This window comes from Symphalangus syndactylus, chromosome 20, assembly GCF_028878055.3.
Source record: "Symphalangus syndactylus isolate Jambi chromosome 20, NHGRI_mSymSyn1-v2.1_pri, whole genome shotgun sequence".
In the NCBI taxonomy this organism is placed as follows: Eukaryota; Metazoa; Chordata; class Mammalia; order Primates; family Hylobatidae; genus Symphalangus; species Symphalangus syndactylus.
Window position 1 is genome coordinate 36,579,206 of NC_072442.2, and position 143,010 is coordinate 36,722,215.

At 46.3% G+C, this 143,010-nt stretch overlaps 2 protein-coding genes and 1 non-coding gene across 6 annotated transcripts; 2 read left to right on the plus strand and 1 right to left on the minus strand.

The window, feature by feature from the left end:
- Positions 1 to 23,049: 23,049 nt before the first annotated feature.
- On the minus strand, positions 23,050 to 29,334 carry LOC129470677 (collagen alpha-1(I) chain-like). The gene is made up of 5 exons (XM_063628398.1): positions 29,329 to 29,334; positions 28,851 to 28,921; positions 27,732 to 28,752; positions 25,915 to 25,985; positions 23,050 to 24,573 (listed from the first exon to the last, which is right to left on the minus strand). The coding sequence occupies exons 1-4, from the start codon at positions 29,332 to 29,334 to the stop codon at positions 25,941 to 25,943; spliced, it is 1,143 nt and encodes a 380-aa protein (XP_063484468.1). The 3' UTR covers positions 23,050 to 24,573; positions 25,915 to 25,940.
- On the plus strand, positions 27,997 to 108,397 carry ZNF652 (zinc finger protein 652). 4 transcript variants are annotated; one of them, XM_055258711.2, is made up of 7 exons: positions 27,997 to 28,341; positions 73,778 to 74,936; positions 78,915 to 79,062; positions 79,657 to 79,772; positions 80,237 to 80,381; positions 98,823 to 99,115; positions 99,268 to 108,397. In XM_055258711.2, the coding sequence occupies exons 2-7, from the start codon at positions 74,037 to 74,039 to the stop codon at positions 99,277 to 99,279; spliced, it is 1,614 nt and encodes a 537-aa protein (XP_055114686.1). In that variant the 5' UTR covers positions 27,997 to 28,341; positions 73,778 to 74,036; the 3' UTR covers positions 99,280 to 108,397. The 4 variants fall into 4 exon arrangements, with proteins under 4 accessions (XP_055114686.1, XP_055114684.2, XP_055114687.2 ...); XM_055258709.2 differs by having other exon boundaries at positions 98,823 to 108,397; XM_055258710.2 differs by lacking the exon at positions 27,997 to 28,341 and adding an exon at positions 37,498 to 39,059 and having other exon boundaries at positions 98,823 to 108,397.
- LOC129470825 (U7 small nuclear RNA) lies at positions 65,056 to 65,117 on the plus strand. The gene has a single exon (XR_008653347.1). It is a non-coding gene; the product is annotated as a U7 small nuclear RNA (small nuclear RNA).
- Positions 108,398 to 143,010: the final 34,613 nt, after the last annotated feature.

Here is a 143,010-nt window from a genome sequence, read left to right on the forward strand (position 1 = left end):
TTAAGAAAACTGGTGCAGAAACCAAACTAAAAAACAAACACCACAACCAAAACCTAAACGTCCAATTATCTCCACTTTGCAGCTGTACGGACTTCAAACAAAGTTTCTCTATTAAGCACCTGGAGGGCAGAGAAGCGTGGGACACATGAGGGTTGGAGACGCGCAGGTGAGGACGGAGTGGAGAGTGATGGGTGGGCCTGGCTGGGGGCTTAGGTAGGAGGACATTGAAGCAGAGACCTTCAGGGATGTGCAAGAGGGGCCAGGGAGTGAGGGCAGAGCTCTCAGCTGCACCTCAAGGCTGATGCAGACGAAAGAGCAGCTCTGAAGGCCCCTAATCCCTCCGAAAGGCATCCATGTTTATAATGTGGATCACGAAAGTGGACTGAGGGATGATCCTGGTGGCTGTTCCAGGGACGTGTGAAATTCAAGGTGTTTTTTGTTTGTTTGTTTCTTTTGAGACAAGATCTTCTCTGTCACCCAGACTGAAATGCAGTGGCTCAATCATGCCAGCTTTTTTTTTTTTTTTTTTTTTGTAGAGATGGGTGTCTCACTGTGTTGCCCAGGCTGTTCTCCAACTCCTGGGCTCAAGCGATCCTGCTACCTCAGCCTCCCAAGTGCTGGAATTACAGGGTAAGCCACTGCACCTGGCCTCAAAGTGCTCTTCATCTTCACCTAGCGGCAGCATCCTGGGAGTAGGAGTGGGCATGGAGGTGGTGGGGCGGGGGTGGAGGGGAGGGTGGGAAGTTCAGCTCCTTCCGTGCCCTGCACAGTTTCCAAAGCTTCAACCCAAGGCCAGTTTAAGGTTATACTCCAGAAGTAGAGGAGGGGGAGCTCCATAGCTCCACAAAGATGGGTAGAGTCGGGGCAAAGGATGGGCCTAGACTGACGGATGCGGACTGTAGCCTGTGAGGCTGGCAAAACACTCCTAGCCCTTCCAGCACACTGGCACCCCTGCCCAGCCCAGTCCCAATCAGACAAGGAGGTAAGTGGAAACCTCAGGTTAAAAATACCCAGTCTTGTAAAAAGAAATAAGAACAGGAAGGAAGTGTGGGGAGGCAAGGCGGAATAGAGAAAAAGCCCCAGAGAAGGAGAAGATGTTCTGAGTGGCCGGAAGCTGATCAGGTGAAGCAGGTGTGGACACCCTCCAGGTGCCTGCCGGGTTGGTAGGTATAGCATGGGGTTGAGATGGGCTTTGCCTTCCTGGGCATAGTTCAGGCAGGTCCTCCCAGAGAAATGGTTTTGACTCACTAATAACAGGATTCAGATCCCCTCAAAGAGTTTCAGGCCAGGAGATGAGTGGATGAGCAGAGGGCCTCCTCCGAGGATGGTGGGGCATTCATGACAGGAGGGGAGCCTGTCATATCTGTCACTTTCTCTGAGGGGGAAGGGGCCAGCTAAGCCACCAGACCCTCAGCGTTGGGCAGAGTGGAAAGAGAGTTTAGCTGGCCTTGGGAACAGTAGCCACTCTTGTCAGAGGAAGTGGGGACAGTGAGAAGGCTGCGTGAGGCGGCACAGCATTGTCTGTATGACACAGAGGCTAATACTAGGGCTCTGGATCTAGGGTGGCTGTGTTCGACTCCTGAGTCTGTCACCTGGCTGCATGACCTGGGACTAACACGTATTTTGCTGTGTTTCAGTTTCCTCATCTGTAAAATGGGGCTAACAATAGGTGACCTCATGGCATTGTAGTGAGGGTAAGTGAGCTGATAAGCCCACGGCTGCTAGAACAGTATCTGGGCCCTAGTAATAGCTAACACTATTGGGGTTGGGGTTGAGGGCAGTGCAGCAGTGGATAGAAAAGACGTACCTAACACCTTATACCAGTGGAACAGTCCTTCACAGACAGGCTGACACCACAGCAGGCCAGGAGGGGGCTGGGAACAGGAGGCTGTAGAGATCAATAGAATACAGGCCCGAGTGCTCAGGAACTGATATCTTATGGAGGATACAAACAACTAAGCGACCACATTTGAGCATAACACAAGAGAGTTTCATACAAGTGCTGGGGTGCCGAGACACAGAGCAACTTTGTCTGCCTTCAGCGTTTGGAAGAGGCCAGGCAAGCTGGTCTTGGAGGTTAAGCAGGCTGAGAAGAAGGGACATGAAAAGATAGTCTAAGAAACAGGGAACACAGTGTACAAGGTGGCAGCTCCTGGATGGTTGGCTGGGGCTTGAAAGTGAGTGGTGTGGCTGGGGGTGACCAGTTTGGAGCGGCCAGCAGGGACTGGCCTTGCAAGGCTCTGCCAAGCGTTTGCACTTTATCCTGTGGCGGGAGGCAAATGGAAAGACTAGGAAGTGGGGAAACCAATCAGATTTGTGCACTTGAAAGATTTCTCGGCCAGGCGTGGTGGTTCACGCCTGTAATCCCAGCACTTGGGGAGGCTGAGGTGGGTGGATCGCTTGAGGTCAGGAGTTCGAGACCAGCCTGACCAGCATGGCGAAATCCCGTCTCTACTAAAAATACAAAAATTAACCGGGTGTGGTGGCGGGTGCCTGCAATCCCAGCTACTCGGGAGGCTGAGGCAGGAGAATCACCTGAACCCAGGAGGCGGAGGTTGCAGTGAGCCGAGAGTGTGCCACTGCACTCCAGCCTTGGTGACAGAGTGAGACTCCATCTCAAAAAAGGAGATTTATCTGGCAGAAGCATGGAGGGTAAATGAGAGGGGAAGGGAGCAGTGGCAGGGAGGTCCACTGGTTAAGTGGTCCCAGCAGCAGTCAGGACAAGAGACAATGAGGGAGGGGTCTTAGAGAACAGAGGGGAGGACTCTTAGAAAGTGGATTTATCTGGAAGTATGACAAAGAGGAAGGGGTGGAGATCGGCAACTGGGCATTTAGTGATGTCCTTAATGGAGATTGGGAATACAGAGAGGGGAGTGGGGGTCTCACTCCCATCACTCAGACTGGAATGCAGTGGCGCAATCTGGACTCACTTCAGCCTTGACTTCTTGAGCTCAGGTGATCCTCCCACCTCAGCCTTCTGAGAACCTAGGACTACAGGCGTGGACCACCACACACACCTAATTTTTGTATGTTTAGTAGAGACGGGGTTTCACCATGTTACCCAGGCTGGTCTCAAAACTCCTGGCTCAAGTGATCCACCCACCTCAGTCTCCCAAAGTGCTGGGATTACAGGCACAAGCCACCATGCCCGGCCTACAAAGAATGTTTTAGAAAGGTAAGCTTGAGGTGGCTGAGACTGCCAGGAGGGCACAGGAGAGGAGAGAAATGATGAGTGCCGCCATGAGAAGGAGGTCCAGCAGGAGATGCCCTTCACAGTGAGTAGGGCAAGCTTTACCATGATGCAAATATATGGATGGACACTGAGTCACAGGCAGAGTGTAGCATGTGGGGTCTCCTGCAGGAGGTGTGGGAAGTCTATCACAGGGGCTGAGAGGGCTCCCTCGCTCCAGTTCATGGCCAGAAAATCGCAAAGGATCACAGCTTACACTGCCTGGTTAAATTACATAATGGAGTATATGATCTAACATAAACTAAATTAACCTTTACAGAATGAACAAGGGGTTTAAAAAGATTCCAGCAAAAAACCCTGCAGATTAAAGATCATACTAATTTAGCAAGCACAGGCACACAAGAAAACGGAAAAGCTGGCCCTAGTCCTCGCAGGAACTCTGCCAGCCCTGTTATGAGGCTAAAACAGTGACAGTCTAATCAGGGCTAACAGGAAGATGGCCAAAAGTGTTTTTTATTTTTAATTTTTATGGGTATATAATAGTTGTACATATGTATGGGGTATATGTGATATTGTAACACAAGCATACAGCGTGTAATGATCAGATCTGGGTAACCGGGATAGCCATCACCTCAAATGTTGATCATTTCTTTGTGTTGGGAAGATTCCAAATATTCTCTTCTAGCTATTTTTAAAAATACAATAAATGATTGTTAACTATAGTTGCCCTATTGTATTATCCAACACTAGAACTTATTCCTTCTTTTTTTTTTTTTTTTTTTTTTTTTTGAGATGGAGTCTCGCTCTGTCACCCAGGCTGGAGTGCAGTGGCACGATCTCGGCTCACTGCAAGCTCCGCCTCCCGGGTTCACGCCATTCTCCTGCCTCAGCCTCTCCGAATAGCTGGGACTACAGGCGCCCGCCACCACGCCCGGCTGATTTTTTTTTTTGTATTTTTAGTAGAGACGGGGTTTCACCGTGGTCTCGATCTCCTGACCTCGTGATCCGCCCGCCTCGGCCTCCCAAAGTGCTGGGATTACAAGCATGAGCCACCGCGCCCGGCAATTCCTTCTTTTTTGTAATTTGTAATTATTAAGGTGACTATTTGAAATGTGGACTTTCACGTCTACCATTGTTAAAAAAACGAACCTCACCCCAAATATATATTGTATCTTGAGGTCCTAATGAGAGTAGGTTGTGTATACAATGTATACATAATTGAACATATATTAAGGGTGCATGCTCAAATGTTATGACTATGTGGTGTAACACCTCAGTTTGGGGGTTTTCATCTCACACAGAATTTGATTTGGGCAAAAATTCTTAAGTCATGGGTTTTGGGTCTCTGGTAATGAACTGGTTTCCTGCTTATCAGTTCCCCACATCTGAAATCCTATGTACTGCACTTACCTCTAAGAACAAAGGATGCTTGTATTCCAGAGTGTGGCTGCAATGGCTCATTTGTCCTTCATTATCTTGGTCCTCTCGTCCTTCTGGAGATGAGGGCAAGATTAGCTGAGCTCCCTAGAGAAAAGCCTTACGTAAACACAAAGTGTTGCTGAAGTTATTGTTACTATTTTCAACAACACTAAGAGGCAGCAATGGTGTATGGTGCTCCAAGGAGTTCTAATCAGGATCCAGGAGTGGAGCAGTTCTAACCTCTTAACACCATGTGAATCCAGGGGTCCTTCTGGCATATGAGTCCTATGGGGCCTGGAGGCTGCTGGGGCTTAGAAAAGATGACCCATGTGCAACACTTGCAGGGAATTAAAAAAATAAAATAAAAAATAGAAAAGATGAAGCCCCCAAAGGGTGAGATTATCATTCTCTAACAAGGGAAGAACCCACCTCGTACTAGACAGAGTCTGAGATGGAACTGGACCAGCCACTGGTCAAGGAAAGGGTTCCTAGTGTCAGCCCAGGAGCCAAAGCCAGAGAGCTGATGTCTTCATGGAGACTTGGGTACCTGCGTCCTACCTACAGAGGAGGCTGGGGTGGGGGTAAGGGGACTTCCTGGCCTTTGTACTCTTTATTTCTCTCTCAAGCCAATAATACACACTCAGAAAATGTTATATTAAATGAACATTTTTGAGCTAGGGAGACAGGGTCTCGCTCTGTCACTCAGGCTGGAGTGCAGTGGTATGATCTTGGCTCACTGCAACCTTTGCCTCCCCAGCTCAGTCGATCCTCCCACCTCAGCCTCCTGAGTAGCTGGGACAACAGGCACGTGCAACCATGCCTGGCTAATTTTATTTTTTGTAGAGATAGGGTCCCACTATGTTGCCCAAGCTGGTCTGAAACTCCTGGGCTCAAGCAATCCTCCTGCCTCAGCCTCCCAAAGTGCTGGGATTACAGGTGTGAGCCATCACATCTGGCCTAAAATAATTATTTTTATTTTTTGAAGCACAAGTGTGGGAGGATTTAATAGAGTGAGGATGATTATTCTCCACAATGTATGTCCAGAACTTATGTATTGATCCCTTGCCCTGTGTGCAAGGTGCTGTACTAGCCACCATGGAGACACAGAGATGAACGAGACATCAGGATGCTGATGATTAAGATATGCACACACCCACAGCACGATGTGAGTACTAGGGCTTGAAAGGGTCTGAGGAAAAGGAAGCAGGGTTCCAAGGTGGATGAGGGTCAGGCATAATCATGGAGGAGATGGCCCCTGGCCTGGGCCTTGAAGGCTAGGAGGGTCTTGGCAGGTGGATGTAGAGGTGGAAGCAATGACATTCCCAAAGAAGGAGCAAAATCCCCAAATGGAAAAGCATGGGATGTGCATGACCAACGGTGAGTACTTCCTTCTGGCTGGCATCCCAAAGGTGAAGGAGAAGAGTGGATTTGGAAAGGTGTTTTAGAACCAGATTTCAAATGGCCATGTACTAGACCACTAGATCCAGAGTTTATCTTCACTGAGCCATGGGGATACTTGAAAAGCTTTTGGGCAGGAGAGGCGGTGAACCCAAAAAAGTTAAAAAATGAAACCAAACCTGTCCAGGGTCCTGTGGTGAGTTAGTTTAAGGCCCAGACCGGACTTGAATCCAGATTTGGATTGACACAAGCAAGGCACCTGGCCCTCACATTGACCAGACATAGATGGGTCTATGGGAAAGTGCTCCAGGCCAGGGGTGGGCAGACTGCTTCTCCCAGAAGCCATGGAGCACGAGTTTCCAAGTAGCTGGGCGTCTTACCCTGCTGCTGGCTTAGGTCTTGGAGCTGAATCTTCCCATGGAACCTGGGTGGTGGATGAGCCAGTGGCTGGACTGCAGTTCTTGGGAACCCAAATGGGTTGGGCTGGGAATGGCAGAGTGTGGGATCACTGCAATAAAATAAAGGGAGAGGAGCCCTTGCGACGTCCTGGGGTGTGAGGCACACAGGGCGTGGGGCCTTGCATTCCTGGATGGTTGAGACGCCGCAGCTGATTATTATCATTATTATTCCTGTTTTGGCTTCTCCGAGCTTTCATCCTGCAGGACCCTGCCTTGCTAGGCCAGCATCACCAACTAGCAAGGGGCGGGGCGGGGCAGGTGTCTCCTGGCTGCAAGAGAACACAGCATGACTATGGGTTTCTCTCCCAGGGCTGAGCTCTTTCCTAACCCTGGAAGAATTTCTCAAGGGGAAACTGAGGCACAGAGGCAAGGAATGATTTCACCAAGTTTCTGTAGCAGAGATTCCTTCTCTCCCCCATCACCTCCCACTCACTAGGCCATCCCTGTCCTCCCTCAGTTGGGGCAAATCTCACTGGCCTGGAGGGGAGCCAGAGAAGGTGTGGATTCTAGAAGAGGGAACTGGGCTGCAGCCAGGACAGCAGAACTGGTACCCTCTGTGCCAGATGCTGCAGGCACCATGAGGTCAGGCTCCTGGTTTCGCGTCTCTCTGGAAGGTTCTGCCATATGGGTGGATCCTCCCCAACCCCCTGAGGGAAGGCAACACTGCAGACGTGCAAAATGCCCAGCTCCCTCCTGTCAGGGGCCAGATTCAGCATCCTTGGATAGGAAAAGCCTGGATCTCTGGATCTCATAAAGATGGGCCAGGCCCAGGGGCAGAGGTCCAGACAATGGCTCAGAGACAGGGAAAGGTGTGTATGTGTGTGCTGTGTGCACACTTGCTAATGCCAGGCTTCCAGTGGTGGCATGTCCCTGCCTGCTGAGATGAGATGAAAGGGAGAGAGTCTAGAAGGGAATGTGAGTGACACTCTGAGGAGTAGGTGCAAATAAGTGGAATATTCTACAAAATGCCTGGGTCCTGCCAGACAGTGGGTACCCCGAGGAGGAGGGAGTTGCAAGCTACAGGTGGAGACTGTTTCCTTCCTCAATACCTGCTGTCCATGTGGAGAGTAGCAACCTTTGGGGACATCTGGCTTCAAGGAGAGGTGAGACAACACAGAAGGGTAGACTGAGGAAGTTGGAGGAGAAAGGACAATAAACACTGCTTCAGTGGTCTCCCCAAGCTCTGGCATCATCCATGCCTCCCAGAGCCAGCCAGGCAGCCAAGCATTCGTGTGTCAATTTATTAAGCAGCTTCTATGTGCAAGGAGCTCCTCTTGGAGCTGTGGGTGTAGATGGATAAGACATGTCCTCTGCCTTTAGGAGGCTCTCTCTGAAGAAAGACAGACCTTACTTTGGCTTCACTTCTACTCTCCACACCATCCAACACCAGACTCCTGGGCTAAGCCCCAAGGCATCTTCTTCCTCCCTGGCCATTTTTGGCCATGACTGCACTGGCCCCTGCCTCTGTCATCAAATTGCCTATCAGCTCTCTGAGGTCACACACGAACAGTGCTCACCAGAATTCCAGAATTCTTAATTCTTGCTAGGTTTCTTGTTTTTTTTTTTTTTTTTTTTTTTTTTTGAGACAGGGTCTCACTCTGTCACCCAGGCTGGAGTGCAGTAGCATGATCACAGCTCAGTGAAGCCTCAACCTCCCAGGCTCGAGTGATCCTCCCCACTTCAGCCTCTGAAGGAGCTAGAAGCACAGGCACATGCCACTACACTTGGCTAATTTTGTTATGTTTTTATTTTTGTAGAGACAGGGCTTCCTTATGCTGCCCAGGCTGGTCTCAAACTCCTGGGCTTAAGGGATCTTCTGTCTCGGCCTCCCTAAGTATTGGGATTACAGGCATGAGCCACTATGCCTGGCGTCTTGCTGGTTTCTTGACACCCACCCAGCTGAAACATTCAGCCCTCAGCCATAAAATTGTCTCTCGAGCGGGCTGGGCGCGGTGGCTCACGCTTGTAATCCCAGCACTTTGGGAGGCCGAGGCGGGCGGATCACGAGGTCAGGAGATCGAGACCACGATGAAACCCCGTCTCTACTAAAAATACAAAAAATTAGCCGGGCGTGGTGGCGGGCGCCTGTAGTCCCAGCTACTCGGAGAGGCTGGAGCAGGAGAATGGCATGAACCCCGGAGGCGGAGCTTGCAGTGAGCCGAGATTGCGCCACTGCACTCCAGCCTGGGCGACAGAGCGAGACTCCGTCTCAAAAAAAAAAAAAAATTGTCTCTTGAGCTTGCCACTGTGATCAGGCTACTCCAAGACTCACTGTTTGTCTGTGATCCTACTATCTTCCAGATCAAATACACCTTTCAGCCTGGAAAGCCACCACCTGCTTGCCTACTGGTGACCTGAAGAACCTGCAGTGGCTCCCTGTTGCTTATCAGATACAATGTGAACTTTTTGGGCTATTTTCCAGGGCCCTCCCACATGTTTCAAGCACTTATTACCCAACAGTGTCCCTTCCTATCCCCAGCACACAAGTGTTTGTAATGTAACTCTCTACATCTGAACAAGAATGAAGACCTTTTTAAGGGAATCATTTTGATGTTTATAGTTGATTTATTCAACAAACATTTACTGAATAACTGCTATGTGCCAGGTACCATGACAGGTACTAAGACAGTTTTGATGGTGACTAGGGCAAACATACCTGCTCTGGGGGAGCCCATGAGCTAGCAGGGAGGACAGGCACTAATGATGAAAATAGAATGTGTTGGCTGGGTGCAGTGGCTCATGACTGTAATCCCAGAACTTTGGGAGGCCGAGGGGCGGGGGTGGATCACCTGAGGTCAGAAGTTTGAGACCAGCCTGGGCAACATGGCAAAACCCCATCTCTACTAAAAATACAAAAATTAGCTGGGCATGGTGGCGCGCATGCCTGTAGTCTCAGCTACTCGGGAGGCTGAGGCAGGAGAATTGCTTGAATCTGGGAGGCGGAGGCTGCGGTAAGCCTAGATCACGCCACTGCATCCAGCCTGGGCAACACAATGAGACTCCATCTCAAAATAAATAAATAAATAAGAAAATAGAATGTGGTGAGTTGTGAGATGGGACAATTTTGGGGTCCCTGAGAGTCCTGCTGAGCTGCATTTCCACTGTGGCCTCGTAGATTTTTTTTTTTTTTTCCTGCCTGGGTTCTTCACAGAGCAGAGTGTGTCTTGCTGGGAGAGCATGGAGACTGCTCCAGGAGGATGTTCACATGGCAAACCCAAAAGGGCGCCAGCCCCCAATCTGTTCTTCCCATCATTGGTGAGGTCTCCCTCTTCCCAAATTCAGTGTCCTGTGGAAGTGACATGGGAAGCAGGGACAGAATTAAGTGTCTAAGAATTCCAAAAGCAAACCCTTTGGATGATGAAATTATGAAGGGCTGCAAAAAGCACTTCACAATTTCACCGTGTTAGGAAATATTAGCTCCCGCCTTCTCCAGAAAGCAGCTTTTTCTGTCTTGTTGGGTGTGATCTATTCTCTTCTGTTCTGACTAAATTGCTCATGACAGGTGGTGCTCCCATGTTTTTGAAACTTGTCCACGAATGAAGACTCTGACCCCTCATGCCGTTGTTTGATGTTGAGTCAGTGTTTAACCACTATAATTGGCAGAAAAGTCTTCCAACTGTCTCACCAAGAAGAGATGCTGCAAATTCCACCCTCTTGCTTGTCTGCTACCCTCTGCAGAATGGAGAAAACAGGGAAAAGTTATAAAGTATTCTCTACTCTGAATGCTCCATAAAAACTCCTACTAAACTGATATAAGTAAAAAGCCATTGGATTTGATAACCCTCACTCTAACTGTCAACATCCCCTATGGACAATTTTTAGAGCATGCAATAGGGGAAAGAAGAAGACATAGCGTTTGGGCATGTTTGGGTGCTCTCCAAGGGCCCTCTCCTGAATGGGGTTTTCTCCCCACTTGGTGCCTTTGTCACCAAGGCACATTGGGCTGAGGGTAACATTCCTCGTCGTGGAACTGGAATGGATCCCAAGAAGGCTGGGGCAGAGGGAGGATGTACATATGCAGCACAGCGGTAAAGCGTTCCTTTTTAGGTGTGCCTGGGAAAAGTGAAAGTGACTCAATTTCTAAAGGGAGAAAGGCATTGGAGAAAGAAGATTTTCTTTTTTTTCCTTTTTTCTTTTCTTTTTTTTTTTTTTTTTTGAGAAGGAATCTTGCTCTGTCACCCAGGCTGGAGTGCAGTGGTGCAATCTCAGCTCACTGCAATCTCTGCCTCCCGGGTTCAAGCGATCCTCCTGCCTCAGCCTCCCAAGTAGCTGGGACTACAGGCTCATACCACCACACCCAGCTAATTTTTTTGTACTTAGTAGAGATGGGGGTTTCACCATGTTGGCCAGGCTGGTCTCAAACTCCTGACCTCACGTGATCTGCCCCCCTTGGCCTCCCAAAGTGCTGGGATTACAGGCGTGAGCCATGGCGCCCAGCTGAGAAATAAAATTTTCAAAGGCTGCTGCACAAAGTTTGTGGAAGTTTCCTAAATCAAAGGGCAAATCCTTTCCTCTCTCCCTCCCTCCCTTTCTTCTTTCCTCCGTCCCTCTCTTCTTTTCCTCTCGCTTTCTTGCTTTCCCTCAGAGTCTAAAACAGTGAGTCCCCGAAGAAGGATGTCTTTGTTCTTGCTGGAGTCCACAACCTGGAACACCCTTCCCCTTTTCTCTTCCAGGCGCAATCTTACCATCCTTTCAGCTAAAGTCTAAAGTCCTTTATGCCCCCTTCCCCATCCAGATAAGCTCTGGCTGAACTCTCATTTCTCCCAATTCCCATTTAATTCCACTAAACGATGTGGCTTGATATAATTACATAATGTCTCATGTTCTCCGGCTGTGTAACGCAGTACGTGAGTCTTGTCTCCCCAACAAGGTTGTAAACATCTGGAGGGCAGAGCCCAGGCCTTCCATCTGGGAGTCCCTCAGAACACTGAGCACAGGGCTGGGTGTGTAACAGGCCTTTATTGAGACCTTCACTTGCCTTTCGCCTCTCATTAAACATCAGAGAATTCATACTGGAGAAAACATTTATAAGTGTAATAAGTGTCATAAGCCTTTATTTGAGTGGAGTCATCATATTCTACAACATCAGAGAATTCCTACTGGAAAGGAACCTTGTGTCTGGCTATGTCGTGGGAGAGCCCTCAGGGGGAATTTGGAGGCTTGGAAGGCACACTTTACTCATACCATGGAACTCAATTACTTGAATGTAGTGACTGTGGGGAAACCTTCACTCAAGATGATATCCAACATCAGCAAGCACCTTAGAGAGGTGAAACTATGAATCTAAAGATTGTGAGACATCCTGGCATGGTGGCGCATGCCTGTAATCCCAACACTTTGGGAGGCCAAAGTGGGCAGATTACTTGAGCTCTCAGGAGTTCAAAACCAGCCTGGGCAACATAGTGGGAACCCATCTCTACAAAGAATTAAAAAAAAAAATAGCCGTGCATGGTGGTATGCGCCTGTGATCCCAGCTAGTTGGGAGGCTGAGGTGGGAGGATCACTTGAGCCCAGGAGGTCAAGGGTCAAGGCTGCAGTGAGCCATGATCACACCACTGCACTCCAGCCTGGGTGACACAACAAGACCCTGTCTCAAAAAGAATGCGAAAAAGCCTCCTCTAAGATCTTCACCAACTAACACCAGAGAATCCACCTGAGAGCAAAGAACAGTGCTAGATGTTGGGGATACAATGGGGTGCAAAGTAGGCACAGTTCCTGTCTTCATGAAGCTTGTCTCTAGATCCATTTCCCAAAGGGATTGATACTTGGAGAGGAAACATTATAGACCCTGGGTACAATTGAAATATTACAGGCCAGAGATGGTGGCTCATGCCTGTAGTCCTAGCACTTTGGGAGGCTGAGATGGGAGGATCGCTTAAGGCCAGGAGTTCTAGACCAGCCTGGGCAACATAGCAAGTCCAAGAACAAAAGGGGAGGGGAGGGGAAGGGAGGGAAAGAGAAGGAAGGGGAAGGGAGGGGAGGGAGGGGGAGGGAAGTGAAGGAAAGGGAATATTACAAAACTTTGGCGAGGCACAGTGGCTCACACCTATAATCCCAGCACTTTGGGAGGCCAAGGTGGGCAGACTACTTGAGGTCAAGAGTTCAAGACCAGCCTGGCCAACGTGGCAAAACTGCGTCTCTACTAAAAATACAAAAATTAGCCAGGCTTGGTGTTTCAGGTGGCTGAGGCACGAGAATCACTTGAACCTGGGAGGGAGAGGTCACAGTGAGCTGAAATTGCGCAGCTGCGCTCCAGCCTGGGCAACAGAGGGAGATCCGGTCTCAAAAAAAATTCTTTTGAGAAAAGAAATACTACAAAACTTTGATAAGCACCTTTTTCTTTTTTGAACCCGAAGCACTTCCATGTCTGATTTCCTTTGTCCCTGTCTCTTAATAGAGAAGAGAAGGGATGGCTGACCTAATGCATGTTACTGATGGAGAGGTGGAGCTGGAGGGGCTGCATCTCCAGTCCAGGGCATGCTGGCAGGCAGGGTAAGAACTCTTGTCCCCGGGGACCTTTATTTGATGAGCTGAGGACCATGCCAGGTACTAAGGGAGACCAAAGGTGAAATGGGAGGTCCTATCCCCTCACGTAGCTTACAGTCCAGTGAGGAAATGAACAGCTCCTTAAAGTACAGGAGCTACTTTAAATGGAGTGGATGTAAAACACAGCGGAGGCACAGGAAAAGGAGGCCTATGTCCCTCTGGGGGAAGTAGGAAAGCCTTCACAGAGGAGGTATTGTTTGAGCTGAGATGTAAAGGATGAGGAGTTTGCCAGATAAACAAGTAAGGAGAGGGTGTTCCAGGTGGAAGAAACAGCACAGACAAGGGCATGGTGGTAAGAAAGGGCATGGCCTATTAAGGATGCTGGAGAAGTTCCATATGCAAACCCCTGGGGAGTGAGTGGGGAGACCAGGCTAGCCAGGCGGCTAGGCGAGGGCCAGATAGCATAAGGCCCTCGAGTGCCTTGCAAAGCAGTTCAGACTTCCCTGTAAACAATGGGGAACCAAATTTATTTCCTACAGCTGCTGTAAGAAACGACCATAAATGTAGTGGCTTAAAACAACCCAAATCCATTACCTTACAGCTCTAGGGTTAAGTCAACCTGTCGGCAGGGTTGTGTTTCATCTAGGGCTACTTGCATTTCTTGACTCCTATCCTTCTCCCACCTTCAAAGCCAGTAGTCATATCACTCTAATCTCTGCTTCCATAGTGACACACTCTGAAGCTCCTGCCTCCCTCTTCTAAGGACTCTTGTGGTTACATTGGTCCCACCAGATAATCCAGGATAATTTCTGCATCTCAAGATCTTTAACTTAATCACATCTGCAAAATCCCTTTTGTCATGTAAAGTAACATATTCACAGGCTCCAGAGATTAGGATATGGACATCCTTGGGGGCCATTGTTCTGCTCACTCCAGTAATCCTAGCACTTTGGGAGGCAGGTGGATCACCTGAGGTCAGGAGTTCGAGACCACCCTGACCAACATGGTGAAACCCTGTCTCTAGTAAAAACACAAAAATTAGCTGGGCATGGTGGTGGGTGCCTGTAATCCCAGCTACTTGGGAGGCTGAGATGGGAGAATTGCTTGAACCTGGGAGGTGGAGGTTGCAGTGAGCCGAGGTTGCACCATTGCACTCCAGCCTAGGCAACAAGAGCGAAACTGTCTCAAAAAAAAAAAAAAAAAAAGATGGAGTCTCACTTTGTCACCCATGCTAGAGTGCAGTGGTGTGATCACAGCTCACTACAGCCTCCATCTCCCAGGCTCAGGTGATCTTCCCACCTCACCCTCCAGAGTAGCTGGGACTACAGGTGCGTACTACCATGCTGGCTATTTTTTTTTTGTAATTTTTGTATGGATGGGGTCTTGCTATGTTGCCCAGGCTGTTCTCAAACTCCTGGACTCAAGCAATCTTCCTGCCTCAGCCTCCCAAAGTGCTAGGATTACAGGCATGAGCACTGTGCCAAGACCCTGCTTCCTCTCTGTTGGCATAGAGAAATGAGGTCTAGAAGCTGCCCATCTGTTCCCACTTTATGGTGGGATTCTGTCTGGGTGTTGGATAACATTAAAGAGTAGATGATATTTTGTTTTAGGCTTTCTTTCCTGAGATCTCTGAAACAACTGTTTAATTTGACATGGAGGCCAGTTAAAGACTTCGCAACATCTTACCCGTGCACCCAGTGCTTCTCAGAGTCAGTGGGCACCTGGTTCTGAATCCCTTGCTTCCCTAATACATTATACCCTCTATCTCTTCATTTCCTAGTACTAATGAATCTGAAGCTAGCAGAGTATCTTTCTCCCTCCTATTGATTTTCTCCTCTGGAGAACTCCCAAGGAGTAGGTATGGATCTCTTAGCAGTGGATCAGACCTGCAAGAAAATGTAGTAGGCTGTTCTTTTTTAAATTTGTTTAATTATTTTATTATTATTATTTTTTGAGACAGAGTCTTTCTGCTACCCAAGCTGGAGTGCAGTGGCATGATCTCGGTTCACTGCAATCTCCGCCTTCCGAGTTCAAGCAATTCTCAGGCCTCAGCCTTCTGAGTAGCTGGGATTACAGGTGTGTGCCACCATGCCTGGCTAATTTTTTGTATTTGTAGTAGAGACAGGGTTTCACCATGTTGGCCAGGCTGGTCTCGAACTCCTGACCTCAGGTGATCCACCCACCTCAGCCTCCCAAAGTGCTGGGATTACAGGCATGAGTCACTGCGCCCGGCTGTAGGCTGTTCTTTTTGTTTTTTTGGTTTGGTTTGGTTTTGAGACAGAGTCTCGTTCTGTCATCCAGGCTGGAGTGCAGTGGCACAATCTTGGCTCACTGCAACCTCCACCTCCCAGGTTCAAGGGATCCTTCCACCTCAGCCTCCCAAGTAGCTTGGACTACAGGTGCGTGCCACCAGGCCTGGCTAATTTTTTTTTTTTTTTTGTAGAGACAGGGTCTGTCATGTTGCCCAGACTGGTCTTGAACTTCTGGGCTCAAGCAATCCATTTGCCTCAGCCTCCCAAAGTGCTGGGATTGCAGGCATGAGCCACAGTACCCAGCCATTAGGCTGTTCTTACATCGCTATAAAGAAATACCTGAGACTGGATAACGTATAAAGAAAAGAGTTTAATTGGTTCACAGTTCTGCAGGCTGTACAGGAAGCACGGCAACAGCATCTGCTCCTCTTCTAGGGAGGCCTCAGGAAGCTTTTACTCATTGTAGAAGGTGAAGTGGGAGCAGGCATGTCACATGGCAAAAGTAAGAGCAAGACAGTGAGTGATGGGGGTGGGGGTGGCAGGGGGTGGCGCCACATATTTTGAAACAACCAGATCGAGAGAACACACTCACTGAGGCGAGGACAGCACCAAGCCATGAGGGATCTGCTCCCATGACCCCAATATCTCCCATCAGGCTCCACTTCCAATACTGGGGATTATATCTGAACATGAGATTTGGAGAGGACATCTAAGCTATATCAGTAAGGTTTCCAGACAAAATATGGAACACCTTGTTAAATTTGAATTTCATATAAACAGTGAATAATTTTAGTACAGGTTGAGTATCCCTTATCCAAATGCTTGGAACCAGAAGTGCTTTGGATTTCAGATTATTTTGTCAGGGATACCCAACCTGTATAAGTATATCCCAAATATTACTATACACTGAGTGCTACTTTGTTAACCAGATTATTTAACGAGAACACTCCATTCCCTAACTTCACCAAATAATACTTTACTGTATGTCCTCTAGTGCAGCCTATAAGGCAGACTGTTATTCAAGCCCTGAAAGTTCCAGTACCTTCTTACAGATGACTTTGTAGTAACACAGGTAAGAGAAGAAAGGCTATGATTCTAAGGCCGGGCGCGGTGGCTCACGCTTGTAATCCCAGCACTTTGGGAGGCCGAGGTGGGCGGATCACGAGGTCAGGAGATCGAGACCATGGTGAAACCCCGTCTCTACTAAAAAAAATACAAAAAATTAGCCGGGCGTGGTGGCGGGCGCCTGTAGTCCCAGCTACTTGGAGAGGCTGAGGCAGGAGAATGGCGTGAACCCAGGAGGCGGAGCTTGCAGTGAGCCGAGATCGCGCCACTGCACTCCAGCCTGGGTGACAGAGCGAGACTCCGTCTCAAAAAAAAAAAAAAAAAAAAAAAAAAAAAGAAAGGCTATGATTCTAAAGGAATAGGGGAGCAGCCTAAAGTCAGAAGAGTGGGGACTGGTCTCTCTTATTTCATAACATAGATTCTTCTACTGCCCAGCTCTGAGATTCAGATAGGCTTAGCTCCTGCTCTAGATTTCACCTGCCCTTTCATTAATGAACAGCATCATGCCCCCACCCCATGACCTAAGGACCACCAGGAGACCCATTCTGTTTAAGTACATTGAGGTTTTGTTGTTGTTGTTGTTTAAAACAAGGTGTTGCCCAGGTGCAGTGGCTCATGCCTGTAATCCCAACACTCTGGGAAGCCGAGGTGGGAGAATTGCTTGAGCCCAGGAGTTCAAGAACAGCCTGGGGAACATAGTGAGACTGCCATTCCTACAGAAAATTTAAAAATTCACTTGAGGTCAGGAGTTCAAGACCAGCCTGGCCAACATGGTGAAACCCCGACTCTACTAAAAAAAAAAAATACAGAAATTAGCTGGTTGCCATGGTGCATGCCAGTAGTCCCAGCTACTCGGCAGGCTGAGGCAGAAGAATTGCTTGAATCCGGGAGACGGAGGTTGCAGTGAGCCAAGATCACAACACTGTACTCCAGCCTGGGTGACAGAGCAAGACCCTGTCTCAGGAAGAAAAAAAAAAAAGAGAGAGAAAGAGAGAGAAAAGAAAATTTAAAAATTACCTGGACATGGTGGCACAGGCCTGTAGTAAATAAATAAATGTACTATACAATACACACTCTATATTGCTGCCTTTGATATTTGACTAGAATAATGATGATGACTTTCCCATCTACTAGATGTGAATACAAAGTCTGTCTTTGGATTGGAGCATATATAATAATTTGTAGTAATCGCTGCTATGTTTAACTCTGCAAGGCCGCCACTATTGGCACTAAGGTTTGCTCAAGGCTTTTGGAGCAACCGCTATCCCATGTGATTCCCTCAATCTAAGAAAACTCCTTTTTTTACTTTCCTCAAGCCTTTGCTCTAAATTCCCCTTCTTGGTCTGCCGGGGCAGATACCTGAAGTCTTGCCCCATCTCTAGCAGAGACTCAGCCAATCAGGGCCTCGCCATGCAGTACTGGGGTATTTCCAGGCTGTTCTCCACTGCAGCATATTGTTCAGGCTGGTGCTCTCAGGTGGGGCTTGAGTTTGTTTCCTTCCTTTCTTTTCTTTATTTTTTTTTGTTGTTGTTGTTGTTGACAGAGTCTCACTCTGTCACCCAGGATAGAGTGCAGTGGCGTGATCTCGGCTCACTGCAACCTCTGCCTTCCAGGTTCAAGTGATTCTCGTGCCTCAGCCTACTGAGTAGCTGGGACTACAGGCGTGAACCACCACACCTGGCTAATTTTTGTATTTTTAGTAGAGATGGGGGTTTCATCATGTTGGTCAGGCTGGTCTCAAACTCCTGGCCTCAAGTGATCCACCCGCCTTGGCCTCTCAAAGTGCTGAGATTATAGGCATGAGCTACCGCTCCTGGCCGAGTTTTCAACATCAAAGTTGTGTAGGCATCTTATGGTGGCGATTTCTGACCTCACTTCATTTAAGCATCATTTCAGAGACTTTAGATAATGCAAAAAATTGTAACAGTTTATGATGCCCTAATCGAACTCTGGATATTATCCCCATGTAAATGAACTAACCCAGCCAGCCAAGGGCAGCAAGCCTAGCAGACTGGCCACAGGACACCAGTTCAGTCCTCAGGTGCACAAGGATTGTTTGTGTCTGCTTGCACCAACATTTACTTTTTAGGAAATGGTGGCCCTCAGGGGCCAGGGGAATTAATGACTTAATGCCTACAATCTCTAGGAATAACTTTCTCCAGATAAGGTCTCATTATCGTTAATTGTTATTATTACTGTTATTAACCCAACTCTTAGGAAAAGCTGCCACAGCTTTGTTAACGACCTCAGGTAAGGGGTTTAATTAACACCTCCTCTGAGTGCTGAGGCCTCAGGCACCATTTTACCGCCCCCACAACCAGGCTCCACCTCCTCTGAGCTCCGCCCATGGGCCTCTCCACCCACGGATCCTTCCATTCCCTACCGGAGCTGCTACACCGTTCTCCCACCTGCGAACCCCTCCCCCTCCCATTCCAGCCCCCTGGCTTCCCCTCCCCCAAAATCTCACCTGCCCCTCACATTCTTCCATTTGAATTTCCCACTCCTTTTCCCCAGTTACCTAGTCCCCCCAAACAGTTCTCAAGAGCTAATTCTTTGGGGGATCATGAAAGTGAAGAGTGCATCCCTTGAGCCCCGCTGTCCCCCCTTGCAAGCCCCCTTTCCCTGCACTGCTTCCCAGCACTTCCATCCCATCTCATCTCCATGAGAGCTGCAGGGATTTTTCCTCAGGTGGTGAGGCCAGTTAGGTTGGTTGGCTGGTTTAGGGTTACAGAGCTTGGCACCAACTACCAGGCCCGTGCAGCTGCCTTCTTTAATTAATTAATTCCAATTTTTTAAAAAAACCATCTCAATTGGACCTCAGTGCATGCCTCTGGGGCATATGTCACATCAATTACAGACAACAATTAAGCTTGCTGCTTAAAAGGATTTGTGAGTCTCTTTAAAGACTCAAACACAATTTGGGCCTCGCTCCCTTAGATCCTAAGATCATTCTACTGGAGACAGAGCCTGAGGCAGAACCCCCAAAGGATGAATTGAGGGCTGCAACAGTCTGCTCTGAGATAGGAGGATAGGGAATTCTCTGGCTGCAGGTCTTTGCCCACACTACCTAACCCCAGGGTTCCTTTCTACCTTTGCTTAGGGATCCAGGAAGCCAAGCTATTGCAGGTGGGTGGTGGCCTTACTTCTCTGGGATAAGGCCAATTTCTCTCAAATTCAGAAGTCCACCTCTTTATTGTCCTACCCGACTGTCCTGCATGGATAAGGACGAATCTCAGGCCCTCTAAAAATAGGATGGGTATTGAGTTGACGTGTCTTTTTTTCCAGCAGTAGAGATGGTATACACAGGATATACATTTTCATCCCAGTGGTTTGAATTAGGCAAATGGTTAAAAGATGTTGCTCGAGGGCACAGATGATTTCTTTTTTTTTCTTTTCTTTTCCTTTCCCTCTCTCTCTTTTTTTTTTTTTTTTTTTTTTTTGAGATGGAGTTTTGCTTTTGTTTCTCAGGCTGGAGTGCAATGGAGCAATCTCGGCTCACTGCAACCTCTGCCTCCTGGGTTCAAGCGATTCTTCTGCCTCAGCCTCCTGAGTAGCTGGGACTACAGGTACGTGCCATCATACCCAGCTACCTTTTTATTATTATTATTTTTTATTTTTAGCAGAGACAGGGTTTCACCATGTTGGCCAGGCTGGCCTCGAACTCCTGGGCTCAGGTGATCCACGCGCCTTGGCCTCCCAAAGTGCTGGGATTATAGGCGTGAGCCACCGCGCACAGCACAGAGATGATTTCTTAATGGTCCTTCATCCCCACTTTGTGTTACACTTGGTAGCTGCTCAGGGAAAGTTTACAGATTGTTGAAGACCGGAGTTTGCACGCAGTTACAAATATTTTTCCAGGTGCAAAGCAAGTAGGCAAAAATGGGACTGGCCCAAAACCTTAGTCTTACTAACATTGCTCTCTACTCAACTGGAATTTAAAAAATATCAGTAGACCAGGTAAAGATGCCTTTCCTTATCTATTTAACTCATTTATTGCGTATGTGAGTTGACTCTAAATCACTTTGTCCTTTTATGTTTGCCAGAATCGTGGCTGTCCATCTGAGTCCAAACTTTCAGAGGGCAGAGACCGCATCTGCTCGATTTGCTTTGTATGGTATCCAGCAAAGGGCTGCAGTATGTTGTCATAGAGAAGTCCTGGACTTGGACCTTGGAGACCCAGATTTTAGTTCTTGCTGCTGTGTGGCCCTTAAAATCCAGACTGCATTTTTATTTGCTGTAAAACAAACAAAAACAAAACAAAACAAACAGCAAGGGGCCAGGCACAGTGGCTCACTCCTGCCTGTAATCCTAGCACTTTGGGAGGCTGAGGCAGGCAGATCCCTTGAGCCCAGGAATTCGAGACCAGCCTGGGCAACATGGCAAAACTCTGTCTCTACTAAAATACAAAAAAACTGAAGTGAGAGGATCACCTGAGCCTGGGGAGGTCGAGGCTGCAGTGAGCTGTGATCATGTCACAGGACTCCAGCCTGGGCAACAGAGTGAGACCCCATCTCACAAAAAAAACAAGGGCCAGATCTCCCAGCACTTTGGGAGGCTGAGGCAGGAGGATAGCTTCAGCTCAGGAGTTGGGGACCAGCCTGGTCACATAGTGAGACCTTGTCTATACTAAAAATAAAAAAGAATTAGCCAGATGTGGTGGTGTGTGCCTATAGTCCCAGCCACTTGGGAGGCTGAGGTGGGATCACTTGAGCCCAAGAGGTCAAGGCTACAGTGAGCTACGATCACACCACTGCATTCTAGCTCGAGTGACAGAGTAAGAGCCTGCCTCAAAGAAAAAAAAAAGAAAGGAAACAAACCAAAACCAAACAGTGGAAAACAGTGGGAACAACATTTTCTGTCCTTCACTCTCAGGATTGAGAGAAGGATTAAATGAAGTAATGCAGAAGAAAGATGTGTAGAAATTGCCACATAAATATGTTTTCTTTAACACTATAAAATGCATTTTGGTTTTTGTGGGGTTTTTCGTTTGTTTGGTTTTGGTTTTTTGAGACAGAATCTCGCTCTGTCGCCCAGGATGGAGTGCAGTGGCACGATCTCAGCTCACTGCAACCTCTACCTCCCGGGTTCAAGTGATTCTCTTGCTGAGGCCTCCTGAGTAGCTGGGACTACAGGTGCCTGCCACCACGCCGGCTAATTTTTTGTATTTTTAATAGAGACAGAGTTTCACCATGTTGGCCAGGATGGTCTCGATCTCCTGACTTCGTGATCCGCCTGCCTTGGCCTCCCAAAGTGCTGGATTACAGGCGTGAGCCACTGCACCCGGCCCATGAAATGCATTTTGATGTTAACACCAGAGTAGTCAAAATTCAAATTCTGAGATGTTTCAAATGGAGAAGCTGATGTACAGGATTTGCTGCAATGCCCGCTGTCAGGACATGGGGGCAGTATTAGGGTAGAAGAAAGCTCTAGCTAAAACCAAACTTTAGACCTATGTGACATTGGCTATTCCAATGGCCTCCTTATCACTACAGCTGCACTCATATATCTGGCCTCTTACTACATACTCTTTTGTTCTTCTAGACATCCTGGCATTTTATTTATTTATTTATTTATTTATTTATTTATTTATTTATTTATTTATTTATTGAGGTGGAGTTTCACTCTTGTTGCCCAGGCTGGAGTGCAGTGGCACAATCTCAGCTCACTGCAAGGGCCTCCCAGGTTCAAGCAATTCTCCTTTCTCAGCCTCCTGAAGTAGCTGAGATTACAGGTGCCCGCCACCACGCCTGGCTAATTTTTTTGTATTTTTAGTAGAGATGGGGTTTCTTTTCTCTTCTTTTTCCTCCCTCCCTCCCTCCCTCCCTCCCTCCCTCCCTTCCTTCCTTCCTTCCTCTCTCCTTCTTTCTTTCGAGATGGAGTCTTGCTCTGTCGCCTAGGCTGGAGTGCAGTGGTGTGATCTTGGCTCACTGCAATATCCATCTCTCAGGTTCAAGTGATTCTCCTGCCTCAGTCACCCAAGTAGCTGGGATTACAGTTGTGTGCCACCACACCCGGCTAATTTTTGTATTTTTAGTAGAGATAGGGTTTCGCCATGTTGGCCAGGCTGGTCTCGAACTCCTGACCTCAGGTGATCCACCCACCTTGGCCTCCCAAAATGCTAGGATTACAGGTGTGAACCACCGTGCCTGGTCCTGGCATTTATTTACTATTTACTAAAATTCAAGTAGGTCTGGTGGGAGGTGGGGGGCCACAGAGTGAAGGTGCCCATGGCCCATATCCCTTTAAGAATGAACATATACATACATTTGTGCATGCATGCATGTACATACACAAGCCCTATGACGAAAAGCCAAAAATCCAGCTTTCTGAGCTGTCTCCGGATACTGTCACTTAGAGATATGAGAAAAAGTGAGGAAAAAAACGGGAATCTGGGACAACTTTATTCATTCTGCAAAAGGGGCAGTTTCTTGTAGGAAGGGCTTAGGGATAATCTTTGCATAGTAATTCTTAGGAAAGGAATGAAATTGCAATGTATTAATGAACACAATCAAGTCTTTAGATTACAATCCTGGGTATCAGATCTGGAGGACCCTAACAGCCATACAATTCCCCCACTTTTATTTATTTATTTATTTGAGATGGAGTTTCACTGTGTCACCCAGGCTGGAGTACAGTGGCATGATCTCAGCTCACTGTAACCTCCGCCTCCCAGGTTCAAGCGATTCTCCTGCCTCAGCTGCCCCAGAGTAGCTGGGACTACAGGCACGCGCCACCACACCCAGCTAATTTTTGTATTTTTAGTAGAGACAGGGTTTCACCATGTTGGCCAAGCTGGTCTCAAACTCCTGACCTCAGGTCATCCACCTCCCTCGGCCTCCCAAAGTGCTGGGATTATAGGCATGAGCCGCCGCGCCCGGCCAGTCTCCCCTTTTTATAAAGCCTAAATGGTGAAATGATTGAGTAAAGGTCAAGTATGAGAACCTAGGAGGCCATGACCAGGGCTCTGGCTCCAAGTCGGTACTGTAGGATGTGATATTAGTTAATGGGCAGGCAAGGAGCCATGGCCACTTACTCTGTATATGTACAGGTGGTAAAAACTATTATGCACTGGAGGTACATCCCTAGGAATTTAGGAAGTGAGGAAATGCAGTGAGCAGGGAGCTGGTATCAAGCTATCCTGTTCACTTTACCAGGAACCAGATATCTCTGCTGCTGTTTAAATTAAATGTGTGAAGGTTTTAAGAATTATCAAAATGTACAGAACTTTTAAATAAGAATTTTAAATTAAAAAACAGGTTCTGGGCTGGGCGTAGTGGCTCACGTCTGTAATCCCAGCACTTGGGGAGGCCGAGGTGGGCAGATCACCTGCGGTTGGGAGTTCGAGACCAGGCTGACCTACATGGTGAAACCCCATTTCTACTAAAAATACAAAATTAGCAGGGCGTGATGGCACATGCCTGTAATCCCAGCTGGTTGGGAGGCTGACGCAGGAGAATTGCTTGGATCCAGGAGGCAGAGGTTGTGGTGAGCCGAGATCGCGCCATTGCACTCCAGCCTGGGCAAACTCCGCCTCAAACAAACAAAACAAAACAAAACAAAAACAAACAAACAAACAAAAAACAGGTTCTGGCCAGGCACAATGGCTCACGCCCGTAATCCTAGCACTTTGAGAGGCTGAGGCCAGCAGATTGCTTGAGTTCTGGAGTTCAAAACCAGCATGGGCAACATGGCAAAACCTCATCTCTAAAAAAAAATATAAAAATTAGTTAGGCATAGTGGCATGCACCTGTGGTCCCCAGCTACTCGGGAGGCTGAGGTGGGAAGATTGCTTGAGCCCAGGAGGTTGAGGCTGTAGCGAGTTATGACAGCGCCTCTGCACTCTAGCATGGGTGACAGAAGGAGACCCTGTCTCAAAAACAAACAAAACAAAACAAAACAACAACAACAAAAAAACCCCGAAAAAGAAAAAACAGAGTTCTGTTGCTTTCTGCCCACTGCCTTAATGAATAAAAGTTAGTGAAGAACTGTCCAAGGCCAGGAAACCAGGATGACAGAAGCCCGGTCTTCCAATCAGGTCAGAGGTAGGAGCTAAATGTTGCCTTCAATGACTGCCAAGCTGCAGTGTCAGCAGTTGAACAAGAGAGGCACTGGAACTAGCCCTCTTATGGTCTGTCAAGTGGTAACATTGGTTGGCAGCCCTCACCCCTTCCCTGAGACAGATGTGTGAGGAGAAAGAGGTAAAGGAGGGCGGGCAGAGGAACTGGAATCTCCAGAAAGGGACCTTGCTAGCCCTGAGGCCCAAGGCCCTCCAAAGCACCAGATCACAGAGGCAAGTCCCGGGCTTCTGAGGAGAGAAAGAAAGAAAGAAGAAGGAAAGAAACATTAAATAAAGGAGATGGAGAAGTAGAACTGAATGTTAGAATTATTCTCCATCACATGCTAAGGGCACCTGTTTTCACTACATGGCAATAAATGGCGGATTCTCAGAGTAGGCCTGTCAAAGCCTCTGAAAGACCAGCAGGCTGGGAGTCAGGGAGCCTGGGGCCTGCTTTGGCCCTGTTGTTTACTGAGCTGGGTGACTTTGCCTGAGCCATTAAACATTCCTTGGCCTGAATTTCCTTCATTGGGAATAATATCTGTCCTGTCTGCCTTGCAGGGTTGTTGGAAGATCTGATGAGATAATGGACATAAGTCCGGATGCGATGGCTCACGCCTGTAACCCCAGCACTTTGGGAGGCTGATGCGGGCAGATCGCCTGAGGTCAGGAGTTTGAGACCAGCCTGGCCAACATGGCGGAAACCCCGTCTCTACTAAAAATAAAAAAATTAGCTGGGCGTGGTGGTGCGTGTCTGTAATCCCAGCTACTCTGGAGGCTGAGGCAGGAGAATCACTTGAACCCAGGAGGCAGAGGTTTCAGTGGGCCGAGATAGCGCCACTGCACTCCAGCCTGGACGAGAAGAGCAAGACTTTGTCTCAAAAAAAAAAAAAAAAAGAAAAAGAAAAAGAGATAATGGACATAAGCTCCCTGCAAAAACCATACTTAGTTACTAGGAATCCTTCAGAGAGTTGGCCTGTGGGTGGAGAGTCACAGACACTGGGAGAGTCACCTCATTCATTAGCCATCACTCTGCACACCCCTCTTCCAAGCTGGATAGCTCTGACTAGCAGAGGGTGGGGAACGGATCAAATGTCTAAGAAGGCAAAGTGAGACACTGACCTCACTGAGATGTCCCAGGCTCACCAGCCCCTATGGATACCATGTTCTTTCTCACATTGAATCTGTCTCTCCTTTTATTACTTCTGCTTATTTCCTCCTGTTCTACCTGAAGATTTTCTCTCTACCTGCTGAAATATGGTATTGTTTTTAGTGTTTATTCACTGAAAAAAACTCATTATTGAAAAACATGACCCAAAGTCGCCAAAATTATCCCTGGAGTCCAGAGACCAAATGTAATAAAAGTCAAGCATCTGTTTTTGGAAGGGGTCAAGGACAGAGTCAGCTCTTGGACCCCTTTGCTTAGAAAGTTTCAATCTTTTCCCTAACCTTGTCCCAGACTCAGGTCATCTTACTCCCTGCAGGATTTTGGGTCACGGGAGTGGGGTGCTTGTTGGAGTCTATTTTGTGTTGCTGTAACAGAATACCACAGACTGGGTAATTTAAAAAGAATAGAAATTTATTTCTTACAGTTCTGGAGGCTGGGAAATCCAATATCAAGGTGCCCTCATCTGGTGTGGGTCTTCTTGCTGCATCATCCCCTAGCAGAAGGCAGGAGGGCAAGAGAGTACATGAGAGAGCAACAGAGCAAAGGGGTCCAAACTAGATTTTATAACAAGCCCACTTTTGAGATAACTAACCCACTGTTTATTTTTTTAATTAATTAATTAATTATTATTATTTGTTGAGACAGAGCCTCACTCTGTCACCCAAGCTGGAGTGTAATGACGCGATCTCAGCTCACTGCAACCTCTGCCTCCCAGGTTCAAGCTACTCTCATGCCTCAGCCTCCTGAGTAGCTAGAGTAACAGGTGCATGCCACCACGCCCAGCTAATTTTTTTTTTTTGTATTTTTAGTAGAGACGGGTTTCACCATGTTGGCCAGGCTGGTCTCAAACTCCTGGCCTCAAGTGATCTGCCTGCCTTGGCCTCCCAAACTGCTGGGATTACAGGCATGAGCCACTGTGCCTGGCCTAGAGATAACTAACGCACTGTTTATGATATTAATCCATTCATGAGGGCAAAGCCCTCATGACCTAATAAACTCTTATTAGGCCCCAGTTTCCAACACTTTTGCATTGGGATTATTAAGTTTCCAACATGTGAACTTTGGGGGACACATTCAAACCACAGCAGTGCTATTTTAGGGAAAAGTAGCTGCATGTGTATTGAAAATGTCAGCCAGGTACGGTGCCTCACACCTGTAATCCCATTACTTTGGGAGGCTGAGGTGGGAGGACTGCTTGAGCCCAAGAGTTTGAGACCAACCTGGGGAACATAGGGAGACCTTGTCTCTACAAAAATTTAAAAATCATCCAGGTGAGGCAGCACACTCCTATAGTCACAGCTACTCCAGAGGCTGAAGTGGGAGGCTCATGTGAGCGTGGTAGGAGGAGGCTGCAGTGAGCTGTGATCATGCTACTGCGCTCCAGCCTGAGTGACAGAGTGAGACCCTGTCTCAAATAAGAAAAAAAAAAGAAAAAGAAAATGTTTATGTGCTATTGGGGTCAGCCTTAGTGCAAGAACATTAGTTAAGTGTGCTTTTAACAACGGAAGGAGTTCCAATTAAGATAGGATTTGGACAACTTCAGGGAAGTTTGGTTTATGGTGGGAAAGGGCACCCTGACCTCGGAGTTGCTGTCTTGGGTCTTTTCCATCCCAGGCCTACACCTTGCCAGGTTCATTTCCTCTCCCTGTACCCTAAACACTTTCAATTATGGACACTCTCTCGGCTCTGAACTCGGATAAATGCTACCTTGTTAGCTAATAGTACCATTGAGTATATTAATGATTAATAGCTAATTAATCATAATACTGTAATACAATGGAGGCTTCCTTTACCGCAGCAGCTGTAGGTCTCAAGCACACACATCCCCTTCCCTATTCCTGGCCAAGGACAGGCGAGGCTCTAAATCTGTTTTTCTGAGCACCCTGGCAATCTCGAAACTGTTCAGTTTTTAGCGGTCCCATTCATACGGCGAATGACCACTACTGCTTGCACGCTGCCGAGCTGATTTCTGTCCTCCGTCACTCCCACTGCCCTCCAAGGAGAACAAGGAGGTCAGCAGTCGTTAAGTTTTTATTCAAAGTCTCTTCTAAATCGACCCACTTTTCTACTTTGGCCCCTTTCTTCACTTTACCTTCCCCCATTCTAACCCGCGCCTATTTTGTGGAATCCCACAGCAGCCCCTGCTACAACCCCCCGCACTGTTCGCTTTGGCTTCCTTTCAGCAACCACGCCCCCCGACCCGCGGAGAGCGCCGCGCATGCGCAGCTCTCGCCTTTACCTGGGCGCCCGGGAGTGGGCGGAGTGGGAGAAGGCGGGGGCGGCGCGGGGAGCCGGCGGTTATCTGGGCGGCGGAGCGCTCACAATGTGGCAGGAGGCAGAAAAGGTGCGCCCGGGCCGGCCCGAGGGCTGCGCATGCGCGCCGTCGCTCCCAGCGGCCGGGATGCCGAGGGGGCGGGCAGAGGGAGGTGTCGGGATCCCTGTTGGGCGGGGTGGGGGGGGCGAGGGAAGGGGCCGCGGGCGCGCGCGCGCGTCCTCGCCGCCGCTCGCCTCCCTCCCTGCCCCCTCCGGCACACACATCCACACACGCACACCCCCTCCCCTGCCGCCCGCCCCGCGCTGCCCGCCCCGCCGGCCCCGCTCGCCCTCGCGCGCTGGGAAGGGAGTCGCGAGACGTCGGAGCGGCGGCCACGTAGCGCTGCGGCGGCGGCGGCAGCGGCAGCGGCCGAGGCCGGGTCTGAGGAGCGGCCCTGAGGACAGACGTTGGGCAGGGGGGAGGGGCCGGCCCAGCCGGCGGTTGTGACTCGAGCGCCGCGGCTGCAGGCCCCCGCCGCAGGGATGGACCGCCGAGGCGGCGGCCGGGGCGGCGGAGGCGGAGGCGGCCGGCCCGGGTGAGTAAGGGCCCCTTCCCCCACGCACTCGCCACTGCCGCGGCGGCGCCCCCGGCAGCCCTTCCTCTCCGCCGCCCGCGGGGCCGGCCCGGGCTCCGGGGGCCGGCGTAACCCTTCGCCGAGGCAGCTGCGTGCGCTAGGCCGGAGCAGCCCCCATCCGGCTGGGAGGCCCCGGGCGCTGAGCTCCTCAGGCACCCAGCTTGGGCTGGGGGCGCCCCGCTCCTGCCCTTTCGCCCCCTTCCTCCTGGACCCGGGCTTGGCTGCAGTTTTGCAGCGGGTCCGCTCGCCCCGAGGCCTGAGGGGAGGCTGGGGCGGCACGGGTTAGCGGGCCGAGGGGAGGTTTGCACCGGTCCTCCTGTGAGCGTTCTCCTGCCCTGCAGCTGGTGGCTTGCACCCACTACCTCCCCCGCCCTGCGGTTGCACCCAAACCTCCAACCCCCGGGAGTATTGTGCCGCCAGCAGATAAAATGCGTCTGATGTACACCCGCCACCGGCAGCCCCACACTCACCCCAGTGGGTAATGCAGACCTTTCTCCACCCCCACCTCCTCCTCCCCTCCAATCAGGCTCTGCTGAAGATTCTTAGATCGGAGACACCAAAGGTAGTGACACCCCCGTTACATCTCCATGTAACATGTTCATTGTCGAGGGATATCTCCAGTAGAAATGATAAATGCCCCGCCTCACCTCGAAGTCTGTCTTCAGGATTCTAGACCTTCTCTGAAAAGGTCCAGCTTTGATCACAACTAGAGCATCCCTCCCCCACAACACACAGACACACTGATAGACTCACTCACTTCCTGATTGCGGAGCAGCCCCTGTCACCGCGGATCCATTGTCAGAAAATGGCTTGTGCCAATCAATGTGCTTGTGCCTTTGGAGAAGGGTGCTTTCCACATCCACGTTTTCGGGGTGTTCCTGCGTGAGTCTGCCTTTGCCCCCAGATTGTCCCCGTGTTCAAGCATCATTATCATAGCGTATCCCTTACATGCATCTCCCGTGGACCCTCAGGAACACCTGAGTGATGCTTTTTTCTCAGTTGATTAGATATGGTGTGTGCAAGTTTCTCCTACTTTGTTGTTGTGTTTGGGATCTATGATGAAGGCACAATGTATTCGTAGGGTAGTATTCAGGAAAGAATGTGTATTTTTTTTTTTTTTTTCAGAGGATGGCCAGGCCCGTATTGTTCTGGGAATGGCAACTAGCACATGCTTTGTTGACAACATGTGTGTGCTTAGGGATTGAGGAGCTGCTGTTGCTGGGATGTGGGGTGTCTGAGCTGAATACAGGTGATGTTGTCGAGTGGGGCTGTTTTGTGAGTGGGGCTTGACACTGTGATTGTCAGTGGTGGCAGGCAGCTTGGTTGTTTATAGCAGGACTGTGCACAGTATTCAGATAGATAATATCTTTAGTATAATTTTGTTTAAACTGTTCACTAAGTTTTAGTGATCCTGGAACTGACTTCAGTGCTTAGTAATCTTTGGGGTCATGGAAGTCTTTAGAACCGTCTTCTCCATTAAATAGACACATAATTTTGTATGTCACTACAGTCAACTTGAAGCTGGTCCTGGGATTTCAGGTTAAGATCTATGTTACGCAAAAGTGAAAGGAACTTGCGTTGTGTGTTTTGTTTAGTTGGTTAGTTTTTTTTAAAAGGATTAGAGTTACATTGTCTGGCCCTGAGCAATAAACAACAAAGTAGCTTATGCATGTAACCTTGTGTTTTGTTCTTTGATTAGGATAAGTTAGGTATTTGTAAATTATCATTTCCTTGTCTTCCTGTAAAAAGGAAATGTATGTGAGAGTCTTTCAGAAAAAGTTAAAACTAGAGTCAAAATAATTTGTTTAGACTTGACGAATTGGTAATGTATGTTCCTGGCACCAGATTCTAAATGTAACAGATTTCAACAGCAAAGTCCAAGGTCTGTTTTATAATGCCTATACTGAATCTTTATGTGTTGGCTGAAGTTGATCTGATCTCTTAAAAGAAGGCTATATCATTCTCATAGCATTGTACCTGCTCCATAAAAAGGATTTTTTTTCAACTTTGTTAACTGTGATTTCATGTCTTAATGGCGATGGTGCCATCGAAGTCATTCATTTTGAAATTTTGTTTTAATGGAAGGATTTTAATTGTGGTTAGGGAATTCAGCCTCCATATATAGAATCTGGAACCGAGGATGAACCTTGTACCATTCTGTCAATAAGCAGGTGATAAATATCAGCTATTTTTGTTTAAATTACTCTGCATCCAGCTTTTGCCTTTCGGTCGTATTGCAATCAAGACATATTTATTCCAGCTTGTGATAGTGTTGGAATGGATAGTAACTTTAAGCACAGTACCGGCTCTCTCGGAGCTTACGATTCTGCCATTATTTTTCACTTAAAAGAATCCTTTGAGACCTTCATATTTTTTGCATTTGGGGGGTTCTGAGAAGCTAAGGAATTTATGATATTAAGTGACAGTTTGGAAGGCAAAGGAGCCTTGGAATCTTGCCTGTAGAACTTGTTCCGTACACCTGAAGAATAGCATTTATTCTACTAATTATGCAGCGTACCCTGCAAGTTTGAAAGCATGCTGAAGTTGCAAATATTGCCTTTTTTATTATCTCATAAACATGCTGCCAGTGCCTTGTATTACACGTTATATTTTTTGCTCATGTCATGCCTGAAGTTTTACTGTCGGAAATCATTTGGCTATTCTAAACTCAAACCATTTCAAAGTTACAAGTAGGTTACTTTTCTTTGTATATACTTTGTAGCGTACTGACAGATCGTTAAAATCTCAGGGGACAGTGTGCTTCCTTGATTTAGTATTGCAGAACCTCTTCTAAACCAGTCACTTACCTAGTTAAACACGCACACATCGTAGAGCAGCTGATCATATAACATACACGGTTGTGAGAACAGCATTCTCTCCCTGCCAGATTCAGAACTTGGAAGCTGGAAAACAATTGCATAGCAGTGAAACACTTAAGGAGTAGTGGTGCCAGCAGTTCACTCTCATTAATACAAACAGCTTGCTTTAGTTTCTCCAACACTCTTCTTCAGACACCCTTCCCTTAGGAGGTTTCAGATCAGCAGCTCCTACTCAAGGGAAACAGCACCTACTTTCTGCAACTGTAGTCTCAAGATCTGATTCGTGACACCCTGAACTGTTTCCATTTCTGTTCTAAGTATGGGAAGTAATCTCGTAGTGTGGTAAGAAAATACTTTTCAAGTCTGTAGAAAAAAAAAGTTGATTAGTAATGCTACTGATGTGATTTTGGTTTTGAATGTCTGAAGCCTAACGAAGAGGTAAACTAGAATGTGAACTTTTGAAGTCACCCTTTTCTCGGGGGTTTTAGATAATTTTACCAAAAAAAAAATGTGAATATACTCTTGAGTTTCATTTCCCTTGTTATAAAAAAGTCAGTTGAGAGACAACCAAAAAAAAAAAAAAAAAGTAGATTGTCTTGTATTTTGAACCATAGCCTTTAAAACTAGTTATTCTAAAGGACATAACTACACCTCCTTGTCGTGAAGTCTTAGGTCTTGTGCTACCATTTTAGCTGTGATATTTTTCTCAGGTGTTGTCATCATTTCAGACAATCAGCACTTGAATTTACTTCGATAGAGGTGAACTGGTGCTGCGTTTAATGACTTTAGCTGAAGAAGGCTCATGGAGATGATGCTTTGGAGGCAGGCATAACTAGGTTTAAAACCCCCGCTCCACCATTTACTGGTCTTATGATATTGAACAAGTCACTTTGACCTCTCTGGCCTCAGTTTCCTCATCAGCAGAATGGAATTTGTTATGAGGATTAGAGATAATGTTTGCAAACTCCAAGCAGTTCCTGGCATATGATCATATTAGGGACTCAATACATGGTAGGATATGGAGCATGTTGGAGTAAAACTACAGATCATTTTGTCTTATGACAAGATTTAGAAGTCTGGCACTGTGATCTGCATTTTTTTGTTTGTGCAGATTTGGGATGAAAAAATTGCAAATATTTGACTTGGAGCATACCTAAGTCTTGCAGGTGCAATGTGCTTATTGGAACTTTGATTTATTGCTCTATGGCTGGCTGAACTTGGTGGAGACAGTAAAATCTAGCTCCACATTCTACAGTGCTCCCCATAGGCTGTGCTTGTTTTAAGCCTATTCAGAGCTTATGTAGTGAAAGGGGTATTTTAGGACATTAACGTATCTCAATGGGTTCTGTGTCCAGAGTCGAATCACGTGCAAAGCCTTGTATAAATTTTCATGGTTAACGCAAGCCATAAAGTGCTTTGTAGAATCAGTGGCAATATCAGTTGCTTATTTTAGTTATCTGTTTGTTTATATAGTAGTAATGTTTGATTTTTAAAAATACTTATGAACGTTTTATCTAATACAATTTCAATTGCTTTTCTGAGATTTTGATTATAAACTGCTACTGGGGCTATAGATTTGAGCGCTTTATGAATTTTTACTTTGGCAAGGGAAGGAAAGAAAAATAGGGTCCCTTTACCTGTCAGATTTTATGAACTCTGCTTTAGGCCTGTAGATTATATATGTAGTTTCTTCTCTTGTTTTTTAGCCAGAAAGGCAGCTTTATAGTAAAGGTGACATTATCTTTTTTGTTGTTGTTGTTGCCCGGCTGGAGTGCAGTGGCGTGATCTCAGCTCACTGCAACCTCCTTCTCCTGGGTTCAAGCAATTCTCCTGCCTCAGCCTCCCAAGTAGCTGGGATTGCAGGCATGCACCATCATGTCCGGCTAATTTTTTTGTATTTTTAGTAGAGACGGGGTTTCACCATATTGGTCAGGCTGGTCTTGAACTCCTGACCTTGTGATCCGCCCACCTCAGCCTCCCAAAGTATTGGGATTATAGGCATGAGCCACTGTGCCCAGCCTCTTTTTTTTTTTTTTTTTTAAACATAGTTCAAGTGATTGATTACCTTGAAAAGTAAATGCAATTAGGGCCATGTATACAGTTTTATTCCATGCATACAGCTTTTAAAATAGGATTTCTTAGGTTACTATAGAATTAAGTTATTCTGTAATTTGTTGCAGGATAGCATTGTGATAAGTCTGTGAGCCCACAAGAGTTACCTAGAGACTTTTCAGATAAGGTAGACACATCAGTAATACAGTAGGATTTACCTCAGGAGAATCTGCTAATCCTTATTTTCTTTTATTATTGAGCCACCTACAGGCTTGCTGATCAGTGGACTCAGTCACTAGTATTGGATTGCTGATAAAGAGGGATTGACATATGGTGGTTTTTGACTCACCTTAGATTTTGCAGTATACTTAAAAAAACTTAATTTGGCCAGAATGTATAACAACAGCCCTAATGCTATGTGAGCGCAGAATGACTAAACAAACAAAATTTAGATGATTGATTTACTATCATACATTTTGCTAAGTAAACTTTTTCTTTGTGGGGAGGGGTTTTTTTTTGTTTTGCTTTGTTTTTTGTTTTTGTTTTTGTTTTTTGGAGACAGAGTCTTGTTCTGTCCCCCAGCCTGAAGTGCGGTAGTGTGATCTCGGCTCATTGTAGCCTCCGCCTCCCGGGTTCAAGGGATTCTCATGCCTCAGCCTCCCCCAAGTAGCTGGGATTATAGGCGTCTGCCACCACACCCGGCTAATTTTTGTATTTTTAGTAGAGATGGGGTTTCGCCATGTTGACCAGGCTGGTCTCAAACTCCTGACCTCAGGTGATCTGCCTGCCTTGGCCTCCCAAAGTACTGAGATTACAGGCATGAGCCACTGCCCCCGGCCTGTGTTTTGTTTTTGTTTTTAACTGTTAATTTTCCCCGGTTTACAAGTCAAATTGCCTAGCAGATAGCTGGTTTCTTCTGTTAGTTCCTTGATAAACCACTGAGTGTGTGGCGAGATGGGATTTTGGGGAGAGAATAAAAATGGAAAAGAATGGCTACACAGCCTGGTTTCTTGGTCTTTACTGTGCATGTGGCGTCAGAGTTATGACTCTTAGCTGGGTTAAATAAAGATACACGCAGTGTTGGATTATTCGTTTTGTCTTTTAATGCTAGTGCAGAATATAGTCTTTAATACATTTATACTTTTCAGCTTTGGAATTTTGATTCCGTTTTTTGGGACTCAAGGGAACCTAACTTCTTACAGAAAAGTAGGGAAATCATAGATATACAGTTTGATGAATTTTCTCTGCATAATTAGTACCAAGAACAAGGAATTAGGATTAGTGTCCCGATAGCCTCTCATGTCCTTTCCCAATTACTTCTCTCCCAAAGGTTTTCACCATCCTGAGTTCTGCAATCATAGAGTAGTTTTGCCTGTTTTATTGAACTTTATATAGGTGGAATACATATAAACTTGTTTGTGTCTGGCTTCCTTAGCTTAAAATTATATTTATGAGATTTGTCCATATTGTTGTATGTAACAGTAGTAATTTGTCCTCATATAAACCATAATTATATACATTGTATGTATATATTATAATTTATTTGTCCATTCCATCATTGACGGAAATTTGGGTTGTTTTTGGTTTTTGGCTATCATGAATAATGCTACTATAGTCTCTATATATTCTTTTTTTTTTTTTTTTTTGAGAAGGAGTCTTGCTCTGTCGCCCAGGCTGGAGTGCAGTGGCGCAATCTCGGCTCACTGCAAGCTCCGCCTCCCGGGTTCACGCCATTCTCCTGCCTCAGCCTCTCCAAGTAGCTGGGACTACAGGCGCCCGCCACCACGCCCGGCTAATTTTTTGTCTTTTTCAGTAGAGACGGGGTTTCACCGTGGTCTCGATCTCCTGACCTCGTGATCCGCCCGCCTCGGCCTCCCAAAGTGCTGGGATTACAAGCGTGAGCCACCGCGCCCGGCCTATATATTCTTTTATACTTAAAATTTTGATATACGTGAATGTATACCTATCAATTTTTTTAAAATTTAAAATATACCCCCCAACTGATCCATAGGAAGATTGTAATATCCTATTTTTTTTCTTTTTTTTTTTTTGAGGCAGAGTCTCAGTCTGTTGCCCAGGATGGAGTGCAGTGGCAGGATCTCAGCTCCCTGCAACCTCCGCCTCCTGGGTTCAGACAATTCTCCTGCCTCAGTCTCCCGAGTAGCTGGGATTACAGGCGCCTGCCACCGTGCCTGGCTAATTTTTTTATTTTTTAGTAGAGACGGGATTTTGCCATGTTAGCCAGGCTGGTCTTGAACTCCTGTCCTTATGATCCACCCGCCTCGGCCTCCCAACGTGCTGGGATTACAGGTGTGAGCCACTGCGCCTGGCCTGTAATATCATATTTTAAACGAAATAACAAAGTATTTCGTGGGGGAAAATAATTTCAAACCATTTTTTAGTACATTCTCAAAGACCCAGCTGGGATTTTCACAATATTAAGAGAATTCCCAAGTCACCCTAAGAGCAAAACCTGTAAACTTTTATCCTTAAATAAAGAGGGGCTAAAATGATGGAAAATGTCTTTAAAATGATTATAACACTTGAGGGATTTGTTTTGTAGATAGTTTTTTTTTTTAAGTTGGAGTCTCGCTCTGTTGCCCAGGCTTCAGTACAGTGGTGTGATCTCGGCTCACTGCAACCTCCGCCTCCTGGGTTCAAGCAATTCTCCTGCCTTAGCCTCCCAAGTAGCTGGGATTACAGGTGCCCACCACCATGCCCGGCTAATTTTTGTATTTTTAGTAGAGACGGGGTTTCACCATATTGGCCAGGCTGGTCTCGAACTCCTGACCTCATGATCTGCCCACCTCGGCCTCCCAAAGTGCTGGGATTACAGGCATGAACCACTGCGCCCGGTCACTACTAATTATTTTTATTTTTTAATTTTTTTTTTTTATTTGAGACAGGGTCTCACTCTGTCCTCCAGGCTGGAGTGCAGTGGTGCCATCTTGGCTCACTGCAGCTTTCACCTCCCAGACTCAAGAGATCATCTCACCTCAGCCTCCTGAGTAGCTGGGGCTACAGGTGTGCACCACCATGCCTGGCTTCTTTTTGTATTTTTTCCCTCACTATGTTGCCTAGGCTGATCTCAAACTCCTGCTGGGCTCAAGTGATTCTCTCGCCTCGGCCTCCCAAAGTGCTGGGAATACAGGCGTGAGCCACCATGCCCAGATAAATTTTTTGTTTTACTGTCTCATTTTATAATATTGAAATCACAATCCCTCCTGAATTAATTATTAAAAGTTTTTTATTTAATGTAACTTTTATAAGTAACATATATTCAAACTTTTTAGAACCCTGAAGTTCTAAACAAAATAGCAACATGAATAACTTACTTAAAATAGTTCATCTTGTTTTGAATATTTTGGAATTTGGAAGACCTGTCAATCAATTGGTTGATGAAATTGTATGTAATTGTATGTAGCCATGCTCTTTAATACTGCCGATGTGGCCAGGTGCAGTGGCTCATGCCTGTAATCCCAGCACTTTGGGAGGCTGAGGTGGGCAGATCACTTGAGGTCAGGAGTTCGAGACCAGCCTGGCCAACATGGAGAAACCCCGTCTCTACTAAAATTACAAAAATTAGCCGGGCGTGGTGGTGCATGCCTGTAATTCCAGCTACTTGGGAGGCTGAGGCATGAGAATCGCTTGAACCTGGGAGGTGGAGGTTGCAGTGAGCCGAGATTGCACCACTGCACTCCAGTCTGGGTGACAGTTGAGACTCCATCTCAAAAAAAAAAAAAAAAGAAATAAGCTAGGTAACTTTCAGAATAGTAATGGTGTTTTATATATGAAGATTTTAGAATAAGTTTTAGTGGACAGGTCTTTTTTTTTTTTTTTTTTTTTTTTTTTTTTTTTTTGAAATGGAGTCTTGCTACCATGCCCAGGCTGAGGTGCAGTGGTGTGATCTCGGCTCACTGCAACCTCCGCCTACCAGGTTCAAGTGATTCTCCTGCCTTGGCCTCCCGAGTAGCTGGGACTACAGGTGTGAATCTTTTTAAAAATAAGTTATTTATAGTCTGCTGGTGGCTAAAGCCAAATTATCTTGGAATATAGCTTTTATCTGAAAGGTTATTCACAAAGAGAAAAAGCCTTTTTGTATATTACACAGCAGAGACTTAGCAGTATAATTTTCTTAAAAGTAAATACATTTTTACCTTTTTCCCTCTTTTTCTCTTTTATAATTTTTACTTTTGTGATCTTAATGTGTGTCTTACCCTGCTCTAATAGAATATAATTTGGTTCTTTGAGATATATTTAAAGCTTGTATAATGTAAGAAACTATTGCTAAGTGAGAAAATGTTTAAATTAAAATTTGGAAATGATATGCATAGTAAAAATTATCAAATTCCATATGGCTAATTTCTTCTTGTTGGATTATGGTAAAGAAATAAATACTTCTGCATGTATTATAATTTGTCAGATATTATAGTTAATATCCAAAAGGTAGTTTGTTCTGCCTTCCAATCTCTCCTCAATCCTTTCATCACCCCATATGGAAAGTTAGATTTTTTTTTAGATATTTTTTATTTCTTTAAAGATGATTTATGTTTGTAAGGCCAGGTGGTGCACTGTGTGCTAAATACATGTCCACAGAAGCCAACTCTTGCAGGGCTGGACTGTTCTAAATCTAGAACTGTTTGTTTATTTAATTCCCTCTAGCAGTATTTCTCAAACTTTTTGACTATGATCCACAGTAAGAAGCAGTGCATGTGTGCCCACACATATTCACATTCATACCTACACCCACAACTGAAACAAAAACTTTGAGACAGTACTTACTCTTACTGTGAGGCAATCTGTTAGAATTTTTATTCTGTTTTATTTCATTTAGAAAAATTGGGTTGGTACGGGCACTTTGAAAAAAACACTGCACTATACAGTGCTTAACAAAATATATTTTCCCAGGAGGTGGAGGTTGTAGTAAGCCAAAATCACGTCACTGCACTCTAGCCCAGGTGACAGAGCGAGACTCTGTCTCAAAAAAAAAAAAAAATTAATTTAAAGGATTTAGCTGGGTACAGTGTCTCACACCTGTAATCCCATCACTTCGGGAAGCTGAGGTGGAAGGATCACTTGAGTATAGGAGTTTGAGACCTGCCCAGGCAACATAGTCAGACCCATCTCTACAAAAAATCAAAAAATTAGCCAGGTGTGGTGTAGTCCCAGCTACTCAGGAGGCTGAGATGGGAGGATCACCTGAGCCCAGGACGTGGAGGCTGCAGTGAGCCAGAATCATGCCACTGCATGCCAGTCTGGTGACAGGGTGAGACCCTGCTCCCCCCAAAAAAGAATTTGAAATTTATAGGTATTTCTGGCTTTTAGAAACCAGAGACTGAGTAAATAATTTATTTTTAAAATTAATATACAGTAAAATTGACATTTTGATATTCATACAGTTCTGTGAATATCAATTTGTGTAACCACCACCACCACAGCCAGGACACGGAACAGTTCCATCACTCCAGATAACTCCCTCCCACTGTCCCATTGCACTCATACCCTCCCGTCACCCTGGGCAACTATCGATCTGTTGTCACTGTAGTTTCATCTTTTGCAGAATGTGACATGGACTCATATAGTATGTAACCTTTAGAGACTGGCTTCTTTTACTCATAGTAATGCCGCTGAGATTTTTCCAAGTATTTGGGTTTATCAACAGTTTGTTCCTTTTTATTGCCAGGTAATATTCCTTTGTATGGATATACCACAGATTACTTACATCCTTAACCATTTGAGGGACATTTGGCTTCCAGTTTCGGGTGATTATGAACAGAGCCACTGTAAACGTTCATGGCAGGTTTTGGGGTAAATATAAGTTTCATTTCTTGTGGGTAAATACCTAGGAGGGGGATTGCTAGGTCATATAGTATGTATCTTTAACTTACAAGAAATTACCAAACTGTTTCTGCATCCCTACTGGAAAGACATGAAAAATTCTACTTGTTCCACATTTTTGTCAGCAGCTGATACTGTTAATATTTTTATGTAGGAATACTTCATTTTGAGCCTTATGAGAAAAATCTGGGTACTAGGCTCAGCTCTGCCATCAGCTAGCTGCTGACTTTAGAGGAGCCATTTAACTTTTCTGAACCTCTTGTTTCCTCATCTCTCATATAATAGGTTTATCTTGGATACATTATAAGTTCTTTCAGCTTCCAAATTCATTGATTTGGAAAGGTTAGTCCTTGGCAAGAAGACAAGAGATTTGTTTGCTTGTGAAAAAAAAAAAAAAAAAATCTATTGACTGATCTTCTCAACTAAAGTACAAACACTATTAGTCGTATATATATTTACAAATGGAATTTATATGAAATAACTTGATATTTTAAATTACAGTTTGTCCATTGGAGTTAAACAGTATTGTGATGGTGTATGTTGTATGTATAAGCTAAAATTATATAGCTAATATTGCAGTTAACATTGACAACCTGTGAACTTAGGGTCTTTTGGCTGATGGCTATCTTTTTGTTTGTTTTTTTGTTTTTGAGACAGTCTTGTGCTGTCACCCAGGCTGGAGTGGTGTGATCGCAGTGGTGTGATCCTAACTCACTGCAGCCTTGAACTCCTGGGCTCAAGTGATCCTCCTGCCCCAGCCCCCTGAGTAGCTGGGCTTACAGACGTGTGCCATGGCACCTGGCTAATTTTTGTACTTTTTCCTGTATAGGTGGGCTCTCACTGTGTTGCCCAGGCTGGCCTCAAAACTCCTGAGCTCAAGCAGTCCTCCCACCTCAGCCTCCCAAAGTGCTGGGATTACAGGCATGAGTCACTACATCAGACTACATGCTTATTTTAAAAGTAAGGATTCTAGAAAAATATGAAGAAAAAAAAAAGTATGGCCTTTTCTGCCTTTACTTCTATCCTGAGACATCTCTCAATATGAGTGCGCATATATATATGTATGTCCGTGGTTTTGAGTAGTGAAATTGCATGACACCATCCTCACATGTTCTTTAATCTTTTTTATATGGTCGTATTTCTATGTCAGTTATTATAAATCTGCATCATAATTCAGATGGCTATACAGTATGCCTATGTCTGTATGTACCATTATTTATGTTATAATAAATAATGCTATAATGAATGTTCTTGTATACGCTTTTTTTATACTTACCATCTTCTGGTGGTGAATTCTTCAATGGCTACATCCAAAAATATGCACGTTTCACAGTTAGGAAAATAGTGCTGAATTCCCATAGTGTTATGATCTGTAATCAGCTATGCCAGTTAATATCTGCAGTCAGGTCTTCTTGGCATTAGCCAGTTTGGGATTTGTGCCATAAAGCATACTTACACGTGTTTGTACGTGGATTCTGGTGAGAAAACCAAGTTAATTTGCCAATTGGTAGTCTTTACCAAGAATCCTGATAATGTCTTAAAACATCAAAGTTTAAAATATATATAAATATTTATATAAAAATGTGTGTGTGTGTATATATATATATGTGTATATATATTTAGACAGAGTCTTGCTCTGTCACCCAGACTGGAATGCAGTGGTGTGATCTTGGCTCACTGCAACCTCCGCCTCTCGGGGTCAAATAATTCTCCTGCCCCAGCCTCCTGAGTAGCTGGGATTATAGGCGCCTGCTAACATGCCTGGCTAATTTTTGTATTTTTAGTAGAGACGGGGTTTCGCCATGTTGACCAGGCTGGTCTTGAACTCCTGACCTCAGGTGATCCGCCTGCCTTGGCCTCCCAAAGTGCTGGGATTACAGCTGTGAGCTACTTACTGCATCCAGCCATTTTTTAAAAGTCTCACTTTTGAGAAAAGTAAGGTGATAAAGCAGCCTGCCTTTTTAAATCAAAGAAAATCTGTTAATTGAAGTGATTATAACTCAGTTTATGCTATTGCAATAAGTTCTCTTTACAATTTTTTTTTTTTTTGAGGCGGAGTCTTTCATCTCTGTCACCTGAGCTGGAGTGCAGTGGTGCGATCTCAGCTCACTGCCACCTCTGCCTCCCGGGTTCAAGCAATTGTCCTGCCCCAGCCTCCTGAGTAGCTGGCATTACAGGCGTGTGTCACCACGCCTGGGTAATTTTTGTATTTTTAGTAGAGACAGGGTTTTGCCATGTTGGCCAGGCTGGTCTCGAACTCCTGATCTCAGGTGATCTGCCCGCCTTGGCCTCCCAAAGTGCTGGGATTACAGGCATGAGCCACCTGCCCGGCTTACAAAATTTTTTTTTTTTTTTTGGAATAATCTTAAATTTACAGAAAAGTTACAAGTAGAGTGCAACTCTGTACCCATAAACTCGTCATGGTTTCTTTTGTTAAAGTCATAACCATAGTGTGTTTCTCAAAACTAAGGAACTGACATTGGTATATTACTATTAACTACACTTCATATTTAATTCAGATTTCATTAGTTTTTCAACTAATATCCTTTTTCTATTTGAAAACATTAAGCTTTTAAACTCTGTTCTGAAGCCTGAATATCTGTTCATGGATTCGCTTTGGTTATAACATAGATTGTACATATATATGTACTATATATAATGTAGCTGGATCTCTGTATTTGTTTAAACAAATGTAAGTTATCTTTGACATTAGTATCTTTAAGAGTTATCTTTTGACATTCACAGATAGTTCTGCCCAAGGCCATTTTAAGGTAGGGCAGAATTTTCCCCACCCTTCTTGTATTCCATGCAGAAACATGATTTATCACTTCTGTGAGTATATTTCTTGCACAATAGTGCCCTTTTCAGTATAGTTATAAGCCCCTAAGTCCATTAGTGTATGGAAAATAGCCAACTTTTGTTTATTAGGAAATTAACTGTTAACTGAGAGTAGTAGTCAAGAGTCTTCTCTGCAGGATGGTTTCATGTCTTGCTCTGAGAAAATTTAAGTATTTAGTGATTCTTGAAGGAGAAAAAGCTACTGATCTTGAGGCAGAATACCGTTGTAGATAAGGTAGTACTTGGGTATCTTTCACTCCACACTTAATAATGCAAAGAATCCATGCTGTGGCAAACCATGGCATCCAAACTCACTGCATTACATTTGTTTTTTGTTTTTTTTTTCTTCTTTGAGATGGAATTTTGCACTGTTTCCCTGGTTGGAGTGCAATGGTGTGATCTCGACTCACTGCAACCTCTGCCTCCTGGATTCAAGCAATTCTGCTGTCTCAGCCTCCCGAATAGCTGGCCTGGCAAATTTTTGTATTTTTAGTAGAGACGAAGTTTCACCATATTGGCCAGGGTGGTCTTGAACTCCTGACCTCAGGTGATCCACCTGCCTCAGCCTCCCAAAGTACTGGGATTACAGGCGTGAGCCACCACACCTGGCCACTGCATTAAATTGAGTAATTCCTTGAAACAGTTTAGTTTATGGCAGAGGAGGAAGGAATTGGCAATATGAAGTACATATGGATTTTTTAAAAATCACTTTTTCTCCCAGCTTAAATGGAACTCTTAAGTATTCCTTCCATTAGCAAATCACTTTTTTAATTCTTTTTTTGTTTTGTTTTTCATTCAGCAGTTTCATTCAGAAACATACTACTTTTTAGAAAAAGAAAAAATCCTCTTAAGCATTCTAGGAAACAAAAATGCATAGAGATAACTTGGCAGTTCCATAAGAAAAAACACACTAGGATGAGTGCAGTGTGCATATCTGTAATCCCAGAACTTTGGGAGGCCATGGCAGGAGGCAGGAGGATTGCTACACTCACTACACTTCCCTACCTGTCCCCTCTCATTTTAAAGCAACTCCAGACATCATATCATATTATTTTTAAAAACTTCCTGAGCATCATTAAGTATTCAGTCAGTGTGTCTGTGTCCCAGTTGACTCATAATTGTTTTTTCAGTTTGTTTGAATTAGTGTCCCAAGAAGTGATTGGGTAGGTTTGTTTTCTTTCTCTCCCCTCCCCCTTTGCCTCTCCATTCCTCTCCTTGCGGGGTTTTTTTTTTTTTTTTTTTTTTTGAGGCAAGGTCTTGCTCTGTCACCCAGCCTGAGGCTCAGTCTTGGCTCACTGTAACCTCAATCTCCCGGGCTCAAGTGATCCTCTCACTTCCGCCTCCCAAGTAGCTGGGAGGCACACACACACACCACCATGTCCAGCTAAATTTTTTTTGTAGAGATGGGGAGGGGTCTCACTATGTTGCCCAGGCTGGTCTTGAACTCTTGATCTCAAGAGGTTCTCTCACCTCGGCCTCCCAAAGTGCTGGGGTTAGACATAAGCCACCATGCGCAGCCTCCTTGCAGTTTTTTGTTGAGGAATCCAAGTCATTTGTTGTATAGTTTTCCGTAGTCTGAATTTTGCTAATTATATCCACATGGGGTCATTTGATATGTTCCTCAATCCCTTTTATTTCCTGTAAATTGGGTTTAGATCTATAGGCTTGATAAGATTAAGATTCGGTAGGGTGCAGTGGCTCACACCTGTAATCCTAGCACTTTGGGAGGCCGAGGCGGGTGGATTGTTTGAGCCCAGGAGTTTGAGAACAGCCTGGGCAACATAGTGAGATCCCCATCGCTACAAAAAATACAAAAATCAGCTGGGTGTGGTGGCACACACCTCTAGTCCCAGCTATTCGGGAAGGTGAGGTGGCAGGAGTGATTGAGCCTAGGAGGTTGAGGCTCTAGTGAGCTGTGATCATGCCACTGCATTTCCAGCCTCAGTGACAGAGTGACTGTGTCTCAAAAAAAAAAACAAAAAAACCGAGATTCAATTTTTCTTGCAGGCATGGGGCAAGATGACTTAATAGGTAGTGGTGTATAATTCTAGGAGATATAAAAGCTGGTTGCTTCTTTTTGGGTATTGTTATGAGTCATTGATGATCTTTTTGCCTACATCCATTCATTAGGGGTTGCAAAATTTTATATATATTTAAAGACAGAGTCTTGCTCTGTCACCCAGGCTGGAGTGCAGTGGCATGATCACGACTCACTGCAGCCTTTACCTCCCAGGCTCCAGCGGTCCTCCCACCTCAGCTCCAGAGTAGCTGGGACCACAGGCGCGTGCCACCATGCCCAGCTAGTTTCTGTATTTTTGGTAGAGACCAGGTTTCACCATGTTGCCCAGGCTGTTCTCAAACTCCTGAGTTCAAGCAATCCACACATCTTGGCCTTCCAAAGTGTTGGGATTACAGGCATGAGCTACCATGCCTGGCGGCAAAATAATGTTTAATTCTATAATTTGTTTTTCAGTTATTAGCCGGAATACTTACATAAAATTTCCCCTCAACTGTTTAGTTTCCTTAGGGTACAGATCTGATAGGAATGATTTTTGCCCTTCATTTATCTGTTTTCAAAAGAATGAGCTGGCTGTCTTAGCATCCTCTAAAGGTGACCAGTGGATTTAAGCATATTAGGTGTGTTTCAATCCATGACTCTTACTAATCCTTTGATACTCAGTTGTCCTATCTTTGCCAGATAGGCATTTATCGGACTGGTTCCTCATTCTTTTTGACACATTCCTGATAGTTTTTGATAGCTTCCTTTCTTTCCCTTACGACAAGATATTCCAAACTTGTACATTTCCTGCCCTGTTTCCTTTTAGTGGGAAATATCTAGAAACCATAATATGTTCTCAGTACTAAGATAGGCACAAGCTGGAATGCTAAAGTAGTATTTTAAAAAGAGCAACCTGCCCACAAGGGACTTGGTCTTTGACATTTTGATTTTTTTAATTCATTTTATTTACTTTGTATACATTTTGATGTGATAAAATCAGAGTTGATTTCCTCTTTTTAAACTAAAACAAATATTTGCTTTTATTATATAACATGTACATATCAAAATGAGAAGAATGTCTAAAATAAGTTTGAAGCTAAAGATTAAAATCTTAATATACATTTTACAAACATGTGGCCCTATAGGAATAGTAGTTTGTTTGTTTGTTTGAGATGGAGTTTCACTCTTGTCCCCAGGCTGGAGTACAGTGGTATGATCTCAGCTCAGTGCAACCTCTGCCTCCCAGGTTCACGTGATTCTTCTGCCTCAGTCTCCCAAGTAGCTGGGATTACAGGTGCGCACCACCATGCCTAGCTAATTTTTGTATTTTTAGTAGAGACAGGGTTTCGCCATGTTGGCCGGGTTGGTCTCGAGCTCCTGACCTCAGGAGATCTGCCCGCCTCGGCCTCCCAAAGTGCTGGGATTACAGGCGTTAGCCACTGAGCCTGGCCTGTTTGTTTTTTTATAAATAAAGTAACCATGTAACTTGTCCAGACTTGGAGACCTGTGAGGGGCCATCATTAGCACTATTCTAGGAGAAAACAGTGATAAACTAGGACTTTTCCCAGTAAACTAGGACAAATGCTCACAATCTTTTTATAAACTAATTGTGAGACTGTAAGCCTCCTGAGACCAGGAATCCTATCTGTTGTACTACACTTGTAGTTGTGGCTGCGGCACTTCGCACATAGTAGGTGCTCAATAAATATTTTGTGAATTTAATTAAAGTCTGATATTTTGACGCTTGGTGTTGATTTTAAGTGTTTCTTATGCTTGTGCTTTTTTCAACATCCTTTTTTAACACTTGGCATCTAAATGATCTTAGGCATTGAATCTGAATGGGTTTGATTACTTCATTTCTTTTTAAAGTTTAGGATTAGTTGTTTTGTTTATTGAAGAAATAACGCGGCCAGGCGCGGTGGCTCACGCCTGTAATCTCAGCACTTTGGGAGGCCTAGGTGAGTGGATCACTTTAGATCAGGATTTCGCGACTAGCCTGGCCAACGTGGTGAAACCCTGTTTCTACTAAAAATACAAAAATTAGCTGAGCCTAGTGGAACACGCCTATAATCCCAGCTACTTGGGAGGCTGAGGCTGGGGAATTGCTTGAACCCGGGAGGAGGAGGTTGCAGTGAGCCGAGATTGCACCACTGCCTTCCAGCCTGGGTGACAGAGCAACACTCTGTCTCCAAAAAAAAAAAAGAAAAATCTAGATAACTTCCTTACCACCACCCGTCACTGCTCCTTCCAAAAAGTCGCCAATCATCTGAGTGGATTTTAGAAGGGAGAAGAGCGCATAGCAGTTATAAATTTGGCTAATTCTTACTCTCAGGGCCCCTCTGACTCATCTTTTAGCCAGTGGGCCTTAGTTTCCTGCATTTATAAAAGAGACTAATAATTATTTGACAAGAACTTTTTGATTCTTAGATAAATGTGCTTTTTTGAGGGGGGGTTAGGTGGGAGTTGGGGAAGGAGGGAATGCTAACTTGAACAATGTTTCTGTGATCAAAACTATCTTTGGTTGTCCTAGCCACATTCCTTGAAGATGTTAGCAAAAGTAGTGATAGAAAATTTGCTTTGATGGGCCAGCACGGTGGCTCACACCTGTAATCCAAGCACTTTGGGAGGCTGAGGCGGGCAGATTGCCTGAGCTCAGGAGTTCGCGACCAGCCTGGGCAACACAGTGAAACTCCGTCTCCACTAAAATACAAAACATCAGCCAGGCATGGTGGCGTGTGCCTGTAGTCCCAGCTACTTGGGAGGCTGAGGCAGAAGAATTGCTTGAACCCGGGAGGCAGAGGTTGCAGTGAGCCGAGATTGCGCCATTGCGCTCCAGCCTGGGCAACAGAGCAAGACTCTGTCTCCAAAAAAAAAAAAATTTGCTTTGATGTGAGCTAATGTGAAAATTCTTTGGTTTTGGTAAGAGAAGTATATTTGAAGAATAGTATATATATTAAAAAACACTATTAATTAAAATCTTTTCTTCAACATAAATTAGTGAAGGGGAATAAATTTTCTTGTTTTTTGAGACAGGGTCGCACTCTGTTGCCCAGGCTAGAGTGCAGTGGTGCAATCACAGCTCACTGCAACTTTGAACTCCTGGGGTCCAGTGATCCTCCTGCCTCAGCTTCTCAAGTAGCTAGGACTATAGGCATGCACCACCATAGCTAGCTAATTTTTAAGTTTTTTGTAGACATTGAGTTTCACCATATTGCCCAGGCTGGTCTTGAACTCTGGGCCTCAAGCAATCCTCGCACTTTGGCTTCCCAAAGTTTTGGGATTACAGGCATGAGCCACTGTGCCCAGCTGGGAATTAAACTTAGTTATGTGTACCCAGGGCTCTGGGCAACCTGGTCGGTCACATCCTTGGTTTGGTTATCTTGACCACGCATTGGATTTGGGTTATTTAAAAAAAAAAACAATTATTATTTTTTTAAAGGCAAGCAAGCAAAAACAAAGCGTTTATTAAGGTTTTCGACTGATGACATCTATTTATAGCACATACATTGTGAAGAGCTGTGGTTTCCTTTAGATTAAGAAAGATACTGTATAAAATCATCTCCCCACATAAATGTTTCCACCACCTACTCATTTGTCTGCAAGCCAGGAGTCTGTTCACTTCCTCTTGGGCTCTGTCACTTTGGTGTTCATAGGCTAATTTTTTAGACATTCCAGTGCAGTTAGAATGTAAATGTCTATGGTGTGTAATGTTATTAATGGATTTATCTTATATCCTAAAAGTAACTTATCTGGAGTTTATAGGGAGATAGTGTCTTGAACAGGTTGTTCATTCAGAAATGTAGATGTTTGGGACTTTTGTCTTACTGAAATATGCAGTCATTCATTGTACATTATAGAGAACAGTATTTTGGGAAAAGATAGTTAAGAATTACATGTGGGCCAGATGTGGTGGCCTACGCCTGTAATCCCAGCACTTCGGGAGGCTGAGGCAGGTGGATTTCTTGAGGTCAGGAGCTCGAGACCAACCTGGCCAACATAGTGAAATCCCGTCTCTACTAAAAATACAAAAATTAGCCAGGTGCGGTGGCGTGCACCTGTAATCCCAGCTACTTGGGAGGCTGAGGCAGGAGAATCGCTTGAACCTGGTAGGCAGAGGTTGCAGTGAGCTGAGATTGTGCCATTGCACTCCAGCCTGGGTGACAGAGCGAGACTCCACCAAAAAAAAAAAAAAAAATTCTATGTGGAAAAAACCTTTGTATATTTGAACATCTTCCATCAGCTTTCCCAGCTCATGTTATTACTGACCAGTTGTTGTGCCAGTGAGCAAATAGCTAAGAATTTTATGTGATACTGAGGGGGGTTTTCTCTTCACAAGCTGATCATTAAATTGTCACATGTTCTATAGTTCAGCCTTGAGTTGAAGTTTTCGTGCAGTCACCAGTAACTGAGGTTTGTCAGTATGATACACGTGTGTGTTCATAAGGACTGTGCTTTTCTTCTTTTAAACTGAAGAGTTAAGATATGTTGTAGCATGAAAATGTATTGATTCCCCCTCCCACCCTTATCTGTTATCTGGCATTTGATGAAAAAAAGTCTTGCTCGAAAGTTGCAGATCCCTTGAGGGCAACAAACACTACACTCAAAATGAAACTAGGTTACTGTTTCTGCAACATGCAGTGGTTTGTGTCAAAAGGTGTTCTGGTCTTAACTTTGAAATTATCCCCTTTTCTTTGAAGTGGTCATGTTTTAATTTGGAGTGGTTTTACATTTTAGAATTTCCTGAATTTAACATAAAAATTTTTAAATATTTTCTTATGTGGTTCTTGTACAGAAGTTTATAGAAAGCTTATCTCAAGACAACATACTTCTTCAGTAAGACCAAAGCGAAAAAATACTTTAGATTTGAGAAAATTCTTTTTTTTTTTTTTGAGACGGAGTCTTGCTCTTGTCATCCAGGCTGGAGTGCAGTGGCTCAATCTTGGCTCACTGCAACCTCTGCCTCCCGGGTTAAAGCGATTCTCCTGCCTCAGCCTCCTGAGTAGCTGAGACTACAGGTGCCCGCCACCATGCCCGGCTAATTTTTGTACTTTTAGTAGAGATGGGGTTTTGCCATATTGGTCAGGCTGGTCTCAAACTCCTGATCTCAGGTGATCTACCTGCCTTGGCCTCCCAAAGTGCTGGGATTACAGGCGTGAGCCACCGCACCTGGCCAGATTTGAGAAAGTTTTGAAGACTGAAAGTGTTTTAAGGGGATATTCCAAATGGTTTCATGTAGTTGTATTATAGATTTTCTTAGCTCTTAAAGTACCTGGGCTTTTGTGGTTTAGTACTTTGAGTTTGTGTTTTAATTATGGAATGATCTTTGTAATATAACCAAGAGAAAATTAGACACTTTACTATTTTCTGTTACTAGTTTTTAAAAAGGTATCCTTTTTCTTTTTTTCTTTTTTGAGACCGTCTTGCTGTTGCCCAGGCTAGAGTGTAGTGGTGTGGTCACAGCTCACTGGAGCCTTGACCTCCCTGGCCCAAGCGATCCTTCCTTCTCAGTGTCCTGAGTAGCTGGGACTATTGGCATGCACCACCACACCCGGCTAATTTTTTTTTTTTCTGTAGAGATGAGGTCGTACTATGTTGCCTAGGCTGGTCTCAAACTCCAAGGCTCAAGTGATCTTTCCACCTCAGCCTCCCAAAGTGCTGAGATTACAGCCATGAGCCACCTTGCCCAGCCATCCATCTTTTTTCTTTTCCTTGTCAGACTATCCATCTTTTTTTCTTTCAGTCGATGTGCTCTGAAATGAGTTAGAGTTTAAGATTTGTCATAGTTTTTCTTTGACATAGTTTTGTCATAGTTTTTCTTTTCTTTTCTTCTTTTCTTTCTGAGACAGAGTCTCGCTCTGTCACCCAGTCTAGAGTGCAGTGGCGTGATCTCGACTCTCAGCTCACTGCAACCTCCACCTCCTGGGTTCAAACAATTCTCCTGCTTCAGCTTCCCGAGTAGCTGGGATTACAGGAGGCTGCCACCATAGCCAGCTAATTTTTTGTATTTTTAGTAGGGTTTCACCATGTTGGTTAGACTGATCTCGAACTCCTGGCTTGAAGTGATCCACCCACCTCAGCTTCTCAAAGTGCTGGGATTACAGGTATAAGCCACTGCACCTGGCCATACTTTTTCTTCTGTATATAATTTTGTTGTTGTGGAGACAGGGTCTCACTCTGTGGCCCAGGCCCCAAATGTTCCACTCCACTGCAGCCCCAGCCTCCTGGGCTCAAGCTGTCCTCCTGCCTCAGCTTTCCAAGCAGCTGAGACTATAGGTACACCACCCCACCTGGCTAATTTTTTGTATTTCTTGTAGAGATGGGGTTTTGCCATGTTTCTGAGGCTGAACTGAGCTCAACCTATCTGCCCGCCTCAGCTTCCCAAAGTGTTGGGAGTATAGGTGTGAATCACCATGCCAACCAATTTTTCAAAGCATAATGAACTAACTTCCTATAATGAATTCCAAAATGTATTTTTCTTTCTTTCTTTCTTTCTTTCTTTCTTTCTTTCTTTCTTTCTTTCTTTCTTTCTTTTTGTTTTTGAGACGGAGTCTTGCTCTGTTGCCCAGGCTGGAGTGCAGTGGCGTGATCTCAGTTCACTGCAACCTCTGCCTCCCAATTTCAAGAGATTCTCCTGTCTCAGCCTCCGGAGTAGCTGGGATTACAGGCCTTTGCTACCATGCCCGGCTAATTTTAGTATATTTAGTAGAGACAAGGTTTCGCCATGTTGGCCAGGCTGGTCTCGAACTCCTGACCTCCAGTGATCCACCCACCTGGGCCTCCCAAAGTGCTGGGATTACAGGTATGAGCCACCACGCCCGGCTGGGATTAATTTTTCTATCTTTGTTAGAGATGGGGCTTTGCCATGTTGGCCAAGCCGGTCTCAAAATCCTGGCCTCAAGTGATCTGCCCACCTCGGCGTCCTAAAGTGTTGGGATTACAGGCGTGAGCCACTGCACCCGGCCCCAAAATGTTATTTCTGTAATAGAGTTTTGTAATCAGAGGTGATCTTCCCCTTCAGCATTTAAACATGCTGTTTCTCCCATCTTTAAAAGTCCAAACTCAAGGCTGGGCGTGGTGGCTCACGCCTGTAATCCCAGCACTTTGAGAAGCAGAGGCAGGTGGATCACGAGGTCAGGAGTTCAAGACCAGCCTGGCCGATATGGTGAAACCCCATCTCTAGTAAAAATACAAAAACTAGCCGGGTGTGGTGGCATGTGCCTGTTGTCCCAGATACTCCGGAGGCTGAGGCAGAAGAATTGCTTGGCTTTTACATTGGCCTCCGTGATCGCTTGGTCGTGTGGCAGGAACAATGGCGCTGTCTTCAGTGGACAGCGGAGCAGCTCTGTGAAGATGCAAAGATACACGAAAAAAATTCCAGAACATCTGGGAGAATATTTAATGGAAAACTGCTTGGTTAAAACCTGACACTTCACAGCATTCTGAGTGTGGATGAGTAGCCAGTGAAGATAATGTCGGATGTCACTGACTAGCAGCTTCATTTTGAATGAGGGTCGCTGTCTGCCCATTGATAGAGGCCAGGTTGTCTTGGAAGTTCCAAAGTTGCAATGATTTCTGGCTAGTGCCACGAGGTTTACTTGACTGTTGTGTGAAAAGCTGATAAGAAAACCATCTGGATTATGTTGCTTTTTGTTATTACTTTTAAATAGGTCCTGAAATAACATGGGGGCATTAAATGGAAAATCCACTTAAAAAAAAAAAAAAAAAGAATCGCTTGAACCCGGGAGGCAGAGATTGCAGTGAGCCGAGATCACGCCACTGCACTCCAAGCCTAGGCGACAGAGTGAGACTACGCCTCAAAAAAAAAAAAAAAAAAAAAAAAAAAAAAAAAAAAAAAAAAAAAAATTCGAAACTCAGACCTTTTCTTTGTTTTGAGTTCTACTCCAGCTCTGTTCCTCAGCTTCCATTCCCCTCCTGATCACACTTTCAACTAGTGTGGCTGGTTAAGTATCACCCACAGCTAGTGAGTGATAGCTCCAGAAGTCAGCCCAAGTCTGAGCCCTTAACCATTATGCTAATGAAGTCTGGTGTTTTTTCAGAGAGGAGGAGGCTGGTGGAAGGACAAGGGGACCTTCATGTTAAGGAATTATTAAGTCACTGAATTCAGTGGTCATTTTTCTCTGTCTTTTTTAATCTCTTGGCTTCTGTGCACTGCACTTTAGTGTTTTTGTTTTACCTCACTGTTAATTTCTTCTTTCTTCATTGTTATCCTTTTCTTCTCTGCCCTTGGGGTGCCCTAAGGCTTGGTGCTCAGCCCCTTCTTTTCTGTTTATACTGTCTCCTCAGCCCCCAAATGTAAATTATTTCTGTTTGCTGATATCTCCTAAATATATAGCTACAGTGTTGACTTTTCCTTTGATCAGGTGCTTCTATCCAGTTGGCTATTGGACAACTCTACTTAATTGTCTAATTTGCATCTCAAACATGATTGTATGCATTATTAGTATGCTGTAGACGTCAAGTAATAGAAAATCCAATTCAAAATAATTCAAAATAAGGAAAATATATCCTTACAAGTAACAAGATGCCTCAGTCTAGGGTTGGTTTAAATCTGTGGTTTAGTGACATCAGTCAGGACCCCTCTTCTTTTCACCCTTCTGCTCTGCCAGCTTGAACATTTCTGCCTTGTCTTTTGGCCAACACACATTATAGATGCAAGATGGGTACCACAGTTCCGTGCATCACATCCAGACAAGGTGACATCTAGCAGAAGGTGTTGGTTCTCGTTCTTATGCTTTTTAAGAGTTCAGAAATTGGTGGAGTGCAGTGGCTCACGCTGTAATCCCAGCACTTTGGGAGGCTGAGGCAGGAGGATCGCTTGAAGCAAGGAGTTTAAGACCAACATGGGCAGACCAACACTGTAAGACTCCGTCTCTACCAAAAAAAAAAAAAAATTAGCCAGTCATGGTGGTGTGTGCCAGCTACTCAGGAGGATGAGGTGGAAGGATTACTTGAGCCTGGGAGGTCGAGGCTGAAGTGAGCCATGATTGCGCCACTGCACTCCAGCCTGAGTGATGGAGCGAGGCTCTGTCTCAAAAACAAAAAATTGTTGTATTTGGCAATCATGACTTATTTTTTGTGCATAGGTCTTGCTTCTCAACCTAATTTTAAGCTTGTGAAGGTGAGGGTCAATGCAATGACTATTTTAAAGAATAAATAAATATTTTCTCTTTATATTAGCCTCTTGGTACTTTGCATGTAGATAATAATCAAAGCTTGTGAATGCATGAATAGAATGTAGGAATTGGACAGACAGCGCTTAGTGTATAAACCCATGAGACCTATAAACTTCACATTTTAATTAGAAAAGAAAAAGGAATTTCTGCATTCAGGGAAAAAAGGAGACATGGGTTCCTTGTTTATTATTTACCTCTAGATAAAAAATAAATCCCTGGTTTCAGTAGCAGTAGTTTTAGTAACACAGAGTCCCATTACTTCTAAGACTGATATACTGGATGTCTCATGAAGATTCATAAAGCGTAACTCAGTGTATTTATGGTAACAACTCAAACCCTATTAATCAGTCTCTTCTCTGTGTTCAACTATACCTCCCAAAAGGGAGGAAGGATCCACTGGATCAGTTTGCCAACATCCAGTGTAGAAAACCTCTATTGAGTTAAATTTTGTTCTAAGTAAGCTACCTACGAAGTTGTTGGGCATTTTTGCCTTTAATTTTTCTTTTTTCTTTCTTTCTTTTTTTTTTTTTTAAGAGAGAGGTTATTGGTCTGTTGCCCATGCTGGAGGGCAGCAGCATGATCATAGCTCACCATAGCCTGGAACTCTCGGGCTTGAATGATCCTCCCATCTCAGCCTCTTGAATAGCTAAGATTATAGGCATGCACCACCACACCTGGCTAATTTTTAAAAAATTTCTGTAGACATGGGGTCTCGCCATGTTGCCCAGGCTGATCTCAAACTCCCAGCCTCAAGTGATCCTCCCACCTCAGCTCCCAGTGCTGGGATTACAGGCATGAGCCACCATGCCTGGTCACCTTTAATTTTAACAAGTTGTGTTAAAATTTAACAGTTGTGGCATTGTTACCAGATTTTATTTCACTCAACCTGTGACTTACATACTTAAAAAAAAAAACAAAAAACACCATTAAGAAAAGTAGGCAGGGGCCGGGCGTGGTGGCTCACGCCTGTAATCCCAGCATTTTGGGAGGCTGAGGTGGGCTGTTCTCGAACTCCTGACCTCGTGATCCAACATGATGAAACTCCATCTCTACTAAAAAAAAATACAAAAACTAGCTGGGTGTGGTGGCGTGTGCCTGTAATCCCAGCAACTCAGGAGGCTGAAGCAGGAGAATCACTTGAACTCAGGTAGGTGGAGGTTGCAGTAAGCCGAGATTGCGTCATTGTACTCCAGCCTGGGTGACAGAGCAAGACTCTGTCTCAAAAAAAAGGCCGGGCACCGTGGCTCACATAATCCCAGCACTTTGGGAGGCTGAGGCAGGCGGATCACTTGAGGTCAGAGGTTCAAGATCAGCCTGGCCAACATGGTGAAACCCCATCTCTAATAAAAATAACAAAAGTTAGCTGGGCATGGTGGTACATGCCTGTAATCCCAGCTACTTGTGAGGCTGAGGCAGCAGAATCACTTGAACCTGGGAGGTAGAGGTTGCAGTGAGTGAGCTGAGATCATGCCATTGCATTCTAGCCTGGGCCTAGATGACAGAGTAAGACTCTGTCTCCAAAAAAAAAAAAAAAAAAAAAAGGCTGGGCGTGGTGGCTCATGCCTATAATCCCAGCACTCTGGGAGGCCAAGGCAGACAGATCATGAGGTCAGGGGCTCAAGACCAGCCTGACCAACATGGTGAAACCTCGTCTCTACTAAAAATACAAAAATTAACTGGGCATGGTGGCGCATGCCTGTAATCCCAGCTACTCAGGAGGCTGAGGCAGGAGAATTGCTTGAACCCAGGAGGCAGAGGTTGCAGTGAGCCAAGATTGCGCCACTGCAATCTAGCCTGGGTGATGGCGGGAGACTCCATATCAAAAAAAAAAAAAAAAGGTAACAATAGATATGACAGGTCTTCGGCTTCATGGATTTCTTCTACATCCTTTTTTGCATATTGCCTTAAATGCTTTCTGACTAAGGCAGAGGATTATGAATAGAATCATCCAAGGAATGGTGTTAAGTGTGCTCATGTCTCTGTCTACCCTAAGAAAGTGTGGTGGACTCTGTGTTGTGTTTAGAAAAACCTACCTATTCCATGGTTAGAGTTGTAGGGTCATTTCCATCAAGCATCGTATTTATTTAAAGACTGTGGACTGTTTTCTTAACCCAAGTATCTCCAAACTGAGATTCATAAGCTAATTTTTGTGTTGAAAGAGTCGAATTGAAATTATGGTAACACTTTACAGTATAACCAAAATATCATAACTGGCTGTTATATATATATTTGATTAGTAACAAAGTATGACCTCAATGCAAATTCTTAGACACAGTTTTTTTTAATAATAAGCGAGAACATGGTGGGATAGGGTGGGGTAAGGGGTATGTGATAACCCTTAATATTGAAAGGTTGGGAATTACCTATGTGGCAATAGGTGACCAGATGAATTAGGTAACAGAATAGACACAAATAATCAGCACAAACTTGTAGAACATTAAATGTCAGTCATGGAAGGGAATCCCGTAAGTTCGTGGCTGAAAAAACTGAGAGCTAGAAAGGTGAAATAACCTGCCCAGCAGTATGGAAGAGTTCCAAACAGAGCCCATCCAGATCTGTTGACTCTCAGCACTGTGACCAGGTTACAGTTTATGAGCTATCCGGTAAATCGATAATGTCATTTTATACAAAATATCATAATTTATTTTCACATGATCTTATTACTTCAGATCACATTTGAACTATTTATATCCAAATAGCCTATTTGATTTTGTTATTGAAATATAATTCATTTACTATAAAATTTATCACTTTAAAGCATACAAGTCTGCAGTTTTTAGTATATTCACAAGATTGTGCAACCATCACCTATATCTAATTCCAGAACATTTTCATTGCCCCTAAAAGAAACCTGGAGCCCATCAGCAGTCACTCCTCCCTCCTCCCTACTCCCAGCTCCTGTTAATGACGATTTACTTTCTGTCTCTATTTGCTTATTCTGGCTGTTTCATATAAATAGAGTCATACAACTATGTAGCCTGTTATGTCTGGCTTCTTTCACTTAGCATAATGCTTTCAGGGTTTTTCCATCTCGTACCACATATCAGTGCTACATTCCGTTTTTTTTTTTTTTGGAGATCAAGTCTTGCTGTGTTGCCCGGGCTGGAGTGCAGTGGCAAGATCTCAGCTCACTGCAACCTCTGTCTGCTGAGTTCAAGCAATTCTCCTGCTTCAGCCTCTCAAGTAGTTGGAACCACAGGTGCATGCCACCACTCTCAGCTAAATTTTGTATTTTTGGTGGAGATGGGGTTTCACCATGTTGCCCACACTAGTCTCGAACTCCTGAGCTCTAGCAATTCGCCCGCCTTAGCCTCCTGTAGTTCTGGGATTACAGGCATAAGTCACCATGCCCGGCCATTTCTTCTTTTTGAGACAGGGTCTCTCTCTGTTGCCCAGACTGGAGTGTAGTGGAACTATCATGGCTCACTGCAGCCTCAACCTCCCAGGCTCAAGCAATATTCCCACCTTAGCCTCCTGAGTGGCTAGGACTACAAATGTGCACCGCTAGACCCAGCTAATTTTTGAAAAACTTTTTGTAGAGACGAGATCTTGCTATGTTGACCAGGCTGGTTGCAAACTCCTGGGCTCAAGTGATCATCCCACCACAGCCTCCCAAAGTGCTGGGATTACAGGCATGAGCCACTACACCTGACTTCTTCATTCCTTTTTTAGCAGATAATATTCCGTTGTATGATTATATATTTTGTTTATCCACGCATCAGTTGACGCATATTTGGATTGTTTTCGCCTTTTGGCTATTATAAATAATGCTGCTGTGAACATTTGTTTACAAGTTTTCATATGAACATATGTTTTTGGTTCTCCTGAGTTTATGCCTAGAACTGGAATTGCTGAGTCATATGTTAGCTCTGTTTAATTTTTTAAGGAACTGCCAAACTGTTCTCCAGTGTACCATTTTATATTCCTACCAGTAACATATGAGGCTTCCAATATCTTCACATCCTCACCAACACTTGCTGTGTTCCAATTTTTTATTATAGCCATTCTAGTAGGTGTGAAGTGGTATCTCATTGAGATTTTGATTTGCATCTCACTAATGCTGAATAATGTTAAGCATCTTTTCCTTTACGCATTGGCCATTTGTATATCTTTTTTTTTTTTTTTCTTGAGACAGAGTCTCGCTCTGTCGCCCAGGCTGGAGTGCAGTGGCACGATCTCGGCTTACTGCAAGCTCCGCCTCCCGGGTTCACGCCATTCTCCTGCCTCAGCCTCCTGAGTAGCTGGGACTACAGGCGCCTGCCACCACACCTGGCTAATTTTTTTTTTTTTTTTTGGTAGAGACAGGGTTTCACCGTGTTAGCCAGGATGGTCTTGATCTCCTGACCTTGTGATCCACCCACCTTGGCCTCCCAAAGTGCTGGGATTACAGGCGTGAGCCACCGCATCTGGCCCATTTGTATATCTTCTTTAGGGAAATGTCTTGATATCCTTTCCGTTTTAATTTTTTAAATTATTTTATTTTGGCCGGGCACGGTGGCTCACGCCTGTAATCCCAGCACTTTGGGAGGCCGAGGCAGGCGAATCACGAGGTCAGGAGATCGAGACCATCCTGGCTAACAAGGTGAAACCCCGTCTCTACTAAAAATACAAAATATCAGCTGGGCGTGGTGACAGGCACCTGTAGTCCCAGCTACTCAGGAGGCTGAGGCAGGAGAATGGCGTGAACCCAGGAGGCGGAGCTTGCAGTGAGCTGAGATCGTGCCACTGCACTCCAGCCTGGGCGACAGAGCAAGACTCCGTCTCAAAAAAAAAAATTATTTTATTATTTTTTTCAGACAGGGTCTTCTTGCTCTGTTGCCCAGGCCGGAGTGCAGTGGTGCAGTTATAATTCACTGTAGCCTCAACCTTCTGGGTTCAAATGATCCTCCTGCCTTAGCCTCCCAAAGTGCTAAGACTATAGGCATGAGTCTTGTTAATTCATTTCTGACCATAGATATGCTGGAGAAATTGGGAGAAAAGGGGGTAGAGAGAAGAAGGAAAGATGTAGAGAAAAATTTAATTTACAAACTTCATCTAAGTAAATATATGCTACAGGCTGGGTGCAGCGGCTCACACCTGTAATCTCAGCACTTTGGGAGTCCAAGGCAGGAGGATCATTTGAGGCCAGGAGTTTGAGACCAGCCTGGGCAACATAGCAAGACCCCTGTCTTCAAAAAAATTTAAATATATATCACAAGGAAAGGTAAAATCTGCTCTGTGATGAGAGTTTTTAGCCTGGGGTTTTGGGACCCCTAGAGAATCCATGGATGGATTTCTGGAAATAGGCGGATCCCTTGAAATTGTTTGTAAAATTGTGTGTGTTCCTTTTGGGAGGGAGAGGATTTGTATATTTCAAAAGAATCGGAGAGGGAATATACAGGCTTATGGGAAGGAAAAGGCAGAAGGTATGTTAGCAATTTGTCTTTTTCTGTTGGCTATTTTTTGCATACATTATGGTTTGGGTTAAAACTTCCTACCTGGTTTCAAATATTTTTGTTTTAGACTATTCATACCTCTTGGTTTAAGACTAGTTCAGTTAAGATGTTTTCAAAATGTTATATTTATTTATTTATTTTGAGGCAGTGTCCCCAGGCTGTAGTGCAGTGGTGCGATCTCAGCTCACTGCAACCTCAGTCTGCTGTGTTCAAGCAATTCTCCTGCCTCAGCCTCCCAAGTAGCTGGGATTACAGGTGCCCACGACCAGCTAAGTTTTTGTATTTTCAGTAGAGACAGGGTTTCGCCACGCTGGCCAAGCTGGTCTTGAACTCCTGACTTCAGGTGATCCACCCACCTTGGCCTCCCAAAATGCTGGGATTACAGGTGTGAGCCACCATACCCAGCCTTTTATTTTATATTTTATTTTATTTTAGTTTTTGAGACTAAGTCTTAGTCTCTCACCCAGGCTGGAGTGCAGTGCTGTGATCTCAGCTCACTGCAAGCTCCGCCTCCCTGGTTCAACCGATTCTCCTGCCTCAGCCTCCCAAATAGCTGGGACTACAGGCATGCACTACCATGCATGGCTAATTTTTATACAAAATGTTAGTTTTTGAAGTGTCAAAAATTTTTTGTTAATGCAATAACACTCCTCTTTTTGTAGGCCAAATGTATAAAATAAATTCCCAGCATTTTCTGATGTTATCCACAAATCTAAAATATTTGTGATTTTTATTTTTATAAAATACAAGAATGTAATAAAGGCATTTCTGAGTTATTTTCATTTTCTAAATGAGTTTTAAATTCAAGTTCACAATGATCTAGCCAATTTGACATCTCTCATAGTGGATTATATTATAGGTAGCCACAATGTGAACATCTGTACCTATACTTATACCTGATAAATATACCTCAGTTCTAATTTGAGGTGTTAACTTTAGGAGTTTAAGAAAAGGCACATTTGGCCAAGCGTGGTGGCTCAGGCCTGTAATCCCAGCACTTTGGGAGGCCGAGGTGGGTGGATCATGAGGTCAGGAGATCGAGACCATCCTGGCTAACACGGTGAAACCCCATCTCTACTAAAAATACAAAAAATTAGCTGGGCGTGGTAGCGGGCGCCTGTAGTCCCAGCTACTCGGGAGGCTGAGGCAGGAGAATGGTGTGAACCTGGGAGGCGGAGCTTGCAGTGAGCTGAGATCGCGCCACTGCACTCCAGCCTGGGTAACAGAGCGAGACTCCGTGTCAAAAAAAAAAAAAAGGGGCACATTCATAAGCCTTTTCTTTTTTCTTTTTTCTTTTTGAGATGGAGTTTTGCTCTTATTGCCCAGGCTGGATGCAATCTTGGCTCATCACAACCTCCACCTCCCTGGGTTCAAGCGATTCTCCAGCCTCAGCCTCTGGAGTAGCTGGGATTACAGGCATGTGTCACCACGCCCAGCTAATTTTGTTTTTTGTTTTTTGTTTGTTTGTTTTAGCAGAGACAGGGTTTCTCCATTGTTGGTCAGGCTGGTCGCGAACTCCCAATCTCAGGTGATCCACCTGCCTCAGCTTCCCAAAGTGCTGGGATTACAGGTGTCAGACACTGTGCCCGGCCTCTGATTTTTCTTAATAAAGTTAATAGGCAGGATATCAGTTAATAACGATGAAGATACTGACATAGTTGCCATTTTAAAAATGGACTACTCCATTTAATAATTGTATTTTGGCCAGGTGTGGTGGCTCACACCTGTAAACCTAACGCTTTGGGAGGCCGAGGCGGGTGGATCACCTGAGACTAGGAGTTTGAGACCAGCCTGGGCAACATAGTGAAACCCCATCTCTATTAAAAACACAAAAAACTAGCCAGGCATGCACCTAATTAAAAATTAGTCATGCTAAAAATTAAAATTAAAATTAAACATTAGCTGTGGTGTGCGCCTGTAGTTCTAGCTACTCAGGAGGCTGAGACAGGAGAATCACTTTAACCTGGGAGGTAGAGACTGCAGTGAGCTGAGATCGTGCCACTGCACTCCAGCCTGGGTGGCAGAGCGAGACTCCCATCTCAAAATAATAACATAGCCCACGTTTTTGCAAAAATAAAAATAATTGCATTCCATAAAGCGACCTTTGGTTAAGGCTAGACTGAGACCTTCCAAGGTTATATATCTTGTAAATATGTTCTTCTGGTTGGTTTTAAGGGCACTGAATTTTATTTGAGCCAGTACTTTGTCCAATTCCGACAGAAAAGATGGCAATAGTACACACAAAACTTACCTTCTTTTTAAAAATTGCTTCTTTAAGTTATATTCTCCTATCTGTAGATGACATTTGTGAATGGAATTGAATAATGGGAAAATATTCTGAATATACATTGTGATCATGTCAGTCCTGTGGTATAGCTTAATTAGCATTTGATTTCTTCTTTGGCCCTGGGCGTGGTGGTTATTGGTGAAAGTTAAGATTGCTTCAGCTGACTTGTGTAATGACTAATGCACATTAGTTTGTATTATCTTATATGGAAATGTAGAAACTGTTGATGCTTGAAGGTAATTAGGTAGTACCTAGGAAGAGTGCGTCTCTCCTTGGTCCTCTTTTAGTAGTTGCACTTGCATATTGTTGAGGAAACACAATGGCAGTCTCGTTTAAATGCGTGTGTAAAAAACTACAGTGAAATTTTATTTTTATAAAAGCTTTGTCTAAAACTGAAGGTGACAAGCATTTCTCAATTTCACTTCTTACAGAGAGTGGATTAGATGGACTTCTTAAAAATTGTTTGACATATTACATTTTTATTAGATGAGACTGCAGTTCTGTTTCTTGACCATATAAAATATATGCATCTGAGAACAGCTTGTAGTAGTGCTTATCCAAAATAAGGCCCAGTGATATATGACATTTGATGTTTTTGTTTGTTGTGAAGATGACTGTTACAAGTTAATGTTGGTAGTTTTTCTATTGTATTTCAGGTGGATATTGTGAGCACCTTTGGAAATGAAGGACTGTAATTGATACTGTAATTGATGCGTTGATACTGTAATAACAAAACCCTTTTCAATGTAAATTTTGTTTCTATAACTTCTACTTTACATACAAAATTCACAGTTGACAAATTTATTTAGGTTTTACCCATTTGAAAGCTTACCATTTTGTTGCAAGAAGATGAACTAAAAATATACTTTAAATTTTGAGTCTTTAGTTTGTTAAAAGTGGTTACTGTGAAACCCAGACTACAGGTGGATCAATTTGAAAATTGAAATGTATCCATATGAATTAACCTAACATTCTGGACATTCTGAAGGAAGGTATGAGTTTCACCAGCTAAGGATAAAATTTACACCCTCAAACACAAGTCCAGAATTCTGTTATTTGTGTTATTTGCTTTGTATTGTAAAGGTATTTTGTTGTTCAAAAACCTAAGTACATCTTTTGAGACTGTTGTTTACCATTAACTCAGTAGGAGGCAGTGTGGTACACTTGGACTAGGAGTTAGAAAAGCAGAATTCAAACACCTGTTCCATCACTTACCAGCAATGACAACGGGAAAGTTGAGCCTCAGCTGTAAAATGGGAGCAGCATTTGTGTTAGTCTGTTTGCATTGCTATAAAGGAATACCTGAGGCTGGGTAATTTGTAAAGAAAAGAGGTTTATTTGGGCTCGTGGTTCTGCAGGCTGTACAAGCCTGGCACCAACATCTGCTCGGCTTCTGTTAAGGGCCTCAGAAAGTGTACAATCATGGCAGAATGCAAAGCGGGAAGCAGGTGTATCACATGGTGAAAGAGCAAGCAAGAGATAGCGAGGGGGGAAGTGCCACAGTCTTAACCAGATCTCATGTAAACTCAGAGTAAGAAATAACTCATTCCTTCGAGGACAGCACTGGGCCATTCATGAGGGATCTACCCCCATGACCCAAACACCTCCCACCAGGCCTCACCTCCAACATTGAGGATTACATTTCAACATGAAATTTGGAGAGGACAAAACATCCAAACCATATCAGCATTCCAGGTTATTGTAGGGTAATCATGCATAAGTAGGTAAAAAAAACCCACATGGTTTCATTCCTGTCATTTTCCTGTGGTGTTTTTTGTGTGCAACATTCTTACCTTCCCCCTTCTCCATCTGACTTCTGCTTGTCCTTCAAGACCAGCCCCAGCTTTATCTCATCCCTGAAACTTCCTGTGGCCTGTTCACCACCTCCCTTCACACACTGCCACTGTATGTTATGTGTATAGGCGGTGTATTTAGCAAATACTTATAATAGTGCTTACTATTGCTAAGTATGTTCATAAGCATTTATACCAGTAATCCATGAGGCAGAACTACTACTATCTCCATTGTACATATACAGAAAATGAGACATAAAGAAGTAACTTACCCAAGGTCATGACCCACCTATGAGGTTTTAGAGCCAGATTTCTAATGCAGGCAGTCTGGTTTCAGAGTTTGTGCTCTTAACTGCTATACTGTGTTTTTACTTTTTAAAAAATTACAGGTGTGATGGCTCATGCCTGTAATTCCAACTCTTTGGGAGGCCGAGGCTGGCAGATTACATGAGGCCAGGACTTTGAGACCAGCCTGGACAACATGGTGAAACCCTGTCTCTACTAAAAAAAAAAAAAAAACAAAAAAAAAAACAAAAAACACATATATTTATTTATTTATTTAAAAGTAGACACAAAGTCTCATTATGTTGCTCAGGTTAGTCTTGAACTCCCTTGCTTCAAGGGATCCTCCTGCCTCAGCCTCCCAAAGTGCTGAGATTATGGGCATGAGCCACTGTGCCTGGTCTGCTATGCTATATTTTCATGTCTGTCTCCCCAGGTAGATCTTTGAGCACCTTGATGGTTCCAACTCCTACAATACCTAACACATAGTAGGCACTTCATAAATGTTTAACAATTATATGATAAATATGCCTTAGGTAGGCCAGGCACAGTGGCTCACGCTTGTAATGCCAGCACTTTGGGAGGCTGAGGTGGCGGATCACGAGGTCAGGAGTTCGAGACCAGCCTGGCAAACACAGTGAAAGCCCGTCTGTACTAAAAATACAAAAATTAACTGGGTGTGGTGACAGGTGCCTGTAATCCCAGCTACTAGGGAGGCTGAGGCAGGAGAATCGTTTGAACCCAGGAGGCAGAGGTTGCAGTGAGCTGAGATTGTGCCACTGCACTCCAACCCAGGCAACAGAGCTAGACTCCATCTTGGGGAAAATAAAAAAAAAAATATATATATATATATATATATATATATATATATATATATATATATATATGTGCTTTATGTAAACTGTAAAGCATCATATAAATGCAAATTATAACCACTACCATATGCATTTTATAAATCAGAGTAGAATTTACCAAGCGTTTCAGTTTTGTAGTACAGTTTCTTGGCCCCAACTTTTCAGACTGGGAGTTTACTAAGGTATAGATTGGTAAAATTTACGGATTGACAATATCAAATCATGGCATCAGGCTCAAAGTCTAGGACCTCAGTGATGCAACAGTGTGATGCTTGGTGGCATCACCAAGAGAAGGTGATGCATAGCAGTCTCTACATTGGGTCCAGACGTTGCTCTTCTTGATCCAGAGATCCGTGAAAGAAATTGACAAGTGATCTGCTGCCCCCAATACAGTATACATTACAATAGTGAATAGTGAAAAGATAATAAAAATAAATACTCCTGTTTGAATGGAGTATGAATAGGAGACATAGAGCAGTTGATAAGCTTCAACAAATTCTGAAATCCCTCTGTGCTGTCATTGAGAAGGCCCTCTCCAGGGGTGGGGAATATTCTTGGACAAGCCTTGATTTTGCCCCTGAGGAGTAGTTCACATGTCAGTTTTTTCTTTGGTCCCTAGGTTCATCTTCATGGACCATCTTTTTCTTTTTTGTTTCTATTACCTTTCTTGGCCGTGTCCAAAATATACAATGGGGGATATACCCCCTTAGGAGGATGAATACCTTTCCTAGCCTACTTTCTGTCATTGACACTTGAGAACCCAAAGATCACTTTGGTCTTGAACAGTGACAGTCTCTCTTAGCCCAAGCTGGTTGTTCTTTTGGCAGTATAACTTTCAGAACTGAGTTGGCTTTTTGCTTGTCTCCTGTCAGCTCCAGGTTCTCTGGCCATGTCCACAGTTCTTTTCTTACCATACTTCTTTTTTCTTTTTTTTTTTTTTTTTTAGAGATGGGGTCTTGCTATGTTGCCCAGGCTGGTCTCCTGGGCTCAAACAATTCTCCTACCTTGGCCTCCCACAGTACTGAGATTACAGGCATGAGCCACTGTACCTGGCCCATACTTACGTTTGCTACATAGCTCTGCTTTATTGGTCCCATACTTCTTCCTTGACTTAATTTTGAGTACAGATGTTTCTGCTATACTGCCATATATGCTTTTCCGAAAAGCCCCCATTCTGCAAAATTGTGCACTAAAGTAAACGGGACTTATGGGAAAAATACAGTTGAGGCAAACCACTCTAAATCTATGGAACACCATAGTCTTTGCACTAACAAAAACAAAAATAAATGTTACAACTCTGTTAGAGTTTGTCTAGCAGGTTTTCTGGTCTTTGTGGAAAAACCCCCAAAAATAAAAAAATTAAAGAAAATAAAATTAACCATAATAAAAACAGTAGCATATTAAATCTCCACTGGCACATATTTCAGTGTTTACAGATTTAATTCCTTGGGTGGTTGTTTCCTTTTCTGAGATTTTGGGCCATCAGGACATTTGCTTCCAATATAGACCAGTTTCATCAAAGTAAGTTTTTTTTGTTTTCTTTTGAGACAGGGTCTCCACTCTGTCACCCAGGCTGGAGTGCAGTGGCACAATCTTGGCCCACTACAGCCTCCGCCTCCTGGGTTCAAGCAATTGTTGTGCCTCAACCTTCCAAGTAGCTGGGACCATGGGCATGCAGCACCATGCCTGGGTAATTTGTATTTTTTTTTTTTTTTTTGTAGAGACGAGATCTCACCATGTTGCCCAGGCTGAAGGCCTACCTTGTTTTATTGCACTTTGCTAACAAATTGAAGGTTTGTTGTAACCATCCATGGAGCAAGTCTATCAGTATCATTTTTCCAGCATGTGCTCACTTTGTGTCTCTGTGTCACATTTTGGTGATTCTGCCAATATTTCAAACATTTTCTTTGATATCTGTTAACAGTGATCTGTGATAAATGATCTTTGATGTTACTGTTATAATTGTTTTGGGGTGCTATAAACCATAATAAGATGGCAAACTTAATTGATAAATGTTATATGTGTTCTTACTGTTCCACAGACCAGCTGTTACCCCACCCTCTCTCCCTCTCCTCAAGCCTTCCTATTCCCTGAGACACAACAATATTGAAATTAGGCCAATTAATAACTCTACAGTGGCCTCTCAGTGGTCAAGTGAAAGGAAGAGTCACCCCTCTCTAATTTTAAATCAAAAGCTAGAAATCATTAAGCTTAGTGAGGAACGCATGTCAAAAGCCAAGACAGGCCAAAATGTAGGCCTCTTTTGCCAGACTATCAAGTCGTGAATGCAAAGGAAAAGTTTTTGAAGGAAATTTAAAAGTGCTACCCCAATGGGCCGGGCGCGGTGGCTCACACCTGTAATCCCAGCACTTTGGGAGGCCAAGGTGGGCGGACCACCTGAGATCAGGAGTTCGAGACCAGCCTGGCCAACATGGTAAAACCTAGTCTCTATTAAAAATACAAAAATGAGCTGGGCATGGTGCTGCGTGTCTGTAATCCCAGCTACTCGGTAGGCTGAGGCAGGAGAAATGCTTGAACCCGGGAGGTGGAGGTTGCCATGAGCTGAGGTTGCACCACTGCACTCCAGCCTGGGTGACAAGAGTGAAACTCCATCTCAAAAAAAAAAAAAAAAAAAAAAAATGCTACCCCAGTGAACACACGAATAATAAGAAAGTGAAACAGCTGGCTGGGTGTGGTGGCTCATGCCTGTAATCTCAGCACTTTGGGAGTCCAAAGTGGGCGGATCACCTGAGGTCAGGAGTTCGAGACCAGCCTGGCCAACATGGTAAAAACTAGTTTATTAAAAATACAAAAATTAGCCGGGCATGGTGGCACATGTCTGTAATCCCAGCTACTCGATAGGCTGAGGCAGGAGAAACGCTTGAACCTGGGAGGTGGAGGTTGCAGTGAGCTGAGGTCATACCACTGTACTCTAGCCTGGGTGACAAGAGTGAAACTCCATCTCAAAAAAAGAAAAAAAAAAAAGTGCTACCCCAGTGAACACACGAATGATAAGGAAATGAAACAGCTGGCTGGGTGTGGTAGCTCACGCCTGTAATCCTAGCACTTTGGGAGTCCAAAGTGGGCCAGTCACCTGAGGTCAGGAGTTCGAGACCAGCCTGGCCAACATAGTGAAACATCATCTGTACTAAAAATACACAATTAGCAAGACGTGGTGGTACACAGGTGTAATCCCAGCTACTTGGGAGGCTGAGGCAGGAGAATCACTTGAACCCAGGAGGCGGAGGTTGCAGTGAGCTGAGATCATGCCACTGCACTCCAGCCTGGGTGACAGGTGAGACTCCATCTCAAAAAATAAATAAATAAATAAAATAAAAAAGGTGAAACAGCCTTATTGCTGAGATGGAGAAGGTTTTAGTGGTCTGGATGGAAGATCAAGCCAAACACAACAGAGCAAGGTCCTGACTCTGTTCACTTCTTTGAAGGCCGAGAAGTGAGGAAGCTACAGAAGAATAGTTGGAAGCCAGCAGAGAGGTTGGTTCATGAGGTTTAAGGAAAGAAGCTATCTCCATAACGTAAAAGTGCAAGGTGAAGCAGCAAGTGCTGATGTAGAAGCTCCAGCAAGTTATCCAGACCTAGCTAAGATCATTTTCTGGTGTAGACAAAATAGCCTTATATTGAAAGAAGATGCCATCTAGGACTGTCATAGATAGAAGTGAATGCCTGGCTTCAAAAGATAGGCTGACTCTCTTGTTAGGGGCTAATGTAGCTGGTGACTTGAAGGTGAAGCCACCTTGTTCACTTACTATTCCAAAAATCCAGAGGCCCTTAAGAGTGATGCTAAATCTACTCAGCCTGTGTGCTAGAAATGAAACAACAAAGCCTGAATAACAGCACACCTGTTTACAGCATGGTTTACTAAATATTTTAAGCCCACTGTTGAGACCTACTGCTCAGAAAAAAAGATTCCTTTCAAAATATTACTGCTCATTGACAGTGTAGCTAGTTACCCAAGAGCTCTGATGGAGATGTACAAGGGGATGAATGTTGTTTTCATGCATGATAATTTAACATTCATTCTGTAGCTCATGGATCAATGAGTAATTTTTACCTCCTAGTCTTATTATTTAAGAAATTGATTTTGTACTATAGCTGCCATAGATAGTGATTCCTCTGATGGGTCTGGGCAAAGTAATTTGAAAGTCTTCTAGAAAGGATTCACCACTCTAGATGCCATTAAGAACATTTGTGATTCATAGAAAGAGGTCAAAATATCAACATAAACAGGAGTTTAGAGGAGTTGATTCCAAGCCTCATGGATGACTTTGAGGGTTTCAACACTTCAGTGGAGGAAGTCACTGCAGATGTGGTGGAAATAGCAACAGAACTAGAATTAGAAGTGGAGCCTGAAGGTGACTGAATTGCTGCCATCTTTTGATAAAACTCAAACAGATGGAATCTACTTCTTGAGACGGAATCTACTCCTGGTGAAGATGTTGTGAACATTATTGGAATGACAAAGGATTTAGAATATTCGTTCCATAAACTTAGTTGATAAAGCAGTGGCTGGGTTTGAGAGGATTGACTCCAATTTTGAAAGAAGTTCTACTGTGGGTAAAGTGTTATCAAACAGCATCACATCCTACATAGAAATCTTTTGTGAAAGGAAGAATAAGTTAATGCAGCAAATTTCATTGTTGTCTTATTTTAAGAAATTGCCACAGCCACCCCAGCCTTCAGCAACCACCACCCTGATCATGCAGCAGCCATTAACATTGAAGCAAGAAAACCCCCATCGGCAAAATGATTGATTCACTGAAGGATCAGATAGTCGCTAACATTTTTAACAATAAATTATTTATTTATTTATTTATTTATTTATTTATTTATTTATTTATTTATTGAGACGGAGTCTTGCTCTGTCACCCAGGCTGGAGTGCAGCGGCACGATCTTGGCTCACTGCAAGCTCCGCCTCCCAGGTTCACGCCATTCTCCTGCCTCAGCCTCCCGAGTAGCTCAGACTACAGGCGCCCGCCATCACGCCCAGCTAATTTTTTGTATTTTTAGTAGAGACGGGGTTTCACCATGTTAGCCAGGATGGTCTCGATCTCCTGACCTCGTGATCTGCCTGCCTCGGCCTCCCAAAGTGCTGGGGTTACAGGCATGAGCCACCGCACCCAGCCACAATAAATTATTTTTAAATTAAAGCATGTACATTTTTTTAAAGTTATAAAGCTATTGCATACTTAATAGACTACAGTGTAATGTAAACATAACTTACATGCACAACGAAACCAAAAAATTTGTGTGACATGCTTTATTGAGGTATTTGCTTTATTGCGGTGGTCTGGAGCCGAACCGGCAGTATCTCTGAGGTGTGACTGTTCTCAGCTTCATCAAGTATAAAGTGGAAAGAGTTTTGTTCATGAAGCCACTGAATGAACCATTGCTTGTTTTAAAGGAAGGTACAGAAATAGAGTGTTTAGCTTTTTTCTTGAGGTCTTCGTGTATTGCTAAGGCTTGCTTTCTCTGTAATTTTGAGAAAGCTTGCTCCTGATCACTTCAGACATTTAACTTGGGAAAATCTTGTATAAACTAACATCATTTCTGAGTTATTCTGCTATCATTTCCCTATTTACTAATAGCATTTGAATTAATTCACATTAGAGAAATATGCTTTGTAGCAGAACTCATCTTTAGTCTCTTTAGAAAAGCTATTTTATTGAGTACCATCTTAATCAGTGATGGTGAAAGCCAAATATTTGATTTGATCCTTGCCTCGAGACTGAATTATATTCAGGCTTTGTAGCTCAAAGACTTCAGTTTTACATTAAGCACTTGTCTGTTCTTACTCTGCAAATCCCTGACTTTCTGGATTTCTTTTATTCTTGATTATAAACTGATCATTATTTTCTGAATTCATCCTTTTCATGTAATAATTTGTTAAATACAACTAACAGTGTTACAATACAACACACTTGTAATAGTCCGTTTTCCCACTAGAGCTGCTAGCTCTTGTGGTATAATATCTACCTTCTGCGATAGCTGATAGTTTCACTGATCATTTCACCACTGCATAATATAAGTTGCTAATCTTTTAGCCTCCAATAACTTTCCTTGCCTCCTTCCACCCAGCTCCTAAGGCTTCGTCATATATTTTAGGCTTTTTGGTAAGGCAGCACCCCACTTCTGGTTTCTACTCGTAGCAGCTTGGATAAGCCAAACTATGCTGTCATAATAAACAATGCAAGATCTCAGTGGCTTTGAAGACACACTGTGTGGCTGGGTGCGGTGGCTCACACCGGTAATTCCAGCACTTTGGGAGGCCAAGGTGGGTGGGTCACCTGTGGTCAGGAGTTCGAGACCAGCCTGACCAACATGGTGAAACCCTGTCTCTACTAAAAATACAAAAAAAAAATGGGCGTGGTGGTGGACGCCTGTAGTCCCAGCTGTTCAGGAGTCTGAGACAGGAGAATCACTTGAACCCGGGAGGCAGAGGTTGCAGTGAGCCGAGATCGTGCCACAGCACTCCAGCCTGGGTGACAGAGTGAGACTCTGTCTCAAAACAAAACAAAACAAAAAACACCAAGAAAATACATATATCCAGCAGGTCATCTTATTTAGGGGACCAAGCTTAGAGCAACCATCACCTGGAAGATTGCTAGCCACTGTGCCAGAAGGAAAAGAGGTCTTAAGGATTTCTTATTGGTTAATAAATGCCCTGCCTCTCCCTGTCACTTCTCATAATATGCTGACCAGAAGTAGTCACAGGGCCCCATCTAACTACAGGGAATAGGAGTTGTGGGCGTGGTTTTAAAAGTGTAGCCTAGGTTGGGTGCAGTGGCTCACACCTGTAATCCCAGCGCTTTGGGAGGCTGAAGCAGGAGAATTGCTTGAACCCAGGAGGCGGAGTTTGCAGTGAGCCAAGATTGTGCCACTGCACTCTAGCCTGGGTGACAGAGCAAGACTCTGTCTCAAAAAAAAAAAAAAAAAAGTGAGCTGGGCATGGTGGTATGCGCCTATAGCCCCAGCTACTCCAGAGGCTGAGACAGGAGAATTGCTTGAACCCAAGAGGCGTGGTTGCAGTGAGCCGAGATCGCACCACTGCACTCCAGCCTGGGTGACAGAGCAAGTCTCCAAAAAAAAAAAAATAGCCTACCATGTGCCCAGAAAGCCAAGAGCCAGAAATATTTGGAAAATGAATTAATGATTACTCTTTATTTTTTTCTTTGACTTTCTGATTTTTGTTTAACTCCTACTTTTGCTAGTTAATTGAATTTTACCATCATTCCTCCCTTACTTAATTTGAGATAATATGAGTTTATTTAAATGATACTCATAGTAGTTCACATTATTTCCATGGGTGAGAAGTTTTGGCACAAGTAGAATAAGATTGCTAGGATTTTCCTACTTAAAATATGAGGCATTAAACTGGTACAAAAAGATAAGCAGTTAAAAGAATAATTGAGTTTAAATTATTTCAAGGTGTCATTTGTCATAGTAGAAATAGACCATGAGCTTTGGAGTCAGGCAGGCCTGGAGTCAAATACTACCTTTGTCGTTTGAACGACTTGTGATCTTAGACAAATTATGTTGCCTCTCTGAACCATAATTTTACCATTTGTAAATACAAGAAAGTAGGAATATATCTATTCAGATGTCAAGTAAAACATGGTAGCATTTATTACTACTCCTTCCTGAAATTCCATGAAAGCAAAAGTAAAATAGTTTTTTTAAAAAAGAATAAATTCACAAGGAAAAAGGAAATGGAAGAGAAAATGGAAGAGAAGACAAAGGACTAGCATAGGAGTGATAGAAATAATTGTGAACTACTCATAGTAATAATGTTAGTCATAAATACTGATTTTTTCAAAGTTGTGATATAACTGTATTGGGAGCATGCGGGAAGAGGTGGGAACAATAAGGTAAGAAAACTATAGAGAAAGACAAGGTAGTATCTGAAATTGAAATAAAAAGTCCAGAAACAGAAATATAATCAAATTATGTAGAAATATAGAATTAAATGGAGAGGGGGGCAGCTAAAACAGCATTATTGCCTCCAGGGAATGGGACTGAGATAAATTGGAGTACGGCCAATACATTTGAATCGTAAAACTATGAATTTTTAAAATAATTATTTTGATAAAAAATGTATTTAAAAATCAGTCCCACCAGCCTGGGTAACACAGGGAGACCCCATCTCTAAAAATTTTTTTAAAAATTAGCCGGTGTGGTGGTGCATGCCTGTGGTCCCAGCTGTTCAGGAGGCTGAGGTGGGAGGATCACTTGAGCCCAGGAGGTTGAAGCTGCAGTGAGCCATGATTGCACTACTGCACTCCAGCCTAGGCAACGGAGTGAGACCCGGTCTTTTTTTTTTTTTTTTTTTTTTGAGACAGAGTCTAGCCCTGTCGCCAGGCTGGAGTGTAGTGGCGCGATCTCAGCTCACTACAGCCTCCACCTCCTGGGTTCAAGCGATTCTCCTGCCTCCGCCTCCTGAGTAGCTGGGATTACAGGCACGCGCCACTATGCTCAGCTAATTTTTGTGTTTTCAGTAGAGATGGGGTTTCACCATGTTGGCCAGGATGGTCTCGATATCCTGACCTCGTGATCCGACTACCTTGGCCTCCCAAAGTGCTGGGATTACAGGCATGAGCCACCGCGCCTGGTCCGAGACACTGTCTTAAAAAAAAAAAAAAAATTCAACCCTACAGTTTTGTGGTGGGTATTAAACATAAATAATTAACAATAAAAACTATCATAGTGCCTATGTCCATAGCAGGCATTTAATAAATACTCATTTCCTTCCTTTTGTCAGCTAGACAGGGTATGTGTTTACAGTAATATTCATATGACTCAGAGGATAGGTGGGTTGGCTAAACAGCAATGTGAGGTATGTCACAAAGCAAATTGTATGCCCTTCTAAGCTTTTTAAAAATTAATATTGGATGGTTTTATTTTTCTTGGAACCATATCAACCTTATGGTTATGGTTTCTTAGAATTTAGACTCCTGTGCAACTGACATATAAAAAATCACCCACTTAGTGGATGTAGTGAGCTATGCACAGAACAAATGTTAAAATATTTGGCAACTTTGAAATTACTCCAATAAACCTGAAAACAATTGTATTTAAACCTAGATTATAAATTATTTAAGGCCAAGGACATTTTTCTTCTCTTCTATAGTTATGTCAATTCGCTGTTTTATTTCCGGGGACCACAATGCCTGCTCCACTACCACCTTTGTTCTGCGAGCTCTCACTGTGGTGGACATGGTGATTGATGTTGAAAGAAAGTCAGCCAATATAAAGCTCTTGCGTGTTACATGCCCAACACGTTGTAAACTAGACTGTAAAGGTCTTGTGGATAGAGACCGTATATTTTGCCATATCAGCATATTCCGTAGTATCTAGGAAAATGAATGCTGTGCAATATTATTTTATTCATCAAATATATACTGTATGCTAGACACTGTGCTAAGCTCTGAGGATATCTCAGTGAACTGGACAGATGTGGCTTTTGCTGTTGTAAAATTTATAGTCTAACAGAAAATGTTTATGAATTCCTGTAATCCAGTAAAATAATGGCTTATACTGAAACATTTAAGCAGTTAAAAGCATTGTATATGTAAAGAGTTTAATAATTTTGGCCGGGCGTGGTGGCTCATGCTTGTAATCCCAGCACTTTGGGAGCCCCAGGCTGGTGAATCACAAGGTCAAGAGTTCAACACCAGCCTGGCCAAGATGGCGAAACCCTGTCTCTATTAAAAATACAAAAATTAGCCAGGCATGGTGGCAGGCGCCTGTAATCCCAGCTACTTGGGAGGCTAAGGCAGGGCAATCGCTTGAACCCAGGCAGCAGAGGTTGCAGTGAGCCAAGATTGCATACTGCATTCTAGTCTGGGTGACAGAGTGAGACTCCATCTCAAAATAATAATAATAATTATTATTATTATTTAAGCCATGTTTCTTGTGGTTCAAATGCATGCTATAAAAAGGAAATAGTGGTATTACCTGATTTTTTTTCCTCTTTGCTTTTCTTTATAGATAAGATGCTCACAAGTCCCTTGCAGCTCCCTTCAGAAGAAAAATCACTAGTGCTCTGCTCTTGCCATAATACCAAACCTTTTTGACTCATGCTTTGGTGCTGCAACACTGGAAGAATTGCACACAGTTTCAAGGAATATCTTGTTTTCATTTGAGTGATTCTTTGTGGATGAGAAAAGATTTGAGTCTTAATAATTACCTTGTTTTAAAGCTATTTTCTTTATAGTCTGAACTGTTTAATAAATTGGGCCACTTACCAATGAGCCACACAGCCAGTTCTTGTCAGGAGCTGGTTGAAAACTGTGCTGTGCATGTAGCAGGAATGGCACAAGAAGATAGCCGTCGTGGTCAAGTGCCATCTTCCTTTTATCATGGTGCCAACCAAGAACTTGACCTGTCCACCAAAGTGTACAAAAGGGAATCAGGAAGTCCTTATTCTGTGTTAGTAGACACCAAGATGAGCAAACCACATCTCCATGAAACAGAAGAACAGCCATATTTCAGGGAGACAAGAGCAGTGTCTGACGTGCATGCTGTTAAGGAAGACCGGGAGAATTCTGATGACACAGAAGAGGAAGAGGAAGAAGTCTCTTACAAAAGGGAGCAGATCATAGTGGAGGTAAACCTTAATAATCAAACATTAAATGTATCTAAAGGGGAAAAGGGTGTCTCTTCTCAGTCCAAAGAGACTCCTGTTCTTAAGACAAGCAGTGAGGAGGAAGAGGAAGAGAGTGAGGAAGAGGCCACAGATGACAGCAATGACTATGGAGAGAATGAAAAGCAGAAGAAAAAGGAGAAGATAGTAGAGAAAGTCAGCGTTACACAAAGGAGAACCAGGAGAGCTGCCTCTGTTGCCGCAGCTACCACTTCCCCTACTCCCAGAACTACAAGAGGTCGTAGGAAGAGTGTAGAGCAACCTAAGCGTAAGAAGCGGGCCACAAAAGAGCCCAAAGCACCAGTCCAGAAAGCTAAGTGTGAAGAGAAAGAGACTCTGACCTGTGAGAAGTGCCCCAGGGTATTTAACACTCGCTGGTACCTGGAGAAGCACATGAACGTTACTCATAGGCGCATGCAGATTTGTGATAAATGTGGCAAGAAGTTTGTCCTGGAAAGTGAGCTGTCCCTTCACCAGCAAACAGACTGTGAAAAAAACATTCAGGTAGGTTTCATCACCAAGAGGGCAAACTTTTCAGGATAGAACCTGGCTGTTCATATTCATCTGGTATCCGCCCAAGAGAATAAATACAGTAGAGGCTGAAGGGACAGATTTCACCAATTTATCATTTGAAAAGCTCCTGCTTTGGTCTTTTCTAAACCAAGGCTTTTATTTCAAAAGCATTAAATTTGACGCTGGACTAGTGGGAACCCAGGCACACTGGAAGGGGGATCTGTTATAGTTGATTGACCAGGAGGTTAAAATCAACACCAACTTTGCACTGAGATTCACTGTCGTAGGACGTGTAATAGAATTCATTCTGGCATCTTCTCTGTGGAGGTAGGAGTTACTGATTAAAGGTTAGGAGTAGAGAAAGGTCCCTTTCTGGGTTTACAAGGATGCCAGATTCTAGTACAGCTGATGGGGACAAAAACCATAATGACTCAGACCGGTGGAAATGGAAGATCTTCAGCAGTGAGTTTGCTTTTACCATTGGAGAGATGACAACACTAAATTTGCCAAGAGGCTGAGCCCGTGGGAATATGCAAACTTTAAGCAGAGGCTGAGCTGGTTGAAAATGTTGCCCACCTGGCAGTAGGGTTACATAATGCCACTGTACAGTATTGTTAAGGTAACAAAATAATGGTATTCAAACCAGGCTGGTGTTGTGAAAGGACTATATTGTGATAGGTTAAAGAGGTATGCTAATTATATTATGTCAAGTGGATTGCAGTTATATTGGTTTGCACATGTGAATGCATATTAATGAATATTCATAAGAGGTAAGTCTATTCATGTCTCCATAAGATATGTAACAGAAATATTTTGTACCATATTTAAGCTAAACTTATAAAGGATAAATTGTGTTGGTTTGGTTTGTTTTTTGGTGTGCTTCTAATATTGGTAGTCACTTTAAGTTTCACTTTTCTTCTGTTGCTTTTAATCAACATCTGAGATCATTGCTCTACTTTAAAGAGTTTTAAAAAATGGAAATTGCATTTGCTAAAAATTCACCGCTTTTGATTCATCAATTGTGACTTGATCTCCGACATGCTGGGTAAATAAAAGAAGACTGAGTCATGGAGCCCATATCGTCTGGTAACTGCCAGTGCCCTGGCTTGGGTATGAATTGTTTGCAGCACTTCAAGCCAAAGGGAGTATGGTGCACTGCTGCACTCTAGGGGTCAAACTTGGATTCTGTAATGATCCATTACTGAAAGTGTTCTTGATCTTTATATGTAGGTTTTGTGGGTTGTTTTTTTTTTTTTAACTTAAATCTGTTTAAGTTACAGAAAAGAAAACATTTAATAAATACTTTTTGTGTGTGACTTTCCTCACGATTCTTCATCATACTACTTTTAAATTTGTGTTTAAGTTTTGTGGATTCTGCTAAATGAACTTTATTCACATTCCTAAAGAACACTGTACTTTGTTCTTATGTATAGATCCTAATAATCCTGATGACCTGGTAACAAGTAAGAACTAAAACCCAGACCGGGCGCAGTGGCTCACACCTGTAATCCTAGCACTTTGGGAGGCCAAGGCGGGTGGATCACCTGAGGTCAGGAGTTCGAGACCAGCCTGACGAACATGGAGAAACCCTGTCTCTGTTAAAAATACAAAATTAGCCAGGTGTGGTGGCACATGCCTGTAATCCCAGCTACTCACTCAGGAGGCTGAGGCAGGAAAATCGCTTGAACCCGGGAGGCGGAGGTTGCAGTGAGCCGAGATTGTGCCATTGCACTCCAGTCTGAGCAAGAAGAATGAAGCTCCATCTCAAAAAAAAAAAAACAAAAAACTAAAACCCTCCCCTAAGGCCAGGTGCAGTGGCTCAAGCCTGTAATCTCAGCACTTTGGGAGGGTTGCCTGAGCCCAGGAGATTGATCATGCAGTAAGCCATGATAGCACCACTGCATTCCAGCTTGAGCAGCAGAGTGAGAATGTCTAAAAACAAAACAAAAAACCTGCCCTACAAAATGGCTGATAGTAGTAGTCTGTCCTTTTCTAGAGCATTTTCCAACCAGAGGTTTATCCTTTAACTCTTCTCAGAGTTCTTGTTACCTGAAGTGACAATGATGTTTAGAGATCTTTATTTATAGTGAATATTAACATGTTCCCTTAAGTATCCAAGGGTCTAATGATTACCAAGAGCTTTCTAGTATTGTTTTGCTTTAACCAGAAATACTTTGATACACATTATGCCTAATATTCCAGGCTATTAATGATTCATAATACAAGGAACTAGACAGTGTGGCGTGTGTTTTCTACAGATTCTTGCAAGAGAGCTCTGGAACTGATCTGTAAGGGAAAAGGGATAGGCTTTAGTTAATTCAAGTTTCAACAAAAAAAAAAATTTTTTTTTTAATTTTTTTAAGAAAGAGATAGTGAGGCTGGGTGCAGTAGCTCACACCTGTAATCCCAGCACTTTGGGAGGCTGAGGCGGGCAGATCACAAGATCAGGAGTTCGAGACCAGCCTGGCCAACATAGTGAAACCTCGTCTCTGCTAAAAATACAAAAATTAGCCAGGCATGGTGGCACGCACCTGTAGTCCCAGCTACTTGGGAGGCTGAGGCAGGAGAATTGCTTGAACCCAGGAGGTGGAGGTTGTGGTGAGCCGAGATCGTACCACTGCACTCCAGCCTGGGCAACAGAGTGAGACTCCATCTCAAAAAAAAATAATAATTTTAAAAAAGAAAGAGAGTGATACTAAGAGTTCAGAGGGTATATTCTGCCCAAGGGACGTATTTGAAAGTATAAATTAGATTTGGGGAAATATAACATTTCAATTATTCATATTAATAAATGCTCCAAATGCATTTTCTTTTTTTCTTTTTTTTTTTTTTTTTTGAGATGGAGTTTTGCTCTTTGTTGCCCAGGCTGGAATGCAATGGCGCAATCTCGGCTCACCACAACCTCCACCTCCCGGTTCAAGAGATTCTCCTGCCTCAGCCTCCCAAGTAGCTGGGATTACAGGCATGTGCCACCACGCCTGGCTAATTTTGTATTTTTAGTAGAGATGGGGTTTCTCCATGTTGGTCAGGCTGGTCTCAAACTCCTGACCTCAGGTGATCTGCCTGTCTTGGCCTCCCAAAGTGCTGGGATTACAGGCGTGAGCCACTGCACCTGGCTCCAAATGCATTTTCTAAGGCATAAAAACATTTTTATATTTCTACATACCTATAATACCTATACCACTAATATGTATTTTATTTAATCTTGTTTTTATTACACTAATTTAAAATTAGTTTATATTCTCTGGCAAACCCTTACTAACTGATGTGGAGGAGGCAGCCACACTTGCTTAATACATATATTTTTAAAACTTGAATGTCTTGCAACTTCTGTTTAAAAATAAAAAAAACTTGACTGGGCGCGGTGACTCATGCCTGTAATCACAGTACTTTGGGAGGCCAAGGCGGATGGATCACGAGGCCAGAAGATCGAGATCACCCTGGCCAACACGGTGAAACCCTGTCTCTACTAAAAATACAAAAAAAATTAGCCGGGAATGGTGACGCCCGCCTGTAATCCCAGCTACTTGGGAGGCTGAGGCAGGAGAATCGCTTGAACCCAGGAGGTGGAGGTTGCAGTGAGCCTAGATCGCGCCACTGAACTCCAGCCTGGGCAATAGAGCGAGGCTCTGTCTCAAAATAAATAAATAAACAAACTTGAAGTTTCTTTTCATAGGTACAATACTAACTTCATAATAGCAGTGAATTCTTTGATGTTAGTGGAACTTTCCACTTTTTATCTTAGTTTTTGCCATTGTTTTCATACTCCCAAAGAGTGTCTAAAAGATGCATCTTAGAAAAGAGAACATACAGATGTTGGTGTTGGAATCTGGGCTCTGTGGAAGAATAGCAGTCATCTGGATTCTGACCTTGTGCCATGAACCTAAAGCACATCCGTTTCATCTGCCAGTAGGCTGGTATGGCATGCTGTAAGCCCCTATAAATATTATTTCTATTTATCCTGCTCAGTGTGTTTCCTGTAACAAATCGTTCAAGAAACTCTGGTCCCTTCATGAGCATATCAAGATCGTCCATGGATATGCAGAAAAGAAATTTTCCTGTGAAATTTGTGAGAAGAAATTCTATACCATGGCTCATGTGCGGAAACACATGGTTGGTAAGTTTTTCTGCTTTTCTCTTATACCTATAATTTTCCCTTGTTCTTCTGTTTTGACGTGTTGAAACTGAATGCAATATGTCTTCAGTAAGTATCACCAAATTGGATGGTATAGTCTTCCACACCCAGCTTTCTTTTCAACATTATTTTCTCTTCAGACATTACTATTAGAGCCTCACAAAGGCCAGGTGTGGTGGCTCATGCCTGTAATCCCAGCACTTTGGGAGGCTGAGGTAGGCAAATCACTTTAAGTCAGGAGTTCAAAACCAGCCTGGCCAACGTGGCGAAACCCTGTCTCTACTAAAAATACAAAAATTAGCTGGGCGTGGTGGCACATGCCTGTAATCCCAGCTACTCGGGAGGCTGAGGCAGGATAATCACTTGAACCCAGGGGGCGGAGGTTGCAGTGAGCCAAGATTGCGCCATTGCACTCCGGCCTGTGCGACAGAGCAAGACTCCATCTCAAAAAAAAAAAAAGCCTCACAAATCAGTGTAGAAAATTAGGATGGCATAATTGCTTTACAGTAGGATACCTTTTTAGTTTGAGCTTTTTGGTGGATTTTGTTTTGACACTAAGTACATTCTGTGTTGCAGCACACACAAAAGACATGCCATTTACATGCGAAACCTGTGGAAAATCATTCAAACGCAGTATGTCACTCAAGGTGCACTCCTTGCAGCATTCTGGAGAGAAGCCCTTTAGATGCGAGGTAAGGAATGTGCTACCTACAGGCCCAGGCCTAGGGGCTAGTGTTTGCATAGATGGCGGACCAGTGAGAGAGAGGTGTGCTGGAGCAGGAGGCACAAGGCTGCCTTCCACAGGACTTTCAGATGTGTTCTGAGCTCTTGTGTGTGCTGTCACTGCAAGGTAGAAAAATGTCACTTTTAACACACTGTTAACTCTCTTAGATTAGGTTAACTTGGAAATAACACATAATGACTTACTTTTCTCAGTGATTCTGAGAAGTCGAGTATACTTCAATGATAATTTTGTGAGGAAATTTCTCTTTTATTAGTAACTCACCTGCAGAAATATAGCAAAGCCAAATAGCTGACACAAGCAGGTTCTATTTTGAGTATGAAAAATAAGCCTGGTATCAGAGACTGTGTTAGGGTGGGCTCAGGTAAAGCTACTATGCTTGGCATTCAAAAATCTCCACTGTGTCCAATGCAGAACTGTGACGAAAGGTTTCAGTACAAGTACCAGCTACGCTCCCACATGAGCATTCATATTGGGCACAAACAGTTCATGTGCCAGTGGTGTGGAAAGGATTTCAACATGAAGCAGTACTTCGACGAACACATGAAAACACACACTGGTAAGAATTTCTTGGAAAAGGTACAGATAATGTCTCAAGCACTTGTTGATCATCTGTGGGTCTGTTTTTTAAAAAAATCAAAACCACAAATTTGCATTCAAAGCAAAAATCCCACTTTAAATAAACCTACTATGTAAAAATATAGACTAGTGATACTGAAAAATTTAACTTTAATGACTGATTGTTTAAAAAAGAATTATTTGTGAGTGCCTTTTAGCACTTTGAGCTCTTTTAAGACAATGGGGTCTTTATGTAGGGTTCAGGAACTCCTGAAATTGTATGAAACTTCTTTTGCGTATGCGCATGTTATTTTCCTAAGGAAAGGGTTCTGGACCTTAAAAGGATGGAGGACACTGACTGCTTTAATAGAATACCCCTCTCTCTCTGTTTTTGTTTTGTTTTGTTTTAAGACAGGGGCTCGTTTCCATTACCCAGGCTGGAGGGCAGTGGCGTGATCTCAGCTCACTGCAGCCTCCGCCTCCCAGGCTCAAGCCATCCTCCCACCTTAGCCTACCAAGTAGCTGGGACCACAGGTGCGTGCCACCATGCCTGGCTAATTTTTGTATTTTTTGTAGAGACAGGGTTTCACCATGTTGCCCAGGCTGGTCTCGATCTCCTGGGCTCAAGCGATCTGCCTGCCTCCATCTCCCAAAGTGCTGGGATTACAGGTGTGAGCCACCAAGCCCGGCCCCTCTCATTGTTCTTTAAGTTTGATTTGATATGATTTACCAAAATTCACTACTTTTCAGGAACACATCCGTTCCATGAGGTTAATTAATATTTTAACCACTTTGTGGTTTTAGGAGCATACGTTCCATAGCATGGATTTGAGTCTTACAAGTATTTGATTATCCTGCTTCCAGGGAACTGGCTAAAATAATAGCTCCCCTATAAACACTATCATTGTATCTCAGTCTAAACTTGATGTTCTGGGATTAGCCATCTTTGCATAAATTGAACAGGATGAAACATTTTTCAGGTTTCTAAATCTGATCACAGGATTCCAGGTTCCATTAGTCTACAGAGTAGTGGAGCTAGAAAGAACAACAGAGGGCCGGGTGCTGTGTGTGGCTCACGCCTGTAATCCCAGCACTTTGGGAGGCCAAGTCGGGCGGGTCACGAGGTCAGGAGATTGAGACCATCCTGGCTAACATGGTGAAACTCCGTCTCTACTAAAAATACAAAAAAAAAATTGGCCGGGCGTGGTGGCGGGCGCCTGTAGTCCCAGCTACTCGGAGAGGCAGAGGCAGGAGAATGGCGTGAACCCGGGAGGCGGAACTTGCAGTGAGCCGAGATTGCGCCACTGCACTCCAGCCTGGGCGACAGAGCGAGACTCCGTCTCAAAAAAAAAAAAAAAAAATACAAAAAATTAGCCGGGCATGGTGGCGGGCGCCTGTGGTCCCAGCTACTCGGGAGGCTGAGGCAGGAGAATGGCGTGAACCCGGGAGGCAGAGCTTGCAGTGAGCCAAGATCACGCCACTGCATTCCAGCCTAGGTGACAGATCAAGACTCCATCTCAAAAAAAAAAAAAACAGAGATTATCTTGCTTAGCCTGCCGTTCTTTTTGCTTAACTAGTGGTGAGGAAATTCTGCCCATGGCTGGATCTCTTTAGTTCCTAGTTCTCTGTTGAAGCCCAAAGAAAAATGCTTACCTAGTGGGCTTCTTTCTCATTCAGAACAAAGCATCCTCAGATTTTAAGTTAGTCTAGATGAAGAGTCATGAGAGCGGTTTTATTAGTTAAATTAGACCTGAAAAAAAAATGATAACTTTGAAGATATAGGCAAGTGGGTAGCAGGATGCATCAGAATAGTTAGCAGATTCTCCTCGTCATTTGGTGGCTCTTGGATAGGCTCTTAGTTCTAATGTCATTTTTAGGGTTCAGGTTTTTTTGTGTGTGATATGGCAAGAAAACATGGAACTAAGCAGAGCATAAGTTTTGGGGGGTTTTTTGGTTTTCTTTCTTTTTTTTTTTTTCCGAGATGGAGTCTCACTCCATCACCCAGACTGAATGCAGTGGCACAATCTTGGCTCACTGCAGCCTCCACCTCCCGGGGTTCAAGTGATTCTCCTGCCCCAGCCTCCCTAGTAGCTGAGATTACACGAGTTCACCACCACGCCCGGCTAATTTTTTTTTTTATTTTTTTAATTTTTAGTAGAGACAGGGTTTCACCGTATTGATGAGGTCGATCTAGAACTCCTGACCTCAAATGATCCACCTGCCTCAGCCTCCCAAAGTGCTGGGATTACAGGCATGAGCCACCACCCCTGGCCAGAACATAAGTTTTTTGTGAAGGCGGAAGTTGTGTCATATTCACACACACTGCTTGGCACATAGATGCTTGGTAACTGTCACAGAATTGAAAGGAACCTCTAACACTTAAGTCTCTGCCTCTGCATCCCCCTTATCTTCCCTGCCGGTCTCCCTGTGTGTTTTTCTCCCCATTCCTTCCTCCCTCTTTCTCCTGTATTTCTTTGTTTCTTCTTCTTTGTCATTTTTTTTAGACCCTTAAATGTTCATAATGTGAAACTGAAGTGTTTCTTTCATGATCATTTTAGTTATTGTATAAATTTATGTTGAGTATTTGTCTTTGACCAAATAGGCAAACTGAATACTTCTTGTTTCTTCTAAAGGAATACAACTACCTAAATTCCCATTCCCACAAAAGCTTTTTTTTTTTTTTTTTCTTGAGACAGAGTATTGCTCTGTCACCCAGGCTGGAGTGCAGTGGTGTGACCTCCACTCACTGCAGCCTCCACCTCCCAGGTTCAAACAATTTTCCTGCCTGAACCTCCCTAGTAGTTGGGACTACAGGTGCACACCACCATGCCTGGCTAATTTTTGTATTTTTAATAGAGATGGGGTTTCACCATGTTGGCCAGGCTGGTCTTGAACTCCTGACCTCAGGTGATCCACCTACCTCGGCTTCCCAAAGTGCTAGGGTTACAGGCGTGAGCCACCATGCCCAGTCCCCCAAATTTTTATCTTTCTCATTAAAAGTGTAATTCATATACACCTGGACATGGTGGCTCATACCTGTAATCCCAGCATTTTGGGAAGCCAAGGCAGGTGGATCTCTTGAGCCCAGAGGTTCGAGACCAGCCTGGGCAACATGGCAAAACCCCATCTCTGCAAAAATACAAAAGTTAGGCAGGGGTAGTGACATGTGCTTGTGGTCCCAGCTACTTGGGAGGCTGAGGCAGGGAGGATTATTTGACCCCAGGAGATCGAGGCTGCAGTGAGCTGAGATTGTGTCACTCCAGCCTGGGCAACAGAGCAAGACCTGGTCTCAAAAAAACAAAACAAACAAACCAAAAAAGAGTAACAAATACTTATTAAAATATATGAGAAACTATGAAAATTGCAAACAAAGTAAAATCATACCACCAAGAGATCACCACTCTTAACATTTTGGCATATACACATTAAAAAAAAATTATTCTGTTTCTTTTTTTTTTTTTTTGAGACGAGTCTCGCTCTGTCGCCCAGGCTGGAGTGCAGTGGCGCGATCTCGGCTCACTGTAAGCTCCGCCTCCTGGGTTCACGCCATTCTTCTGCCTCAGCCTCCCCAGGAGCTGGGACTACAGGCACCCGCCACCACGCCCGGCTAATTTTTTTTGTATTTTTAGTAGAGACGGGGTTTCACCATGTTAGCCAGGATGGTCTGGATCTCCTGACCTTGTGATCCGCCCGCCTCGGCCTCCCAAAGTGCTGGGATTACAGGCGTGAGCCACCGCGCCCGGCCTAATTCTTCAGTTTCTTAACACACATATAGACCGATACTTTGCATAAGTGTTTATGTGTTCATGTATATAGTGAAAACAAATGTTGGGTCTTTATACTCTGTTGTAACCTGCTTTTTATTTTACTGTATTATGTCATCAGCAATATAATTTTAATGGCTATATATTTCTTCTTACAAATTTGCTATAATATTGGCTGTAATTTATTACACACATGTATGTCAGGCATTATCTTAAGTGCTTTTTCTCACTTAATTAATGTACCCTTTGCAACAATCCTATAAAGTGAAGGGTTTTTTTTGTTGTTGTTTGTTTGTTTTGAGATGGAGTCTCACTCTATCGCCCAGGCTGGAGTACAGTGGTGCGATCTTGGCTCACTGCAACCTCTGCCTCCCATGTTCAAGCGATTCTCCTGCTTCAGCCTCCTGAGTAGCTGGGATTACAGGCTCATGCTGCCACGCCCAGCCTATTTTTTTTTTTTTTTTTTTTTTTTTTGTATTTTTAGTAGAGATGGGGGTTTCACTGTGTTGGCCAGGCTGGTCTCGAACTCCTGACCTCATGATCCGCCCGCCTTGGCCTCCCAAAGTGCTGGGATTACAAGCTTGAGCCACTGCGCCTGGCCTTTTTTTTTTTTTTGAGACAGAGTCTCACTCTGTTGCCCAGGCCAGAGTGCAATGGCCCGATCTCGGTTCACTGCAACCTCCACCTCCCAGGTTCAAGTGATTCTCCTGCCTCAGCCTCTCAAGTAGCTGGGATTACAGGCACGTGCCACCACACCTAGCTAATTTTTTTTTATTTTTAATAGAAACGGGGTTTCACCGTGTTGGCCAGGCTCTCAAACTCCTGACCTCAGGTGATCCGCCTGCCTCAGCCTCCCAAACTGCTGGGATTACAGACATGAGCCCTACCCCTGAGCCCGGCCAGTGACGGATGTTTTCTCCATTTATTTAGCCAGTTTCCTGCTAGACATTTATGTTATTTCTGTTTCCAATTTTTCTACTGTTATAAATAGCCACAGGCCAGGCACAGTGGCTCACACCTGTAATCTCAGCACCCTGGGAGGCCAAGGTGGGTGGATCACTTGAAGTCAGGAGTTCGAGACCAGCCTGGCCAACACAGCAAAACCTGTCTTTACTAAAAATACAAAAAATCAGCCGAGTGTGGTGGCGCATGCCTGTAATCCCAGCTACTCAAGAGGCTGAGGCAGGAGAATCACTTGAGCCCAGGACAGGGAGGTTGCAGTGAGCTGAGATCACGCCACTGCATTCCAGCCTGGGGGACAGAGAAAAACTCCGTCTCAAAAAAAAAAATAGCTACAATATTGTTTATCACAGTGTTATCACAGCCATAATTACTTACTTAGGATAAATTTTTGGAAGTGGGATTATTATAGCAAAGAGATATATACATTTTTAAGACTTAGTGTCATGTGTTACAAAATGCCCTCCACATATACTCCCGCCAGCTGTATGAAAATACTCATTTGCGACCAGGTGCAGTGACTCACGTCTGTAATCCCAGCACTTTGGGAGGCTGAGGTGGGAGGATCACTTGAGCTTAGGAGTTCAAGACCAACCTAGGCAATATAGTGAGACCCCATTTCTATTAAAAACAAAAAAAATTGAAAAAATCCAGAGGGAAAATACTCATTTGCCCAGCCCTTTGTAATTGTAAATAAAATCCTTGCTGATTTGATAGGTGAGAAATGATTTCTTATATTAATTTGCATTTAATTAGTAAGAGTGAACATTTTTATTTGCTTGTAGTTATCAATGTATTTTCTTTTCTGAATTGCTTGTGCCTTTTCTGTGTTCATCTTTCCATTACAGTGTTTGACTTTTTAAATTTCATTAATGTTGAAATACTTTCCCCTGGTTTGTCATCTGCCTTTTAATATTATTCAGAGTGTCCAAACTGGAAAAGCAGCTAGATGGTGAAGTTGGACAAACCTGGCTCTGCCAGTCACTAGCAGAATTGTGTAACCTCTCTAGGCCTCTGTTTTCTTGATATTAAATAAGAATGGCGGTAATACCTAAAGGGTGCAAGAGAAATGTTGGTTTTAGAGAAGGAAGGGGATGCGGATAGCTGTCTAAGGCTGAATGAAACTACATTTAAAGACAGTAGTGTGTTTTGGTGGGGATTAAGGACATTGTATGAACTGACAGTATTGGACTGTTTCTTTGCAGTTGAAGAGAAATGAGGCAGACCTTATCTGGGAAGGCTGACCAGCCATCAGTCAGGGTTTACTAGGATGATGTGGATATAGGATGAGTTCAAAATAGAATACCTGGCCAGGCGCGGTGGCTCACACTTGTAATCCCAGCACTTTGGGAGGCCAAGGTGGGTGGATCACGAGGTCAGGAGATCGAGACCACGGTGAAACCCTGTCTCTACTAAAAATACAAAAAATTAGCCGGGCGTGGTGGCGGGCGCCTGTAGTCCCAGCTACTCGGAGAGGCTGAGGCAGGAGAATGGGGTGAACCTGGGAGGCGGAGCTTGCAGTGAGCCGAGATCGCACCACTGCACTCCAGCCTGGGTGACAGAGCGAGACTCCGTCTCAAAAAAAAAAAAAATAGAATACCTACTGATTCTCCTTATACCAGGCACAGTGCTATGTGCCAAGAGACACAAGGATGAATTAAGACCTGGTTTCTGCTCTTAAGGAGCTTATAGTCTGGTGAATGGTAATGATGGTGCTGATGATGGTGATAATAGCAGGTAAAATGCATTGAGTACTATGTGCCAGATACTGTTGTAAGCACTTTACAGATACTGTTGTAAGCACTTTACTTGTGTTTTGTATCATAATAATCTATTAAGAAGATTATTATCTTTATTTTATTTATTTATTTATTTTGAAACAGAGTCTCACTGTGTCACCCAAGCTGGAGTGCAGTGGCATGATCTCAGCTCACTGCAACCTCTGCCTCCCAGGTTCAAGCGATTCTCCATCTCAAAAAACAATAAGATTCCTTCCTTCCTTCCTCCCTCCCTCCCTCCCTTCCTTCCTTTCTTTCTTTCTTTCTCTTTCCCTCTCTGGCCCAGGCTACAATCTACTCCGCTTGCTGCTGCCCGCGCCGCGGACTGCCTGGGGCTGCCGGCGCGCGCGACCACTCCCTGCCTTTTCTCCTTTCGCTGCACGCACGCGTTCGCCATCTTGGCCACGCTGGTCGCCAGCTCCTGACGCCGAGTGCTCTGCCCGCCTCAGCCTCCCGAGGTACTGGGACTACAGACGGAGTCTCGCTCACCCAGTGCTCGGTGTTGCCCGGGCTGGAGTGCGGTGGCGTGGTCTGGCCTCGCGGCAGCCTCTGCCCCCCAGCCGCCTGCCTTGGCCTACCAGGGTGCTGGGATTGCAGCCCCTGCCCGGCCGCCGCCCCATCTGGGAGGTGGGGAGCGCCTCTGCCCGGCCACCCCGTCTGGGAAGTGAGGAGCGCCTCTGCCCGGCCGCCCCGTCTGGGAAGTGAGGAGCGCCTCTGCCCGGCCACCCACCGTCTGGGAAGTGAGGAGCGCCTCTGCCCGGCCACCCACCGTCTGGGAAGTGAGGAGCGCCTCTGCCCGGCCGCCCCGTCTGGGAAGTGAGGAGCACCTCTGCCCGGCCACCCATCGTCTGGGAAGTGAGGAGCGCCTCTGCCCGGCCTCTCATCATCTGGGAAGTGAGGAGCGCCTCTGCCCGGCCACCTCGTCTGGGAAGTGAGGAGCGCCTCTGCCTGGCCGCCCCGTCTGGGAAGTGAGGAGCGCCTCTGCCCGACCACCCATCGTCTGGGAAGTGAGGAGCGCCTCTGCCCGGCCTCCCATCGTCTGGGAGGTGAGGAGCGCCTCTGCCCGGCCGCCCCGTCCGGGAGGAAGTGAGGAGCGCCTCTGCCCGGCCGCCCCGTCCGGGAAGAAGTGAGGAGCGCCTCTGCCCGGCCGCCCCGTCTGGGAAGTGAGGAGCGCCTCTGCCCGGCCGCCCCGTCCGGGAAGAAATGAGGAGCCCCTCTGCCCGGGCGCCCATCGTCTGGGAAGTGAGGAGCGCCTCTGCCCGGCCACCCACCGTCTGGGAAGTGAGGAGCGCCTCTGCCCGGCCGCCCCGTCTGGGAAGTGAGGAGCGCCTCTGCCCGGCCGCCTCGTCTGGGAAGTGAGGAGTGCCTCTGCCTGGCCGCCCCGTCTGGGAAGTGAGCAGCGCCTCTGCCTGGCCACCCCGTCCGGGAAGAAGTGAGGAGCGCCTCTGCCCGGCCGCCCCGTCCGGGAAGAAGTGAGGAGCGCCTCTGCCCGGGCGCCCCGTCCGGGAAGAAGTGAGGAGCGCCTCTGCCCGGCCGCCCCGTCCGGGAAGAAGTGAGGAGCGCCTCTGCCCGGCCGCCCCGTCCGGGAAGAAGTGAGGAGCGCCTCTGCCCGGCCGCCCCGTCTGGGAAGTGAGGAGCGCCTCTGCCTGGCCGCCCCGTCCGGGAAGAAATGAGGAGCGCCTCTGCCCGGGCGCCCCATCCGGGAAGAAGTGAGGAGCGCCTCTACCCGGCCGCCCTATCCGGGAAGAAGTGAGGAGCGCCTCTGCCCGGCCACCCACCGTCTGGGAAGTGAGGAGCGCCTCTGCCCGGCCACCCACCGTCTGGGAAGTGAGGAGTGCCTCTGCCCGGCCGCCCCGTCTGGGAAGTGAGCAGCGCCTCTGCCCGGCCACCCCGTCCGGGAAGAAGTGAGGAGCCCCTCTGCCCGGGCGCCCCATCCGGGAAGAAGTGAGGAGCGCCTCTACCCGGCCGCCCCATCCGGGAAGAAGTGAGGAGCGCCTCTGCCCGGCCACCCATCGTCTGGGAAGTGAGGAGCGCCTCTGCCCGGCCACCCACCGTCTGGGAAGTGAGGAGCGCCTCTGCCCGGCCGCCCCGTCTGGGAAGTGAGGAGCGCCTCTGCCCGGCCTCCCCGTCTGGGAAGTGAGGAGTGCCTCTGCCTGGCCGCCCCGTCTGGGAAGTGAGCAGCGCCTCTGCCCGGCCGCCCCGTCCGGGAAGAAGTGAGGAGCGCCTCTGCCCGGCCGCCCCGTCCGGGAAGAAGTGAGGAGCGCCTCTGCCCGGGCGCCCCGTCCGGGAAGAAGTGAGGAGCGCCTCTGCCCGGCCGCCCCGTCCGGGAAGAAGTGAGGAGCGCCTCTGCCCGGCCGCCCCGTCCGGGAAGAAGTGAGGAGCGCCTCTGCCCGGCCGCCCCGTCCGGGAAGAAGTGAGGAGCGCCTCTGCCCGGCCGCCCCGTCTGGGAAGTGAGGAGCACCTCTGCCCGGCCACCCATCGTCTGGGAAGTGAGGAGCGCCTCTGCCCGGCCTCTCATCATCTGGGAAGTGAGGAGCGCCTCTGCCCGGCCACCTCGTCTGGGAAGTGAGGAGCGCCTCTGCCTGGCCGCCCCGTCTGGGAAGTGAGGAGCGCCTCTGCCCGACCACCCATCGTCTGGGAAGTGAGGAGCGCCTCTGCCCGGCCTCCCATCGTCTGGGAGGTGAGGAGCGCCTCTGCCCGGCCGCCCCGTCCGGGAGGAAGTGAGGAGCGCCTCTGCCCGGCCGCCCCGTCCGGGAAGAAGTGAGGAGCGCCTCTGCCCGGCCGCCCCGTCTGGGAAGTGAGGAGCGCCTCTGCCCGGCCGCCCCGTCCGGGAAGAAATGAGGAGCCTCTCTGCCCGGGCGCCCCATCCGGGAAGAAGTGAGGAGCGCCTCTACCCGGCCGCCCCATCCGGGAAGAAGTGAGGAGCGCCTCTGCCCGGCCACCCATCGTCTGGGAAGTGAGGAGCGCCTCTGCCCGGCCACCCACCGTCTGGGAAGTGAGGAGCGCCTCTGCCCGGCCGCCCCGTCTGGGAAGTGAGGAGTGCCTCTGCCCGGCCGCCTCGTCTGGGAAGTGAGGAGTGCCTCTGCCTGGCCGCCCCGTCTGGGAAGTGAGCAGCGCCTCTGCCTGGCCACCCCGTCCGGGAAGAAGTGAGGAGCGCCTCTGCCCGGCCGCCCCGTCCGGGAAGAAGTGAGGAGCGCCTCTGCCCGGGCGCCCCGTCCGGGAAGAAGTGAGGAGCGCCTCTGCCCGGCCGCCCCGTCTGGGAAGAAGTGAGGAGCGCCTCTGCCCGGCCGCCCCGTCCGGGAAGAAGTGAGGAGCGCCTCTGCCCGGCCGCCCCGTCTGGGAAGTGAGGAGCGCCTCTGCCTGGCCGCCCCGTCCGGGAAGAAATGAGGAGCGCCTCTGCCCGGGCGCCCCATCCGGGAAGAAGTGAGGAGCGCCTCTACCCGGCCGCCCTATCCGGGAAGAAGTGAGGAGCGCCTCTGCCCGGCCACCCACCGTCTGGGAAGTGAGGAGCGCCTCTGCCCGGCCACCCACCGTCTGGGAAGTGAGGAGTGCCTCTGCCCGGCCGCCCCGTCTGGGAAGTGAGCAGCGCCTCTGCCCGGCCACCCCGTCCGGGAAGAAGTGAGGAGCCCCTCTGCCCGGGCGCCCCATCCGGGAAGAAGTGAGGAGCGCCTCTACCCGGCCGCCCCATCCGGGAAGAAGTGAGGAGCGCCTCTGCCCGGCCACCCATCGTCTGGGAAGTGAGGAGCGCCTCTGCCCGGCCACCCACCGTCTGGGAAGTGAGGAGCGCCTCTGCCCGGCCGCCCCGTCTGGGAAGTGAGGAGCGCCTCTGCCCGGCCGCCCCGTCTGGGAAGTGAGGAGTGCCTCTGCCTGGCCGCCCCGTCTGGGAAGTGAGCAGCGCCTCTGCCCGGCCACCCCGTCCGGGAAGAAGTGAGGAGCGCCTCTGCCCGGCCGCCCCGTCCGGGAAGAAGTGAGGAGCGCCTCTGCCCGGGCGCCCCGTCCGGGAAGAAGTGAGGAGCGCCTCTGCCCGGCCGCCCCGTCCGGGAAGAAGTGAGGAGCGCCTCTGCCCGGCCGCCCCGTCTGGGAAGTGAGGAGCGCCTCTGCCTGGCCGCCCCGTCCGGGAAGAAATGAGGAGCGCCTCTGCCCGGGCGCCCCATCCGGGAAGAAGTGAGGAGCGCCTCTACCCGGCCGCCCTATCCGGGAAGAAGTGAGGAGCGCCTCTGCCCGGCCACCCACCGTCTGGGAAGTGAGGAGCGCCTCTGCCCGGCCACCCACCGTCTGGGAAGTGAGGAGTGCCTCTGCCCGGCCGCCCCGTCTGGGAAGTGAGCAGCGCCTCTGCCCGGCCACCCCGTCCGGGAAGAAGTGAGGAGCGCCTCTGCCCGGGCGCCCCGTCCGGGAAGAAGTGAGGAGCGCCTCTGCCCGGGCGCCCCGTCCGGGAAGAAGTGAGGAGCGCCTCTGCCCGGCCGCCCCGTCCGGGAAGAAGTGAGGAGCGCCTCTGCCCGGCCGCCCCGTCTGGGAGGTGAGGAGCACCTCTGCCCGGCTACCCATCGTCTGGGAGGTGAGGAGCACCTCTGCCCGGCCACCCATCGTCTGGGAGGTGAGGAGCGCCTCTGCCCGGCCACCCATCGTCTGGGAGGTGAGGAGCGCCTCTGCCCGGCCACCCATCGTCTGGAAAGTGAGGAGAGCTTCTGCCCGGCCGCCCCATTGTCTGGGAAGTGAGGAGCGCCTCTGCCCGGCCACCTATCGTCTGGGAAGAAGTGAGGAGCGTCTCTGCCTGGCCGCCCCGTCTGGGAAGTGAGGAGCTCCTCTGCCCGGCCTCCCCGTGTCTGGGTAGAAGGGAGGAGCTCCTCTGCCTGGCCGCTCCGTCTGGGAGGTCTACCACGGAGGCCAGAAGCAATGTGGGGGCTGGACGTGGTGGCTCACGCCTGTGGTCCCGGCACTCTGGGGGGCGAGGCGGGTTGATCATTTCGGGCTAGGAGTTCAAGACCAGTCTGGCCAACTTGGCGAAACATGAAGAATACAACAGACAAACCAACCAACCAACTCAGTGACAACAAAACAGGTCTACCCTGGAGTCATACTCTAATTTTTTCTATTTTCCTCCCTTTCTGATCCTTTATCCCACTTTCTTTTTCTTCCTCTTCCTTCTCCCTCTTCTTTGTCAGATAGAGGATTGAGTTATTATCACTGATCCATATAAAGTCCCTCTCTCATTTATTTTAACTCCCACCCCCCATTTCTATTCCCCAACTTCCCATGTGCAACTTTCCTAATATGTTTGATACGCATCTTTTTGTTTGTATGTATTTTTAGAAAATGTTTATTGTTTTTGTATGCAAAAAAAATTAATAAAAAAAAAAACAATAAGATAAAATAAAATAAAATTTATGGTAATGGCAACGGATGAGATTAAAGTGATAGACAAAGTAGAACTTGGTGAATTGACTGGATATCAGTACTATCAAAATAGTATTCAATCACCAAGTTTGAATGAACTTTTTAAAATTTATTTGTTTGAATGAACTTGGTGATTGATTGGATATCAGTAGTATCAAAGGGTAGCATAGAAGAGAAGAATCAAGGGTTAGTCCCAGATGTGGGGTATAAAACTATTTGTCAAGATAGAGAAGAGTAGAGGGAAGAGCAGGTTTACTAGATAGGATAATGAATTTAATTTTGTACTTGTTTTGAGATATCTCTGGAGCATTCAAGTAAGCAGTTTGAAAAATGGGTTTAAAGTTCAAGAAAGATTTCAGTTAGATGTATATATGTAGGTATGTGTGTGTATATATGTATGTGTGTGTATATATACATATATATGTATATATACACACACACATACACACATATATACATATATGTATATATACATATATACACATATATACATATATATGTATATATACATATATACACATATATACATATATATGTATATATACACACACATATATACATATATGTATATATATACACACATATACATATATATGTATATATGTGTGTGTGTGTATATATATATATTCTGCCCAAGGATATTCACCCTAAGCAGACTGGAATACTTGCGTTTATCAGACAGATCACATACAAAAGACAACTAGCCAAATTTTTGCTCTTTTCTGTCTTCTCTGTAGGTTCTCTGTCTTCATTTATACTGTTCTTTCTTCAGACTCATTACATTGCTGTACAATTAGGTTAGCTTTATCTATGTTTAACAGTTAGGTGATATAGTTAGATATATTAATATACATGCTTTTCTAGTTACCTTAATGAATTTAACTGTTACTATATCTTCTTGCCACCCATTTACCAGTTCTTGCTTAAAGTGGGACATTGTACAGATAGTTGATTTTAAATGTTACATTTGTATTTATCCTTGTTTCAACCCTATTGTAATCTTAACCTTGAGGTTTCAGAGAAACCTTAATATCAACCATTAAACACATTTAGGAGATGCGGCCTAATGAATAATGAGATTTAGAGGCAGATGGGATTGTGGGTTAATGTCAAATGAAGGTCTGGAACAACAAATGTGGACATTAAGAAGCGAGTAAAAGATTACTAAGCAGTAAAAAAGACCAATTTTAATTTGAATCCAGGCATTTGTAGTAGGCTAGTTCTAGTAGTTTTTGGTCTTTCTGTGGCAAATCACTTATAGTATAGAAGACTACAAATGAGGGCCAGGCGCGGTGGCTCACACCTGTAATCTCAGCACTTTGGGAGGCTGAGGTGGGCAAATCACGAGGTCAGGAGATTGAGACCATCCTGGCTAATACAGTGAAACCCTGCCTCTACTAAAAATAATAATTAAAAAAAAATTAGCCAGACATGGTGGCGGGCGCCTGTAGTCCCAGCTACTCAGGAGGCTGAGGCAGGAGAATGGCATGAACCCGAGAGGCGGAGCTTGCAGTGAGCTGAGATCGAGCCACTGCACTCCAGCCTGGGTGACAGAGCGAGACTCTGTCTTAGGGAAGAAAAAAAAAAAAAAGAAGAAGACTGCAAATGAGAGATGTTTAGAGAGATCCAGGAAGGGGATTTGAGCACATAAAAAACCTAAACATCCATACATTCAGTAACTGCTCAGGGAATCCATTCTGTCTGTGAGTAGTGTCTAGTGTGCCTAAGAAGTGATTAGTAAATAATGTGGAGAGGATTTGCTCATACTAGACTAAAATTCAAAGATTAAGGCCTTTGGCTGTGTTTCCATATGTCTGCTGTGAAGAATACTAACTCTGAAGTCACAGAGCAGGGGAGCTTAGAGGTTAATCAAACATGTGCTTTTAAAGTATTTTATTATACAAGTAAATCATATTTAATTTAGAAAAACAAACTACATGGCTAGGCGCAGTGGCTCACACCTGTAATCCCAGCACTTTGGGAGGCTAAGGTGGATGGATCAGTTGAAGTCAGGAGTGTGAGACCAGCCTGGCCAATGTGGTGAAACCTGTCTCTACTAAAAATACAAAAACTAGCCAGGTATGGTGGTGCATGCCTGCAGTCCCAGCTACTTGGGAGGCTGAGGCAGGAGAATTGCTCAAACCCGGGAGGTGGAGGTTGCAGTGAGCCAAGATCACACCACTGCACTCCAGCCTGGGTGACAGAATGAGACCCTGTCTCAAAAAAAAAAACAAAAAACCAGATAAGCATAAAGAATAAAACATCACCCACGATCCTATTACCTAGAGATAATCACTGGTAACATTTGTTGTATTTTTTTATTTTAATAAAGTTGGGGTCTCACTATGTTGGCCAGGCTGGTCTTGAACTCCTGGCTCAAGCAGTCTGCCCTGCCTCAGCCTCCCAAAGTGCTGGGATTATAGGTGTGAGCCACTGTGGCTGGCCTGTTGTATTTCTTTCCATGTGTATATATTTTTAAAAGGTAGATAATACCATGCATGCTTTTTTTTTTTTTTTGAGATGGCTTCTTGCTCTGTCACCCAGGCTGGAGTGCAATGGCACAATCTCGGCTCACTGCAACCCCTGCCTCAGCCTCCCCAGCAGCTGGGACTACAGGTGCGTGCCACCACACCCGGCTAATTTTTGTATTTTTAGTAGAGATGGAGTTTCACCATGTTGGCCAAGCCTGTCTCGAACTCCTGACCTCAAATGATCCACCTGCCTCAGCCTCCTAAAGTGCTGGGATTACAGGCATGAGCCACCACACCTGTCCTCATGCATGCATTTTCATAACTTGCTTTTATTTAATAGATCATAGATAAACTTAATAGATTATACATTTTCATGTTAATAATTACATTTCTGGGCCAGGCGCAGTGGCTCACGCCTGTAATCCCAACACTTTGGGAGGCCGAGGCGAGCAGATCACAAGGTCAGGAGATCAAAACCATCCTGGCTAACACGGTGAAACCCTGTCTCTGCTAAAAATCCAAAAAATTAGCCGAGCGTGGTGGTACGTGCCTGTAGTCCCAGCTACTTGGGAGGCTGAGGCGGGAGAATTGCTTGAACCCAGGAGGTGGAGGTTGCAGTGAGCCGAGATTGCACCACTGCACTCCAGCCTGGGTGACAGGGTGAGTCTCCACCTCAAAAAAAAAAAAAAAAATTACATTTCTATACTTTATAACGTTGTTGTTGTTGTTCTGACACAGCATCTCTCTCTGTGGTTCAGGCTTGAGTGCGGTGGTGCAATCTCAGCTCACTGCAACCTCTGCCTCCCAGGCTCAAGTGATTCTCCCACCTCATCCTCTTCAGTAGCTGGGACTGCAGGTGCACACCACCATGCCTGGCTAATTGTTTGTATCTTTTTGTAAAGACAGGGTCTTACCATGTTGCCCAGGCTGGTCTCAAACTCGTGGGTTTAAGCAATCCTCCTGCTTCGGTCTCCCAAAGTGCTGGGATTCCAGGTGTGAGCCACCTTCTAGCATGTAACGTTGCTTTCAATGGTATTTTCCATCAAACAAATATACTATAATTGATTTGCTTAATTCCATTTAACACAGAAGTTGAAGGGCTTTTGTTTGTTTTTTACTATGTAGACAGGGTGCCACTGTGTTGCCCAGGCTGGTCTCGAACTCCTGGCCTCAAGTGATCCTCCTGCCTTGGCCTCCCAAAGTGCTGGGATTACAGGCTTGAAACACCACACCCTGCCAGAAGTTGAAGTTTTTAAGATGGTTAGAGGAAATCGATTAAAAAGAAGGAAAACAATCTGGGCTCAGAATTCATCCAGAAAGATGAATATGAGTCACAGTAAGGAGCCTAGCCATGGCAGTGATTGAAGAATGAAAAGTGTAAAGTGGGCCGGGCATGGTGGTTCACACCTGTAATCCCAGCACTTTGGGAGGCCAAGGTGGGCGGATCACCTGAGGTCAGGAGTTTGAGACTAGCATGGGCAAAATGGTGAAACCCCATCTCTACTAAAAATATGAAAATTAGCTGGGTGTGGTGGCACATGCCTGTAATCCCAGCTACTCTGGAGGCTGAGGCAGGAGAATCACTTGAGCCCAGGAGGCAGAGGCTGCAGTGAGCTGAGATCGTGCCACTCATTACACTTCAGCCTGGGTGACAGAGCAGGACTCTGACTCAAAAAAAAAAAAAAAAAGCATAAAGACAAGAGAAATATGATAGTCTTCAAATAATACTGATAGTTATGGAGAAAATTGACTCTTCAATCTCTCAGGAAAGTGAGGAAAATTCTGGCTTCCATGGAAGAGGCCATAGAGGATGTCAGTTTTCTACTATAATGAAAAGCTGGAGACAAGAAATTTGGACTATGATATGGGTAAAGAGGTGTTTTCTCCTAGGTATAAGAAGGGGTCCTGGGGTGGTGGGAAAAAAGGAGTCCCAAAGTAGATGAGAAAGTAAGAAAATACATCCCTTCATGTGTGCAGAAATGCACATTGAGTGATTTGTGAAATACTGTGGTTTATATGTCAAAAACAAACTCTAGAACCAGGCTGCAGATTTTAAATCCTAACTCTCCATTAGCATATAAACTTGAGCAAGTTTGTTAATTCCATTATGAGTAAAATAAGGGGTAATAATATACCTGCCTCATACAGTCACTGGAGGATCACCAAGGTTAATAGATGTAAAGCAGTTAGCAGTGTCTGGTACACAGTAAGACCCAATACGCATGAGTAGAATAAACACACTCGTTGGGAGAAGAGGGAGCAGCAAGGGAAGTGACAGCAACGCTCTTATAGCAGGAGTTAATGTAAAGAGACGAGCTATAGATATGGAGGACTGATGCAGGAATTGATCAGTACAAGCATATGGTTCACCGAAGTGCATGTACAGAAGTACTCCCCGCCTCACCTCAGCATCCCATATAAAATGATTGATGGACATATAGAATCAAAAAGCATTTTATTTTCTGTAGCCTGGGTAGAGAAGCAGGCAGACACAGCATGGAACTAAGCAATAAGTTCAAAAGAAAGTTAGGGAAGCTTAAAAATTAAGCCCTCAGAACCCAAACCTAATTTCCTTTCTAAATGCCTTAAGAACTATGGGATTCTGTCTCCTTTTTTGACTCGCTGGCCCACTGGTCCTCAACTAGGAGCAATAGCCCGCAACACCCTCCCTACACCCATGGACATTTGGAAATGGCATAGGGGCATTTTTTTATTGTCGAAATCTCTTGTGGGTATTCAGTAGGCTGGCACCAGGAATGCTGAATGCCAGATAGTCCCACATAATGAGTAATTGTCTGCAGAAATGGCAGTAGCACTCATTGAGAAACACTGTGGTGTGAAATTCATGTTGTAGGTTTGTCAAGCCAGTATTTTCTAAGTTCAGTGCCAAAAAGCAAGCTGTATGCTAAGGATTGTGTATGAATAGGCAGGAAGAGACTTCTTTGTTCCACAGGACATTTTCAGAAAATTCTTACTTTTGTTTGGAGTATCAGAAATTGCTTACAGGGCAGGGCCTTAGCTCATACCTGTAATCTCAGCACTTTGGGAGTCTGAGGCGGGAGGATCACATGAGCCCATGGGTTCGAGACGAGCCTGGGCAAAATTCGGAGGCCCTGCCTCTACAGAAAAAAAAAAAAAAAAAAAAAGATAGCCAGGCATGGTAGCTGGCACCTGTAGTAGTCCCAGCTATTTGGGAGGCTGAGCTGGGAGGATTGCTTGAGCCCAGGATGTTGAAACTGCAGTGAGCTGTGATCACACCACTGCACCCCAGCCTGGGTGACAGAGCAAGATCCTGTTTAAAAAAGAAATTGCAGCCAGGTGCAGTGGCTCACACCTGTAATCCCAGCACTTTGAGAGGCTGAGGTGGGTAGATCACCTGAGGTCAGGAGTTCGAGACCAGCCTGGCCAACATTGTGAAACCCCGTTTCTACTAAAAATACAAAAATTAGCCAGGCATGGTGGTGCACACCTGTAGTCTCAGCTACTCGGGAGGCTGAGGCAAGAGAATTGCTTGAACCCAGGAGGTAGAGGTTGCAGTGAGCCGAGATTGCACCATCGCACTCTAGCCTGCGTGACAAGAGCAAAACTCTTATCTCAAAAAACTAAAAAAGAAAAAAATTTCTTACAGATTAACTTGCCTAAATTTAAAGGCAAAGAGTCATCTAGGATATTTCCTTGAGCGCAGAAAGCCATTTGAACTGTTCTTTGTGTAGGATGTAGAGGATCACTAATGTAGATGCCTTCTCCCCCATCTTTATCTTCTTCTTTTAGCTAAGCCCAGATGGTAGGGTGTATGTAAGTTTTAGTTGTATCTACTCTGATCTGTTAAGTCCAAATTTGAGAGGATTTTTAAATGACTCTAGAATACAGTCTCATAGGCCAGGCGCGGTGGCTCACACCTGTAATCCCAGCACTTTGGGAGGCCAAGATGGGAGGATCACTTGAGGCCAGGAGTTCAAGACCAGCCTGATCAACATAGTGAGACCCCATTTCTATTAAAAAAAAAAAAAAAAAAGCATGAGCACACAATTACCACCTAATATGTTAATCATTTTTATGTCTGTGTTCATCTCAGGAGAGAAACCCTTTATCTGTGAAATCTGTGGCAAAAGCTTCACCAGCCGCCCCAACATGAAGAGACACCGCAGAACTCACACAGGCGAGAAGCCCTATCCATGTGATGTGTGTGGCCAGCGGTTCCGCTTCTCGAACATGCTTAAGGCCCACAAGGAGAAGTGCTTTCGGGTGACCAGCCCCGTGAATGTGCCACCTGCTGTCCAGATTCCACTTACAACTTCCCCAGCCACCCCAGTTCCTTCTGTGGTGAACACACCCACAACCCCAACCCCTGCAATCAATATGAATCCTGTAAGCACTCTTCCCCCTCGGCCCATCCCCCACCCCTTCTCGCACCTGCACATCCACCCACACCCTCACCACCCACACCACCTTCCCATCCCTCCAGTCCCTCACCTCCCCCCACCTCCAGCTCTCTTTAAGAGTGAGCCTTTAAATCATAGAGGCCAGAGTGAGGACAACTTTCTGCGTCACCTGGCAGAGAAGAACAGTTCAGCACAGCATCATTAGCATCCGTCTCATTAGTGTGTTCTCCAGGAGACACGTCCTCGTGTGTGAGTGTGCACAGAGGGAGTCGGTGAGCATTTCCTTAGTTCTCAGACTCTCCTCCGCCTCTACCAAGAGCTTCGCCAGTGTCACTGAATCAACAGATCCAAGGGAATGAACAAGAAGACTACCTTGAGCTCACAGAGGGACTGTCATCTAAACCAGGGGAACCACTGAACTAAAGCCCAATTTGCTTGCATTTTCTGATGACTTTTATAAGTTTCAAATACTCAGACTTGTGGAATTTTATAATTTCATATCAGCTGATGAGGTATGCTTGCTTTTATATCCCGGACTTCTCCTCAAAGAGGGGATAGGCCTGGTTTCCTTTGTACTAATCGGGAAGGCTGTGAGATTAATCCAGAGCATTAATTGTATCACTGTGTATGGTAAGGAATTCTTTTCAGCTTTTGGTGCCAGCTATAGAGTTGAGCTGGCCGTGTTTCACAGTATATCAAGCATTATAGAGAAAGACAGAAATTTTCTTCTTTGTGTAGCTCTCCTAACGCACTCTTTATTTTACTACAGAAATTATTTTAGAGTTTTTGTATAGACTTCTTTTGGTAGTCTGTTTCTAAAATGAAATGTATTTCAATAAGCAGTGTAATTTTTTCAGTGTAGCTGAACCTATGTTGTAAAATAGAAAAAAATTTTTATAATCATCAAAATGTGATTCTTAAAGATGCATATAACTTCTATAATTCAAAGCTATTCTTACATCCGTACAACTCAAAAGGTGCTTCAGAGACTAGATGTATCTGAGAGGGTCTCCAGACCAGGTTACTGCAAAAATGAGGTTTTGCTTTCAGGATTTGGCGTAAATACTTGGTAGTTTTGACATCTCTGCTTAACACTCAGAGAGGCTCCCTAATGTGCTCCTGTCCTCCATGTTCTGCTTGGCTTCGTTAGTGCATTACATGAAATGATTTGCAGGGGATGGGGCCTTTTCCAGGGAAGTCACCTAAAGCTTGCATGTTTTGAAAATTTGAATAAGGCTGTTTGCTGACAGGAGGAGGAAGTAGTGGAGATCATTTCATCTCAGTCACATCTGTTTCTCACTTCCCTTAGGAACTGTGTTCGTGTTTAGCTTTTATGGGATGACAAATTGAAATCTCTCATTTTGAGGTTGCTTTATTTTTCTAGAATTGTTATAAGAAGCTAAAATAGTAAACTTAAAATCACAAACATGATGTTGCTGATAGTGGCTGAGAAATTCAGATGAGAAGACAAATTGGTTATGAATTTTGAAATATCTATTATATATAAAATGTGGATATGTTCACAACCTCGAGCTATTTTAACACAGTTTAAATATAGTGAGGGAAAACTCCGAAGTTTTACTGCCCTGTCCTCTGCAAATTATGTAATACCAGCATTCTTAGGTGATAAAGAGAGCAGCACCTCTGGCACCTTTAGGCCGATTACTTTTTCAAGTTTGGGGAACTTCAAAAGAACATAATCAACCAGGAGCTTATTATAGGAAAGGCTGAACAGAAGGGCTAGTGTATTGATTACACTTAACTGATCATATTTATCCAGACTCAGTATAGCTTAAAATTTTGTATTTCTTTATCTCAGAGAACTGAGTTCCCAGGCTAAATCACTTACCTCCCACCCTCTCTCCAATTTTTTTTTTTTTTTAAGAGACAAGGTCTTGCTATGTTACCCAGGCTAGAGTGCAGTGGCTATTCACAGGTGCAATTATAGCACACTACAGCCTCCAACTCTTGGGCTCAAGCAACCCTGCCTCAGCTAACCAAGTAGCTGAGACTACAGGCGCATGCTACCATGCCCAGTCCATTTTTTAATCTTGAAATTTCTTCATTTTTCTTTCTTCGGGTTCTTAAAATCTTTGCCTGAATCAGAACGCTGGCTTTTATTTATTTTTTTATTTTTAATATTAAATGTGCAGATATGCTTTGAGCACTTTTCTAGCTAATGAGCTCTGTGGTAGGAAAAAATGAATTCTTTCAATTGAGATTAAGTCCATATTTTTCAAATGTCACATTCTCTATTGGCTTTTTGGTTTAGTGTTTCTAAATTTTCTCCTTCTGATTTTGCCTGTCTTACATAATGAGCATAGGAAAATTTTGGAATGAGGCAGAAAAGTATCTCAAGACATACTTCCTGGTTTTGGATGTAAGTTTTAAAGAATGGTATTTTTAATATTTGTACACATTCTTTGAGCACCCAGGTACCCAAGCCAATAAGGAAAGTTAATTCCTTGCATATGACTGTTCTATCTTTAGTGGTTGTCTCCCCCTCCCTCCACGGTCTCCTTGGCATTCCATGGCAAGTTTGTCAACCTACACTTTTATATAGACATATCATTATTTCATGGTCAAGCCTGTAGTATTAAAATGATTTTTTTAAAAGATGTAAACTGTGCTTAGTTAATTGGTTATATTTTGTTCTGTTTTTTTTTTTTTTGAGGCAGAGTCTTGCTCTGTTGCCTGGGCTGGAGTGCAGTGGCTCGATCTTGGCTCACTGCAACCCGTGCCTCCTGGGTTCAAGTGATTCTCCTTCCTCAGCCTCCCGAGTAGCTGGGATTACAGACGCGCATCACCATGCCCGGCTAAGTTTTGTATTTTTGGTAGAGATGGGGTTTCACCATATTGGCCAGGCTGGTCTCAAACTCTTGACCTTGTGATCTGCCCACCTCAGCTTCCCAAAGTGCTGGGATTACAGGCGTGAGCCACCGTGCCCAACCGCCTTATTTTATTCTGAATAAATTTACAGTATTGGGCAGCAATTCTGAATTCTAGACTTGAGACCACAGAATCAACCATTTCATGAGGCTGTACTATAATTATACACTGGAATATTCAGGTAGTCATCTTTGATTTTTCATTCAAGTAAATATAGCCATAAGAAAATATCTGCTATACAGGAAAACCAGTATTACGCAAATACCACCATCCTTAACAGAAGCAAAAGATATATATATATTATTTTTTAAAATTAGCATTGTCATACAGTACAATTCTTAATGAAGTGTATTGTGGAACAATTTAGAAACTTCCTTTTTTTCCCCTAGATTAAGGATACTTTCCTTGACTTGAGATTTGTGATCTTCAGGAAAACTGCTCAAATATAGTGACTCCTCATCAGTATCATATTGCATATGAATAATGAAATGCATTAAGAATATTCACAACATTAATGCTTCTGAATATAAGAACTGCAGGATTAAGCCTTAAACATATATGTGCAACACGTTTAACATGGTTAAGACTCAAACTCAGGGTTGAAAATTTGGTTGGGGTCCTCTTTGTAAGATAAAAGTTGCATTATGTGGTATGTTTTCTTCCATATATGCTACAGCACCCCATGAATTCTTCAAAACTTTTTACCTACTTGTTATCTGTTTATGAAAAAAAGAATTATGGAGAAGTTTGAGTTCTCAGCCCTTATCTGTACATCTGTTAAAGACAACAAAAGCTGCATTTAAGCATTATATCGATAACAAATTGAGGCTGTCTCATTACGTAGTTTTACTGTCTTCAAAGGTTTGTATCATTGCTAGGGTTAAGACTTATTTGAGGATAAGTTGGCATTGTATTTTTTGTGTGTGTGGGTTGGTTTGTTTGTATTTGTTTGGTTTTTATTTTTCTATTTTCTCTCATAGATTTATCAGTAAAATATAAACTCTTCCTTAGCCTTAATAAAGGCTGCTGCTTTCTCAAATTGAGTCAGGTAGGCTCATTCTGAGTTAGATTTTTAAATTTGAATGAAGAAAAGACAACAATTTAAAGGCATGTGGCTTCATTTCCACATATATTTGTGACTGGATTCTTATTTTTAGCAAGAGGGGAGATCGCCACAAAAAAACTTTAGTTCAAAGAAGCCTGTGCAAATCAGTTACCAGTACTTTCATAGTCTACCATTTACATTAACTGTTCTAGATTAATGACTAAGCATGGACATTACCATAATTATACCATTTTTTTAAAACCACATTTGTTGAAAGTATCCTTTTCTAGTGGTTAGAACTTTCCGTATAATTTGATTTTCCCTCATATACTAACCGAAAGCAAAATGCTCTGATGAGATGCTTATAAACTATGAATTTTTTAATTCTTGAAATTTTTTTCAGTTTTTATGTTTGTTGAATAGATATGTATGTTTAGTTTCATTATTATTTCACTGGAAGTTTTAAATTTTGAGAAGATGAAGCAGAGGTAGAAATCCATTGCAGATATATGTATATTTACCCCATCTTGCAGATCTCGGTTAGTAAAACACAGAATGATAGGTCGGTTTTAATGTTTAAAAAAAAAAAAAAAAAAACTAAAGTTAGAGAAAACTTTCTGTTTGAGCTACTGTATAGAAAAGACAACTTTTATTGCATTGGTGTCCACATGATAAATATTTCAATGCTGTTCTAGACTGTATGAGAAGTACTTAATGAAAAAAGGGATACATCACATTTAAGAATTGTATCAGCTAATTACTGTTTTTAAAAAACCAACTCATTTGGAATTCTTCAGACTACAAAATTGAGCAAGTAAAGTTTGGGTTTTAATTTTCCTTTGCCTGAACCAAGATAAGAAATTTCTTAAGAGTTTTTTTTTTTTTTTTTAAGGAATTAAAGGTCATAAGCCATTAGAAATAGTGGCATTATTATGCAATAACAACACCCTAGCTAACCTGCTTTTGTCATCTGTAGCACTTACAATAAAGAATGATGACCTTCCAACCCTGGACACTACCTCGATAAAGCAAACCAGAGATCCTCTCTACACTTTCTATGGAAGCCATAAAAGTTGCCATCAATATATCCACTTTCATAGTTCTATACTTTTATACTTTCTAGACTTTTTATAGACTTTATGATCAGATCTTTTTGTCTTAGAGGATAGGTTTTGCAAGATTCAAAGGAAAATCAAACTCCATGGTTGTTCCAGCTTTGAAGCTTTTGCTTCAGTAAATTTGTTTAAAGAACCAGGTCACATACCATTTATCAAATTCTTTATTTAAGTCAGAATACTTTGCAGACATGCATATTTGGAAAACAAACTCTTTCTTTTTCACTAGATAGAGTCTGTATTGTTGTAAGAAACTACTTATAAGGTGGCTTTCTTTCTGCTTTGTCACTCTATATATTACTCAATAATATATGTATGGTCACAGTTTCCTGGAGTTGTTTTATTTCTTTATGACAGATACATGAGTATGCACCTCTCTCTAATCCTCTGATGTCACTGCAGCTTAAGTCTCTCTCACTCTGTTTTTGAGTGCCTTCAAAATGCCAGCATCCTGGAACATTCTTTCCTGATCTAAATCCTACCTCTGACTATTTCATTATCCATGAATATTGGACTTCACCCATATTCCAATGGGCTTAACTCTACAAACTAGCTAAAACCTTGGACAAGAATTTTGACCGTATTTCTGTTTTGTTCCTCCATGTCATTTTTAGGTTACATTTTTAACTTTTGTTTATATCTTATTTCTTCACATATTACATCTCTATTGATTTTATCCTTATTTGACTCTTCACTTTCTTTACTTTCACCAGAAATTTAACGTTCCTTTAAAATTAAAGGTCATTGAATGTCTTTTGAACACCTTTTTCTCAACTGAAGTCTTCCTGAATGCCTCCCCTTTCTGATGAAAGGATCTTGAGTGCTGCTGTTGCTCTGCCCTGTTCCCACGTGCCCACTCTCTTCCATACACATTTTGCGAGACTATTTATTTTAGTCAATTTAATTTAAAATTGCTCTCTGGGTTTCTGCTCTCTCATGGCCCTGTCCCTCAAGAACTTCTGTTTACTTTTTCTAGCTGTTTTCATCTAATTCGTTTAAAACGTATGATGGATCCATAATATGTGAAGGATGTAGTGAAAAGGAGGTTGCAGTGTTTTATGTAATATGATCGAGCACCTCCGTGATGAAACATTTAGCAATTGGCTAGTCCTTCACAGCCAGAGCGGAAGTTTGTGCTGTGTACAGGTCTTTTTACTCCCTTCCAGTTCTCCTCCAAAACTGGAGAAAAAGAAAAAAAACTCTTTCAAATGAGGAGATTTGATTGCATTTTTTTTAGGTGAATGAAAGCTTGGAGTTGAGCATTTGGGCCTTAGTCAGCATTTTTCCTTTCTGACTTAAAATCTCATGTCCTTTTCCTTAAAGTTAATAGTACTCAGGTTTTTAAGACTAATAACCACACAAGGTGGGTATCTAAGAAGGCAGCTGTTAATACATTCTCCATCTTTCCTGTCTGGCAACAGACACTATATTGTTGGTGAGATAGTGCAAAATTGTGAGAATTGGTTATGTTTGATGATGAATAAATTCAAGATTTTTGAAGGCTTCACTGCTATTTGGGATGGGAAGATGAGTTTACAAAATGAAAAAGGTAGATTTTTATGTTACAGAAATCAGTAACGGGTTTCTTGTTGTGTTAATTGCCTTTCACTTCATTCGCCGTGATGTTTCTTCCTCATTATTGATCTAGAAGTTTGCCTCTTGGATAGTAACTAGCAAATTAGTATCTACTTTAAAATTTGTGGCTTTTCTCTTCAGAGTCCCAGGCCATAAAACAATGGAGAGCTGTACTTGCTTGTCACTTGGAGGAACCACATCCTCGAGACAGCCTGCTGTCTTGTATGTCTTCAGTAGGAAACTTCCGACACACGCATCCAAGGGAGTTCCTGCCCCTGAGAAGTGTTCCCATAGCTTTCCAGTCGCAGGTTACTTTCACACTACATCAGCTTCTCTGGTGAGATCAGGGATGTTACATATTACTTGGAAATGATTTCATAGGAAGTGAGGATGGGGCAAGAAAGGAGGTGGAAGCTGAATCTTGCTTAACTTCAGAAGGAAATCTGATACTTGCCTTGGCTAGTTCTGATCAACTAAAGAGCCTGTGTCTACTGGATGTGCCAAAGAATCAAGTTGTTTCTGGAATATCCAGCTCCTCTGAATGAACACAGCTTCCTCCCTACCTGTCTTTTACGGGTGAAAAGGGACCGTCTGATGAGCATGATAGACTTAGACTCACATCCTGTACAGGACTCAAGACTGTTTCATTGCATTTGAAAGTTGGTGGGAAGTATTTTATTCTGCTAGAACTCCTAACCCTCCTAGAAATATCTTTTCATGCTCTATTAATTCAATTCATTAGGTTAAAAAGAAACTGTGTGACATAATTTTGGTGTTTACTTCTTAAGTTGTCTCCCCAAGGGCATATATGTAGCCTCTGAAAATGGGATGATTTCGTCTCAATCTTCCGTAAATTTGAATATGCATTTTATTCATTTCTTGACATGGGCTGTGTGACTGTTTTCCATCGGCAGTTCTGGCTTTGTCCACAAGGGAGCAATAAAGTACTTTAGCTTTATTCTCAACCTTCTAAAGAAAGATCCCACTTTTAAATCTCTTCTGGAATAGCCTCTTGGCTCAAAGCTTATTCATATATTTTGATTATTTGAGAAATTTTCCCTTATTACAAAGTCCAGTCGTTCATCCCTCATGATGCAAGCAATGATTGACGTGTGGGTCTGGAGTCCTTGTGGATCAGGCATCTTAATTAATTAGACTTTCTACATATTGATGACCCCCAGATTGAAAGCCAGGACCTTCCCATGGGGGTGCCTTTGTGTGCTGAAGGCAGAGCAGGCAGGCTTCCCCGCTCCTATCTCCTCTGCAGGCCACCACCATCACATCTGTAGAAGGAGGAACAAGAGCACTGGGGGAACTCTGGAGTATGAGTAAGGAAATGCTTCTCACCTTCTCTGCTCCAGAGAGATATCTGTTACATCACGGAACAAGTCCTCCAGGTCAGGCCCTTCCTCCTGACCAGTGCAACGGGCACTCCAGGTTAGAAACTGTGTGTGCTCCCTCTCTGTCAGTTACTTGTCTTAAGGGCTCCTATCCGTGATCATCAGCTCTCTGGCCATGAGTTCTGTTTGTGCTTATTGCAGCAGCATCTTCACAACAAACAGGTCAGTAATCAACCTGGGAAGGGAAAAGACCAGACGGTAAATATTACCCTCTGTAGAGCCGGGAGGCATTTACACCTGGAATGGCCTTCTTAACTGATTTCTGCCTGGCCCCCTCACCCCCAGCCAAGTCTGAACCTGAGCAATACCAGGCACAGAGAGGTGTCTACTTGTAACTCCAACACTTGACAAAAAACAAAACTGAAGCTGTGATTGGTTTAGGCAGCAAGTGGCCAGGTGCAACTTGTTTGTTTTTATTTTTGTTTTCCCCAACAGTACTGAGATCACTTGCACTTTTCCTCATTTCTTAAGAAAAGAAAATCCAGTTTGCTTGCCATGACTTGTTTAGCGTTAGGTTTACAAAGCTTGTTGTTGAATGTTGAATATTTGTCCAAAGGAGTTTGACAAAATAGAAGCTGCTTGGTCCCTGTTCTGCCTGCTAGGTCATAAGGATGAAGGCCATGTGGCTGGGGTACTTATGTCAAGTCCAGAATGGGGCAGTGTCCCTCTCCTACCTCTCTGCGGAGACGCAATTGAAGGTCAAGTAGACTCAGTGTAGGGCAGGCAGCTGTCATGCTGCAAAGAAGTTTAGAGGAGTCTTTGGGTTGGGGAGGTGACAGATAGGTAGGACAGGATCTCTTAAGATGGGAAAGATACTGGGGAGAGGAGGGCTGTTTGGCCCCAGGGAACTGCAGTGAGGTGGAACTGAGCTCCGCTCCTGAATCTCCAAAGGAGCCCATGCTGCCCGGCTTCCCTGAGTCATTTTTTCCAGCATCCTGTCAGATCCCTCAATGTACTGATTTCCCCCTTGTGTTAACTATACCAATATTATTTTTTTAGCAATTGAAATGCACTTTTTTATTTCAACTCAATCATGATTTTAAGTATAAAAAATTTATAGATTGTTAAAACTACTTTTTTGTGTATTTTTAACCACTCAATGTAGCATTGTATATTTTATTCTTGTGAGACTCTGGTACAGGTGTGCCACCTAATGATTTTTCTGAGATGCTGGGCCTTTGGATGTGTACGGTAACCAACTTAATGCTAATGTTCAAAGTAAAAAAAAAAAAAAAAAAAAAAAAGCAGCCATATCCCCTGTGTGTCTTTCTTCATTTCTTACCCTCAGATGACAACATTTTGAGGTCCCCCTGGCTAACAAATTGCCCTTTTTGAGAAAAATGAACAATCCTGCAGTCCTCTTCTGCTGTTATTTGTTGTTTCTAGTGATGGTAATAGGCTGACCTACCCCAAACCCTGCCTGATCTCTTCATGAATAACATGTTTTCAAGGCTGTTAACCAAAGGCAGAGTGATTAGTTCTCTCTTTGCAGCGCTGTTTGGTTTCAGTAACACTAGTGTGTTCAGCCAAGCAATAATCTGAAAGTATCCTTGAGAACAGTGTTTGGAAAAAGGATCAGGATTGGGTTCTGAACCAATCTGAAGAAAAATCAACACAGATGGAAACAGCTTACAAAGTACAGTCAGTGAAAAGCAATAATTATAAAATATGGTACTTGGGATGAGGCATCTTTCCCTACCTCTACCCCCTTCATTCAGTCATTCATTTATTCCACAAATGTTTATTAGATGCCTAATACGTGCTGGACATTGATCTGGCCACTGGGGATTCAGCAATGAGAAAGACAGGCTCTACTCTCACAGACCCTGCTTTCTGGTGGAGAAACGCTGACAATAAACAAATGATGATCTTATATAATGTCAGGTGGTGTGGGCCCTTGTACTGTGAAGCTTGCCCTCAGAGCTGTGACTAGTCAGCTGGAAGTTCAACTAGCTTCTGTCATAATAAGCCTTCCCAGCCCATGAGCCACCTGATTTTGTTCCTTCTAAGGATTCCAGTGAGGGAGTTGGGTGTATAGGAAGGAAATCTTATTGTTCAAGTTTCCCTTTGAAACCTCTTAGAATGGAATAAAACTGCCCAAATCATAGAATTACTATTCTTTATCGTCTTGTATCTCTAACTAGATGTAGATGTTAACACAGTTTCTTCATAGATACAGGGCAGGTAATCACTCCCACCTGAGTATATACTAAATAAGTGCTTTCAAACTTTCACCATGACCCCAGAGCAAGAAATATTTTTACCACTACTTTGCTACTCAATACATATATATATATGAGCTTATTTATGTAAGTGAATAAAAGGTTCAAGAAAAATATATGTGCTGCACTTTGATATTTTCTGTTTTTCTTTTCTTTTTTTTTTTTTTTTTTTTTTTGAGATGGAGTCTCGCTCTGTTGCCCAAGCTGGAGGGCAGTGGTGTGATCTCAGCTCATTGCAACCTCTGCCTCCTGGGTTCAAGCGATTCTCCTGCCTCAGCCTCCCGAGTAGCTGGGACTATAGGCACACGCCATCACGCCCAGCTAATTTTTGTATTTTTAGTAGAGACAGGGTTTCACCATGTTGGCCAGGATGTTCTCGATCTCCACCTCGTGATCCGCCCGCCTTGGCCTCCCAAAATGCTGGGATTACAGGCATGAGACACCGCGCCCAGCCTCTGCCTTTACTTTCCTTTCTTGAAACCTACCTGCCAAGTAAAAAGCTCAGGCTATACCAGAGTGATGAGAGCTGTATCGAGACAGAGTTCCCAGCTGTCCCTGCCCAGCTCCAGACGTGGGTGAGGACATCTTGGACCCACCAGCTCAGCTGACCCACAAGTAAATGCATGCTTAAGAGTCCAGGCGAGGCCGGGTGGGGTGGCTCACACTTGTAATCCCAACACTTTGGTAGGTTGAAGTAGGTGGACTACTTGAGGTCAGGAGTTCAAGACTAGCCTGGGCAACATGGTGAAACCCCGTCTTTACTAAAAATACAAAAATTAGCCAGGCACCTGTAATCCCACTACTTAGGAGACTGGGGTAGGAGAATCACTTGAACCCAGGAGCCGAGATTGCACCACGGCCCTCCAGCCTGGGCAACAGAACGAGACTCCATTTCAAAAAAAAAAGTTCAGGTGAGACCAGTAGAATAACCTCCCAGCCAACCCATAGGATCATGAGATATAAACTATTATTATAGTATTATTATAAATCACTAAGATTTGTGGTGGGTTGTTACACAGCAATAGATAACTTGAAACAGCCCCCAGATTTAGGTCTAAGAGTTACTGGAAGTTTGTATCTGTGTACAAGTTCCTTGTGCAAGAAGCTTGACTTTTTTGGCCATAACTGAGTACAGGTTGAGCATCCCTAATCCAAAATTTAAAATGCTCCAAAATCCAAAACTTAATTTTTGAGACAGAGTTTTGCTCTTGTTGCCCAGGCTGGAGTGCAATGGTGCAATCTCGGCTCACCGCAACCTCCGCCGCCCAGGTTCAAGCGATTCTCCTGCCTCAGCCTCCTGAGCCACTGCACCCGGCTGACTTTTTTTTTGTTTGTTTGTTTGAGACTGAATCCCACTCTGTCGCCCAGGCTAGAGTGCAGTGGCGCAATCTTGGCTCACTGCAACCTCCGCCTCCCGGGTTCAAGCAATTCTCCTGCCTCAGCCTCCTGGGTAGCTGGGATTACAGGCGCGCACCACCACCCCAGCTAATTTTTTTTTTTTTTTAGTAGAGATGGGGTTTCGCCATGTTGGCCAGGCTGGTCTTGAACTCCTGACCTCAGGTGATCCACCCGCCTCGGCCTCCCAAAGTGAGGTTGGGATTACAGATGGGAGCCACCCCACCGGGCCAACTCAGTGACTTCAAACAAATACAATATGGCAGAAATAGTGTGATGTCACTTCCAAGATTAAGTTATTATACAAACAGACGGTGTGGTCTCTTGCTCTCCATTCACCAGCTGCCATGTCATGAGGATACTTAGGCAGCCTACGGAAGTTGTGCCATGGATCGCAAGCCTGCCAGCACCCAGTGAGTGGGCTTGCAGTGGGTCTTCTGAGGCCTGCCGACAGTCACATGGGTGAGCTTGGAAGTGGTTCCCTCCAGCCACAGTAGAGTCTTGAGGTGCTTCTAAGCCAGTAGCTTGATGACTGTCTCCTGAGAGTCCCTGAGCCAGACACCCAGCCTCAGATTCTTGACCAGCGGAAACTACGAGGTTACAAATACTTGTTGTTTTAAGCCACTAAGTTCAGGGGGTAATTTGCTATTCAGCAATAGACAATTAATACAAAGTACAAATGTTAACTATTGGGAGATGCAGAAAATAATAATGGCAGTGGATGGGGCGGGGGGCCACCCAGGTCCCCTCCCTTCAGGGACTGAGGCACTCATCCTCCCGGCTGTTTGTGCCAATAGCTCTCAGCTGTGTCCCTCTCCTGGAATTGCGCTAAGCTGAGGAGAGCCACCTCCCCTCCCCCATCACATACAATGACTGGTTGATGAAGAGGCATAAAGACCCTTATCTGTGCCTTGGGTGGGACAATTCCGAAGAGCCACCCTCTCTCAAACTCCTGTGAGATCACCTGAGGCCTTTGTGACTGCATGACAGCTCACTTCTGCACCCCACATGGCCTCTCGTCCAATCCTGCTTCCTTCAGTCCTCAGGTTTTGGTTCTCAGTCGTGTCGGTTCCTGGGGAACCTGATCTAATACAGTTAGCACCAGGAGTGGTGTGGGGAAGCCAACTCTAAAGAGGAGTTTCGGGGCTAGGTGCGGTGGCTCACACCTGTAATCCCAGCACTTTGGGAGGCCGAGGCGGGTGGATCACCTGAGGTCAGGAGTTCAAGACTACAACATGGTGAAACCCTGTCTCTACTAAAAATACAAAAATTAGCGAGGTGTGGTGGCATACACCAGTAATCCCAGCTACTCGGGAGGCTGAGGCAGGAGAATCACTTGAACCTGGGAGGTGAAGGTTGCAGTGAGCCAAGATCGGGCCACTGCACTCCAGCCTGGTGACAAAGCGAGACTCTGTCTCAAAAAAAAAAGAAAAAGAGAAAAAAGAAAAAAGTTATTTTCTCATCCACTGCAAGCCTACTATGACGAGTTGAAGGTCCTGGTTGGGATGGGGTGGGATCCTGAGATTTGGGTTGGAGACATCTGGGTCCATGAAATCCCAGATCTCCCTGAATTCTCTGGGACTGCAGACACGGTCCACTCCTTTCTGTAAGAGGCTAATGTTCCCCTCTTGCTTGAAGACAGAGGCTTGTGCCTTGTAGTAATGCACACTTCTCTGGATGTACCCCCCATCTCTTTTCCTTGCCACTAGGCCAATTACTACAGTCAAGTCACAACATACCCTAGCTATGTAAGTGCTGGCCTCGCTAAAGGAAAAGGACTATGCCAGTTGTCATTTTTTTGCCACTTCACTCCAAATAAATCCTTCATTGCCTTCTCTATGAAAATGGACCCCTTCCTTCCTTCCTTCCTTCCTTCCTTCCTTCCTTCCTTCCTTCCTTCCTTCCTTCCTTTCTTTCTTTCTTTCTTTCTTTCTTTCTTTCTTTCTTTCTTTCTTTCTTTCTTTCTTTCTTTCTTTCTTTTCTTTCTTTCTTTCTTTCTTTCCCTCTCTGGCCCAGGCTACAATCTACTCGGCTTGCTGCTGCCCGCGCCACGGACTGCCTGGGACTACCGGCGCCCGCCACCGCTGCCTGCCTTTTCTCCTTTGGATGCAGGCACGCGTTCGCCATCTTGGCCACGCTGCTCGCCAGCTCCTGACGCCGAGTGCTCTGCCCGCCTCAGCCTCCCGAGGTACTGGGACTACAGACGGAGTCTCGCTCACCCACTGCTCGGTGTTGCCCGGGCTGGAGGGCGGTGGCGTGGTCTGGCCTCGCGGCAGCCTCTACCCCCCGGCCGCCTGCCTTGGCCTGCCAGGGTGCTGGGATTGCAGCCCCTGCCCGGCCGCCGCCCCATCTGGAAGGTGGGGAGCGCCTCTGCCCGGCCGCCCCGTCTGGGAGGTGAGGAGCACCTCTGCCCGGCCGCCCCGTCTGGGAGGTGAGGAGCGCCTCTGCCCGGCCGCCCCGTCTGGGAGGTGAGGAGCGCCTCTGCCCGGCCACCCACCGTCTGGGAAGTGAGGAGCGCCTCTGCCCGGCCACCCACCGTCTGGGAAGTGAGGAGCGCCTCTGCCCGGCCACCCACCGTCTGGAAAGTGAGGAGCGCCTCTGCCCGGCCACCCACCGTCTGGGAAGTGAGGAGCGCCTCTGCCCGGCCACCCACCGTCTGGAAAGTGAGGAGCGCCTCTGCCCGGCCACCCATCGTCTGGGAAGTGAGGAGCGCCTCTGCCCGGCCGCCCCGCCCGGGAAGAAGTGAGGAGCGCCTCTGCCCGGCCGCCCCGCCCGGGAAGAAGTGAGGAGCGCCTCTGCCCGGCCGCCCCGTCCGGGAAGAAGTGAGGAGCGCCTCTGCCCGGCCGCCCCGTCCGGGAAGAAGTGAGGAGCGCCTCTGCCCGGCCGCCCCGTCCGGGAAGAAGTGAGGAGCGCCTCTGCCCGGCCACCCATCGTCTGGGAAGTGAGGAGCGCCTCTGCCCGGCCACCCACCGTCTGGGAAGTGAGGAGCGCCTCTGACCGGCCGCCCCGTCTGGGAAGTGAGGAGCGCCTCTACCCGGCCGCCCCGTCTGGGAAGTGAGCAGTGCCTCTGCCCGGCCGCCCCGTCTGGGAAGTGAGGAGCGCCTCTGCCCGGCCACTCACCGTCTGGGAAGTGAGGAGCGCCTCTGCCCGGCCACCCACCGTCTGGGAAGTGAGGAGCGCCTCTGCCCGGCCACCCACCGTCTGGGAAGTGAGGAGCGCCTCTGCCCGGCCACCCACCGTCTGGGAAGTGAGGAGCCCCTCTGCCCGGCCACCCACTGTCTGGGAAGTGAGGAGCGCCTCTGCCCGGCCACCCACCGTCTGGGAAGTGAGGAGCCCCTCTGCCCGGCCACCCACCGTCTGGGAAGTGAGGAGCGCCTCTGCCCGGCCACCCACCGTCTGGGAAGTGAGGAGCGCCTCTGCCCGGCCACCCACCGTCTGGGAAGTGAGGAGCGCCTCTGCCCGGCCACCCATCGTCTGGGAAGTGAGGAGCGCCTCCGCCCGGCCGCCCCGTCCGGGAAGAAGTGAGGAGCGCCTCTGCCCGGCTGCCCCGCCCGGGAAGAAGTGAGGAGCGCCTCTGCCCGGCCGCCCCGCCCGGGAAGAAGTGAGGAGCGCCTCTGCCCGGCCGCCCCCGTCCGGGAAGAAGTGAGGAGCGCCTCTGCCCGGCCGCCCCGTCTGGGAAGTGAGGAGCGCCTCTACCCGGCCGCCCCGTCTGGGAAGTGAGCAGTGCCTCTGCCCGGCCGCCCCGTCTGGGAAGTGAGGAGCGCCTCTGCCCGGCCACCCACCGTCTGGGAAGAGAGGAGCGCCTCTGCCCGGCCACCCACTGTCTGGGAAGTGAGGAGCGCCTCTGCCCGGCCACCCACCGTCTGGGAAGTGAGGAGCGCCTCTGCCCGGCCACCCACCGTCTGGGAAGTGAGGAGCGCCTCTGCCCGGCCACCCACCGTCTGGGAAGTGAGGAGCGCCTCTGCCCGGCCACCCACCGTCTGGGAAGTGAGGAGCCCCTCTGCCCGGCCACCCACCGTCTGGGAAGTGAGGAGCGCCTCTGCCCGGCCACCCACCGTCTGGGAAGTGAGGAGCCCCTCTGCCCGGCCACCCACCGTCTGGGAAGTGAGGAGCCCCTCTGCCCGGCCACCCACCGTCTGGGAAGTGAGGAGCGCCTCTGCCCGGCCACCCACCATCTGGGAAGTGAGGAGCGCCTCTGCCCGGCCACCCACCGTTTGGGAAGTGAGGAGCACCTCTGCCCGGCCACCCATCGTCTGGGAAGTGAGGAGCGCCTCCGCCCGGCCGCCCCGTCCGGGAAGAAGTGAGGAGCGCCTCTGCCCGGCCGCCCCGCCCGGGAAGAAGTGAGGAGCGCCTCTGCCCGGCCGCCCCGCCCGGGAAGAAGTGAGGAGCGCCTCTGCCCGGCCGCCCCATCCGGGAAGAAGTGAGGAGCGCCTCTGCCCGGCCGCCCCGTCCGGGAAGAAGTGAGGAGCGCCTCTGCCCGGCCGCCCCCGTCCGGGAAGAAGTGAGGAGCGCCTCTGCCCGGCCGCCCCGTCCGGGAAGAAGTGAGGAGCGCCTCTGCCCGGGCGCCCCGTCCGGGAAGAAGTGAGGAGCGCCTCTGCCCGGCCGCCCCGTCCGGGAAGAAGTGAGGAGCGCCTCTGCCCGGCCGCCCCGTCCGGGAAGAAGTGAGGAGCGCCTCTGCCCGGTCACCCATCGTCTGGGAAGTGAGGAGCGCCTCTGCCCGGCCACCCACCGTCTGGGAAGTGAGGAGCGCCTCTGCCCGGCCGCCCCGTCTGGGAAGTGAGGAGCGCCTCTGCCCGGCCGCCCCGTCTGGGAAGTGAGGAGCGCCCCTACCCGGCCGCCCCGTCTGGGAAGTGAGCAGCGCCTCTGCCCGGCCGCCCCGTCCGGGAAGAAGTGAGGAGCGCCTCTGCCCGGCCGCCCCGTCTGGGAAGAAGTGAGGAGCGCCTCTGCCCGGCCGCCCCGACCGGGAAGAAGTGAGGAGCGCCTCTGCCCGGCCGCCCCGTCCGGGAAGAAGTGAGGAGCGCCTCTGCCCGGCCGCCCCGTCTGGGAAGTGAGCAGCGCCTCTGCCCGGCCGCCCCGTCCGGGAAGAAGTGAGGAGCGCCTCTGCCCGGCCGCCCCGTCCAGGAAGAAGTGAGGAGCGCCTCTGCCCGGCCGCCCCGTCCGGGAAGAAGTGAGGAGCGCCTCTGCCCGGCCGCCCCGTCCGGGAAGAAGTGAGGAGCGCCTCTGCCCGGCCGCCCCGTCCGGGAAGAAGTGAGGAGCGCCTCTGCCCGGCCGCCCCGTCCGGGAAGAAGTGAGGAGCGCCTCTGCCCGGCCGCCCCGTCTGGGAAGTGAGGAGCGCCTCTGCCCGGCCGCCCCGTCCGGGAAGAAGTGAGGAGCGCCTCTGCCCGGCTGCCCCATCTGGGAAGTGAGGAGCGCCTCTGCCCGGCCGCCCCGTCCGGGAAGAAATGAGGAGCGCCTCTGCCCGGGCGCCCCATCCGGGAAGAAGTGAGGAGCGCCTCTGCACAGCCACCCATCGTCTGGGAAGTGAGGAGCGCCTCTGCCCGGCCACCCACCGTCTGGGAAGTGAGGAGCGCCTCTGCCCGGCCGCCCCGTCCGGGAAGAAGTGAGGAGCGCCTCTGCCCGGCCGCCCCGTCCGGGAAGAAGTGAGGAGCGCCTCTGCCCGGCCGCCCCGTCTGGGAGGTGAGGAGCGCCTCTGCCCGGCCACCCATCGTCTGGGAGGTGAGGAGCGCCTCTGCCAGGCCACCCATCGTCTGGGAGGTGAGGAGCGCCTCTGCCCGGCCACCCATCGTCTGGAAAGTGAGGAGCGCCTCTGCCCGGCTGCCCCATCTGGGAAGTGAGGAGTGCCTCTGCCCGGACACCCATCGTCTGGGAGATGAGGAGCGCCTCTGCCCGGCCACCCATCGTCTGGGAAGTGAGGAGCGCCTCTGCCCGGCCACCTATCGTCTGGGAAGAAGTGAGGAGCGTCTCTGCCTGGCCGCCCCGTCTGGGAAGTGAGGAGCCCCTCTGCCCGGCCGCCCCGTGTCTGGGTAGAAGTGAGGAGCTCCTCTGCCTGGCCGCTCCGTCTGGGAGGTCTACCACGGAGGCCAGAAGCAATGTGGGGGCTGGACGTGGTGGCTCACGCCTGTGGTCCCGGCACTCTAGGGGGCGAGGCGGGTTGATCACTTCGGACTAGGAGTTCGAGACCAGTCTGGCCAACTTGGCGAAACATGAAGAATACAACAGACAAACCAACCAACCAACTCAATGACAACAAAACAGGTCTACCCTGGAGTCATACTCTAATTTTTTCTATTTTCCTCCCTTTCTGATCCTTTATCCCACTTTCTTTTTCTTCCTCTTCCTTCTCCCTCTTCTTTGTCAAATAGAGGATTGAGTTATTATCACTGATCCATATAAAGTCCCTCTCTCATTTATTTTAACTCCCACCCCCATTTCTATTCCCCGACTTCCCATGTGCAACCTTCCTAATATGTTTGATACGCATCTTTTTGTTTGTATGTATTTTTAGAAAATGTTTATTGTTTTTGTATGCAAAAAAAAAAAAAAAAAAAAAGAAAATGGACCGGAGCCCCTCAAATATTTCTCCTCTGCCGGTTGGCACTATGTCAGGCTTTGTCATTAGAGGCTGCTGGAGAAACTTTGCAGGAGGAAAGTGTTTTCCTCCCTAGTGCAAGTGTGCTATTCTCAGCAGCCTCCTATGGCTCCTCTAGCTCCCAGCTCCTGCAGTGTGAGCAGCTTCTCCACTGCCCAGCTCTACTGCATGCAAACAGCAGCCCCCAGCAGCTAGCAGCCACCCCCAGCATCCCCCTGAGGAGTTGCTTAGGGGAGCACTTCTAGTAACACACCTGTGTGTGCACGATTTCCCCAGGTACCCCAGAGGTCAGATTGCTAGTGAGTTCAGCAGGCAGATTGGCTTTAGCCCCACAGTGATGTTTTTGACCCCCAAGGAGCCATGACCCTTTCCTGACAATAAGATCGGGATCTCAGCCCTGGGATGGCCCCTTCCTTGGGTACTCTATCTCAGCATTAGGGGTAGTGACTGTTCCTTATGTCTGCTATTCCTGTACTCTTGAAAGTTTCCTTTTTACTAGCTAATCCTTCATTACTCCAATTCCCTGGTGTACTTAATTAGTCTATGTATCAAACTTTCTCCCTGTTCAAATTACTAGGTGTTTTTTGGTCTTCTGATTGGACTGTGACTCATTCAGGCTCTGTATCCTGAAGAAGTTGCAGGACCTAGCCAACATGTACTCACAGAAGCTGGGGCAGTATTACAGGACTTGACGGGGGTGAGAAGGGCATTGCGTAAGGTTGGAGAAGTGAAAGTTTATTGATTGGAGGCTGGATGCGGTGGCTCACGCCTGTAATCCCAGCGCTTTGGGGAGGCCGAGGTGTGCAGATCACCTGAGGTCGGGAGCTCGAGACCAGCCTGACCAACGTGGAGAAACTCTGCCTCCACTAAAAATACAAAAATAGCCGGGCATGGTGGCGCATGCCTGTAATCCCAGCTACTCGGGAGGCTGAGGCAGGAGAATCACTTGAACTCATGAGGCGGAGGTTGCGGTGAGCCGAGATTGTGCCATTACGCTCCAGCCTGGGCAACAAAGAGCAAAATTCCATCTCAAAAAAAAAAAAAAAAAAAAAAAATTTATTGATTGGAGCATCTTGGGAGCATCCTGAAAATAGACTCTAGCAAAGATCCCAGGAGATGGTACTAATATACTGCCAGGGTGGCTCTTGGAAGCTGGGAGAAAGCAATGGCCCACACTGAGTGAAGGAGAAAAGCTGAAACTGCTGTGGAAAACAGAGAATTGGGCATCCTTGGCAACATGGTAAAACTCCATCTCTACTAAAAATACAAAAAAAATTAGCAGGCGTGGTAGCACGCACCTGTGGGCCCAGCTACTTGGAGGCCTGAGGTGGCAGGATCACTTGAGCCCAGAAGGCAGAGGTTGCAGTGAGCCGAGACTGTACCATTGTGCTCCAGCCTAGGTGACAGAGGGAGACCCTGCTGAAAAAATAAAAATAAAAAGAGAATTGGGCATGCCAGAGTGTATATACTGGAAAAAAAGCTGGATTGGATGGATTGGCTCAGTGGATGCAAGCTGGAACGGGCTCCCACTGCACTACAGTCCTACTCTGGATTGTCCTGAAGACGGCAGTGAGGGAAAATCCTCTCAGTGGGCAGAGCTTTGGCAGCACACCTGGACATCCACTACATATGGAAAGAGAAGGAGCCCGAGGTAAGAATATACCAGAGTCACATGCAATGGCAAATGGCTTGACTGGTTTGCCAGGGGTTTGAGAGAGAAAGATGGGAAGATCAGAGACAAAGAGACATAGTAAAGGGATATGTGGCTAGGCGCGGTGGCTCACGTCTGTAATCCCAGCACTTTAGGAGACTGAGGCAGGCAGATCACGAGGTCAGGAGTTCGAGACCAGCCTAGCCAACATGATGAAACCCCGTCTCTACTAAAAATACAAAAAACTTAGACAGGTGTGGTGGCACACGCCTGTAATCCCAGCTACTTGGGAGGATGAGGTAGGAGAATTGCTTGAACCCAGGAGGCGGAGTTTGCAGTGAGGCAAGATCACACCATTGCACTCCAGCCTGGGTGACAGAGAAAAAAAAAAAAAGACATATGATGGACCTGTGGGAGTGGGCATGGGTGTAAAGTACAAAGATCTTTGCATTAGGGCCGGGCGCGGTGGCTCAAGCCTGTAATCCCAGCACTTTGGGAGGCCGAGGCGGGCGGATCACAAGGTCAGGAGATCGAGACCATCCTGGCTAACACAGTGAAACCCCGTCTCTACTAAAAATACAAAAAAATTAGCTGGGCGTGTTGGCGGGCGCCTGTAGTCCCAGCTACTCGGGAGGCTGAGGCAGGAGAATGGCGTGAACCCGGGAGGCAGAGCTTGCAGTGAGCCGAGATCGCGCCACTGCACTCCAGCCTGGGGGACAGAGCAAGACTCCGTCTCAAAAAAAAAAAAAATCTTTGCATTAATGCCCATCAGAGAGCATCCACCATGGAAGATGTACTATGGAACCAAGTAGACAGAATAACTAGGCCAGTTGACGTGAGCCAGTCTCTGTCATTGGTCAACCTAGTGCTTCCCCAGTTGGTGCATGAATGAAGATCCATGGTGGTAGAGAATGAAAGCTATAACTGTGCCCCAGAGCATGGAGTCCCACTCACCAAGACTCATTTTAATACTGCCAACCAACCTGCCAGTAACAGACAAATGCCACGCCCCATACAGCACCATTCTTCCTCAGAAATCAACCAGCCACATGATGACAAGCTGATTACATTGGATCCCTTCCACTCTGGATGAGGCAACAATCCATCTTGACTGGAATTGACATTAATTCTGGGTATGAATTTGTCTTTCCAGCCACAGGACCTGTGATGGTTATCTTTTTACTTCAACTTGCCTAGGTTATGTAGTATACTTATTCAGTCAGATGCTAATCTAGGAGGCACTGCAATAGTATTTTGTAGATGTCAGTTGACTTTAGGTAAAAGAGATTATCTTTGATAATTTCTGTGGGCCTTATCCATTAAGTTGAAAGGCAAGATCAACTCCCGCTGGGCACGGTGGCTCACGCCTATAATCCCAGCACTTTGGGAGGCCGAGGCAGGCGGATCATGAGGACGGGAGTTCCAGGCCAGCCTGGCCAATGTGGTGAAACCCTGTCTCTACTAAAAATACAAAAATTAGCTGGGTGTGGTGGCGTGTGCCTGTAATCCCAGCTACTCAGGATACTGAAGCAGGAGAATTGCTTGAACCCGGGAGGTGGAGGTTGCAGAGAGCCAAGATCGGATCACTGCACTCCAGCTTGGGTGACAGAGCGAGACTCCATCTCAAAAAAAAAAAAAAAAAAAAAAATCAACTCCCAGATGAGCACAGTGGCTCAGGCCTGTAATTGCACCACTTTGGGAGGCCAAGGAGGGTGCATCACCTGAGGTCAGGAGTTCGAGAGCAGCCTGGCCAACATGGTGAAAACCCATCTCTACTAAAAATACAAAAATTAGGCCAGGCGCGGTTTCTCATTCCTGTAATCCCAGCATTTTGGGAGGTCGAGGCAGGTGGATCACCTGAGAATGGGAGTTCGAGACCAGCCTGACCAACATGGTGAAACCCCGTCTCTACTAAAAATACAAAATTAACGGCATGGCGGTGCATGCCTGTAATCCCAGCTACTTGGGAGGCTGAGGCAAGAGAATCACTTGAACCCGGGATGTGGAAGTTGCAGTGAGCTGAGACCGTGCCATTGCACCTGGGCCACCAGAGCGAAACTCTGTCTCAAAAAAAAAAAAGAAAGAAAAAAAGGAAAGAAAAAAAAATCACAGGCCGGGCACGGTGGCTCACGCCTGTAATCCCAGCATTTTGGGAGGCCGAGGCGGGCAGATCACGAGGTCAGGAGATCGAGACCATCCTGGCTAACACAGTGAAACCCCGTCTGTACTAAAAATACAAAAAATTAGCCGGGCGAGGTGGCTGGCACCTGTAGTCCCAGCTACTCGGGAGGCTGAGGCAGGAGAATGGCGGGAACCCCCGGGGGGCGGAGCCTGCAGTGAGCCGAGATCGCGCCACTGCACTCCAGCCTGGGCGACAGCGAGACTGTCTCAAAAAAAAAAAAAAAAAAAAAAAAAAAAAAAAAAAAAAAATCACCCTGCCCCGCCCTCTTGTTTTGGAGAGATTCCATAATTATTTGTTTATATATTGAATACCTGCATGTGCTATAAATAGAAAAATGAGATGACCAAGACAATTTTCTTCCCTTGAGGACCTCACAGGACTAGAAGACAAACAAGTCTGCCACTAGTAATAAACAATGGGATAAGTAAGTACTGTAATGACAGTTATGTGCAGAGTGCAGGAGTGACAGGGAGAAGAGGAGGGGCCATCTCTGCCTGCGGAAGAATTGAATACAGAGGTGATTGTGAGCTGGGTTTTGAAGGGATGCTGCATGGTTGGCCTAGAAAGGTGGGTTGGGATAAAGGTTGAGTTAGGACAAGAACCCCGTTTTCTAGGCAGTGCTCTCCCCACACATGGCCGCTATTTATTTCCTTCCTTCCTTCCTTCCTTCCTTCCTTCCTTCCTTCCTTCCTTCCTTCCTTCCTCTTTCTCTCTCTCTCTCCCCCTCTCTCCCTCTCTCCCGCTCTCTTTCTCTCTTTCTTTCTTTTTCACGGAGCCTTGCTCTGTCTCCCAGGCTGGAGTGCAGTGGCCCGATCTCAGCTCACTGCAAGCTCCGCCTCCCGGGTTCATGCCATTCTCCTGCCTCAGCCTCCCAAGTAGCTGGGACTACAGGCTCCCACCACCATGCCTGGCTAATTTTTTATTTTTTTTTAGTAGAGACGGGGTTTTGCCATGTAAGCCAGGATGATCTCAATCTCCTGACCTCGTGATCCGCCTGCCTCAGCCTCCCAAAGTACTGGGATTACAGGCGTGAGCCACTGCGCCCAGCCAATTAGTGCTCTTTTAAAAGAGGCTGAAGGAAGCTCCCTCATGCCTCTTCCCTCCCATGCCTTACCCCATGTGAGGACACAGCATTCATCCACTCCAAAGGATGCAGCAACACGAGCCATCTTGGAAGCAGAGACAGCCCTTGCCAGCCACCACATCTGCTACCACCTTGATCTTGGACTTCCCAGCCTCCAGAACTGTGAAAAATAAATTTCTGCTGGGCACGGTGGCTCACACCAGTAATCACAGCACTTTGGAAGGCCAAGGTGGGCAGATCACGAGGTCAGGAGTTTGAGACCAGCCTACCAACATGGTGAAACCCTGTTGCTACTTTTTTTTTTTTTTTTTTTTTTGAGACGGAGTCTTGCTCTGTCACCCAGGCTGGAGTGCAGTGGCGCAATCTCGGCTCACTGCAAGCTCCACCTCCCGGGTTCACGCCATTCTCCTGCCTCAGCCTCTCCGAGTAGCTGGGACTACAGGCACCCGCCACTACGCCCGGCTAATTTTTTTGTGTTTTTATTTTTTTATTTTTATTTTTTTATTATTTATTTATTTTTTTTTTTTTGAGACGGAGTCTTGCTCTGTTGCCCAGGCTGGAGTGCAGTGGCGCAATCTCGGCTCACTGCAAGCTCCGCCTCCTGGGCTCATGCCATTCTCCTGCCTCAGCCTCTCCGAGTAGCTGGGACTACAGGCGCCCGCCACCACGCCCGGCTAATTTTTTGTATTTTTAGTAGAGATGGGGTTTCACCGTGGTCTCGATCTCCTGACCTCGTGATCCGCCCGCCTCGGCCTCCCAAAGTGCTGGGATTACAAGCGTGAGCCACCGCGCCCGGCCTCCCTGTTGCTACTAAAAATACAAAAATTAGCCTGGCGTGGTGGCACGTGCCTGTAGTCCCAGCTACTTGGGAGGCAGAGGCAGGGGAATCGCTTGAACCCGGGAGGTCTCCGGAGGTTGCTGTGAGCCAAGATCATGCCACAGCACTCCAGCCTGGCGACAGAGCGAGACTCTGTCTCAAAAAAATAAATAAATAAAAGAAAAATAAAAAGAAAGAAAGACATTTCTGGTTTGTTTTTTTTTTTTTTTTTGAGACAGAGTCTCACTCTGTCGCCCAGGCTGGAGTGCTGTGGCGCGATCTCGGCTCACTGCAACCTCCGCCTCCCAGGTTCAAGAGATTCCCCTGCCTCTGCCTCCCGAGTAGCTGGGACTACAGGCAGGTGCCACTATGTCTGGCTATTTTTTTTCTTTTTTTTTTTTGTATTTTAGTAAAGACGGGGTTTCACCATGTTGGCCAGGATGATATGTCCTCCTCGGCCTCCCCAAAGTGCTGGAATTACAGGCGTGAGCCACCGCACTTGGCCTTAAATTTCTGTTTTTTATAAATTACTCATTCTTAGGCATTTTGTTATAACATCTTGAACCGACTGAGACACTATCTGAAGGCTAAGCAAAGAAGGACGGGCCATGGGCAGTGAACCTCCCATGCCCAAATCACCTGTTTCCAGGAACTGACTTCAGCACTGAGTGCCTATCGTGGGGTATTTGTTAGTCTAGACTTGACTGGAGAAGGAGAAAACTGCATTTGGGGCCAGAACTTCCTGGGCTGGTAATCCGTTCTGCCCACTGACACCCAGTAAGTGTTCATAAGCACAAATTGTGGTAAATCACATTTTGTGGTGCTGTCCATTGATGGCAGGATGGTAACCACAGAGTGTGGCCGGCCTGGGTGGGTGAGCACAGATTAAGCCAAAGAAGACTTTTGCTGAGAAGTGACACCTTGAGTAAATAGACAGATGTTGATGTTTGGGGTGGGGGTCAGGGGTCCCTGTAAGATGAATACAGACGCCCAGCCTCCCACATGTATGAAGTGACCAGGTCACGTTCTGAAAGGGGTCAGAAGCTGAAGAATGATAGATGGACCAGAGTAATGAGGGATGCTCCCCTGGAGTCAGGAATATGGAACCGAAAAATGAGGACAGTTGTGGAAATTACTTTTCTTGCTTTCTGGTTGTGACTTTGTGGAAATCAGTTTAGGAAGCCACTGAATTGCTTTGACTGATGCACTGATTTCACAGCTGGGGTTTTTCTTTGCCTCATGCTGGGCCCAGGTGAGAGGATATTCATTAGTGGAGGCCAGCACAATGGTGGATTAAGTCCTTGGGAGAATGCCAGCCCAATGCAGACCTGGGCAGGTGGAACTTTTTTTTTTGAGACAGAGTGTTGCTCTTGTTGCCCAGATTGGAGGGCCATGGCACGATCTCGGCTCACTGCAACCTCTGCCTCCCGGGTTCAAATGATTCTCCTGCCTCGGCCTCCCGAGTAGCTGGGATTACAGGCATGTGCCACCATGCCCGGCTAATTTTGTATTTTTAGTAGAGATGGGGTTTCTCCATGTTGGTCAGGCTGGTCTCGAACTCCCGACCTCAGGTGATCTGCTTGCCTCGGCCTCCCAAGGTGCTGGGATTACAGGCATGAGCCACCACGCCCTGCCAAGTGGAACTTTTAAAGAACAGGAATGTTGGCAGGCCGTGGTGAGCGCTGGTGGCTTAGGTTAGCAAATAACGTCCCAGACAATCCTAGACCACAAAACAGTGTTCACCCTGGAAAGCTACAAAATTAGAGCTTCCAACCTCAGCTAGTGACAAATTAAGACTCCCTTATTTATCTTTCTCACCCTCAAGAAGCCACATCTTTCTGCCCAGGTGGCTCCCGCAAGGAGAATAAATAGAATTATGTATTGGGAGATGATGTGACATGTTTGGGTTGGGTCTATTAAGAACCACACCCAGTGTCTTGAGTGAAAGAACAAGGGCCTTTTCAAAGGAATTGGTTTTTTCCACCTTTTTATGATCCAAGTTTCCAGACCCTAGGGAAGGGTGAAGGGGAGAACTGGGGACTTCAGCTCAGGAGACCAATTGCAGAGAGTCTGAAAGCTCCACAAAACTCAGGTATGCACTCTAGTGACAGGAGCTACCCCATCAGTTGAAGCACCGGTGGTGGGATGGCAGGAGAGCAGGGGACAGCAGGAGAGAGCAGGGGAGAGCGGGGGAGAGCGGGGGAGACCAGGCTTCCTCAAGCCCAGGACCTGGCAGAACTGTCTGCGGCACCTTCTGCCTTCTCTGCATTCCCCCAGACCAGCCCTTTCATCACCAGATGGTCCCTCTGCCTGCCCTAAGCCCATGGCTCCCTGACCTCCCTCTGCATGTGCTCAGCTGGACCTGGGCCTCGGGTGCAGGCTTCTCCTCCCCTGTCCTGGCTTTGCTCCTCACTTCTGTGCTCTAAACTGATGTGTAGGACAATTACCCGGGGACACCGTTTCCCATTGTTTTTAAAATTAGGCAGCAGGCCTTAGGAAAGAACCCTGAGTCAAAATTTTGTGCTACACCTACACTGGAGTCTTCCCCCTCCTCATTTATAGCTGAAGAAACCGACTCCAGGAGAGCAATAGCCACCCAAGGCCACACTGAAAATTCTTGGTAGAGCCGAGGCGACATACCTGAGCAAGTCAGCCCAGGCCCTCACCAGAGCACCCCTTCCTCATCCTTCCTCTTGCATATTGGTATTTATCTTACTCCATGGAGTCTCACTGTGTTGCCCAGGCTGGAGTGCAGTGGCGTGATCTCGGCTCACTGCAACCTCTGCCTCCCTGGTTCAAATGATTCTCCTGCCTCAGCCTCCCAAGTAACTGGGATTACAGGCATGCACCGCCACTCCCAGCTAATTTTGTTATTTTTTTTTTTTTTTTTTTTGAGACGGAGTCTTTCTCTGTCCCCCAGGCTGGAGTGCAGTGGCGCGATCTCGGCTCACTGCAAGCTCCGCCTCCCAGGTTCACGCCATTCTCCTGCCTCAGCCTCCCGAGTAGCTGGGACTACAGGCGCCCACCAACACGCCCGGCTAATTTTTTTTTTTGTATTTTTAGTAGAGACAGGGTTTCGCCGTGTTAGCCAGGACGGTCTCGATCTCCTGACCTTGTGATCCGCCCGCCTCGGCCTCCCAAAGTGCTGGGATTACAGGCTTGAGCCACCGCGCCCGGCTGCTAATTTTGTATTTTCAGCAGAGATGGGGTTTCTCCATGTTGGTCCGGTTGGTCTTGAACTCCCGACCTCAGGTGATCTGCCCACCTCGGCCTCCCAAAGTGCTGGGATTATAGGCCCGAGCCACCGCGCCCGGCCCAGAAATTCTTATTTGTTCACATGTTAAAGGAGATATGCCATCAATATAGAGACTGATCCAGAAGACAGCAACAGATTCCAAATTATTCTTTTTTTTTTTTCTTAAGATGGAGCCTTCCTCTGTCGCCTAGGCTGGAGTGCCGTGGCGCAATCTCAGCTCACTTCAACCTCTGCTTCCCAGGTTCAAGCCATTCTCCTGCCTCAGCCTCCCAAGTTGCTGGGATTACAGGCATGTGCACAGCTAATTTTTTTTCTTTTTTTTTTTTTTTTTTTTTTTTTTTTTAGTAGAGACGGGGTTTTGCCATGTTGGCCAGGCTGCTCTCCAACTCCTGACCTCAGGTGATCCGCCTGCCTCGGCCTCCTGAAATGCTGGGATTACAGGCGTGAGCCACCATGCCCGGCCCCACATTCATTTTTATGGGATATTTGTTCTTTAATTGCATGTTGAATGTAGCAAGTTTCCATCCTAAGTTGGGTTTGACTTGTGCTGAGACACTGGCTTCCTCTGAGCACCCCATGCCAGATGGCAGGGACCAGGAAGTCTGGGAAGCAGTTTCTTCACTAGTGGGTAGGCCACACACAGATAATCAAGAAGAAAATGTTCAGACTCATCAGGCTAAATACTTATGGTGCCTACAAATAGAGTGAGAAATGGAAAGTACCTCTCCTCTCCTTGCCCAGATAAATGGAACAACTAGACCAATTAGACCCTGGTTTCCCTCCAGGCTGTGCCAAGATTTGAAGGATTCACATCTTCACTGCTGCTGTCTAGCACGGTGTATCTGCCTGAGAGGTTGTCTCTCATTTCCTCCCTCTACTGCCCAGGCAGGTCTGGTCCTGCTGATGGATGCTCCATCAAGTCTGAACATAATAATGGCCCTACCTAGGCTGCTGCGTAGGGACACAACTCCCAGCCCACTACCTTCAGGCAGCTGGAAAATCAGGTCTTCAGCTTCCCCAGCAAGTCATCTCAAGGTGATAGAAATAGTGGCCATGTATTGGCTGGGCATGGTGGCTTATGCCTGTAATCCCAGCACTTTGGAAGGCTGAGGTGAGTGGATCATCTGAGGTCTGAGGTCAGGAATTCGAGACCAGCCTGGCCAACATGATGAAACCCTGTCTCTACTAAAAATACAAAAATTAGCCGGGCATGGTGACATGCGCCCTTAGTCCCAGCTACTTAAGAGGCTGAGGCAGGAGGATCGCTTGAACTTGGGAAGCGGTTGGAGTGAGCCGAGATCACGCCACTGCACTCCAGCCTAGGTGACAGAGCAAGACTCCATCTCCAAAAACAAAAAAGAAATAGGGGGCTGGGCACAGTGGCTCACACCTGTAATCCCAGCACTTTGGGAGGCCAAGGCAGGCAGATCACCTGAGGTCAGGAGTTCAAAACCAGCCTGGGCGACATGGTGAAACCCCATCTCTACTAAAAATACAAAAATTAGCCGAGTGTGGTGGCAGATGCCTGTAATCCCAGCTACCTGGGAGGCTGAGACAGGAGAATTGCTTGAACCCGGGAGGCAGAGGTTGCAGGGAGCCAAGATCACGCTATTGCACTCCAGCCTGGGTGACAAGAGTGAAACTCCATCTCAAAAAAAAAAAAAAAAAGAAAGAGCAAGGCGCGGTGGCTCACACCTGTAATCCCAGCACTTTGGGCAGCTGAGGTGGGCAGATCACGAGATCAGGAGATCGAGTCCATCCTCGCTAACACGGTGAAACCCCGTCTCTACTAAAGATACAAAAAATTAGCCAGGCGTGGTGGCAGGCACCTGTAGTCCCAGCTACTTGGGAGGCTGAGGCAGGAGAATGGCGTGAACCCCGGAGGTGGAGCTTGCAGTGAGCCAAGATGGCACCACTGTACTCCAGCCTGGGCGACAGAGCGAGATTCTGTGAAAAAAAGAAAGAAAGGAAAGAAAGAAAGAAAGAGAGAAAGAGAGAGAGAGAGAAAGAAAAAGAAAGAAAGAAGAAAGAAAGAAAGAAAGAAAGAAAGAAAGAAAGAACGAAAGAAAGAGAAAGAACGAAAGAAAGAGAAAGAAAGAAGAAACAAAGAAAGAAAGAAAGAGAAAGAAAGAAGAAAGAAGAAAGAAAGAAAGAAAGAAAGAAAGAAAGAAAGAAAGAAAGAAAGAAAGAAAAAGAAAGAGAAGGAAGGAAGGAAGGAAGGAAGGAAGGAAGGAAGGAAGGAAATAAATAGCGGCCATGTGTGGGGAGAGCACTGCCTAGAAAACGGGGTTCTTGTCCTAACTCAACCTTTATCCCAACCCACCTTTCTAGGCCAACCATGCAGCATCCCTTCAAAACCCAGCTCACACATCACCTCTGTATTCAATTCTTCCGCAGGCAGAGATGGCCCCTCCTCTTCTCCCTGTCACTCCTGCACTCTGCACATAACTGTCATTACAGTACTTACTTATCCCATTGTTTATTACTAGTGGCAGACTTGTTTGTCTTCTAGTCCTGTGAGGTCCTCAAGGGAAGAAAATTGTCTTGGTCATCTCATTTTTCTATTTATAGCACATGGCAGGTATTCAATATATAAACAAATAATTATGGAATCTCTCCAAAACAAAAGGGTGGGGCAGGGTGATTTTTTTTTTTCTTTTTTCTTTTTTTTTTTTTTTTTGAGACAGAGTTTCGCTCTGGTTGCCCAGGCTGGAGTGCAATGGCACGGTCTCAGCTCACTGCAACCTCCACCTCCCAGGTTCAAGCGATTCTCTTGCCTCAGCCTCCCGAGTAGCTGGGATTACAGGCGCCTGTGACCACGCCCAGCTAATTTTTGTATTTTAGTAGAAATGGGGTTTCACCATGTTGGCCAGGCTGGTTGCAAACTCCTGACCTGAGGTAATCCACCCATCTCAGCCTCCCAAAGTGCTGGGATTACAGGCATGAGCCACCGCCTTCCTTACCTAAGAGTCTGTGATGACCCCAGTCTCATTTCCAGTATTGATGACCCAAATCTCACTTTCAGGCACAGAGAAATGAAAGACCCAACATTCCCAAACCCTCAGATTAAGTGTGTTTGATCCACATGTCCCAACCTATTTTGGCTCTGGGACGTAAAGAAATTATGTCTATACATTTTGTACACGGGTATGTGAGTGTCCAGTAGAAAGGATGTGGGGGTTAGAGGTGTCTCTCTTCCTTCTATGAGCATGTATCAGTCATCTAAAAGCATTTTGGGGTCTGTCATGACAGTGTCCCTATAAGTTGGTGTTTCTCTGATAGATAAGATGATGCAGGGATTCTCCAAGGGAATGGGGATGGAGGCAAGGCATATCTAGAGGGGGTGAATGATTTGCTAAACCACGTACATGTTGAGGAGTGATGGAGATTCTCAGCTAGTATTCTCAAATCCCCCCCTTAGTCATTCTGACCCAAGAAGGTCTTGACTAGGCTAAGGTTTACAATCAGCCACAATGGGGGCAACCGGTCATTTCCTCTCTCTTTTATTTGAGGGCAGAGCAGGAATCTAGGAAGAGCTAGTTTTGAGGGACTGTCAAGTAATGGATCCTCCTTGATGTGGTTTGAAACATTGCCACTGTGTGTTTGGATAATGGCTAAATTAGCCCTCCATAAAGACTGGGAATGAAGACATGTCTAAATATAACTTGAGGAACACAGACTGAGAAAAGCCTGTGGGTAGAGTGGAAGAACCCAGCCCAAGGTATAAGACAGTAGGAAAATCAAATCCAACTCTCTTCGCCACTTTCCAGCTTAGGGTTTTTTTTTTTTTTTTTTTTTTTTTTTTTTTTTTTTTTTTTTTTTTGAGACAGAGTCTTGCTCTGTCACCCAAGCTGGAGTGCAGTGGCGTGACTTCAGCTCACTGCAACCTCCACTGCCCAGGTTCAAGCAATTCTCCTGCCTCAGCCTCCCGAGTAGCTGGGATTACAGGCGCCTGCCATCACGCCTCGCTGATTTTTGTGTTTTCAATAGAGACGGGGTTTCACTATGTTGGCCAGCTTGTCTTCAATTCCTAACCTCAAGTGATCCACCTGCCTTGGCCTCCCAAAGTGCTGGGATTACAGGCGTAAGCCATGGTGCCCGGCCCCAGCTTGGGGTATTTTTTAAAGACAGAGAAAAAACACAGCAGTAGGTTGGGGATTATTATTCTCATTGGCTGTGGTAGATGAGGTATTTTTAGGCCTCACCTAACTCATCTGCAAAAAATAAGTTAATGTTTTTGAATGCCTGCTACTGGCGCCGAGGGCTAGACGTAGCTCATCTCAGTGTCCTCTACCACCTTACAAGGAGAGAATATCATTTACAAATGGGGGCCCAAAAAGATCACTGTGCTGGCCCAAAGTCACACAGCTGATAAGTGGCAGGGCAGAGGCCTCATTGTGCCTCCCAGTACAAAGATAGCAGTCTCTTCCTGCATTACAGAATTGTGAGAATGAGAAGATAATGAACCGGAAAGCACATCTTAAGACACAAAGTGCTCCACGAAATGTAAAGAATGATCCTGGCCAGGCGCAGTGGCTCACACCTGTAATCCCAGCACTTTGGGAGGCCAAGGCGGGCCGATCACGAGGTCAGGAGATTGAGACCATCCTGGCTAACACAGTGAAACCCCATCTCTACTAAAAAAAATACAAAAAATTAGCTAGGCATGGTGGCGGGTGCCTGTAGTCCCAGCTACTCGGGAGGCTGAGGCAGGAGAATGGCGTGAACCTGGGAGGTGGAGATTGCAGTGAGCCGAGATTGGCCACTGCACTCCAGCCTGGGCGACAGAGCAAGACTCTGTCTCAAAAAAAAAAAAAAAAAGGAACGATCCTGTCTGTTGTGAGACAGTCCCTGGCAGTTATGAAAGCACGTGTGGTTTTATCAGAGGCATTTGAATCACAGTGACTCCATCTTGAATAGGGGCTGGGTAGAATGAGGCTGAGACCTACTGGGCTGCATTCCCCGATGGCTAAGGCATTCTAAGATTCTAAGTCACAGGATGAGATAGGAGGTTGGCACAAGATATGGGTCACAAAGACCTTGCGGGCTGTGCACGTTGGTTCATGCCTGTAATCCCAGCACTTTGGGAGACCAAGGCAGGCAGATCACCTGAGGTCAGGACTTTGAGACCAGCTTGGCCAACATGGCAAAACCCCGTCTCTACTGAAAATACAAAAAGTAGCCAGGCATGGTGGCAGATGCCTGTAATCCCAGCTACTTGGGAGGCAGGAGAATCGCTTGAACCCAGTAGGCAGAGGTTGCAGTGAGCCGAGATGGCACCACTGCACTCCAGCCTGGGCGACAGAGCAGGACTCCATCTCAGAAAAAAAAAAAAAAGACCTTGCTGATAAAACAGGTTGCAGTAAAGAAGCCCGCCAAAACCCACCAAAACCAAGATGGCCACGAGAGTGACCTCTGGTGGTCCTCACTGCTATACTCCCCCAGCGCCATGACAGTTTACAAATACCATGGCAACGTCAGGAAGTTACCCTACATGGTCTAAAAAGGGGAGGCACGAATAATCTACCCCTTGTTTAGCATAGCATCAAGAAATAACCATAAAAATGGGCAACCAGCAGCGCTCGGGGCTGCTCTGTCTATAAAGTAGCCGTTCTTTTATTTCTTTATTTTCCTAATAAACTTGCTTTCACTTTAGAGACTCGCCCGGAATTCCTTCTTACACGAGATCCAAGAATACTCCCTTGAGGTTTGGATCAAGACCCCTTTCTGGTAACAGTTTGACCCAGGAGCATGGAGCCACCTGAAGGACCCTTGGAAATGTAGCCCTGATGGGTGACCCACAGGACTGAGTCTCACTGGAGAAAACAAATCTGTGTAGAGACCACAAGAGCCACCCAAGCGCCTGCAGTAAAGCAATTTTAGAAACAGACATAGAGAAGGGCCCAAGAGAAGTGGGATCAAACCAGGTCTCTGGGCATTTCTGCCCCTTCCAGATGTCATAGAAGAAAATGCCATTGTCTGTATGTGTGTGGGGAGTGTGGGTGGAGTGAAGTCTGGGGCTGCCACGCGGCCAATGTCTGGTAAGGCTGTACAGGTGATTTGTGGAGCCCATGGGTGGGAGCCCCACACTCTGGGCCCATGGAGAGCAGCTTTTATTAGAAAACTTCCATTTTTCTGGCATTTCCCTAATGTAGCCAAGCCACTCTTGGCACACACACACACACACACACACACACACACACACACACACACACTTCTAGATGTCCTTAGCCCCACAGTGGATTTGATTTGAGGTAGGATAGTGGAGTGTTGGAGAAAGGGCACAGGGCTGGGAGACACAAACGTGGGCTCGAATAAGTCAGCCCCCGTCTCTGGGCCTCGGTTTCCTCATCAGCAAAGCACAGAGGGTGACTCATGAGCTCTTAGACCCCGCTGAGCCACAGGATGTCAGATCCTATGATTCTCCGATTGGCTCTCAAGGGAACTGTCAGCCCTGGACGGAGGCGTCGCTCTCAGACCCCAGCTGAGGCAGCTGAGGGGACGCCCAGCTGAAGCTGTCGGAGCCCCATCCCCTTCTGGGGCCCCCAAGTTGCCGACTCTCAAGTGCCCGCGCCCCAGTGAGCGAGTGTCGGGAGCCGACGCAGAAGGCGCCCTCCTACGGCGAGCGGCGGGCAGGGGCCGGCGGGGCACAGCGCTCGGGGCGCCCGGGGACGGGACGTGGCGCCTAACGAGGCGTGGCCGGGGTTGGGCGGGGGCTGCCGCCGGGCGCCGGGTCCCCGCCGTGGGGCGACTCGTCCTTCCTGAACGTGCCACGCTCCGCGGTCGCTCGGCCACAAACAAGGAAGCTTGGGGGACGCCCGGCGGGCGCCGAGGCCCGTGCGAGGCCGGGGCTCCGCGGGGAGGGCGGCCGGGGCAGCCGCGTGGGCCGGGAGGGGACGCGAGGGCCGCATTGCTCTGCTCGCTCAGCGGCCCGGCCCCCGCCCCCGACGTCTGAATAGCTGCCGTGTCTCAGCGGATCCGATTGTTTCACCCTGAGACTGGCTGGCTCTGTGGAATTTCCAGACGCCCCTGTGGGACAGGTCCCGGGGGCGGGGGAGGAATCTGTTTTCAGGAAAAGCCAGGCACCAATCCTCGTTGCCTCTCCTCGTTTGATCCTCTTAGGCCGTCCTGGCCTGCGGGTTTGGCAGGGACAATGCCCCATCTTACAGATAGCGAAACTGAGGGGAGATACGTCCAGCAGAAAGGAGAGGAGAATTCCCATCTGCCCGCAGTCCGGGCCTGGAAAGCCCTCCGTTGCTGGGCTCAGAATGTGACGGGCCCGTCGCCATCTTTCTCTGGCTGCAGCCTCTGCTAAGGGGATGGCAGGTGTCAAGGATCTCCAGACCATGGGGGAGGGAGACCCTGGATCCTGTTCTGGGCTCCCCTGGCTTCCTTTTGCGAGATGACTCCACCCTCCCCTTCCTGCCTTTTTCCCCTACCCCTCAGGGCACAGGCCTGGATAAAAAAAAAAAAAAAAACGAGGGCTCTAGTCCTGGCAGGGCCACAGCTTCCAGTGAGATCTCCATTTCCTCGCTGCACCCCATCGGGACTGGAGGCTAAGGACCAGCACTCCTGTTTTCTCATTAATAAAGCTAACTAAGGCCAGACGCAGTAGCTCACGCCTATAATCCCAGCACTTTGGGAAACTGAGGTGGGTGGATCACCTGAGGTCAGGAGTTCAAGACCAGCCTGGCCAACATGGTGAACCCAGTCTTTACTGAAAATACAAAAATTAGCTGGGCATGCTGGTGCACGCCTGTAGTTACCACTACTTGGGAGGCTGAGGCAGGAGGATCACTTGAACCTGGGAGGCAGAAGTTGCAGTGAGCCAAAAAGGCCACTGCCTCCAGCCTGAGTGATAGAGCGAGACTCCGTCTCAAAAAAATAAATAAATAATAAAGAAATCTAACTAAAGGCCACTGAGTGTTCCAATTTGTGTACCTTGGGCAAGCCCCTTCCCCATTCTGGGCCTCAGTTTCCCCATCTATATCACGAATATTCTGGGATTCTTCTCATTCAAATACATCCTCTGCAGGCAACAGCCTCCCATAGGGAGTTAACTTTTTTTCTTTTGCTGTATTACTCACCTCCCCAGCACCTGTGTACATAGTAGGTACACAATAAAAGGTTAACAAAGTATAATAGGGCCCGGCACGGTGGCTCACACTTGTAATCCCAGCACTTTGGGAGGCCGAGGTGGGTGGATCACCTGAGGTCAGGAGTTCGAGACCAGCTTGGCCAACATAGTCAAACCCCATCTCTACTAAAAATACAAAAAAATTAGCCAGGCATGGTGGCATGTGCCTCTACAGTCCCAGCTACTCAGGAGGCTGAGACAGGAGAATTGCTTGAACCCGGAGGGCGGAGGTTGCAGTGAGACGAGATCACACCACTGCACTCCAGCCTGGGCGACAGAATGAGACTCCGTCTCAAAATAATAATAAGTATAATGGTATCTTTGCCTGTCCGCTCTCTGTCAACAAATTCCTAATGATGACCAAAAACAAGGAGAGAAAAATAAGGGGTTTATCAGCCGTATTATCTCTGCATCACCACAGTGACTAGAGTTGACTCCCACTTCCTGAAGCTGGTGGGGCAGCAGAAATTTTTCCACTCGGAAGCTAGGTTTGGGCCCAGCACAGTGGCTCATGCCTATAATCCCGGTAATTTGAGAAGCCAAGGCAGGAGCATTGTTTGAATCCAGGAATTTGAGACCAGCCTGGGCAACATAGTGAGACCTGTCTCTAAGAAATAAAAATAAAAAATTAGCTGGGCATGGTGGTGCCTGCCTGTGGTACCAGCTACTGGGGAGGCTAAGGTGGGAGAATCGCTTGAGCCTGCGAGATCGAGGCTGCAGTGAGTTGTGATCATGCCATCGCACTCAGCCTGGGTGACAAGAGTGAGACCCTGACTCAAAAAAAAAAAAAAAGCCTGGGCGTGGTGGCTCATGCCTGTAATCCCAGCACTTTGGGAGGCCGAGGTGGGTGGATCACCTGAGGTCAGGAGTTTGAGAGCAGCCTGGCCAACATGGTGAAACCCCCATCTCTACTAAAAATACAAAAATCAGCTGAGTTTGGTGGCACGTGCCTGTAATCCCAGCTACCCAGGAGGCTGAGGCAGGAGAATCACTTGAACCCGGGAAGCAGAGGTTGCAGTGAGCCAAGATTGTGCCACTGCACTATAGCCTGGGCAACAGAGCAAGACTCCATCTCAAAAAAAAAAAAAAAAAAAAGGAAAGGTGCTAGGTTTGAATTTGATCTCTGCTCCTTCTTTACAGCTTCTGGCCTCATAGCCACTTTGACCCCTTGATTCTGACATGTCCTCTGGCTCATGGGTATGTCAGAAATAATGGCACCCATTTTACAGATGCAAAACCAAAGGAATAAAGTGAAGTGGCCAACGGCACACCACAAAATACAAGATGGTAAGATGGTAGACACAAGACTGCTTTCTTCGTTGGTTCAATGAAGATGGTGATAATAGCAATAGAGCCTGTTTTACAAGATTGCAGGAGGCTCAGCTGCAACAGACGGAATGCTGTTTAGAAGCTGTGAACTGCTAGTCATTGGTGGAGCAGAAGCCGCAGTGACACACATGCCTGGTGAGGGGCTGGGAGTAGCCTTCCTTCCAAAAGTGTTTGCCTCCAGTTCATAAACGGGCTGGGCTTAGGCACTGGACGCACAAGGATGAAAAAGACACGGTCCCTGCCTTGGAGGAATTGACACTGTGGGGGTAGGGCACAGACGAATACACAGATAGCACAACACATCCAGGCAGTTTTTATAAGGTATACAGCCAGCGTTGTGGGAGCTCAGTCGGCCTCCTGGGTGTATTGGGTTTATTTGTTTGTGTTTTGTTTTAACATCTCTGCCATCTTCGGCAGCTCCCGTAAGAGAAACATGGACAGTTTGGGACCTGCCACCCTTTAGCCAGCTTGGGTGCCACACCTGAGCGAGAGACTGATTGGGTGACACCTCCCCTTTTTCCTTGAGTCTCTGGGTGACCCTGTGTGACTAGGGCTGGGCAGCAGTGCATGCAATTCCCAAAGGCCTCAGGAACAAGCCTGCTGGCTTTCCTGTGGGTCAGTCAGTCCAGGGAGGTCACAGCAGGTGGTCATACTTGTGGTGTTTGTTTTGTTGTTGTTGTTGTTTGTGTGTGTGTGTTTTTGTGTTTTTGTGGGTTTTTTTTGTTTTTTTTGACATGGAGTTTCACTCTTGTTGCCCAGGCTGGAGGGCAATGGTGCAACCTGGGCTCACTGCAACGTCCGCCTCCCAGGTTCAAATGATTCTCCTTCTTCGGCCTCCCGAATAGCTGGGATTACAGGTGCCCACCACCATGCCCGGCTAATTTTTTTGTATTTTTAGTAGAGATGGGGTTTCACCATGTTGGCCAGGCCGGTGTCAAACTCCAGACCTCAGGTGATCCACCAGCCTCAGCCTCCCAAAGTGCTAGGATTACAGGCATGAGCCACCGCACCCTGAGGTGTTTTTTTTTTTTACACCTTGGATTTGAATAATGTGCTAAATGTTTTTATTTATTTTTTTTTTCAAGTAAACATACCTTTTTTTTTTTTTTGAGACAGAGTCTTGCTCTGTTGCTCAGGCTGGAATACAGTGGTGTGATCTTGGCTCACTGCAACCTCCGCCTCCCAGGTTCAAGCAGTTCTCCTGCCTCAGCCTCCTGAGCATCTGGGATTACAGGCACCTGCCACCATGCCTGGCTAATTCTTTTTCTTTCTTTTTTTTTTTTTTTTGAGACAGTCTCACTCTGTTGCCCAGGCTGGAGTGCTGTGGCGCGATCTCAGCTCACTGCAACCTCTGCCTCCAGGGTTCAAGCGATTCTCTTGCCTCAGCCTCCCAAGTAGCTGGGATTACAGGTGCCTGCCACCACATCTGGCTAATTTCTGTGTTTTAGTAGAGCGAGGTTTCACCATGTTGGCCAAGCTGGTCACTAACTCCTGACCTCAGGTGATCCACCCGCCTCATCCTCCCAAAGTGCTGGGATTACAGGCATGAGCCACCGTGCCCGGCCAAATAAATGTGCCTTTATTTATAATTGCAAATGGGTCAAAGATTCAGCATGTCGTACAAAATTCAAATGGTACAAAAAAGAACACAGTGAAAAGTAAATCTTCCTCTCTCCTCTGCTCTCAGCTTCCCAATTCTCCTCCTCAGAGGTAAACACTCTATTAGTTTCTTCTCTATCCTTCCAGAAATCAAATATTCTCTTTTAGGAATTTTTTAAAAAGCATTGTTTATCAAGATGTGGTCTACAGACCCCCTGAGTCAGAATCGCCCACATCACAAACATTCAAGTTGGAGAACACCGCTTTGAAGAATTTGACAGTTATCATTCTGTGATGGGAAGGATATTTCCAGATGGCCTTATTTCCTCTCATGATCTCGGCTCACCGCAACTTCTGCCTCCCAGGTTCCAGCGATTCTCCTGCCTCACCCTCCAGAGTAGCTGGGATTACAGGCACGTGCCACCATGCCCGGCAAATTTTTGTATTTTTAGTAGAGACGAGGTTTCACCACGTTGGTCAGGCTGGTCTTGAAGTCTTGATCTCGTGATCCGCCCACCTCAGCCTCTCAAAGTGCGGGGATTACAGATTTGAGCCACCACGCCTGGCCCCAGATAACCTTATTTCTAAGAGAGGAGACTAAGGTTGAACCTGGTCGAATTCATGCCAGGTCTAGAACTAGTTTCCAACACTTTCTGCCACACTAGTGTTTTGTAGACCCTGTGTGTGTGTGTGTGTGTGCGCGTGCGCGCGTCCTTAGGAGCAAATCCTTTCTCCAAATAAAATAATACCTAGAAACGCACACACACACAAACATGCACGCAAAATAAAAGCAGAACTCCTCGTGTTGAAGTGGGGGTGCGGTGAGCAGGGACCTCACTGAGACTTCCTTGCCTTATTGTAGGCCCTGTGGCACCTCCTTGGGACCCAAGAGTGGAAAGACCACAGTCTCATCTTAGGTGACATCCTAGAGGTGACAGGAATTTGGTATTCAGATGGTCAAATGCAAGGTGGGACAAGAGGAATTGGAAATCCCACCTCAACTCCATTGCTGGGAACCGTGGATGTCCCCATTGTCCCCAGTGCCTGCTCCTCTCAGTCAGCCCCCCTCTGCATTCCTCAAGCTCATGCTAAGCTGATGAATGGAGAAAGCTGTTTGGAACCCAAGTGTCCCCAAGAAAAGAGGTGGCCTCAGCCAGGTGCGGTGGGTCACACCTGTGATCCCAACACTTTGGGAGGCCAAGGTGGGCAGATCACTTGAGGTCAGGAGTTCAAGATTGGCCTGGCTAACATGGTGAAACCTCGTCTCCACTAAAAAAAAAAAAAAAAAAAAAAAATTGGCATGGTGGCACAGGCCCGTAATCCCAGCTACTCGGGAGGCTGAGGCAGGAGAATCGCTTGAACCTGGGAGATGTAGGTTGCAGTGAGCCGAGATTGTGCTAGTGCACTCCAGCCTGGGTGACAGAGCATGACTCTGTCTCAAAAAAAAAAAAAAAAAAAAGAGGTGGCCTTGTTTGAGCATTCACATTCCCGACCACTTTCAGTGTATTTATCAAGATTTCTAATGTGCCCAGCACTATAAACTCCAAGAAATCTAAAACTAGTCCTCACTCGCCAGTTACTCTCAGTTTAGCTGGAGAGAGAAGATATAAAAAGAAGTGATAGGGCTGGGCACGGTGGCTTACGCCTGTAATCCCAGCACTTTGAGAGGCCAAGGCAGGAGGATCTCTTGAGCCCAGAAGTTTGAGACCAGCCCTGGCAACCTAGTGAGACCCCATCTCTGAAAAAAGTAAAAGAATTAGCCTGGCATGGTAGTGCATGCCCATGGTTCCAGCTACTTGGAAGGCTGAGATGGGAAGACTGCTGGAGCCCAGGCGGTCGGTCGAGGCTACAGTGAGCTGAGATGGCGCCATTGCACTCCAGCCTGGGCAATAAGAGCAAAACTCCATCTCAAAAATAAATAAACAAATAGGCCGGGCGCGGTGGCTCACGCTTGTAATCCCAGCACTTTGGGAGGCTGAGGCGGGCGGATCACGAGGTCAGGAGATCGAGACCACGGTGAAACCCCGTCTCTACTAAAAATACAAAAAAATTAGCCGGGCGTGGTGGCGGGCGCCTGTAGTCCCAGCTACTCGGAGAGGCTGAGGCAGGAGAATGGCGTGAACCCGGGAGGCGGAGCTTGCAGTGAGCCGAGATCGCGCCACTGCACTCCAGCCTGGGTGACAGAGCGAGACTCCGTCTCAAAAAAAAAAAAAAATAAATAAATAAAAATAAAAATAAATAAATAAATAAACAAATAAATAAAAAGGAAGTGAATTGATAGCGACATTAAGCAGGGGTGTGCTGACTGCCAAGTGAGGGGCACAGGCAAGTGGACAGATGGGCAGGCAGGTGTCTCCAGGGATGTGAGGAAGTGGGAGATCAGTTTAGGGGGAAAGGCCAGAGCTGGGCAGACAGAAATTGCAAGCAACACTGCCTTCCGGGGAAGCCTGGCCACTTTGAGATGCGGTCAGAGCTGGAGAAGCAGCAAATTGGGCCCTGAAGCCCTGAACTTTTTTTTTTTTTTTTAAGACAGGATCTTACTCTGCTGTGTAGTGACAGGATCACAGCTCACTGCAACCTCAAATGGCTGGACTCAAGTGATCTTTCTACCTTAGCCTCCCGAGTAGCTGGGATTACAGATGCATGCCACCATGCTTGACTAATTTTTGTATTTTTTTTTAGAAATGAGGTATTGCTGTATTGCCCAGGCTGGTCTTGAACTCTTCGGCTCAAGTAATTCACCTACCTTGGCCTCCCAAAGTGCTAGGATTACAGGCATGAGCCACCACGCCCGGTCGGGCCCTGAACTCTAATCCTAGCTTAACTGGCTTGAGGGACTTGTGTTGGAGTTGAGAAACTTTTTTTTTTTTTTTTTTTTGAGACTGAGTTTCGCTCCTGTTCCCCAGGCTGGAGTGCAATGGCGCGATCTCGGCTCACTATAACTTCCACCTCCCTGGCTCAAGCGAGTCTCCTGCCTCAGCCTCCTGAGTAGCTGGGATTACAAGCGTGCCACCACATCCGGCTAATTTTTGTATTTTTGATAGAGACGGGCTTTCACCACGCTAGCCAGGCTGGTCACGAACTCCTGACTTCAGGTGATCCAGCCACCTCGGCCTCCCAAAATCTCCTGGGATTACAGGCGTGAGCCACCGCGTCTGGCCAAAGTTAAGGAAGATTTTAACAGCGGACTTCCATCCTTCAAACCCGCTTCACCATAAATCACAACTCTATCCTTTGAGTGGCTCCACCTGGCTCACGCCACTGCAGCTGCACGCTGGCCTCCTAATGGCTGAACACACCAAGATCACTCTCACCTGAGTACTTGCTGGTCTCTGCTGGAAGGCTCTTCCCCCAGGCACCAGTATGGCTGGAGCCCTCATTTCTTTCCTTCACTGGGCTCAACACCTGATCAGGGAGGCATCCTCCAACTGCCCTTTGTTAAACAGCACCCTTCCCGCTCTCAACACGCCTTCCCTTCATGTTCTTCATAGCATCTATCATCATATGGCATTCTATATATTTACCTGTTGGCTGCCGCTCCCATTAAGTGTGAGTTCCATGCGCGCCACACTGTTCGTGCCCCTGGTGCCTAGAACAGCACCAGACACATAGTAGGTATTACAACATAAGCATTCATTGAATAAGTCAGTACATGAGTAACTCCCTCTCCATTTTTTTTTTCTCACCCCCGTGATTGCCTGGAGAGAGTGACTCCCTCTCAATGATTCTCACAGAATCCTCTCTAGGATGGAGGCGGGTGTTCACCTTGGCCTGGAACTTTGATCTCATGGACAGCAGAGGTCCTGGTGCAACTTTACCATGCCACAAGCAGTTGTAGCAGTGCAATTGTAAATCTCACCAGAAGGTGACAGTTGCCAAGGTGACAGCTTCTCACGGTACATGATAAGGAACTGGGTGGAGAGGAGACCTAGCCTTGGAAAGGGAGCACTATAGGAGTTGGTGGGAGCAGGTGCTCCCTGCCTGGTGCCTGGTCACTGCAGACACTGAGTCAGGGACCAAGGGGAGAAGGGAGGCAGTCATCGTCAAGACAGGAGCGTCAGTGAAACTGCTGGCCTGGTGTCCTCCCCTGGGCCTGGACTCCATGTCCTTTACCTGTCCTTGGTACCCCAGATGAGTCAGCAAGATCCAGCCTCTGAGGTTCATTGCAGCACTTCCCCTGGAGGCAGATTAGAGGATGTTGCATGACATTAAGTAATACATCTGGAGCAGGCGCAGTGGCTCACGCCTGTAATCCCAGCACTTTGGGAGGTTGAGGCAGGCGGATCACCTGAGGTCAGGAGTTTGAGACCAGCTTGGCCAACATGCTGAAACTCTGTCTCTACTAAAAATACAAAAATTAGCCAGGCGTGGTGTTGCACGCCTGTAATCCCAGCTACTCAGGAGGCTGAGGCAGGAGAATCTCTTGAACCTGGGAGGCGAAGTTTGCAGTGAGCCGAGATTGTGCCACAACACACCAACCTGGGCGACAGAAGGTTCTGACTCAAAAAAATAAAAAATGAAAATAAAATTAAATAAATAAATAAATAAATAAATAAATAATACATCTGGTAGGGAAGGAGGCTGGGAAAGCCAGCTTGCAGCCTGGGGATAAGGGTCATCTGGACTGAACTTGTCTATGTATGGAACCCTACAGTCCAGGAAACAGGTGGGGCTGGGAACTCAGGGAGAGGTGGGGCTTCCCTAGCCTCAGCTGAAAATCAGCATTTTAGCTACAAGCAGGTGAAAAAAGACAGTTTCAAAGCAGCAAATCCTCACAGAAAATGAATGTAGGCGTGCCTTGCTTTAAGCCATTCCTTATAGAAAAACTGAATCTCTTACAAGAATAAACAATAAAGGGGGTAATTCTTCATTTGAAAGAGGGATGCTCCTTGGAGACACAGGTGAGTTTCCCTTGTGAACTGGAAACCTTTGCCTTTATAAATATTCAGTTTCCTCATAACTTGAAATGTTACACTTTCTGATTTATAAAACTACCTTCAAATACAGGAATACTTTCGCACATATAAAATCTCATCAGATTTTTTTTTTTTTTGAGTCTCACTCTGTCAATCAGGCTGAGTGCCGGAGTGCACTGTGTCATGCAGTGGCACAATTTTGGCTCACTGCAACCTCCACCTCCCCAGGTTCAAGCAATTCTCCTGCCTCAGCCTCCCAAGTAGCTGGGATTATAGGCGTGACCACCACACCCTGCTAATTTTTGTATTTTTAGTAGAGGTGAGATTTTACCACGTTGGTCAGGCTGGTCTGGAACTCCTGACCTCAAGTGATCCACCCGCCTCAGCCTCCCAAAGTGCTGGGATTACAGGCGTGAGTCACCGAACCCGGCTGATAATCTCATCAGATTATCAGAGGAACAGAGGAACCTATGAGGTATCTATCATTATACCCCCTCCCCTGCTTTTTGGGGGGAGGGGGTATAATGATAGATACCTCGTAGGGTCTTGCTCTGTTGCCCAGGCTGGAGCTTTTTGTTTATTTTAGAGACAGGGTCTTGCTCTGTTGCCCGGGCCTGAGTGCAGTGGTGCAACCTTGACTTGTTGCAGCCTAGACCTCAAGAGATCCTCCTGCCTCAGCC

Excerpts from the sequence above, each read along its gene's own strand:
- LOC129470677 (XM_063628398.1), bottom strand. Across the intron at positions 28,753-28,850 it reads GGTCTGCATTACCCACTGGG|GGCGGGGGAGGTAGTGGGTG; the intron begins GTGAGTGTGGGG and ends GTGCAACCGCAG. Across the intron at positions 25,986-27,731 it reads GCCCACTCCCGGGCGCCCAG|GGGATGATGCAGCAAGAAGA; the intron begins GTAAAGGCGAGA and ends GCCTTCTGCTAG.
- ZNF652 (XM_055258709.2), top strand. The coding sequence starts at position 74,037 with ATGAGCCACACAGCCAGTTCTTGTCAGGAGCTGGTTGAAAACTGTGCT. Across the intron at positions 74,937-78,914 it reads ACTGTGAAAAAAACATTCAG|TGTGTTTCCTGTAACAAATC; the intron begins GTAGGTTTCATC and ends TATCCTGCTCAG. Across the intron at positions 79,773-80,236 it reads AGAAGCCCTTTAGATGCGAG|AACTGTGACGAAAGGTTTCA; the intron begins GTAAGGAATGTG and ends TGTCCAATGCAG.